We start from the raw sequence: 136,339 nt of genomic DNA on the forward strand, positions 1-136,339 counted from the left end.
AGCTGCCACCTCCTTCCCCACACATAGATGATGCACTGTCCCAGGCGGTGGCTGTGACAAGATGACTCCATAGATCCCTTCTGACCTGAGCTAAATTGCAAGATTCTTTGGAAAGGTTCCGAACATCTCCAAACATGGAGTTTCCCTACATGAGGACACACATGGGTGCACAGCCTCACAGCACACTCACACATTCTCATATGCATTCACATTTGCATTGTCCCACTTACACACACGCACACCACACACGCACACACAGTCACCTGGGCACGCCTTCCAGCCCACAAACACAAACTGCCGCTGTCCCCGGTTTCTCTCCACGGCAGGCTCTGTTTGGTGAACTCAGCCCCAACCCACCCACCCCCCGGGATTGCACGACCCCACCCGCACCCTCAGGCTCCCGCTTATCCTTCCTTCCCTGTCCAGCCGTCGGGGGTTCCTGGGAAGGAGGCGTCTCCTCGGAGTCGCTGCCCAGAACGACAGCTTTCCTCTCCTTCCTCTCTGCTCAGGAGTGGGGAGAGAGGGGACACCGGCGGGGCCGGGGCTGACGTCGAGGGGACAGCCCCACGGCCGGTGGTGGCGAAGCCGCCGGGCTGCAGGCCCGCTCTGCCCGTAGCACACTATCGCCGCGCCCCCTGGCGGACGCTGGTCCCCGACGGGCTCCGGACGCCAGGAGGAGTGAGGCGGGCGCGCGTGGGAGGGCGTCCCAAGGGGAGGGGTCGGCGGCCAGTGCAGGCCCGGAGGCGGGAGCCACCGGGCAGGGGGCGGGGGTGAGCCCCGACGGCCAGCCCGTCAGCTCTCGCCTCAGACGGGCGGGAGCCACGGCCCCGCTCGCTGCCCATTGTCTGCGCCCCTGACCGGAGCGCCCTGGTGCCACAGTGCGGCCCGGCGGGGCAGCCTCCTATCGTCACTTCAGCCAGCGCCGCAACTATAAGAGGCGGTGCCGCCCGCCGTGGCTGCCTCAGCCCACCAGCTGGGACCGCGAGCCATGCTGCCCGCCGCCCGCCCCCAGGGCTGTTAGAGCCAGACTGCGAACTCTCGCCACCGCCGCCACCGCCGCGTCCCGTCCCACCGTCGCGGGCAGCAGCCAAAGCCGCCCCAACTTCGGCACAGAGCAGGCGAGGCCGGGCAGGCCATGGGGCACTGGGCGCTGCTGCCCGGCTGGGTTTCTGCTACGCTGTGGCTGGCGCTGGCCGCTCTGCCTGCAGCCCTGGCCGCCAACAGCAGTGGCCGATGGTGGTAAGTGAGCTGGTGCGGGGTCGCCACTTGTCCCGGGGCGCAGAGCCAGGGGCCAGCCCCAGCCAGCTCCCACGCTCTGGGATCCGTCCGCAGACGGGCTCCCTCCAGCGCACTGACTTCCCTCCGAGACACCGAGGGGCGCTCTGGAGCGCAGCTGCTCCAGAGAATCTAGTTCTGATGAGGTGGGGTGAATGGTCCGCCCGCGGCGGCCCACGATACTCCAGGCAGGGAGCCCACTGCCATCTAGCACCGCCCTTCGTCCGTGAGCCCCAAACCCAGCCTCACGGTGCTGGCCACACCACAGGTTTCCCTGCCCCGGGAAGCGAAGCACCCGGCTGGTGCTCTGAAAGGAGGCGAGAAGAGGGTGGGACTCCTAAGCATTTCACGCCTTGGGTGGGCACGGACTCCAGGCCAGGATTTCCTCGCCCAGGCTGCCCAGAAGCAGTCTCTCAGAGCCAAGGTGGACATCGAGGCTTCAGGTTTCCCATGCCTCCCCGGTCCAGTCCCCAGACCTAGTGCCCCGAGTGGCCCTGCACAAAACTCTGGACGCCCATTCCTTTCCAAACTAGTGAGCCAGGGAGCGCGGAGCCTTTACCTCATTACTGATCTCCTGCGACTCTCTCTGGCAAATAGCGCCAGGAAGAGGACAAGGCAGACACGACCTTTTGCATTAGGGTGCCAAAGCCTTCCTTCCAGAGCTTGAGCTCCTGTCATGCATCTCACCAGGGGCATCGTGAACGTAGCCTCCTCCACGAACCTGCTGACCGACTCCAAGAGTCTACAACTGGTGCTCGAGCCCAGTCTGCAGCTGCTGAGCCGCAAACAGCGGAGGCTGATCCGCCAGAACCCGGGGATCCTGCACAGCGTGAGCGGGGGGCTGCAGAGCGCCGTGCGAGAGTGCAAATGGCAGTTCCGCAACCGCCGCTGGAACTGCCCCACGGCTTCGGGGCCCCACCTCTTCGGCAAGATCGTCAACCGAGGTGGGTACCCAGGAAAGCGACGCTTCCGGGACCAGGGGAACGCAGGGTCACCCGCAGGGCAGGGGCGGGCGAGTGCAGGGACGATGTCCCGGGCGCCCGCAGGGTTACACGGTCAACCCGCCAAGAGCTTCCCGCCCCGCGCCAGCTCTGGGCCAGACTCGTCCTACCCGGCGTTTTCCAGCCGTGCACCTCGGGCGCGAAGCTTAACTTCTCTGCGCCACCGCCCGAGCAAAAGCGAGTTCTAAGCCGTGGACGCCGGCCGGCCACCGCTTTCCCAGCCCCTCTCACAGGCGCCGGGGAAGCTGATCTCCGCGAGCGTGCCTCGCCTCCAAGCCCAGCGAGGCTCGCAGCGCTGACACGGGCCGAAAGTTGGGGCTGCGGAGAGGTGTTGGCAGTGCAGAGTTCTTCCGCTCCCCTCTTTTCCGTGTTTTCTCTCTGGAGCTGCCCCACTTCCACTGAGGAGCCAAATGCGCCCCGAGTCTCCGGAGCGCGCGGTGACAAGCGTGGACCGGCTTGTGTGCCCACGCACGTGCTTTCTCTGTGAGACCAGCGTCCCAACGCCGCCGGCCGCGCGGCTCTCGGGACTGTAAGGGCGGAGTCGCGGCACCGGGCTCAAGGGTCCCCAACCCTCCACTGAGGAGGCCGGCCGCATCCGCGCGTTACCTCCTGGCTCATCCCCGCTCCCTTCCCGCACAGGCTGCCGGGAAACGGCCTTTATCTTCGCCATCACCTCCGCCGGCGTTACGCATTCAGTGGCACGCTCCTGCTCAGAGGGCTCCATCGAGTCCTGCACGTGCGACTACCGGCGGCGGGGTCCGGGGGGCCCCGATTGGCACTGGGGGGGATGCAGCGACAACATCGACTTCGGCCGCCTCTTCGGCAGGGAGTTCGTGGACTCCGGGGAGAAGGGGCGGGACCTGCGCTTCCTCATGAACCTTCACAACAACGAGGCGGGCCGCACGGTGAGCGGGCTTCAGGGGCTCTGCCTGGAAGTGGCAGGGATCTCCGGGTCCCTGAGCGGGGGCTGACCTCGAATCTGGGCAGTCGCGGTCGGTGATAAGGCCGGGCGTCAGGGCAGGGAACCAAGAGAGGCCGCCCAGAGGGTGCGGGAGGTTTGGAAGGGAAGGCGAAGAACGGAAGAGAGTGGCTGAAGGCAAGTAGAACCGAGGAGGTTAGAAGTCACACAGCCCGTGGAATGTATTGCCTACCGCCCCTCCGTTGTAATAATTCAAAGAACGAGGCTTGGAGGCCGGCACCACTGTCCGGCGTGGAGCAGAGGTGGGCCTGGTGTCCGAATCTCGGCGCGACATTTCGCGCCTCCCTTCCCCTTCCTCCCTTCCGCCTTTGCGGAGGTCCTGGCCCGGCCCGGGAGGGGGCGGTATCTGGGATGGTGGCTCTGGCTGTGCCGCCTGGGACACCCTTTCTTCCCCCTTCCTCCCAGACCGTGTTCTCCGAGATGCGCCAGGAGTGCAAGTGCCACGGGATGTCGGGCTCGTGCACGGTGCGCACGTGCTGGATGCGGCTGCCCACGCTGCGCGCCGTGGGCGACGTGCTGCGCGACCGATTCGATGGCGCCTCGCGCGTCCTCTACGGCAACCGCGGCAGCAACCGCGCCTCGCGGGCGGAACTGCTGCGCCTGGAGCCCGAAGACCCCGCTCACAAGCCGCCGTCCCCCCACGACCTCGTCTACTTTGAGAAATCGCCCAATTTCTGCACATACAGCGGACGCCTGGGGACAGCGGGCACCGCGGGGCGCGCCTGCAACAGCTCGTCGCCCGCGCTGGACGGCTGCGAGCTGCTCTGCTGTGGCCGGGGCCACCGCACGCGCACACAGCGCGTCACCGAGCGCTGCAACTGCACCTTCCACTGGTGCTGCCACGTCAGCTGCCGCAACTGCACGCACACGCGCGTACTGCACGAGTGTCTGTGAAACGCCGCGCGGACTGGCCCCCAGCAGCGTTCTCCTCTCGCCCACCTCCAAACAGACCCCCATGCGCACCCACCCGGTCCCTCCAGCCACACTCCCCGGGATTCCTACGTACGCGGTCATTTCTCCCCCGTCCTCCTACCTGGGGACTCCTGAAACCACTTGCCTGGGCCGGCATGAACCCTCTTGCCATCCTGAGGGACCTGCCCCGGACCTACCTCCCTCCCTCTCCCGGGAGACCCCTTGTTGCACTGCCCCCTGCTTGGCCAGGAGGTGAGAGAAGGATTCGTTCGCTCCCCCGTGGGGGTCAGCTTCTGATGGTGTGGCTTGGCCTCCTCCACCGCACCAGTGACCTCCTTGCCTCTCTCCCTCCCCTTTATCCTCAGTTTTTCTCCAGGTCCCCTCATGCCCTTCCCATTCTCCTGCCAAGGCCGCAGACCCTGAGCACACATCTGGGCATCAGGGCCTTTCTCCTCCCCACCTACAGTTGAACCAGGGGGTGCCAGGGTGAAAGGGCAGCTGTAGTGATGTGGAAAATGAGGTTGGGGGACCCAGCAGAAATACCCCCATTCTCCCAGCCTCTGTCATGGGGCCATTGAACAGCTGTGAGCCATGCCGCCCTCGGCCACCTCCTACCCCTTCCTGTCCTGCCTCCTCATCAGTGTGTAAATAATTTGCACTGAATCGTGGATACAAGGCCACGAGTTTGGTTGTTGTAAATAAAACTATTTATTGTGCTGGGTTCCAGCCTGGCTTGCAGAGACCACTTCCACCCCACCCTAACCAGTCCCTCTCCCTTCTCTCCTTCTGCTCTCCAGCCTTTTTTTGATCCCTCCTCCCCTCTCCCCAATTTCTCAAAGATGCTGTTGCCTACCGGAATCAGTATCTCCTTCCATTGTAGCTATTAGTGGCTCCTCGCCCCCACCAATGTAGTATCTTCCTCTGCAGAATAAAATCTCTATTTTTATCAATGACTTGGTGGCTTTTCCTTGAATCCAGAACACACCATTGCTTAGCTCTCTTAAACAAATAGGATATGTTGTTGGGGGACCTGTCGTTTCCTAGCCCTGCAAGAGGACCCTGAGATTCTGACCCTTGGATGACCTTAATGAGGCCACTGGGGATCCAGGTCTCCAGAAGACCCTGGTCGGGAGCCAAGAGACCCTGCAGGATTCTTCTTCCTATTCGAACAGCAACTGGCTGTGTGATATTGGGCAAGTCCAAACTGCCTCAGTTTCTTCCCTTGCTAAACGGGGATTAAACGGACTCTGAGCCTGACTTTCCTATCTGGAGTTGTGAAAATAGCCACAATTGAGTGATAGCCATGACCATGTTCTGAAAAGAAACTGAAGAAGAAAGAGAAATCTAAGCAGAAAGGGTGCTGCTGTAGAGCTTTTATTCCCTGAAGCCTATTTGCTTCACCTGGGGTCAGGGCGTGGGGCCCTGGGGAAGGCACTTCCCTCCCCAAGAGAAGGAAACACCTTATTAGGACCCCAGCTTCTAATCTGGGGCTCAGGAAGATCCAGGTAACATGATGGACTCTAGTTCTGGACCCAGAAGCTCAGAGATGATGGTGGGGAGCAGAAGGGAGCAGGAGGGCCAGAATCCAAACAGAGGCTAGGGCTTAAACCAATGTAACCAAAAGGAAACCCAAGTATGGTCCATAACCCAACCATTAAGTTCGCCGTTCCCATTAAGAGCCTGAAAGAGAACTGTTACTGATGACACAGATACCTCCGTGTGCGCAGTCACCAGAGTGGGCAGGAGCACTAATCCTGACCACACCCTAAACCTATCTCTAACCCTAATCCTCTCCCCATCCCTAGGTCTAGGTCTAACCTTAGCCTTAACCCTAACTTCAGACAAACACTAACCCTTTCCTAAGCTCTAATGCCTATCCCTAATCCTAACACTTCCCCCCAGGGGAGGACCTAAAGGGCAGGGGGAGCTATGAAGCACCCCACCCCCCAAGGGCAACTACTGATCCCAGATGACTGGAGAATTTCCCACTCTCTCCAGGACTCTTTTGCTGTTGTTGCTGCCTCCCACCTCTCCCTGGATATGTGAACTCTGACCCCAATGGCCTTTGGGGTATGTGTGGGGGTAGGGGAGTGGAGCCAGGAGCTGCTCAACCCTGCAACAGACATCCCTCTCCCTTTTTCTCCATCCGCCAAGCCAGCACCAGCTCAGCTCTGACGGGCAGTAGAGGGGGAGGAATAGAAAATGTATTGATCCAGAGTAGAAGGCACCTCATAAGCCTTGGGTTTCCAGTAAAGAACCCCCTGCAGAGAATGTCCAGTCTATAATCCAATGAATTATTAGATCCCCCAGCTTCCAAAGCAAGAAGTTAATGGGCTGCCAGAGGCAGGAGAGGGGGCTTGGACCCCTGCTGGACAATGCCCAGAGTTGGGGAGAAGCAGCGGTTGGGGAGCTGAAGGGTTGGCAGCTGTCCCCAACCACTCTCACCTAACTCCTACCTAACTCCAAGAGCTGGAACTGGTATCAGCTTTCAGGCCCAGAAGCTGGGGCCTCTGAGTCGAGCTGACACATAGGAGCTGGAGGAAGGGTAAAGGGAAGCAATGAATCCTGTCCGGCCCCTAATTAGATTTTCAACAAATCTGTTGTTTTCTCAGCCTCAGTTACCTTGTCTATTTGACAGGGATGGTTGTCAGTACTTAGTCTTCTCCTTCCAGAAGGTGATGAGGTTCAGATGAGATCATGTACATGAAAACTCCGGTCATTTGAACACTTGCTGACACCTCTTCTGTGCCAGGCATATGCCAAATGCTGGGGCTACAAGGATGTAAGAGCCAAAGTGCCCGCTTGGAGGAGTTTATGGTGTGGCCAGGGAATCAAGCACATAACATGTATTATCAAAATAGTAGGGGAGTGCAGTGATGGCTCAGTGACGTGCAAGGCTCTCTGCACACCCACAGAAGGTTTAAGGACAGACTCCCATACTCAAGTCCGCTGCATGGAGGCCCTTCACTTCCAGGGGCTGGGACTTCACAGTGGGTAGGGAAGTGCAGAGTAAGGCTGGGCCCCCAAGGGGCCATGCACTATTAAAGGAGGGGGGGAACAAGCAAAAGGGAGATAGGATCTGCAATGCATTACACGGAAGCTAATTGTTTTTTAAAAGATTATTTATTTATTTATTTATTTATTTATTTATTTATTTGAGAGAGAGAATGAGCAGGGGAGAGGGAGAAGCAGGCTTCCCGCTGAGCAGGGAGCAACCCGGGGCTCGATCCCAGGACCCTGGGAGCCTGACCTGAGCCTGAGCTGAAGGCAGACGCTTAACTGCCGGAGCCACCCGGGCACCCCGAAGCTAATTCTTTTGATGTTGCAGCCATTTGTGCCCTCCTCACCGAGGCCTGTGCCTAGCGAGGTCGCCAGAGGATAGTGCTGTCAGGAATGGGGCTGACGGCCCAGCTCTGCCCCAGCCGCCCAGGTTATCCTTCCGCCCACCTCTGATCTTCAGGTGCCAGGTGCCACACACCCAGGGGGACCGGAGGCTGCCAGGGACCCCGGACACACGGCCTCAGCGAGTGAGGGAGGCGCTGGTCCTGAAATATCCCGGGGGCAGCGGAAAAGCTGAGAGGACCGAGATGGCAGGCCTGCACAGTCCCCAGGGGGTCAGCGAGCCGGCACCACACACACCCTGCCACACGCACCCTGGAAAAACCCTGTCAGTGGGGCTGCAAATACCCCAGGGTCTAGCCCCCCCCCACCTCAGGCTGGCTCAGTCCTCCTCTCCAGGCCAGAGGGAGAAAAATAACAAAATGAGGAGAAAATAAGCTGTTTGGCTGTGGTGTGAGCAGGAATATCCATAGAGAGCTGCCCACCACTCACCCTTACTCACTCTTTCCACACCCAGCCGGGGCGCCCAGCAGGAGACAGACCACCCCCCTGCCCCCTCCCCCGTCTGGGCTAAAAGCAGACGCTGGTGAGCGAGCAGCAGGTTATAAATATGCCCGGGGAACTGCCGCCAACTCGCTCCCTTGTCATTCCCTGGGAGGGGATGGGGTGGGGCGGCTCCCAGGGAGGAGCCAGGGCTGCCCTGCTCCTGGGGCCCAGGAGGAAGTGGGGCTTCCAAGAGGCTACTGCACTTTTTTTTTTTTTTTGCCCTTTTCAAAGGGAAGGAACCACCACCACTTCATTTTCCCTGGACATCGGCTCATCTGCTCGGAGGTGGGGTTCCATCCCTCCCCGGGCCGGCGGCGGGGACCTCAGGAGGAGAGGGCCCAACGCCACCCTGGGTCATGGTGCGGCTCAGCGCCACTTCTCTTTCTCACACTCATCTACTCTCAGCAAAGCCCTAGTTCATTCATTCATTCGGAGAGCGTTTGCTGAGGGCCTGCTGAGCCCCAGGCCCCGTGCCTAAGCACACCTGCACGTCCAAGTGTCCGCACGTGTACGTGTATGCAGCACAGGGGCCCCAACTCCCGCGTGCTCACAACAGCACCAGCCCCCCGCGGACTTCTGGGCTTGACCCCAGCAGCCTCATCAGGGAGGGTAGAGCTTCAGGCTCCCAGTTCTGCCTCAAAGCAGGTTGGCGGAGGTGGGGAATGCTGAGAACCAGGGCCTTCAAGCATTCCTGTTCCCACTATTCCCCAGATAAATGAAGGGTCCTTTTTCTCCTCCCTGCCCAATCATCTCCCAGTGCAGGCGCCATGCCAGGAAGAAAGAGCCACTCTGTGGGAGGCTGGGGGGCACCTGCCCAGGCTGCCAGAGCCTCATGCTTCCCAGCCACTTGCCAAGTAGGTGCCAAGCTGGGCAAAAGGGGGCAGTGCCACCCTGGGAAGCTTCCAGCTCTCCTCCCACAGGGCTGAACCCCTCCCCTCTCCCTCCTCCCTATTAATCCTCGGAAGTGAAGGGGCCGTCCCTGGCGGCCCCTCGGCCCTATTGTGGCCCCTCGCCCTCCTCGGCTGGCGTCTAATTAACTCCTCCTGCCCCCGGTTTTGTGTGCCCCCCTTACCCCACCTTGTCGGCCCCGCCCCTCCGCTCGGCCTGCTCCCCCCCACGGACATTCCAGCCCGGCCGGGCTGGTGTGCCAGGGCAACCAGGGCCGGACCGAGGCCTAATCCTCCCGCCGCCTGGCCCGGCTGGGGGAGCCCCACTCACCTCCCCGCTCTCTGGGGGCTGCCCGGCTCGGCTGCGGCGGAGACACACAATCCGGACAAAGGGGCAGCCCCCAGGGGGCTAACTCAGCCTTCACGCCCAGGTTGTGCGGCATTTGGGGAGTTTAATGAATTGTCCATCACGCCTTTCAGGGCCCGCCCGTCAGCCTGGATTAATCTTCGGAGCCCTGGTGGGGTAGGAGACACTAAGCCTGTATTTATTACTCTCCCATTGTCACTAATTGAGGTAATTATCTGTGACTCTGGCCTGGCCAACAATACGGCATTCACTCCCGGGACCTCGATGGGCCTGGCTCCCACTCTCAGCACCAACCCTCCCTCCTCTCTTCTCCCAAACCCGCCAAGGGCTAAGTTGGGCCCTAGAGCATGTTGGGAAAGTGGACAATGTCCCACAATGCCTCACCTCCCACCCGGTGTCTCCCACAGCCACCACTATGGAGTTGCAGCTAGGGAGAAGCCTGGTCCCCCCCAAGTAGATGAGAAAAGGAAGGCAGCCTGCCTGGGGACAGGTTTGAGTGGCAGAGCCCCCAGGTCACACAGGGACATGTTTCTGAGATTGGGGTTTTCTGGACTCTCCAACTCCTCATCTTTGGGCTGGTGACACCAGGGTCTCATAGGGCCCTTCTGTGGATGCACCTTTGTGCTCCTGTAGCCTCCAGAGTTGCAGAGTGCTGGGAGGCCCTAATCCCTAGCAGGCATACTCTCAGGAGGTCCCTAGGCCTTCCAGAGCTGGCGGCGTGGCTGTGGATATGGTTGGGAGAGAGACTAGGGAACGGCTGGTCAGGGAGCTCAGAAAAGGCAAGAGGAGTCATCTCAGGAAGGGACATCTGGGGGTCACAGTAATGTGGCCATGCAGCAACCTTAGGGAGAAACGTGGATTCGGAGAGGTGAGCAGTGCCAAAGAGTAGATTTCACGTGGAGATGGCTTCCCAGGTCAAGGCGATTGGCCTGGGGAACAGGTGTGTGTGTGTGTGTCTGTGTGTGCGTGTGTGTGTGTGTGTGTGTGTGTGTGTATGTGTATGTAAAAGAGAGAGAAAGATAGCCAAGGAAGATTTGGTTTTTGATTAGGACTAGACATTGAGCTCTTTGAGGACAGGGACTGTGTCTTGGTCACTGTTGTTTTTCCAAGAGCCTGACACTGTACCTGACACATAGTAGGTACTGTCCAGCGAGTGGATGGATGGGTGCATGAGGCCAGTTCTTACACTGGAGTTGGGGGTCTGTTGGCTCTTCTTTTTCATAGCTGCACTTAGCCTTTTTATTCTGTCTCTGCATTTGCTGGAAGGAAATGTCTAGACCATCCAGGGACAGTTCTTGAACGGGCACTCCTCCAACTGCAAACATTTTAAGGACCTGGGCAGAACGCAGAGCTACAGTTGGAACAGCGCCATCTTGTGGTGCCTCTTGGAAGAGCTGCTGGAGAGACTCCAGCAAAGAAAGCAGGGTTATCCCCTATGCTGGGGGGTGGGAACCCGAGGCAGCAGCCCCCTCTCCTCCCGTACATCTGAGGCGGAATTGCTGTGCCAGTGTTCCTGTTACAGTTTTATCATTTGTTCCTACCTTCTGCCAGCATTTGCTGGGAGCCTGCTCCAGGCCAAGCTTGTAGCGGATACAGAGCTAAATCAAAGGCTCTACCCTTGAGTAGCTCATGGTCCAGCAGGGGATTCCACAACGCAACAAGACCAACGAGGTCATAATCAGGCAGCAGGGGAAACGATGATATAGGTGTTGAGGAGGCAACTGGGACGTTCACAGCTCAAAAGCTCTCTGTCCCTCCCCTCTTCCTCAATTCCTTTCACTAAAGCTCAAACGTTTATCCTTGCTTTCCAGAGACGCTTCATGATTTGGCCGGCACACATCATTCCAGGATCACTGCACCTTTGCATTCCCCAGTGCCTCTGTTCCCTGTGAAGGCTTTGTGCTTTCCTACCTCTCTACCTTTGCGCACACCCTGGAATGCACCTCTTCCCCATCCCCCCCTACTGATACCCATCTGGGATGTCCCTCCCTCTGGTAAGCTCTTCTAATTTCCCTTGGCAAAGTGGCCTTGCCTCCTGAAGCAGCTTCTTGGCGGGGCTTCCGTTAACAGCACATACTGGCTGTCCCGTGGAAGGTTATCTGCATAAGTTACTTATCCTCTTACTAGGCTTCTACCTTCCTGAGGACATGGGCCCCATGTTTTGTTCATCTGGGCATTCCTTGCGGCACTGAGCTAGGCACAACGTATGCCATCATTAAGAGAAGAAAGAGATGGACGGATGGATGAATAAATGGATGAATGAATGGGTGAATAAATGGATGGATGGATGGATGGATGGATGGATGACAGAGGGGTTGGTAAATGGATAGGTGGGATGTATAGATGGGGGGATGCGTGCATGGATGAACAAAAGGATGGAGGCATGCACGGATGGATAGATGGATGGATGAAGCAATTCTTCTTTAAAAGGACTCATCAAAAGCTATGTAGTATCCGGGGCTTCAAGGGAGGAAGCCCACTCCATGCCAAAACATGCAGGAGAGGGGACAGTAGCCAGCCTGAGCCTTCCTTCACTGACGAATGCACCCTCAGTGACTCACCTCCCACTCCCCAGAAGTCAGTCACAGTCGGGGAACTGCTCCTTCTTACACACTTGTCTAGATCCTCAGGAAGGCCTTCATTAACATACATTATGTCGTAAAGCCTACACTGGAATGATTTTGTGGGTTTCCTCTCCCGTATCCCGTGTGTGTCTCACACACACCCTAGATTGGAAGCTCCCTGGAAATAGGAGCCCTGTCTGAGTCTCTTGTGTGTCCCTAGGGCCTGGCAGATAAGTTCAATGAAGGAGGGAACAGATGAATAACTGAGGAAACGCTCACCCTTCTCCATAGACGTACTTTGCCCACTACTTACATACGCATGGCCAGCCATCTCTCCCGGTCCTCTTCTCCTCACACGCCATATATACGCTCCTGACCCCGAATGCCCTAAAGTCCCAGAATTATGGCCTGGTTCTTTGTTACCCATTTGTGGCTGATCTAGGGAAGTCCCAGGGCTCTCATGAGAGTCTGAAAGGAGAGGGGGCCTGTAGGCTCTCTAAAGCCATATTAACCCGGCCCCATTTGGGACAGAAAAGGGCTTCCCTGAGAAGAACCTGGCTGTTGGGAGGGTAGTGGCCTGTGCTAACCTGAGAGCTGCTGCCCCAAACTGACCACGCCCTCCTGCGTCTGCTGTCCCTACACCTGACCTGTGAGGCTGTCCCAAGGTTGGGGGTGGTTGTGGCCTTCGTCTCAAGGCTGGCCAGCTGGCAGACACAGCCAGATTTAGAAGTCATTTTCACAGCAGGGAGCCTCCAGCCTCCCACCCACAGTGCCCTGCAGGGCCAGTCTGAGATATGGCTCACCAAGGGCTGGCCCCCAGACCTGCAGTCACTCCTCCCCTTCTCTCTGTCCCTTTCTCCCCAGATCTTTAGCAGCCAGAGCTGACTCCAGCCTCAGGCAAAGATGAAGGAAGTCCTGGGGAAGCAGGGTGTGTTGCCTGGCACCCTAACTACGCAAAGGCTCCCTGTGCACCATCCACCCATTCAAGGGACTGTGTCTCCACCCCAGGGCTCCTCCTCTTGACCTGTTCCTCCTCTTCCCCAACCTCTACTTCTCTCTCCCTCCCCAATACTCATGAAACAGCTCTAGAGAGAAATAATAACCAGAGCTTAACACTTGTTATTCCAACCAGGCATTGTTCCAAGTTCTTTTCATATCAAATCATTTAATCTTGCCAACAAGCCTATGAAAAAAAGCACTATTCATAACCCCATCTTATAACTGAGGACACCAAGACACAGAGAGATTGAGTAACTTGCCCAGGGTCACACAGCTAGTGTGAGGTAGAGGCAACAGGCCCCAGAGTCCATGCTCTAAACACAATGCTATCCTATTTCTGTGATGATGGTAATAGGGTGGGTGAACTCTTAGAAACTGACCTCCTGCGTGTTCAGCCTCACAGAGGCTTTGGCAGTATGGTGGAGTCTCCCTCCACGGGGCCAGCCCCTCCACTACCCACATGGCTCACCTCTTCTACCAATCCGAGAGCCTGGAGCCCCTGGGCTGTAGCAGAATCCAAGCAGATGCTCTCATCACTGCCCTGGTCTTCCTCAGTCTTCCTCCCGGCCTCCAGTCCATTCTCTTCTCAAGCCCAGAGGTCCAAGGCACACACTCCTGAGGGGGCCAGGCTCGCCCCAGCCTGCCCTCAGTTTTCACGCCTGTCTTTATCTGAATGTACCCTCAACTCCAGACTAACCAGACCGTTTGGTAATTTCCTACACATACTCTGCTTCCCCATATCCATATGTCTATTTTTGCTCTTCCCTCTACTTGGAACTCCTTTCCCCAAATTCTATCTCAGATGCCACCTCCTTCAGGGAGCCTTTCCTGATCTCATAAAATCCATACAATCTCCCTTGGTTGACGCCTTGTAATACTTACCACTCGCTGCCCACTACTATCATTATTGGTGTTTCCATCTTCGCCCCATTGCAGGCAGGCCTTACTCATCTCTTTTCTGGAGCCCAGCCCAGGGCCTGCTTCCTCTCAGGTGCTCAGTAAATGCTCAGTAGTTAGAACTGGTAGTAGTTAGACTTGCAGGTGGAACGTAGACCTCAGGACACTTTGATCACTGCCGGAGGTGAACCCTATGCCCTGTACTTCCTCCAGCAAGAGCTAACTTGAAACCTGACATTGTGGGTCCCAGGCAGGTTCTGGGATGGACTCTCCAGGGTAATTTTGATCAATGCTCTCCCCTCAGGTTCAGAAGCCCAAAGAGACGACCCCCCCCCAACCGAACCAAGGTCAGCCTGCCCCAGTGCAGCGTCCAGCCCAGCGACCTCCCGAACTGTCCTGGCCTGTCTGATCTCTCCCAGTGCGGGTAGGGAGTGACATCAAGATAACTGAAGACCAAAATCCTAAGTGGCCTGAGAACGGGGCTGGGGCTCTGAACGCTGAGCGGGAGTTGGAGTGACTTGGTAGGGATGGGGGCAGAGGCGGGCGGCCAGGACTCCGCGACTGAGTCTGGGCGAAGCCCCCGCGCCCGCCGAGTCGGCGGCTAAATATACCCAGGCTGACTCAGCCCTTGCCCGGAATAGGGGGTGGGGGGAGTGCGCCGGGGCAGTGGGAAGAGGCAGCGGGGGTGGGGTGGGGGGCAAGGAAGGAAGAGTCCGACTGGGGGTGACGGGGTGAGCAGGGAGTTTCCATCAAAGGAAGGAGTCCCCCCAGCCCCCCACCGGGCGGGAAGAAACAGTGGAGCCCTGGGGGGAGGAACACTGGAGGCAGTGGGCCAGTGAAAGGAAAAAGATGCCAAGGTTGGACAAAGGGAAGCTTAGATTTATTGAGCGCCTACTGTGTGCCAGGCACTGTGCAAGGCGCTTTACATACATTATCGCATAAAATCCTCACAACAACCCTGCGAGGTAGGTGTTTATAAACCCCCATTTGACAGATGAGGAAACTGAGGCTCAGGGAGGTGAAGTGATTTGGCCAAATTCACATGGCTAATAAATAGAGACAGAACTGTCCAAGATCGGAGAGAGAAAAGACTTCAGTGTCTGGGTCCCACGCCGGTTGGCGTGGGTGAGTACAAAGAGGGGCTCCGCGCGCTCCAGAGGTCTAGAAGGCCAGAGGCCTGCCCCCGACCTCGTAGGCTGGAGGTGGCAAAGCGGGGGACCCGCGCGCAGTAACTGGGTATCAACTGGTTAACTAGCAGTGCCGGGGTAGGGGGAACTCGGGAATTAGCTACCGGGGAAATCCGCGACCTGCGCGCGCCCCGTAGTGGCTACAGCGAGTATCACACCCCACACCTACAGGCTTTTTGGGATCAACCTCCCCGCCCCCTTCCTTCCCTGGCCAAGGTTTCTGGAAGGGGCAGAGATGCAAGAAATTTTCAGGGTTCTTTCAGATGAGTGATACCACCGGGGTGGGAAACCGTGGTAACGATTCAGAGCATCACTAAGGAACACTGGGGAGGAGGAAAAGGGGGAAGGCCTAAAGAGGTCCCAAGCTGATTCACTGGCTGCCTTCCCTCCCCAGCTCGGACCACCACAGGCCAGGGACAGTGACAAGGCCACCATCCTGCTCTGCCTTGGGGAGACCTCACCTAAACCTAAGAGACTGGGATAGAAGCCCTTACCCACTTGCTCAGATCTTCTGCAAACCCTGGACAGTCTCTTGAATATTGAGGATGAGTGTAGGTGACAATGAAGCCATCCGAGAGACCCTCAGACTCTGTTCATTTATTCCTAATTCTTTCTTGGCCTGTGGAGGAGAGGGTGAGATAAAAGCCGCCCCCAAGGATCCAAAGCATCAGGGATGAACTTATCCTGAGACGTATGACACCACAGTGAGCCCTCTTCCTGTTTTGCTGGTTGTATCTGGATCTATCCCTCTTCTGCCAAGGGCCTCTATGTCACCTGGTCACCTCAGTCAGAAGCCTCTCCATCACTTTCTCCCCGCAAGCCCCAAGATCCTGTCCTAAAGTTGCCCTATGGCTACAACACCCCTGCCCTCCCACCTGATCCTGGCTAAACTGCTCTGCATCAGCCCCTGCTGAAGACCTTACCCCAGCGACCTGAACAGAGCAGGCATTAAAGTCCACTGCTCATCCTCACCTTTCCTGGGAAGGAAGGAAGGAAGGAAGGAAGGAAGGAAGGAAGGAAGGAAGGAAGGAAGGAAGGAAGGAAGGAAGGAAGGGGAAAAGAAAGAAAGAAAGAAAGAAAGAAAGAAAGAAAGAAAGAAAGAAAAGAAAGAAGAAAAGAAAGAAAGAAAGAAAGAAAGAAAGAAAGAAAGAGAGAAAGAAAGAAAAGAAATCACGAATTGGCATATGCTCCCTTTCCTTTCATTTGGGCGGCTTCTATTTCAAGTATGGGAACGATTCTGGGGAAGGGGTACGAGGAAGTCTGTGAGGAAGAAAGAGGACCAGTGGGCCCAAGGATGGAAAAGTGGGGAACACACATACAAGAAAGGGCCTGTCACTGCCGCTCCCTATTTCCCTGTGGGATCCCCTTAGCGTCCCTCGTTCCGAAGAGGGCCTCCTCGGTTCGGCTGATGACATCTAGAATCTCTCGGATACTGTCGCTCAGCTCTGCTGTCTTCCCGCCTTCCCCGGGCCGGGGCCGCTCATTTCGCCAGGAGGCGCCCGAGGCTTCCGTGTCGCTTCCATCAGAAGAGCCGCTATGGACGCTGAGCTCTGCAGCCTCGTCCGAGTCCGAGTCTGGGGCGGTGTGACGGCGGATGCGGGATACGGCTTCCCGCAGGGCCCCGGCGTAGGGCCCTGGGGTCCGCGCCCAGCCCCGACCCGCGCGCCGTGGGGCCGCCGCCACTTCCTCCGAGCCCTCGGCACTGAGCGTGCCTCCTGAAGCCGCTGGGCCTAAGGCTGAGCGCTCTGGGCTACCTGGCTGCGTGGGGGCGTCCCGAAGGTTTACTTCGCCAACCGGGAGCCCCAAGATGCGGGAGGCGCGCTCCTCCAAGGAGGAGTCCGCGGGCTCCCCGCCCTCAGCTTCGAACCCGCGCCCCCCACCGAGCTGGTGTGAAAGGCGACTGCTCAAGAGCAGTTTTTGGCAAGGGGAGGGAAAGGCCGCGGCTCCCTCGCCCTCCTCCTTGTTGGGCTTCGGTTGATTAGGGGCATCCCCCACGACGCGCGGCACACCATCGGGTGAAAGCTGTACATGCTGGGTTCGAGGGGTTGGAACATACTGTGACCGTATCACCACGCACGTGGCGTCAATGACAAAGACGCCTTCTCCACGAGCAGGGCCGCGGGAAATGCGGGGCAGGGTGTGGGCGCGGCGGGTCCCCTTCCAACCCTCCAAGGTCTCAGGTCCGGCCCCCTCTCTATGACCCAGGGACTCTCTCCATCCCGTACCTCCTGGAGCCCAGGGTCTGGGCAGGGTCTGGCTCTGTCGGGGCGGCTGCTTTTTAAGGGAGGGAAGCCAGCATTTGGGGAGCCAGCTCTGTTCCTTACTTTCTTTCCCTTCCCCGGAGCCCTTGAGATGGGGCCTGGACCTGGGAGCGGGACGCGGGGGGCTGGGAGTCGCAGGGGCCAACCCCGCAGGAGCTGTCTCAGTGCTTGGGCTCCCAGCGGCTTTGGCTTGGGGATGGCCGTCGCTACCACTATTCGGGCCAGCAGTGGCCAGCCCCAGGCTTTTCTCCGCGGCGCCCTTGCTGGACTCCAGCCTCGGCCCGGCTGTTCCACAGCCCGGGGATCCCCCCAAGAGACCCCGCCCCTGTCGGAGACCCCAAGCCCCGAGGACGTCCCGGTAGATCCGAGGATCCAGCCTCTTCTTTGCGTACCCTCCCTCTGTCCTGGCCGGAGTCGGAGCAGAGGCTGCGGAGGCTGGCGCCTGAGAGGGCTCGGGACCTCGCTTAGACCCCAAGGTCTTGTGGGGGCCTTCGTAAGAAGGTGGAGCCACGTAGGGTGGCGGGCGGTCCCAGCGTCGTCGCAGGGCTGTCCCGGCTGCGCCTCTCAGCAGCAGGTGAGCCTCGTAGCTGGGGGGCCCTGGCCGCCTACCTCCCCAGGGCCCCGCCCACGCCGCCCCTGGGTCGCTCTGCGGCTGCGCGGATGGACGGGGCGGTTGCCCCGCCGGCCCCAGGCGCTCGGGTCGTGAAGGAGCTGGGGGCCCTACAGGCTGGGCCACCCGAGGGGCGTTCCGAGGTTCCGGGCGGGGCCGACCGGGGGGGCTCCTTCGGGCCCCACCAGCCTTGCGCCTTTTTCGCTCGGTCTCCTTGGCCTCCCGCTCCTGCGATGCCGCTTTCCTTTTCTCTTGCTCCCGGGCTCGGGCCTCGGCCGGGGGCCCCGCCCGCCAGTTGGTCGCCTCCTGCAGCACCCTGGAGGCCCAGGGACGGCGGGGCGGCGGCTCAGGGGATCCCGGGCGCGGCCCACACCTGGGACAATGAGCAGGAACCCAGGTGAGCAGTTTGTGGGGGAAGGGAGCCGAGGTCCGGGGAGCTGGGAGCACTGGAGACCATTTGGGGCAGCCGTGTGGAGGGGTGTGTGTGAGTGTGTGCCCGTGTGCACGTGCGTATATGTTAGGGCTGAAGTCGAAGCCGGACTCCTCACCACCTCTCCATGCACACTTTAACAGCGTCTGCCCCATCTCACCTCCTGCCCTTTCTCACACCCACTCCTGCCCCCCAAAACAATGCGGGAAGAGTCAGGCCGCAGCCCTCGGGATGGGGTAGGGGGAGGCGTGGGAAAGAGAAAGGGGACCAGCAGCACTGGCTGGTGCCTGCAGGGAGGTCTGGACCCCACTCCCCGCCCCACCACTCTTCCCCTCACCCGTCACCCCTCCTTCACTCACGTGCGGCTCTGGGGCCCACGGGCCCAGTGGCTGGCTTGGAAGTCCATGGGCTGTCGAGGAGGGGCGCGGCGACTATAATGACAGGAAATAGTCTTCACTTCGATCACCAGCAGCTTGGATTTCTGCACCCAGAGGCAGCTGCCAGACTCCTCATCCTGGGGCTCCCGGGGGCTGTCGGGCCCCTCGGAGAATAGCTGGCCATCCAGCATCCTGCCCCACCCCACCCCGGCCCCCCACCCTCCCACCCGCCCCGAGAGCCCCCTCCCAGCCCGAGGAGCCGGCGCCCACTGCAGAGCGACGGGCCCAGAGACTGGGGACTATATATACCCCGGCACACGTGTGTGCCTGTCTGTGTGTGTGTGCGCGCGCATGTGACACGGTGCGGCGCGGACGGCACCGCGCTGCTACCTCCCCCATGTGCACGGCCGCCCCCTGGGGCCCGGGATTGAGCGCCCCTTCCCACTGCTCATGTCCCCCAAGCCTGATGGGACCTGCGCGAGTGGGCAGGGGACTTCTTATTTTTGCCAAGCTGACGGTGCCCTTCCCCCACCCCCATTTCTTCAACCTTCCTGTCGTTTTAACCCTTCACTCTTCTGCTTGTCGGGGTGCCCCACCACCAGGGTTCTGCCACAGGCTTCCTGCCTCGGACTTCAGTTTCCCCAACAGGGAGGTGACGGGAATGGAACTCAAGGTCTCTGCCTGCCACTCTCTGCTGGTTTCCATGGGGTTGGGGTGCAGGGGGTCTATTTTTAGCGGCAGTGGCTGTTCGGGTGCAGAGAGATGAGTAACCAGCTTCCATGCGGTGGAGGGAGGAGGCGGTGGCTTTCACGCAGCTTTTATGTGACTCTGGGGGAGAGCTGCTTCCCCCAAGCTCAGAAATGGTGACCCCCCACACCTTTAACTCCTTACCCTCTCAGTGTTGCAGCCCGGGGCTGCTGGTAGGACACAGGAGTCTGTCCTGGCCATCCAAACTGTCCCAGGCTCCTATTCTAGATGTTTGTCCTTGGGCACCTATGGAGCCCTCTCCCCACAGCAGGCTCTCTCCCCCAATCCAGAAGCCAGGATTTGGGGGTCATACTGTTCTGTGCCCACACAGCTCTGCTCAGCCTTATGGAGGACAGACTAAGGTGCTTATGCATTTGCACCCTTTCAGAAGGGATGGAGGAGGAATGGTGTGCTCCCTTGGCAAAACCAATCCCCTAGCAACTGAAATGATAAAAGTGGCCCCCGTTTCCCAGCGTAGAGCTCCCCATCATCACCACTACCACAATGCCTAGCTCACTTACCCCCCCACCTGAAGTGGAGCTCAAGATGCTTACCTTTTACGCTCATTCTGTCCCAGGGGCGGGGGGTGTTGCTTACATCCATATGATCCCTCCCCCCAAGCCTATACCAGGTGTCCCCTGATTCACCATGGTAATGTTAGTGGCAGCACAGCCCACGCCAACCCTTCCATGCAGAGACTTAGCAACCATGCCTGGCAACCATGGCAGCAGCTCCAGTGGAGGGGAGGGGTGCAGGGAGGTGGGAGAAGAGTGTGTATGGCAATGGTTTCTGAGGAAGAAGGGATAATTTCCCTCTTCTGAGAGGAACAGGTAAGAATAGGCTATGAGTCTCCTTAATTTTGTTCCTGTCTTTCCTTCTGCTCCATTCTCAGATTTTGAGACTAATTGATTAGGTTTTAGAGGAGAATGAGAGAGGCAAAAGATTATGCAGCCCTTTGGGTACAGACCCTTCCTTTTAAGAGGATGGGGCCAGGGGGGTTGTTGTGGGGCAGAGACTGACTTCGTGAGAACTAGAGCAACCAAACCCAGCCCCCCTGCTCCCTAATATGAACCTTTAGAGATAACCCAAACAGCCGCTCTTCCCTCCATTTGACAACACCCCCTCCCCCACTTTACACACCTACCAGCTGCACTCTGGTGGTTCTTTGCTCGAAGGTGCTTCCTTCTACTCAGGTCCCACCAGAGTCCTAGGGCTTTTTAAAGCCCTTGGCTCCTCCCCAGACAAACCCTCCATGATGGAATGTGACATAAGAAGACATCTGTCCTTTCCACCATGCACTCACCCCCACACGCATAAATATACTCCATTTCTAATAACTTGGAAGCCTCCCTCCCCCAAGTCTGGGAATGTGCTGTGAGCTGTGAAGAGGTGAATGCAGAAGCGGGGACTTTCTCCAAAGCCAGGATGGCAGCCCTGACAGCCGCCTTCACACTTTTCCCCCATGAGCCATGAGGAAGCCTGCTTTGGAGGAACTGGTTTGGTATGGCAGGGTTCATCAGAGTTCTTAGGTAGGTGGGGGCTAGGTAGGGGCTAGGAGGTACTCTGAGATTGCTTCTGGTCTTGGACAGGAAATGGTATCAAACCTTCAAGTCGGTGGTGAGATGGTACCCAAAATTGGGCTCAGGCCCAACAGCCTAGCAGTCCTTATGGTATTTGGTGTTGACTGTTTTGGTTCACGTGGTTTCAGCAGAGGTAGAGTCTGCTCCCCCTCCCCCAAGCTCTTTCTCACCTTGGAAGAATGGCAAGGTATTTTGTAGGTTCAAAGACAGTGCCAGCTCAGCAAAATTCAAACACAGGGTCCAAACTTCCCTCATTAAGAAAAGTTGATGATGGTGGCATGTCTCTCTGCCTAAAGGAGACCCTCAGTCTCCCTATCTCGTGGAGCCCTAACGCTGTTAGGAGATTTTCCTGGGGTTCCCAGCTATGGTTCAGGCAGAGGGGAAAGTGAGGGAATAAGGAGAACTGAGGGGAATGGGGTGAGAAACAGTTGTGAATGGAGAGTTGGAAAGGCAGTAAGTCTAGTGTAGTGGTGAAGAGCGGGAGCTCTGGGGCCAGACTGTTCGGGCACAAATCCCAGCTCTACATTTTACTAGCTATGTGGCATCGGGCTGGTTACTTAGCCTCTCTGCCTCAGTTTTTTTTTTTTTTAATCTGTAAAGCTGGAATCATACCTACTATTGTTCTGAGGCTTAAATGAATAAATAGACGTAAGGCACCAAGAACGGTGCCTGACACAGTTTTGCACATATGTGTATGTATGTGTACGTGCCGTTATTCCTGTTGTTGTTAGTAATGAGTTGAAGAAGCCGTATGAAGTAGGACGGTGGGAGCAGTGTCTATCAGCTACAGGAATCAAACACTGCAACACCGCGAAGAGGTTCCTCTTATTTTAATTAGGTTTGCCATGAAAAGCAATAACCTCGGCTAATCACTCTGCCCTCCTCCTCCACCTCACCGCCATCTCCCTTCATATGCACACAGCACAGGAACCCAAAGGCCCTCCTCCCCACTCCCATTATGGGAAGAAATGTCACTAAGTGGACTCAGCCTCCTCCATACAGAATGAAACAGGACGAATAAAAATACCTTTAGGAAGAGTGCTGTTGTGCTATTATCTTAGGGTGGGGTCAGGGGCAGAGAGAGAGGCAAAGGCTGGGTGAGGTCTGGGGATCTCTTAGAGATCAGAATTGGCCTGAGGGGCACACAGCCCATCATTCACCCAGAAAGGGGGCTACAGCTAAGAGGGCAGGGGCTAGGCTGTATGTGTGAGGATAAGGACAGCTAAAAATCCATTCTCCTTCCTCCCCGCCGCACCCTCCCCGGCTCCAGAGCAGGGAACAGAGTCACAATTTTCTCAAGGTTTCGTCTGTGGTTCCTAGAACTCTGGGCAGGCAGTGAGTGGGGCATATCCCCTAGTGCTGCCTGACCCCTTCCCCAGCTCAGAGCTTCTCTCCTCCTGTGAGCACCAGGGCCTGCAGGATGTCAGACAGTGATACAATGCCTTTGACCACATCATTCTCATCCACCACTACAAGTCGGTGAACCTGCAGGGAGCAACAGGGGAGAAAAGGAATGTTTAGTGACGGCCTCAGTCAGGATGAGCTCTTCCACGCCTACCCACCTTGCCAAACCCCACACTCAAAGCCGCTCCCCCCAGCTCCTTCTTAGGCACTGGCCTCCCCTACCTCTGCTTCCACCAGCCTGTTGATGATGGTCTCCAGAGTCTCATGCAGGTAGCACTTGAGGACACCCTCAAAGTAATGGGATCGATGTTGCAGGGCTTTGGTCACAGACACATCTAGATTGTTGTAGGTCTTTTCTGCTGCCAGATTCTGGGGAGAGAGAGGAAGGTGCTTGCAGGGAAGCAAGGGAGCCAGCCCCCAAACCCTGAGCCCACCCAACTGCACCAGAGGGATTTAGGGCAATTGTTAGCCATGCCCACAAGCCACACCCAACTCATTCCTTTTCAAATAGGATTTGAAAGCTTAGAAGCTCCTAAAACCCTTAGGTCCCAGAAGAGACTCTCTTCTTCTCCCTCTCCACATTCAACACCCCGCCCCTTTCCCTACCTCCCAGCCCCTCCGCAATCACTCACGATAACATCAAACTTGGAGTAGATGTCCACCACACGCCCTAGGGGGACAGAGGCAGCTCAGCAAGGAGGACCTGGCATCCGAGTCTCCCCATGCCTATAGCATCACCCTCCGGGCTGAGCTGAGAGACAGCAGATTTTCCCAGAACCACCCTGGCTTCCCTGGAGCCTTCCCTCTCCTTCTGCACAATCTCTCACCTTTCTCATCTACTACTGGCAGTGCTGAGACTCGGTGTTGTACAAAGATGCCCAGAGCCACATAGACAGGGGTGGTGGTGCGGACCATAGCAATGTTGGCGTAGGTGCCGATCTGTAGCTCTTCCAGAGACTTAGACATGAACTCTGGCTTGGGGAACTCAGTGATCTGAGGAGAGAACCATCAGCTTCATCTGCAAGACCCCCCCACACCACCCTTGGATACCCCTCCAACCCTGTATATAAGAAGTAAAAACCAGGGGCACCCGGTGGCTCAGTCGATTAAGCGTCTAACTCTTGATTTCAGCTCAGGTCATGATCTCAGGGTCAGGAGATCGAGCCCCATGTCAGGCTCTGTGCTGGGTGTGGAGCCTGCTTAAGAGTCTCTCTCTCCTTCTTCATCTGCCCCCCACGCCCCTATTCTCTGTCTCTCTTAAAAAAAAGAAAGAAAGAAAGAAAAAGGGAAGTAAAAACCAGGCTGAGGACACTTACAAACAATTTGAGGAACTTGAGGATGCGCTTGTGGGTGAGGATGTACAAGGTGTTGCCTGATTCCGGGTCAATAACCGGCAGCCTGTGGATCTTGTTTCGAATTAATGAAGAGACAGCATCAAACAAGCTGTGGGAAGGTGGGGGATAATGATAAGTCCCCCAGTGCTGAGCTTGAGGTGAGTAAATAGCTCCTAAGAGTATGTTTAAAACAGGGAAAACTGGTGATTGGGAGAGGGGAGCAGTGTTCAAACCAGACCTAAAGAGTGTGTGAATGTGTGAATGTGTGTGTGTGTCTGGGAGGCGAGTCTTGTTTCTCTTCTGCCCGCGGATCTTTGGGTGTCTAGGGCTGTAGCTACGCTGGTGGGGGCTCTTCCCCTTCTGGACAAATGGGTAGCTGGAACTCACCTGGCATTAGGAGAAATGCAGACAAGTGGTTTGAAGGAGTCCTGTAGGTACACCTCTGAAGGGAAAAGGGAGGTTCACAAAATACCAGTATGGAAAACCATTTCCCAGGAAACTCTCCATCCCTTTTTCCTTTTACAACCCCCAGTTCTCTACATACCTCTCCAAGTTTCTATCTTGTGTTCTTCCAGCTCATAGATCTGTACCTGGAAGCAGAAGTACAGAACTTGAGATCTGATCTCTCTGCTTCATTAACCCCTCATAGTTTGCTTGGAAGAAAGGAACTAGTAATGAGGGACTTTGGGCAGGCCCAGTGGTTTGGTCATTGGGCTTTGGTGTCTTACCAACGCTGATTTATAGTAGCGATGCAGGATATTGATGAAATCGGTGATGGTCAGCATGCCTAGAAGCCAAGCCAAGAACCCTCAGCACTGCTCAAAGCTTCCCTCCCTGCCCAGCACAAAATGCCAGTAATACTGTGTTCCAGAAACTTTTGCCTACCTACAAAACTTTGCTTCTTACTATCCCACAAAGGGGCAGCCCGTACACCATTAGTCACCAAAGCAAAGAAAGCCTTCTTCACCTGTAGCCAAAAGAGTAATCATCACAAAGGAAAATTCACAGGGTGTAAGACTTTAAAAGAACAGGGGTTGGGTATGTTGGGGAAAACATGAGACTAAACCCATATAAGGACAAGGATATTACCCTTGGGATGAGATAGGATGAGAGTTTTTGAACCAGAGGCTCCTAGGGAGGGGGATGGGAGAAGAGGATTTCACCCACCTGCAGGGAAGTATCAAATACAACCAATTTGGAGCTTGTGGGAATCAGGTCATAGCAGCGATGAGACTTCATGAAGGAAGTATACACACTATTGTTGGATTCTGGGGTCTCTGCATAGGGCGGGACAGTTAGAAGCTTCCTTCCATGCAACAACTCACAATCAAAAGAGGCAGAAAATAAAAGTGTAGTTTTTCAAATATTTAGAGCCTGATTTTTTATAAGGCCCCTTTTCTATCTGTTTGGTTCCTATTATTCCCAGAAAAACTAGATAAACCCCTTAGAAACTATTTCATCCAACCCCCATATCCAGGTAGGACTCTACTGGCTCCTCAGGCAAAAGACAGTTACTAACAGAAAATCTATTAATATCTTTGGTTAACCTCTTCTAGTCTGTAAGTTTTTTTCTCATCTTTAACTCAAATTTCCCCTTTCATATATTTAAGCACATTTTCACTTGTTCTCTCTTCTCAATTAAGATGTAATGAAGCTTCTTAAAATTCAAGTAAGCTTCTTAAAATTCTTCTAAGATCTACAGATGAGAAAGTCATGGTCCAAGTTGGGCCATTTCAGATCAACACTCAGTTGGAGCCCAGTGCTTCATTAACCTGGCCCCAAACACCCCGAGAGTCCATCTTGGGGTGATCCTGTGAATCAGAAGTCATCCCACCTACTCTAGACAAATGGGAGACCCTGGCTGTGTTTACCTGTCTATTCCTCTGATTTTAATTGCTTGCTCAAAACTGGAGAAGCAACCCAGAAAATAACCTGCATGTGCTATGTACTCTGCTATGTGTACTTTAAAAATATCACATCATTTAATCCTTATAGCAAATCTGTAAAGGAAATACTGTCCTCATTTTTCAGATGAGAAAACAGGTGGGAAGCAGATAAATAAACCGCTCAAGGTTACACCGTTAGTAAGTGGCAAGAAAGACTTAAACACAGACCTGATTCCAACGTTCATGATTTTAAATCCTATGCCAGTTGTTTTTAATGTTTGATTTTTTACCCATTACACAGGTACAGTGTTTAAAAAGCCAAACAGTTCTACAGATTTTGTCAAGAAAAACTGCAGTCCCTGGCACCTACTGCCCTGTCCTACCCCTCCCCAGAGAGGAGACCTCTTTTAAGCTGATTATTTTGGCACTTATTTCTAGGTCTATAAATAACAACCTTATATTGCTGTGTGTTTTTTCTTTTTTTTTTTTTTTTCCCATTTTGGGGCATTATCTATTATCATCCAAAGAATACGTGAAATTTTAGTTCTCCTTTTACCAGGACCCCAACACAAACATGCACTTCCCATCTCCCCATTCTTCCAGAAGTTAAACTATAATGTTGGTTACATTAGTATTTAAATAATTTTGACTAACTATTCATTATTCAGAGATAAGCCCAATGGTAAACTCCTGACTTTTTTTTTCTTCTTTGACAACTTTGTTTTCCCTGGAGTTAATAACTGTCTTGTCTTTTTGTTTTTATAACTAATTCAAGTATTCATAACTAATTCAAGTATTTATAACTAATTCAACCCCAAACTCTTCACCAGTTGTTTGAATCTCCTTTCAAAAAATTCAGAGGTACTAGATACTCTATCAATTTCAACCACCCAAAGAAGTCTCTCGGGAGTCTTCTGACCTGCTCAAATCTGGGCTGGTTTGCTGGTGTGCACAGCTGTCCTCCTGAGACCTTCCTTCATCACCATCCAGGGGCCCCGTTTCATGTCTCTCCTGTACTGGCACTCCTGTGTCCAGTACTCCATGTTTTCGTTTTTGTTGTTGTTGTTTTTGGTTTTGGTTTACTTTCTTGCTTAGGTGGTATACATCTTCCTGTAGCTTCCTGAGAAAGGATGCATGGGAGGTAAATTTTTTGAGACCTTGCAGCCTGCAGATATCTTTCAAGTATAATTTGACTGGATATAGAATTCTGGGTTTGAATTTATTTTCCTGAAGAATGTTGAAGGCACTGCCCCATTGCCTTCTAGTTTCTGGTGTGTTGAGAGTCCAAGGCAATTCTGATTCTTTTTATGTAACTTGTTTGTTTGTTTGTTTGTTTGTTTGTTTGTTTCCTCTCTGGAAATTCAGGATCTTCTCTTTGTTTCCGGTGTTTTGAAATCTCATGATGATTGTGCTTTGGGTGGGTTAATTTCATCCACTGTGCTGAATACTCAATGAGTCTTTTCAATATGAAAACTAATGTCCTTCAGTTCAGGAAATGTTCTTGAATTATTTCCTTGATCATTTCCTTCCCTCTGTGCTGTCCTTTTTCTCTTTCTGTAACTCCTATAATTTAGATATCAGACTTCCTAGACCGACCCTTTAAGTTTGTGTTTGTTTTGTTTGGTGAGTTATTTTAACAACAATAACAACAAAAACATCTTCTCTCTCCTAGTTTACGCTTCTTTTTCTTTTTTTTACTTCTTTGATTTTGGGGGCTTTTAAAAAAGATTTTATTTTTTAGTAATCTCTGCACCCAACATGGGGCTTGAAATCAGAGCCCCTAAGATCAAGAGTCATATACTCCACCAACTGAGTCAATCAAGCACCCCACTTTTTTTTTTTTTTTTTGAGGGGACGCGGTGGGGGCGGGTAGAGGGAGAGAGAGAATCTTAAGCAGGCTCCAGGCCCAGCACAGAGCCCAACGTGGGGCTCGATCTTACAGCCCTGAGATCATGACCTGAGCCAAAATTAAGAGTCGGACGCTTAACTGACTGAGCCATCCAGGCGCCACACTTGTTTGATTTTTAATTCTACTTTTTGGGAGTCTTCCACAATTTAATTTTCCAAACCTCCTACTTCATTTAAAATTTTTGCTATTACATTTTTAATGTCCAAGGGCTCCTCTTTGTTTTCTGAAAATTCCTTAAAAAAAACCATGACATCCTCTACTTGTTGCATGGTGGAAATAGGTTATCTGAGTACATATTAATGTTAATTTTTAAAGTTTTCTTCTCTATGCATTGACTTCTTCCTTCTATTACTTTTTTTCCTTATTTGTTTCTTTGGCAGGGCAGTTTGGATCACTTTTCTTTTTAGTTTAGAGGCTTTCTTTAGATGTCTGGTTATTCTTGATTTAAAGGAGCATTCAAACCATATTCCAAGAGTGCAGTCTTTTTTTTTTTTTTTTTTAAAGACTGTATTTATTTATTTGAGAGACAGAGCATGAGAGACAGAGAGCAGAGAGCACAAGCAGTGAGGGGGAAAGGAGTGGGGCAGAGGGAGAGGGAGAAATGGGCTCCCCACTGAGCAGGAAGTCCAACGGCTGGATCCTAGGACCCTGAGATCATGACTTGAGCCGGAGGTAGATGCTTAACCCACTGAGCCACCCAGGCGCCCCACAGTGCAGTCTTTAATGCTGATTGGCAGCTCAAGTGTACGTGTAACTCTTGTTGACTGTGAGCCGTTTAGATTGGGAACATTAAATACTTATATTTTTAGGGTTTTCCTTTCAAGGGGATTCTGGAGAAGATTATTTATTCAATTTTGTGCTTGAAGGGTGAAGTCTTTTGTGTCAGCATTCTGGAAATGAGATTGGGGAAAGGATGGGGATCTTGGCATCCAGTGCAGTTCACTTCATGCTCCCGTGTTTAGTGTATGACTTCAGCCCTCTGCTGGGCCTGAGCCCCTCTCTGGACCTCCAGTCTTCGCCGAAGTTGGGAGGAAGAGTTTCGTAGCTGCACTCAGTGGAGTAGGGAGTCTCTGAATCTAACTGCTTCTTATATTTTCAATGCTTCTCTTGGCTTTCCCCACTGCTAGTTTGTAATTCAGTTTTCTCAGGTCTGCTAAATGATTTAGCACTCTTGCATCTGCTTTCCAGCTTCCAATTACTATTGTCTCCTCTCTTATTCTCCCTATTCTGGTGGGTTTGTACCTTTTGAAAAATTCTTTTGTGGTGGTTTTAGTAGGTTTTTGTGAAGGAACAAAAGTAGATGCATGTATTCAATCAACCATCTTTAACTGAAGCCCGTTATTGTTTTTCAAAGGAAACCTCTTGTGGCCCCAGGCTGTTGGCCTCTGTGGGACTCCAGTGTCCCAAGTGTCCCCCGTCTGGGAACTCCCCTGCCTTGCCCGAGGTGGCTCGGCTAAGGAGTTCCCAAGAACATGCCTTTTAATGCCAGTTTAAGACATGCTACACTGATAGTTAAATACCACCATTTTAGACTACAGAATTATAAACATATTTGATTTGGCTTTCTCAGTATTTTGAAAATAATTTAAATCAGTTCCCCAATTGTAAAAATTTGAAGATTGACATAAAAATCCAAATTCTCGATTTTTTTCAAAATCAGATCTGACCAATCTAGGCTTGAATTTCTGAACAGTGACAATTGACAAGACCGGGACAGTTGCTGCCTCCTTTTAGATGTGATGAGATCTATAGGTTGTCATAGTCATATGCAGCCTACAGACCGGCTTGGTTCACAATTTGAGTTTTTGACCCTTGCCTTGGTGCTACTGCAAATATACTCAGAAACATAAAATAGGCACTGATATCATGTGGCAGTACTCAGTTATGAAGATATCACCCAGATAATTCAAATATGACTACATTAACTTTTTAGGATACCAACAAAACGAAAACAAACATTTAAAAATTCTTGTGGAGAACTCATAGACCCTTAATAATATGTCCTAAGATCTCAGCCCGTATTTCAATTCCTTTGAGAAAGCATGTACTCCTAATGCCATAATCATGTCCTGGGAAGATCTAGGAGTGTTACTGGATAAAATCCTTTAAGGCAGGTGCCTATAAGTTCTGCTTCTTTCTAGATAGTCTAGGGTTGGACCATTCCATTCTAACCAGTTATTTGGGCAGGTGCTAGAACTGCCTTCTCCTCTGCCCTGGATTTTAGGGTTTAGTGCCTGTATTTCTAGATTAGTTTTAAGGGCTTTCAAGGCCTTTCTATAATTTCTTGTGTACACTCAGTGGCTTTAGGGAGCTACTGGATGATAGAATCCTAGTGGCACTGTTTCTGGGCTAATCAGAAAATACCAGGCACCACTCAAACATGGTTAGCCAGCCCAGAGTTGCCTAGGGAAGTTTTCCCTCAAAAATTTCCCTTAAGTGGTGTGATAATTGAAAATATTAATCATTCCCACCCTGCCCAAGATTTATTCCTGGGTGATCCTGCCAAATTACTAATCCTGATTTGTATGGTTTGGCACATTATCTGGCCCAGTTTTGATTTTTCCCAGGGGGCATCCTGAGAGAGATTCAAAAGCATCCCTAAGGACAAGTTAGGACTGGGCTACTGCTTTCGTGGTGGGTTTCCTTTCTTCAGTAAACTTACCCTGAGGATGCTCATTTTCCAGAGCTGGGGAGCTATCTGAAGAAGTGACCTGGAGAGACAAGAGGAACAAAGATTCAGCCTATCCTAGGCTCCATCCATTTTAGCCGAGCATGAAGAGAAGGGCTGGTGAACTAATGACATCATTTAAAGCACCAAAAGGCCCTCTTAAAATATGATCTCATTTAATCATAACAACCCAGAGGTAAATACTATTATTAGCCTCATTTTCACAGATTAGAAAACTGATGTTCAAGAAATATTAAACAGCCTGCCCAAGGTCACATGGCTGGTAAGGGTAGAGCAGGAGTTTGAACACATATCTGTGTGGTTCCAAAGCCTATGCCTGTATATAACACACTGCCTAATGAAACATTAGATCTTAAAAGCTGAGACTAGAAAATCTGAGAATCCACAAGGTTCTCACAGATCTACTTTATAAAAACATGGAAACCAGAGAGACAATACTGCTTTCCCCCCAATACTAAGCTTAGCTGTAGACACTAGAATCATAGACATACCCTTTTACTATTAAGAGAGGACCACATCAGGGGCGCCTGGGTGGCTCAGTGGGTTAACCGTCCAACTCTTGATTTCAGCTCAGGTCATGATCTCAGGGTCATGAAATCGAGCCCCACATCGGGCTCTATGTTGGGCATAGAACCTGCTTAAGATTCTCTTTCTCCCTCAACCCCCGCCCTTTCTGCACGCGTGCACGGTCTCTCTCAAAAAAAGAGAGAGACAGGACCACATCTGGGGATGATCCCAGCAGCGGACTATTACACACAGTTAAAGCTTGAATGACTAAGGGGTGGATGAGGACAATAAATGTTTTGAAACTGGGAACCTGATCTCTCTTAGCACCCTTGTGAGTCAAAGGCTCCTACAGCCCAGAGGATGCTGGTTTTCCAGGTTTCTTTGACCATGACAGTCTGACATTAGAGTGCTTTGAATACAGAGAAACCTTCCGAACCATCTCTGGGCTCCCTCATGTGGGAACATTTGGAAATTTCCTTGTTATCTAGGAACCCAGGAGGGGTCACGATAATTTTAATCCACTGGAATCAACAGTTTTGGCTCCATTTGTTCTGGGTAACATACCAAAACTAACTTAAAGGCGTACTTCACCTCCATAGCTACTGCAGTAACACAAAATTAAAGGCCTTGGCTTGAACCTGGTAGGTTGGTGGTGAACGGGAGCAAGTTGGCAGCACAGCTCTAAATTTCCCTCCCTTCACGGGCCAGGGCGGGGGCAGGAGGGAAGGGGAATGATCTCCCTCTCTTCTCTCTGGGCTGCATAAGACTATCAGCTTGGCCTGGCATTTTGGCAAGGCTATCGGAACAACAGCCTCATCACTTATAAGTGGGAGAGAGGGCTGTTCAGTGATAAAGATACCCACGTGGGATAACACAGTCTCACACAGATCTATATACAAAGACACAGAAACAGCTACTCGTGTAGCTGTTTATTATACCCATCCGTAATACTTATGTACTGCACTGTGCTACAGGTTTTTTGTTCATTATCTATCCAAACAGGTTTTAAATTCCTTCAAGCCTAGAACTATTTTATATTTCTTTGTATCAACCATACCGTCTAGTGTCCTGCACATAAACCTCAACTGTTTTGTTTTTTAACTCTCAAACTGATAATGATAATGATGCACACTCCTGTGAACAGAGAGACCTAAGATTAAGTACAGCGAGAGATACAGACACCTACACGACAGAGTCCGGCATTACTGAATATGACATTACCTTTCTGCCTGTTTCTCCACACGGGAGGAGAATTATGTCCACTTCTCTCTGCTTTTAATAACATAGGAAACCTGAGAAAGCATGACTGTAATACATGAGTACAAAAGATTATTACAGAGAGACAGGCTAGATCTGACACATGGACTCACAGTTTCTTCTGAACTCTTGATCCACATTTTTTTTTAAGATTTGTTTATTTTAGAGAGAGAGCGCGAGCACACGCTGGGGGGAGGGGCAGAGGGAGAGAAAAACTCAAGCAGACTTGGCGCCAAGCACAGAGCTGGACGTGGGGCTCAATCTTATGATCCTGAGATCACGACTTGAGCCGTGATCAAGAGTCCGATGCTTAACCGACTGTGCCACCCAGGCGCCCCCTGATCCATATTTCTAATTGTTTGCTGGATAGCCACAGATGTCCCGAAGACTCCTCAGATGCTTCAGTACAAAACAGTATCTGTCCTTTCATCCTATTATTCTTACCGGGGTTCCCATCTCTGTTTTTTGCACTGCTCTCCTATAGGTGCCTGGAACTGTAGTATCCTCCGAGAATGAGCTATGCCAATATATCTGCTTGGAATCATAGGGCAGGGAATGACCTAAACTTGTCCTTAACATCTATCAACTAAGCTGATATGTTAAAAATGTTGCAAATCCATTTCTCTCCTTTCCACTTTCACAGTTTTAACTTAGGCTTTTACCTCTCACTTCTGCAACATTCTCTAAATTGGTCTCCCTGTCCTAAATCTATCTTCTTTTTGTCTTTCGTGCTGTCTCCAAGTTCTCTCACTAGGCATCTCAGGTTTGTAAGGGACTTTTATCTCCAGCAACTAAGAGTTCATTACTTTCTGAAGTAGCTGCATCCATTTGCAGAAGCTGTTAAGAACATTCCTAAAGCACACTCGCTGCGTTGCTCATAGAGCGTCCATGGCTCCCCACATTACAAAACAAAGTTCAAACTTAGTGTGGTATGCAATACCTCCAACCTGACCTTAGCCTACTTTTCTGATCTTTTCTCCTACTGCAAGCAAAATTCAAAGCTCCAGCAACATCACACCACTGGCTCACCCCCAATTAATCTCTACATATCCCGATTTCTATGCCTGTGCTCACACTCTTCTCTCAACCTGCAATGCCCTCTCCTAGGTTCACAATTTCTCCCTCCTCTATGCTTCCACAGTCCTTTGTTTGCATCTTGATGATAGCATTTATTACAGTCTACCTTCGGTACCAGCCGTCATTGGCTTGCCCTCACCCCCACTCCAGGCAGGCTGAGCATTTTTAAAGCAAGGGGTTTTCTCTTCTTCTTTTCAAAACAACTTCTATCCCAAGAACCTAACCAGTACAAAAAGTGTGAGGGCTAGATTAGAAAAGCTATATAAAAATGTTTTGTAAACCATAATACATTTATGAGTAAGTAAAATAAAAACTGATAGGTTATTTTGCATTTAATGGAATCAGACCTTTTATTCTTTATTATCATTACTACTACTACTACTACTACTACTACTACTACTACTACGTAAACTCGGTGCCCAAGATGGAGTTAGAACTCATGACTCTGAGATCAAGAGTCACATGCTCTCCTGACTGAGCCAGCCAGGCACCCCAGACCTTTTATTCTTTTTTTTTTTTTTTTAAGATTTTATTTATTTATTCGACAGAGATAGAGACAGCCAGCGAGAGAGGGAACACAAGCAGGGGGAGTGGGAGAGGAAGAAGCAGGCTCACAGCAGAGGAGCCCGATGTGGGGCTCGATCCCACAACGCCGGGATCACGCCCTGAGCTGAAGGCAGACGCTTAACCACTGTGCCACCCAGGCGCCCCCCAGACCTTTTATTCTTGTTCAAAATTCCCTTAATCTGTAAGAGCTGACTCCCTTGCCTGGGTGACCAGATGCAAATCACTTTACCACTTTCGTCTGTTTTCTCCTTTACAACTTGAGAGACAGGACCTCTCTGCAGGCAGAGAAAGGGTGTGGTAAAGGAATTACTATGGGCATGGGATTGACCCAAAGAAAGATGAATCTGCCAGTAACAGATGATGAAAACCAAGACACGAAAGAGTCACTCTTCCTGACAGAGGATATTTGGTTCCAGAGTGCTAGAAAAAGGCTCCTGAGAGTGACAGTGGATCCAAACATGTAGCAGGCTACCTGCAGCATCTCTGGGAGGATGACAGGGACCTGCCACAACTGATCAGTGCCTGCTAGCCAAGAATGATCTATGCCAACACGCCTGCTTAGAATTGCAGAGCAGGGCATAACCTAAACTTGTCCAGGGACACAGCGGCCTCTAACACGGAAAGATTCCCTCCTTCAGGGAAAGCCCACTTTTCAGTCTTATTAAGGCAATGTGATTTCGCTAGACAACTCGAAGCAGTATAAAAGTCCTGATCTCCCTCCTGCCAGCGACTGCAGGGCTCACACTCAGACAACCGGGGGCCAGGTGCTACCCGCAAGCGGGAGTCCCTCGGAAGCCCCCTGTCTTACCCAGGAAAGCCGGATCACAACCCTGCTCTCTCTGGCAAACCTCTAAAGGTTTGAGGTGCTAAGAGGAAAGAAGGCCCGAGATCGCCGAGGTATGCTCGGGTTCCTAACAGAGAGCAAAGAGTCACTGCCAGCTCGGGCTGAGAGCACCGCGGACGTAAGGTAGGCACCGCGCGGCCCAGTCCTAGGAGATGCACTCAGCAGAGGGGCAGGGTCACGGGACAGGACAGACACCGGCTTCTCGTGCAGCGCCGGTCCCTGCCCAGGCCTCCCGGTCCCCTAACGGGGTCTCGGGCTCCACAGCGCCCCCCGCCGCCCTCCCGGGCTCCTCACCGTCTCCATTTCAAGACGCGCTGACTGGGTTCTCTCGCTTTAGGAAGCTCTCTGGGAGCCGGGCGGGAGGGGCGGAGGGCGGCACAGGCCCCGCCCCACGTCCGGTACCGCGACACCACTTCCGCCTACGACAGACACACGCAAGCCAAGGGCGGAAGGCGGGGAGTTCACTCTTCCGGCGTGGCCTGGCCTGAGTAACCGCCCTCCCCCGGGTCCTCTCGGACCTTACGGATCCGCCGACGGCGAGGGTGACTGGACGGAGCCGCTTGTATTTAAAATGTTCTTTTTTTATTTGTCGTTTAAAAACAAACTTGGAAGAAGCAAAATCCAAAACTTGCCCTTTGCCTCTTGCAACATAAATTATGTACAGTTCAGAATGATCGCTGATACAAAACATGCCAAGGACAGGGCGCTGGGGGTGGAGGGAGAGAGGGCGCTTTAAAAAAGGGAATCATTTCATCCGTTGTTACGAAGGACCAACCTTGCTGTACAGGATACACACAACACAAAATAAAGTCTTCACGGGATTCACACTTGTCAGCGATTTATTTTTTAAAAAGGGGGAGGGTCCTGGAGGTGAGGGGAGAAGACTGTAAAAGGGAAAAACTGAAAATTGAATATGTGCAAGTGTAAACCAACCCAAAATACAAACACGGGGGGAGGGGAGGAGAGGAGGGAATTCAGATGCAATTATACAGGCGGGGTACTTAAAAAAACAAAAAACAAAACAAAAAAAAACCAACAACCAAAATTCCAACCTTGTAGCTTGGGTCTGAGTTAGTTTATATAAAAATTAAAAACTGTATAAGGTTTCTTCACTAAATTCTACAGGACTATCGGATATCTAGCATATGCTTACAAAGTCTGCCCCATCCCCTTTTCCCAATCCCAGGGCCGGCTCAAGCCCCAACCAGAGCCTGACTCACAGGAGCCAATCTCCCCCTCCCTGTAGCCTAGACCTTTTGCTCTTGGAAAAGGAATATCCAATGGCTTTGGGGGCAGCAGCCCAGTCTCCCCACTGTCTGATTTAATGACACTGGTTTCTGTGGGGGTGGGGGGATGTTATTTTTTTTAACATTTGCAGCTTGAAACAGTTGAGGAAGCAGCTTAAAAAAAAAAAAAAACCTCCCTACCCCCATCAATCCGCAACCCCCCAAATTCAAAAACAAAACAAAACAAAACCTAAAATCACAACAGCGACCTTGCTCCCCCTCCAGCAGGCCCGCCCATCCACCGCCACCAAGCCCACCCCTACACTCCAGACATTTGATTCTTGAAAATATTAATTACAAAATGCCCTTGCCCACAGCCCCTAGGAGAGAACTGCATATAAGCTTCATCTTCATCCCCACACTCCCTACTCGAGAGGGGTCTGGGGCCTCACCCACCCCCAACCTACCCCTACCCCCCAGGAAGAGGTTCAACTGCAGCACAAGCTTGGGCAGAAAGGGGAAGGAAAGGGAGGCAGGGAACCCATCACCCTCTGGCTCCCCCTGGGGCCAGCTCACTTTTGTGCGTTATAACATAGTCCAACTATACAACAGGGGTGAGAACTGCCCGGTCTCTATACCCCCACCTTACAGCAGTCACAGCCAGGGGGTGGGGAGGAGGGGGTGAGGAAAAGGGCGGTAGGTTGGGTAATGGAGGGGGCCCCCCCACAAGGGGAGCTCCATGTGTCCGCCCCACGCCCCCCTACCATTTATAAACTGGTTTTGTAAAAAGAAAATAGATATATTTATATAGAATATATAAAGCACAAAAATTAGTAGTTTTACATTTGCTCTCCCCGGGGGTGGGGGGAGAGGGGAGGGTTCTCACCTCCAGCCGGCTCCCCCATTCCCCACAAGACTATGTACAATCCCATGTATAAATAGATAAATACCCCCCACCCTCCCCGCGCTGACACTAAGCTCCCCCACCCCCACATCACCACCCCTTCCCACCAGACCAGCAGCAGTTTGGTGACTGAGGGAAAGTGGGAGCTCCGGGCCACACCCTGCCTCACTGGGTATGGGCATGCCACTCAGGGATAGCCCTCACCCTACCACCCACCCACCCCATCCAGGGGCTGGAGGGCAAATGGGCTCATGATGGGGTTGGGAAAACAGGAGGGAGATATCCTGGTCCTAGGTTTAGCACACCCCTCCTGCCCCCATGTCCAGATGGAGAAGGAAGTCCTAGAGCAACTAGGGGCCAGTTATCCCCAATCTTCATCATCATTAGCCTCAACCACCATCCCATGCCCATAATTAAAAACAAAGATGGATTTTTTGTTGTTGTTTTTCTTCCTCTTCCTACCCCCCTTCCACCCACTCAGAAGAGGGCAGTGAGGCGGAAGAGAGGGTCGGGGCAGTAGGGGGCTTGGAGAGGGTCTCACATTTCAAAACAGCAAAAAATCCAACACTTAAATGAGGTAGGTGTGGGTGCGGGGTCTCCTTGCCCGGCTTGCCTGGCTTGCCCTCCTGGGCAGCTGGGCGCCTCTTTCCCGTTCATGTTGCATTTGTCAGAGTGGAAAACAAGGAAACACAACCCATAGAGAGACAGAAACACAGAGGAGAAGAGGGAGACAGAGACAGATTGAGAGGAAAGGGGATGGGAGTGAGGGTGGGGGCAGGACCCGGCAGGCAGGGCCAGGTGTGGGACCCGGCCTTTGGGATTGTCAAGCTTAGTCAAGTCTCTTTGCAGCCTTGAGTTGGGCCGGAGAGGTCGGTGGGAGCAGCAGGGCTGTGAGGCCCGGCCACACATCCTCCTCCCCCCTCCCTGCTGCCTCCCAGTTGCTTCTGGGTAGTTCCCGGCCCATATCCCCCTCAAACCTGAGATGCCCAATGGCTGCTTCTGTCTGGCCCCTCCTGGAGCTGGGGGCAGAGATGCCAGCCTGGGGGCCGGTGGCGGGGAAGAGGGTTGTCCCTGGTGCCCAGGGTGGGCTTGGCCTAGGGCCCTCTGCCCCAGCCTCCTGCTCCAGGGGCTCCGGTCAGCCGGCAGCCCCAGCCCTGGGTCCTGGCTCTGGCTGCTACCTCTCTTCCCCCTCATCCCTTTCAGGGAAGAGGTTGGGGGTGGGGGGACTCCCCTGCCTGGTAGCCTCTAAGCTTCTTAGTTCATCCATTTTCGACAATTCCAGGCTCCACAGTGGCAGGGGATCTTGTGCTGATCGTCCTCAAAGTCAAACTGATAGTCATAGGTCAGCTGGAATGAGAAGAGGGTAGAATCGATGCCAGCCCCCCAGAGGGAACGGGGGGAGGGCAGAGATCTGATCTGACGGCAGTGGACTTGGAACTTGGTTCTGGGGAATAGCAGAGAAGAGGGAACTGCTTTGTCACTCACACAGGACACTTCCTCTCACCTCCTCTCCTTTGGGGATTCGCCGGCTGGAGATGATGATGATTTTATCCTCCTTGTCAAACGTCACAACTTCCGCCACACAGTTGGGGGCACAGGAATGGTTAATGTACCTAAGCAGTGGGCCAGAGTCGGGGTGCCAGGCAACTGAGTTGGGGTGGTTTTGGTTCCCTCTCGGCCCACCCTGAGTGTCACCCCCAGGGACCCCTAAGTTCCTCCTTCCTCATTCCTCTCTCACCTGGCAGGGCCTCCGGTCAACGTAGCATCAATCACATGTTCGTTGTTTATTCGGAACATGTAGATGCCTCGATTCTAGAAGGGAAGAGGTTGCAGAAGTGGGAAGAGCATCAGGGAGCAGCAGCAGTGCTGGCGGTGGGATCAGGCAGTGCACTTGGGCAGTGGGCTTATCTTCATTTCCTAGGCTGCTTTCTCCCACCTCTCACCTCCTCCTCCTCCCACAGCTTCCCCCTGCTCCCCTGACCCCAATTCAGCCCCTGGCTCCTCGGCAGAGGGGGGGCCATAAACCAAGACAGCCCCTCTGCCAGCCCATACCTGCTCCTCATAGATTTTCTCCCGCCGGTTGGCCACCTCATTGCGAATGATGGTGCCAATATATTCGATGACCATTGTGTGCTTTTCTAGGTCCTTGGCGGCGTAGAGCCCCAGGCCCTGGATACGGGAGCGGGCCAGGTACACGTTGTTCTTCCACTCAGTGCGCAAGCGCCGGTACTGTGATGACTTGGAGTGCACAAACTGCTTGCTGTATGGGGTGTTGGTCTCGCCTGTGAAGGTGCTCTGATAGGCCTTGGACATGCTGGTGCTGTTCAGGGTGTGAGGCCTGGGAGGTGACACAGGCCATGACAAGACAGCTCTCCCTCAGGCCAAACACATACCGCCCGCCTCCTCCCTGGGATGTGCGACATGCCAGTTAGGGGCATGTGCTGTTTTGGAAATGGAGTGGAGGCATATGGGTCTTGGCTTTGGTGAGACAGCCACTAGTTGTGGGGACCCGTCCAACACCCTGAGTGGCACAGAGAGCCCAGGATGGGGGATGGGGTGTGGAGGGAGGGGGGGCACCAATTCCCCTACACTGAGCCCGCTCTCCCATCTCCCTGCCTTATACCACCCTCCTGCCACACATTACACAAGGCCACGCTCCTCTGGGAGGTCTTCCCCAAGCAGCCCAGGCCTGGCATTTAAGCTCATGATGTGCTCAAACATCTGAGTTCTACCTCCTGTACATACTAGAAGCCCTGAAATTGGGGGCCGTGTCTACCACATTGCTCTGCATTTGAATCAAAAGTGGCTCTGAATTCACAGCCGAGAGGTGGCGTCCTTTCCTTTCTTCAGACTGTCCCCTTCTCTGACATAACGTTGGGCTCTGTGCAGATGGCTCAGTGCAGGGGAATGACTGCGGCCTGGCAGGATGCCTCTTCACCACCCTAGGGCACCAGCCAAAATCTTGCCCATCCCAGAGCAATGGTTTTCAAACGTTTTTGATTCTTTTTGATTTAGTAGAGATTTTTAAAAATGTTTTCTTTAACAAAATGTTATTGGAATTCCAATATGTAAACCAGATGAAAAGAGAATGCTTCTGGTTGAATCCAGTTTGGGGAAGGGGAGTTATGCATGGGGAGAGCCAAGGTCTGCTCACCCGGTTTATGTGTTCCAGAACTTTCTGAAACACACACAGTTTGAAAACCACTGCTGTAGAGCATCAAGGCCTAGGGATGACTGGGGTAGTAGAGCCTGATGCTCTATGCTAGCCCAAGGAGCAACAGAAGCCCTTTGAGAAAACCCTGCTACAAGGATTCTGCCTCCCTCTACCCAGGGACCAAAGTCAGGCCACTGTGGTGCACAGAAAGAGCAGTGAACCACAAGTCAAGAGGTAAGGTTCTGGTCCCAGCTGTGTGACCTTTGTCTAGTCACTTAACCTTTCTGGGTCTCAGTTTTCTCAGCTGTAAAATGGGGGTCATACCACCTGCCCTACCTACCTCATAAGGTTGTTGTGAGGATCAAATGAGATAATGGATGTGAAAACGCTTTGAAAAAAAAAGTATAAAGTGCTATACAAATGTAAGGTTTTATTATTTTTCTATTATATTTCTAATTATTTTTGACACCAACTCAGCCTGGGGAAGGGAAGGTGACCCTAGCCTTTATGGGGTGTCTCAGGTTTGGGAGAATCACAGGCCCCCTGGAAGCAAAATAAGAGAGGAAGGAGGTGACTGGCTCCCTTATCTACTTCATAAAATTTCACCACTGTCTACCCAGAATGTCCCCAATGGCCATTCCCAGGGTGCCCAAGGTAAGTCTGTCCCAGACCCCAGGTCAACCCAGGACACCTGAGCATGGTAGAGGAGGAGGAAAGGGATAACCTATGTGATACCTGCATACCCTCTAATCAGGAAGCCTAGAGTGAACCCCCAAACCTTCATAATGGGCCGGAAGGCCCCTGCCAACCCCCACTCCCGCATCCCACGGCCCCCACCCCACAAGCTCACCGTTTGTAGTGTGTGAGGATTTTAGGCTCCGATCGGGCACAACCGGTAGGATTGATCATGAGTGGCAGCTCCATCAGGGGGTGGCGTCCATAGCGGAATAAGTAGTTTTGACAGCTCTCCACTCCAGGCAGCTGTGGACACAGGTCGTGCTTGCCTTAGCCTGAGCGTTTGGGGGGGTGGGCAGGACCAGAGTCCCCAGTGCCCACGTGGCCCCCGGCCCCCTCCTTACTGATTCAGCTATGCGTAGCACGGCGTGCACCGTCAGCCCAAAGAGCTCCTCGCCTTTCAGGTACTCGGGGAAGAGCCGTAGCATGTCGGCCTCTTTTCTCATGGCAGCCACGGGCTCAATGATGCGATTCCACACCGCTGAGAGGCAAGGAAAGAGAGCAGCTCTCAGAGGCAACTTCTGCTGACTGACCTCAGCCTAACCTCGATCAGGAGCTATGGTCCTTTTCTGTAGCCTGCACAGCTCCCTCCCACGAGGCTGTGTGGTTCTTCAGCACTCCCCGCTGGCCTCCCAGTCCCACTCTTCCTCAGCAAGCCAGAAGCCTTCCCACCCTGGAGGGGCATCCAAGAGACCTAGGCCCCAGAGACAGGATCCCAGGGCCCAGGAGACCCAGCACAGGCCACAGGGCCTAACCGAGAGCCAGAACAAGAGGTGGGAAGACTTGGGTTCAGGTTCTAGTACTGGCTATGGGCCCTTACGCCAAATACTTACATCTCTCTAAGGCTCTGTTTCTTTATGTATACACTGGGCAAAATAAAAGTACTTACCTCACAGGCTTGCCATGAACAAAACAGCCTATGTCAATCACTTCCTTTAGTTCATGGCGCACAGTATTTGCTCACTTATTTCTATCACTAACACTAAAGCTCAGAGCGAAAGAATTCTGACCAGGGAAAAGCAATCATAAGGAACTCATGGCTAAGAACAGGGTGAGCGAGCCAGATGACGCGGTCTCAGAATCGTACTCTTTAGTTCCGCTGAGGACAGGAAAAGGAGCTAGAATACGTGAAGCAGACAAGCAGAATATCTTCAACCACAAGGGAATGTAAGATGACCGAGAGAGGCTAGAACACTTTCTCTGGGGATCTTTAAAAGACCTCTACCTGCCCGAAGCCCGGGGAGGAAGTCACTCACAGAGACCCTGCGGAGCCCTTCCACTTCCACATGGGCGTTTCGTGGGCCCAGTGCTCACCCTGGGGGGAGGCGTCGGTGAAGACCAGGTCCTCCAGGCCCTGCTCCATGACTTTGATGATGAACTCCGGCCTTCCGTTGTTCTCGCCGATGGAGCAGCGGTAGCAGCAGCGGCGGTTGTTGGTGCGGAGGCTCCAGTAGATGCGCGTGGCCTCGTAGCCCACGGGATAGAGGGCAGTGGCGCTGTGGAAGTCCGCCATCTGATGGGGCAGCAGCTGTCCGATGGCATGGAACACAAGGCCCCCCACGCGGAACATGTGCAGCCGCTCTCCCCGCTGGATGATGCTGGCGATCTGCTTCACCTCGTCCCGCTCGATGTAGACCCGGCGGAAGACAGCAAAAGAGCTCAACTCCTGCTCACAGGGCCCCTTGATCTTATGCATCGGACACAGCATGGTCTTGTCCTTGAAGAACATGCACTTGGCGCGGATGGCGCAGGCGAAATGGTAGACACTGGGGCAACGCATTCGATTGCAGCTGCTGGTGGCGCCGGTGCGCTGGCACAGGGAGCACTTGGTTAAGAGTCCTCGGTGCAGGGCGACCTCCACGTTCATCAGCGCCCCACCCTGGGTCTCGTAAACCTCCGTGGACCACAACGCACAGTTGAGGTGCACCCACAGGTCCAGGTCCAAGTTCAGCAGGCGGGCAGGCCCATCAGTGGCCCCATCACCCTCCTCGTGACAGAAGCAGCAGCGCCGCATGTCACGAGGCACCTTGTCGGGTCGCAGGGCCGTGCCAAGCTGTTCCATGAACTCCGCCACTTCCCGCTCATCCTCCTGCCGCCCGCTACCCTTCTGGATGGTCAGCAGCAGCCGCAGCCGCTTCCAGCGCACCCCCTTCCACTTCTTGAGCCGAGGGGGCCGGGAATCTTCAGCTTCTTCAGGGGGCCGGGCTCGGGGCTTGGGTCGGGCTGATTCAGGGGATGAGGCCAGTGGCAGAGGCGACGGGACTGGTGGCTCAGCTGAGGGTTCAGCCGAGAGTTCGACCAGGGCTTCGGCAGGGGGGCTGGCAGGAGAGGGTGCCAAGGGGGATGGCGGCGGGGAGGGTTCTTCAGGAGGCGGGGCGGAGAGCTGTCGCACATCCAGATTGGAGACGTTGTAGGTGTAGCTGTGTTGGGTGGGTGGCTCTGGGGCAGGGCTCTCCTACGGGAGGGCACGTGCCCGGTACCATCAGCACCAGCTCCTCGCTTAACTAGCCCCCTCCCTCCACTCACCCACATTCCACTCTCCCTTTAAAAGCCCTCTGCCTTCTTTGCCCTAGCCAGACACCCTCCCGCTTTTCTCCCCCAGACCCACCTGTTTCAGGAGGCTCAAGATGTCTAGCTGGCTCTTAAGGGTATAGCCGGGCAATACTGCGTCAAACTGCTTCAGCCAATCAGGGCCAGCTTCTGGGCTCTTGCCTCCCAGACCCTTTTCTTTCCCTCCTGCAGGAAGGAAGGGGTCAGAACCTCCCACCAGAATCCCTCCCTGCAGGTCCGGAGTAGATTTCCTGCCACACTCACCAGGGCCCTCAGCTTCCCCCTTCTTGGGCTCAATGCCCGCCCGGGCAGGGCTCTCTGGGAACAGCACCTCATAGGAGTTGGGGATCTTCATGCTTAGCAGCTCTGCCACTGCCACCATCACACCATTCAGGTTCTGCCAGGGCAGGGAAGGGGACGGGAGGACCGTGTCGGCAGTGTGGAGCGGGTACTGCCGCTCCAGTTTGGTGGGGACAAAACACCCAGAACCCCACTCCCCAAGCGGCCAGTCAGTCCTGCCCTTCTCACACGCTTCCTTCACAACACCTCTCCCAGACTGCTGTGGTCCTTAACGGGCGCTCCGCAAGAAGGGACCCATGCCCACCAAGTTTAGGAATGACACACACTCCATTCACCACTTGGAGACTCACGATATACACTAGCAAATTAAAGAATCTGAGGAATCCTGTAGTAAAGAAACTTGTTTGGGGTTTCAACTGGGATTTCCAATTTTCTTTGACCACAAAACCCTGTCAACATTAAAAAATAACAGAGTTCCACCAAACGTGACTGGGGACATGCTGTCTGGCAGCATTTGTCCCATTATGTGCACTCTCCTGACTTGCTGACTCGTGTCTATCACTGGATTGTGAGCCCTCTGAGGGCAGGGACCCCCTGTGCTTTATTTACCCTAATCCTGCAGCCTTCAGCCCAGGCATTCACACACAGGAGGTCCTAGTATGTAGCTGTGAGTGACTGAATTTAACCACACAAGCTCCAGGGATTGCCTTTGGACCAGGATCCCTTCGGCCTCCAAGGAACCCCCAGGACACACCTTGGCCGCTGCAGCAGACACCGTCAGCATGACTGACACCTCACTTCCTTTGCCCTTTTCCCAAGTTGTGGCAGGCAGCTTTCCAGGGGCCTCCGGGTCCAGGGCCCCATAAGGTTTGGTATCTGGGAAGACTGAATGAGACAGGGAGCTGTGTAAGCTTCAGCGGCCTTCCTCCCCAGCCTTGGACAACCCAGCCCTGCATGGCCCATGCCCACAGCAGCCTCTACCTGGGATACTGGCCCGAGGAATGATGGGGATGACAGGGGAGAGAGCCCGGTCTTCCTGCTCCCACCGGCCTGAGCCCAGCTGAGGGAAACGGGGGGCCTCCTCCCCCAGGATGCTTTCAGGGGAAGAAGCCGGCACAATGCTATCAGGAGAATCGCTGTCCTCATCACTTTCCATCCTATGGGCCAAAAGTAGACATTTGTTGGTACAGCCCTGCAGATTTCCCCTCACAAATCTAGGAATTAGTAGATGTCATAGCCTTATGTGAAATCTGCCATTGGCCGAAGGAAAAAATGAGGCAACCTGCTCCCCCACCTCATTCCTTATCCCCATTTCCAGCCCCCCCCCGGCCCACCTGACATCCTCAGTCTGATTGTGAGGGGGTGTAGGCAAGGCGGCCAGCAGGTCTAGACTCTTCACCTCTGAAGCATCTGAAGGATAGGAAGGGAGACGAAAAGTCAGGCGGGTGGCCAGACCTGACCGGGCTGTCTCTCCCATATTTCAGGCCTAACTAGTATAAGACCTAGCTTAGCTCTCATGACCGCTGTTATCTACCCACCCACCTACCTCCCTACAAGTCTGGCGCAGAGGAGCTATATCTACCAAGTCTTTCCTATGTGCCAGGCACTGGGCTTTGTTTATCAACGTCTTAACAACCCCAGCAGAGGACTACTGTAACACCTATTTACAGTGAGGAAATTGGGGCTCACACAAGTCAGTCACGTTACTTAGCCGTGGTAACACAGCTAAATGAACACAGGAACCAGAGAATTCAAATCCGGATTTGACTGTAGTTCTAGACCCACTCAAGCACTGTGGGCTGTGCCTCATGAACAAAAGTCTCATCAACACTCTTCCTGCCACCCGCCTCCTCTGTTGCCTGTGCTCCGGACTCCTGGCCTCCAACCAATCAGCCCTGAAAAGGCCCTCCCTCAGCTCAGGTACACTGTCACGTGCACACACAGGCCCACATGCAATCATTCCCGTCTCAGACCATACGAGAGGGCACACTGACTGACGGGGACCCCAGCCACCAAATCCTACCAGAGAAGGAGAGGCCCACTCAGCTCCTGACTTACCCCTCAGCGTCCCTTCAGTATCCCGGGCAGAGGCAGCATCCTTGGGGTGCTCCCCCAGCTCTTCAGATGGAGTGACGCCATTCACCATCTTCTGCTGCACCGATGGGGGTGGGGTGGGGGGCAGCGACGAGGGTGGTGTCGGCGGGTTACTCAGGTTATTCTGGGGGTGGGGTGGGGTGTTGTGTGCAAGATGGCAGAGGGAGAATGACGTAATCTCCTGGCCCCACACGACATCAGCAATTTCCTCATCTTCCACTCCCACCTCCGCCTCCCCAAGAACCTCGTCATCCCCAAAAGGTATTGCCATTTTTCTGACCTTGGTAAGCAGCTGGGAATAGTAGTCAGGGCCAGTGGGCAGTGCCCCACTTCCAAAGGCCCCCCTCAGCTGGCACTGCCCATTGACCGGGCAGCCACTGCCAAAGGGAGCAAAGAGGCTAAAATTGGCGGTGATGGTAGGCTCCGTTAGGGGCAGCAGGGACAGCTCCTAGGAGGGGCAAGATGACAAGGTTGGAAACCTGCAGCGTACACATCTCTGCCACTGCACAGCTGGGGGCCAGGGTGCCCCCTATCCTGGGATGGGACCCCGGGGCTGGCTCCTGGGGGTCACCTGTTTCAGCTGTTTCAGCAAGGCCTCGCTGGCCCTGACCCCGTCCTCCTTCCGCAGCTTCTTTCGGGAGCTCACCAACCTGTCGCTTGCCTTCTGCACCCGCTTGGGCTTCGGTGTCACAGGTTTCCTTGCTGCTGTATCCTAAGCCGGATAAACCCACAGTGAAGGCTGCGGTCTTCCTCAAAGCCCTCACCTCTTCTGTGTGAACCAGACCTGCTCACGTTGCCCCGGGTTGCAGTCCCCACTCTATCTGCTCCAATCTATCCAGAGCACTCACCTCCTTGTTGCTGGGGGTACCCTGTAGTTTCTGCTCCAGCCCAGCCAGCTTGCTGTCAATGTGCCCGTTGATCTCAGCTCGCAGCCCCTCGGGCCCCCGCCCAGTGCTGAGTTGCACATTCTTTGCCCGTAGAAGCTTCTGCAAGAGCAGATGCCCGGCCTCTGAGCGGGGGCCTGCCAGCAGGAGGTGGTTGCTGGTACCTGGTGCCCCTATTGGCTCCCCGTTGGCCTCCCTCTTCACCGCCTGGGCTCCCAGGGCACATGGCTCCTCCCGAGGCTCCTGCTTGATGCTGAGATGGGGTGGCTCAGGCACTGCCTGCCCGTTCACCTGCTCCAGACGCCCAGGTACCAGGCTGCTCTGCTCTGGCTTCTGGGCTTCCACTAGGTTGTCTGGGGGGTCCCAAGGTCCCAGCCCCTTGCCGAAGAAGGTATCCGCAAGCTGGGCAGCAGCAGGTGAGACCCTCCCAGAAGGCAGCTCCAAGGACGGCCCCTGGGGCTTTGGGGTCCCTGGCTGGGTGTGGGGGAGCTGGGCCTCAGAAGGGAGCTGGGATGGGACCAGAGGGCTGGCTCCAGGGGGCTGTGAGGAAGGTCTCTTTGGCTCTTGGGGGCTGGATGGTGGAGGTGTGGGATGGACAGGGCCGAGGACCGGTCCTGCGGCTAAGGCTCCTTGTGGGGCAGGGAGCCGGGGTGGGCCCTGAGGTCGAAGCCCTGCCCCTAGCTCCTGGAGGGGGCCTGTCTGGGATCCAGGGAAGCCCCCAAGTTGGGGCTGGCGGCCCAGGAGGCCCTGGAGGGGAGAGGGCTGGGCCCCAGGCTCCTGGTAGGGTGGGGCCTGGCGCACTGCCTGACTCTGCTGCAGCTGCCGCTGCATGAGGAGCGCCTGTAGCTGCTGTTGCTGCTGCGGGCTCAAGTGCCGCAGCTGGGGGTTTTTGGCCAGGACTCCTTGGAGCTGCGCTCGAAGTTGACCCACTGTTGGCATGACTCCAGGTCCGGGCAGCCCCGGCCCAGACTGGGGGACAGATCCTGCTTTGGCAGGCTGTGGCCCTGCATTATTTTGCACCGGCCGCTCTAGTCCAAGGGGCTGTTGGGAGCCCAGAAGGTTCTGGGTCATGGTCCCAGGCTGCTCCCCTAAAGGAACAGAGGATTGGGCCAGCAGGTGGGGCATGGATGAGGCCTCTGAGGATGAGCTGCTGCCCGCTTGCCCGTGGCTTCCCACACCTGCTGTGTGGAGCAAGTTCACTTGCTGCTGCTGTGGCCCCGGGAGCCTCAGAGGCGGCTGCAGCTGCACAGGGCTGGGCTGTGGCTGGGCCTGTGGCTGGACGAGTAGGAGCTGCGAGTCCCCGGAGAGAGAGGGCTTCACCTCCCCAGGTTCGGTGGCCGCCGACTCAGCAACAGCCCCTAGGGCTAGCGGCGCCCCCTGATGTATGGACGGCCCCTCCGCGGCCTCTGGAGGAAGAGCCGTCTCTACCATGCTCTGATCCTTGCCCATCAGGATGGTGGCGCCCAGGGCTCCGGGGCTAGAAAAGTGTTGCGCAGGCTTGGCGGGCATGCCAGGGCCCAGGGGTACCTGCTGCTGTGGCGGCTGCGGCGGCTGCTGCGGCGGAGACAGTAAAGTTCGACTCTGGTTCAAGAGGCCCATCTGCTGCTGCTGCTGCTGCTGCTGCTGCTGCTGCTGAAATTGCTGCTGCTGTTGCTGCTGCTGCTGCTGTTGGAGCTGCTGCTGAAATTGCTGCTGCTGCTGTTGGAGCTGCTGCTGCTGCTGCTGCTGCTGTTGGAGCTGCTGCTGCTGCTGTTGGAGCTGCTGCTGCTGCTGTTGAAGCTGCTGCTGCTGCTGCTGCTGTTGGAGCTGCTGCTGCTGCTGTTGGAGCTGCTGTTGCTGCTGCTGCTGTTGGAGCTGCTGCTGCTGCTGCTGCTGCTGCTGCTGCTGCTGTTGGAGCTGCTGCTGCTGCAAGGCGGCCATGGGCTGAGCACTGAGTTTGGGCTGCCCACCATGTGGCATCAGGCCCTGCTGCAGATGGGAAAGGCCTGCCATGGATCCTTGCTGGTGCTGCTGCTGCTGCTGGGCCGTGACCAGCCGGTGTCCCATAAGGCCCTGACCCTGCTGTGCCAGCTGGGGGGAACTCAGCACCCGGGACTGGGTCAGAAGCACCTGTCTGTGAGGACCCTGGGGGCCCAAAGCTCCAGGGTGCTGCTGCTGCTGCAACACTGCCACCTGGGCAGGGCCCAGCATGCCCTGGGGCCCCTGGGGTGGTTGTGGGGACAGCTGCTGGACCAAGAGGCCCGGATGGCTACTGGGAGGCAGAAGCGCCTGGGGCTTGGGACCCATAGCCTGGTTTGCCTGTACGCCCAGGCTCTGCTGCTGTTGCTGCTGGACTGCCACCTGTCCTAGGAGGTGCTGCTGCTGCTGCTGCTGCTGCTGCTGCAGTTTCTGGGCTAGTTGCATGCGTTGCTGCTGGAGCTGCAGCTGCCTTTCCTGTAAAAGTCTCGAATCGGGTCCTAGGCCTCGAAGAGCCAGGTTGCCAGGGAAAAAGCCCCCCGAGGGGCCAGCCAAGGCCCCAGCCCCACCAGAATGTTGCTGCTGCTGCTGCTGCTGGGCCAGGGAGGTGTTGAGGAAAGGGCCACCAGGCTGTCCGGGGAGTGTCATGCCCCCTGGTGGCAGGCGAAGACCTGCAGCTTGCCCACCCGGAGGCCCCTGTGGTGGCTGCAGCCCATGGCCCGGGAGGAGCTGACCAGGGAGCTTGGTGAGGAGCCGGGGACTCTGGGAAGGGCTGAGGGCCAGCACGGCTGAGTGCTGCTGCTGTTGCTGCTGCTGCTGCTGCTGCTTATTCCGATACTCTGCCATGAGATTGGTGTGCTCCTTCTGCTGCTTCCGGACCTAACACAGGAGAGTTGGCAGGTCAGCCTGGAGCCTGCCCACCCATGCTCTCCCTCTTCTCGGGCTCCTGGTTGCCAGGCTGAAGTCTGCTTTTCCTACCTGATCCAGTTGTTTCTGGATCTTGCTCTGTTGCTCTGTAACCAGCTTGAGCTTCTCAGCATCAGCCTCCGGGAACTCGCGGCCAGCCTTTTTGGCAGTGCGCTGCTTGGCACACAGAGCCTTCCGGGACTTGCGGTGCACACCAATCTGCTCCTCTAGCACCTTCAGCTGCATCTGTAGGAGCTGTTGGGTATGAAAGAGCCATTCCTCATACTGCCGCTGGTCAGCCTCATCTGGGAAAAGAAACGGGGTGTCAGGACCCACAAAAGGGAGATCAGAATCCCTCTTCCTCCACCATCTGCCCCAAGCCACTCTCTCGCACACTCCTCCCCATACCCATACTCACTGATCACTCCCTGGGCAAAGGTGGGTGGATTGGGACGAGGCTGGGAGGGGTCACCAGCACTCCGCTCCTGTGGTGAGAAAGACCGCTGAAGGGTCATTGTTGCAAATCGGGCCCTCAGAAGAGTGGCCCGACTGTAGAGGACACAAGTTCCTACTCCCACCTGGTCACTTACCTGGCCACTCCCAGCTGCCACGTGATTCTGCAGATCACTGCCGGGCCCCCCTGAGAGCCTCTGGGCTAGCAGGGACACTTGTTGCCTGGAGTCCGCCAAAACAAAGGGGATGTGTAGGTCATGGGGAAAGTTGAAAGACAAAGAGGTGGGACAAGTAGGGAGGAGGACCAGGAAGGAGAGGGAAAGGACTGGGAAAGGAAAAGAGCCAACCACCCCCACCTCCCAAGTCTTACCTGTTCATACCAGGTCCCACTCCAATGCTGCCCTGAGCCATCACCTTCTTGATGCCTTTCAAAGCCACCATCTTAGCCTTTGCAATGGGATCGATGATATCTTCTGCTGCAAATTTGTCCAGATCTGGAGAGAGGAGAGCTGAGTAAGTTGGACACTGGATTTAATACTCCCCTCTACGTCTGCTGTGCCTTCCAACACCCTTACCTCCACCGAACCAAGCAGAACAACGGAATGGCAAAAAAGCGGTGGAAAGACCACTAACTAGGGGCAAGGCAGCATGGGTGACTCAGCTTTATTATTCACAAGACATGTGACCCTGTTTTCACCTGCACAGTGCTGAGAAGAGATACTCAGTAAATATTTGTGGGGCCAACATATCAATGCCATTTGACTTCTCTGAGCCTCAGTTTCCTCCTCTATCTGACCGAGTTCATGATTCCCTACTCTGCCTACCTCACAGAACTACTGAATCATATGTGACAAAAGACTGAATACACTGTATGACCCAGTAAACATTCTTCAAAGAGTGTATTCTTAGGGCAACTAGTGCAGCCCAAGAACCCAAGATATGGGCACTGTGCCGAAGTCCTAGAGGCCAGAGCTGTTTTGGGCACGACATGCATCCCCTACAGCCCGCTTTCTTGCCTTTTCCGGATGCTGGGTAATAAAGGAGAAATAAGCAACCGCCCAAAACTTAAAATCTTCCTAAAATCCTGCACATTGTGTATTTCTCCACTGCTCACAAAACTAACTCTCCATTTTTTTTTTTTTTTTAAGATTTTATTTATTCATGTGACAGAGAGACAGCCAGCGAGAGAGGGAACACAGCAAGGGAGTGAGAGAGGAAGAAGCAGGCTCCCAGCGGAGGAACGCCGGGATCACGCCCTGAGCCGAAGGCAGACGCTTTAACGACTGCGCTACCCAGGCGCCCCTAACTCTCCATTTTTTAAAGGACTAACCAAACTTCCTCTCCTCGTATTCTGAGGCAATAAAAAACAGTTAAGAGGATCAGAGGGCCAGGACTCAAAACTCTAGCTCTGCCAGTGCTATGATCTGGGCAAGCTACTTAACCTCCATGCCTGCTTCCCTTTCTATAACTGAAGACAACGGCAGTACCCATTTAGTGAGTTTGTTGTGATTCAATCAGACGACAGGGGTGAAGTGCTTGGCACACTGCTTAGCAAACAGTAATTCAATAAATGCTATCGTAATCTGAGATCTTCCTCAATCTGGCCCCCCCCTCTTACGTCTCCAAAATCAGGGTAGTGCCCACTCACCTCCCTCCACACACAGTCCACTCCGGCCTAACCACTCCACTGCCGGCTCCAAATGTACCCGCCGGCTCCCCACCAGCAGTCTCACTCAAGCGCTCGCACCTAACCAGACTGCTTTGTCCTGCAGCACTTCTCTCCAGCATCTCATCTTCTGATCTCGCCATGGCTACAAAGCCTTTGCTAATCAGACTTCGTGCATTCATTCCATTCATTCCAACATCTGAATGCCTGCTATATGCCAGGCACTGTTCCTCCCTTCCGCAAGAGCTACACTACCTCTGCCTGCACCGCTAGTGTGCCATTTAGCCCATGCTCTGTGTGTCCCACTTCCCTTAGCTGGGGATTATCTTAGGTCTCTAGCTCCAGTGTCCACTTGGTGGTGGCAGTGATCACCCGAGTAACTAAGCCAGTGCCCCCGCTGAAGTTACCTGTATCCGGGAAGAAGCTGTTAGCCAGCTGCTGCTGCATGGCCAGCTGCTGAGGTTTCATGCACATGGAAGGCGGCATGGTACCCACGGGCTTCTGCGCCAGCACTGGCTGTGAGCTCTGCTGGGGCACCAAGGCTGCCTGCCCCCCGTGCTGCCCACTTAGCATATGCCCTTGATTGGACACCATGGCCATGGATGGGGCCAGGCGCTGCTGTAGGGCATGTGCTGGTGGCTGCGTGGGCATCAGGGGTTGGGCGAGGCCTGGCTGTCGGGAACCTCCAAGTCCTAGGGCAAGCTGCTGTTGGGGCCCAGCCAAACTGGGAGAAGAGCCCTCGTGTGGCAAAGACATGGCCTGGGCAGGGCCTGGTGTGGACAGCAAGGAATGTTGCTGCTGTTGCTGCTGCTGCTGCTGCTGCTGCTGCTGCTGCTGCTGGGCAGGCTGCAGCTGTGCCGAAAGCTGCTGCTTCTTCTGCAGCTCCTTCTTCTCATGCTCCAACAGGTCCTCGATGAGCAGGGGTAACTCACTGGCGACCAGCGAGCTTTCCATCTTGTCCAGCTCATCCCCAGATGCTGCATGGCCACCGGGCAAGGTCAAGGCCTCACTCTCTAGCTCAAACTTTTCCAGCAGGGAGGACCCTCCTGGGCCACTCAGCGGGCTGGCGGTCAGCAGGTGAGCTGGTGGTCCTCCCGTGGCCCCAAAGGGGCTCTTCTCAGTTGTGTGCCCACTGCTGGAAAAGGGTCCTGTGCCCATCCGGGTGTCCCGGCTGCCCATCACACTCTGTCCTGGCTTCAGCCCCAGGCCTAGGGAAGTGGTGGCAGGTGCTGGCTCTACCTTGGGGGTGGTAACAGTGAACTGGCAAGGGGAAGGGTGGCGCCCACCTTCCTCCACCTTGGGCTTCACCTCAGGAAGCACCGACGCCAGACGGGGCTCAGAGGCATCAGCAGCAGGGGGAGGGCGTTCCTCAGGGCCCAAGGGAACTGGCTCCACCCCCCGCAGCAGGGCTTCCCGCTCAGCCTTTTCATTGGCTGACTCCACCAGCCTTAGGTGCTCATTGAAGATGTCCTTCTTGTCCCCAGTGTCCAGCTCAGGATCCGTATAGGCCAGCAGATCAAACTCATCCCCATTGAGCAGGTCATCCAGGTGGGGGTCATTGGTCTCCAGGTTTTCCAAGGTGCCCAGCTCATCATCTCCCTTGGCCACATCCACACCCAGGCCCAGGTGAGCAAGCTCCTCATCATCCTCTAGGGCCTTGTGGGCATCAAAGTCATCATCCAGCTCGGGATCCTCGCAGGGTAACTTCCCAGTTTCCAGGGCCAGAGGAGGAGGGCGGCCAAGCTCACTGCTTGAGGGGGGCCGGCTAACCAGCTCCAAGCCAGTGGGAAGGGAGGGACCTTTGGTGTGGGGCATTGGATGGAGGCTGTTGTTCAGTTCAGGGGCTGGAGGGGCTGAGGGTTTCTGTGGGGGAAGGCCAGACACCGCTAGGCCTCGAAGCCCTTCAGGAGCCATTCGGTGGGAGTCCTCACTTACTGGGTAAAAACGGGGCCTCTGAGGGGGGCCCTGACCAGGAAACGGAGCCCCCCCAGGTCCTAGTCCTTTCTGTACATTGTGCCGCAACTCAATGAACTGGGCAGGACCTGCTGGACCAGGCACTGGCTCCCCAGGGCCAGGCAGGCGGGTGGGAATTCCCGCCAAGGGGGAGCCTAGGGCTTGGCGGCCAAGCTCAGGCCCAGGAGTTGATGGAAAGCGAGTAGACATGGCAAGTCGCATGGAAGTTGCTGCTGTTGCCGCCTGCTGCTGCTGCTGCTGCCACAGTTGCTGCTGCTGCTGCTGCTGCTGCTGCTGCTGTAAGGGCAGGGACCCAGGGTAGGGCGCTCGCTGATAGAAGGCTTGGGAGCCTCCCACCAGTTGCCTGGAAGAACATGCAGTAGTCAGTACGACGAAATCAGGACAAAGAGCTAGAACATGGGCTTAGGGCAGCGGGGAAGGCTGGAGTTGCCACAGAGGGAACAGGGAAGAGTAAGTGACACTGGGCGAGGGTCAGCCATGGGAAAACCAGGGGCAGCACACAGCGGTGGTGAAATCTGTTCCCTTGCTTTACCCCGAGGTAACCCCTTGGAGCCTCACCGGTTGTTCACATCCATAGAAGAAGGGGTGGCTGGTGGAGGTGGCCGGGAGAGTCGGTCATCGCCGGGGAAAGCCCCTGGCCCCAGAATGGGGCCACCCAACTTGCTTGGGGGCAGCCCCACAAGGCTACTCTTGTCCTAGGAGAGACAGAGGTAGGTGAGGGGGCCACCTTCAGTACACTAGACCTCCCCCACCTCTTGCCACTTTACCTACCTGGGTCCCGGCAAAGGGGGTCTGGCCTCGACTCAGTTGCTCAAAGGCAGGGCTGCTGGGCTCAGCACCCCAGCTGCCCGGGGGCCCCACTGCTCCCGCAGCTGCCGCAGCTGTCTCCTTCTCCTGCCGCAGGGTATTGCGCTGGATCTGCTGCCGAATCAGCAGCTCCCGGAGTCGCTGGCGCTGTGCGGAGAACAGAGAAGCGGGGTAAGTCCATTCTACTCCAATCACAGGGCTGGCACAGGGACAGCAGAGGTATGGGGAGTTTGCTCCAGGATGTCCACCCACCTGCCGCTGTTTCTCTAGTTCTGTTTGGCTGAGGCTGGACATGCCTGGGTCCTGGGTACCTGGAAGTTCGGGTGCCGCCAAAGAGCTGCCCATTCCAGCCCCTGGGTCTTCTCGCTTATCCACTGGAGAGGTGATGCCTGCCCGCTGTGAGGCTCCATGGGACAGGTAGGGGAGGGATCCATCGGGTGCAGGTGGTGGTAGGACTGATGGGGGGCGTAGCGGGGACAGCCCAAAGCCCTCTCCTGTGGACCCACTGCTGGATCCCAGGGGGCTGCCCGATGGGTGGAAGTTCCCTGTGGCTACTGCGTAGTTTGTGCTTTGAGGCTTGCCCAAGGCAGGGCCGGGCCCAAAATGGCTGTTGATCCCATGGGGTGGAGGGAGACCAGGCTGAGGGACGGGGGGCTTTAGGGAAGGCTCCCCTACTGCCTGAGGGAAAGTGAAACGCATGGGAGAGGGGGTGCCCACAAAAGCACCCGTCCCAGGGGACCGGGCGAAATTGGGCGGCTGCCCACTTGCGACCTTAGCATGGAGCTCACCTGCCGGCCCTGAGGGCAGGGCTGCTGGGAAGCCCCCAGCCCCCAGAGGAGTGTGGGCTAGAGGCCCAGCCTTGAAGGCAACTTCAGGGGGCTGGGGTCGGGGTGGCTTATGCAAGGGGGCAAATGGGTCACGGGACTGAGGGCGTGAGGGTGGACGGGAATAGGGATCAGGGGACTGAAAGCGAGGGGTAACAGGGGATGGGCAAAAAGCCTCGGCAGACAAAGGACGGGGTGTTAATGGGGACTGGGAGCTGGACTGGGACTGGGGACTGGCGGGCACTCGGGAGAAAGGGTCTGAGGGCAATGAGCGAGGAGGCAGGGCACAGCAGCTCTCTGGGGGTGGGGGTTGGGGCCGAGGCGTCAATGGGGGCTGGGCATAGGGGTCAGGGTAGGGGCCAGGGCGAAAGATGTCCGAGTGGCTGGGGGAAGAAGGGGCCAAAGCCTGGGCCGGGGGTGGCTCCTGGGGCCTTAGGCCCAAGCCCGGGCTCTGGGGCTCTACCTGAGATGCCCGAGGGGTCAGGGGGGCTTTGAAAACATCAGGTGCCTTTAACTCCAGGCTGCCCAGGTGGGGGCCTGAGGAAGGTGAGTCAACAAAGCCTAGGTTTGGGGGCCCATAGCTAGGAGAGGATGCCCCGAGCTCTTCCTTCTTCACCTCTAGGGCCTTCCGAGACTCCGCAAAAGGCGGGGGCGACAGCAGGGGCTCGGTAGCCTTGCCTCCCCCTATCCCTGGGCTCTCAGGCACAGCCAGGTTGTCCAGTGACGGGCAGCGGGGTTTGAGAAAGGGGTCAGGTGTGGACGGCTGGTGTCGGGGGGTGCCAGGTGGGGTAGTGTGGAATTCCCCTGGCTGGCCAGTCCCAGGACGAGATGAGGCGCCCAGCGTCAGGGGCTGCGCGGGGGCCCCAGTCGGACTAGGATAGGGAGGATAGGTAGGTGGTGCCGTGGGGAAGCGGGGCTCCAGAGCGTAGGCGGGGGCCAGTCCAAAGGGGTCCTGCGAAGGCACTTGGGCGGGCACCTGGGGTGGGAGCTTGAGGAAGAGCTCACCGGGCGAGTCGGGGCCGGGCACCGTGCCCGCCGGCGGCTTCAGGAACCCATCCGCAGAGGTAGACAAGCCGGCGGGGGTTGTGGGGCTGCCAATGAAAATGGTGGGGGCAGCAGCGGGGGGCGGACTGCCCAGTGCCCCTGGCTGGGGGGGAATGCGGAGATGTAGGGCCGGTCGGTCAGTCTTACGGGCCATGTCGCCCACCTTGGTCTGCTTGTTGATCTGGCTCTCAGCCTGCTACAGGGGGAGACCAGGCACAGAGCAGTCAGGCTGCTGGGACAGGCCCTATGTCCCCCATATCCTCCAAGAAGCCCCCAGCTAGAGGACTTGGATGGCACGACCCAGCCTGACCCCCACTCACCTTTTGCACCTTGTTGATGCGGTGAGCCGCCCGGTTATCTTTGGCCTTTTGCTGAGGGATACAGGACACAGCCTTAGGCCTACCACGGCTCCTTTTCATGCCCAGCCCCCATCCCTCACGTCACTCACTCCCTACCCACAAGCAGATCCCTTCTGGCCCAGTCGCTTTGGGAGTGGGGAGTGGAAAGAATTGAGGTGAATTTCCCAAAGACACCCCTGAACCCCAGTTCCCACCCTGACCCTTCCATCTCACCAGGTAAGGGGCTTTGTCAGCAGCTGGAACTTTTCTCCAGAGCTTCATGATTTGTTTGCAACGGCTAGACCAGTCTGGAGGGCAGAAGTATTTCATTAGAGGAGACTTGGCAGGTGACCCCTGTACCCACCACATTACCAGGTTGTTTATCCTTGCCTCCAACCCATGGGTACCTGGGTAATCCTGCTTGAGACTGGGAAAGTTAATGTTGGCATAGAGCACAGGCGAGATGGTGGAGAGCTGGCCCAACTCCTCATCCTTCTCCCAGCGCTGAAGGCTCCGCTGGTTATAGGAGAGCCCGTCGCCCTCACCCTCCGTGGTGGGGGTGGTGGGGGTGGAGGGCGTGGTGCCCCCCGAGCCTGTCCAGGGGCTGTCTGGCTCACCGGGTTCCGGGCTAAAGAAGCCCCCGCGCTCCCTGGGGCGCAGGGGCAGAGAGTCACAGAGGGCAGGGATGCCAAGCCCCACCCCCAGACAAACTGCCTAGAGCCCCCAGGCCACTGCCCTGCCCCCCCCCAAGGCGGATCACTAAGGAGCAGAGGGAAGTGTTGCTACAGCAGCACCCAGGAGTCCAAGGTCCCCTCCCTTGGCATGGCCCCAGAGGGAGGGAAGGGACAACAGGGGCTGCCCACAAAGGTTAAGCACAGATACCAACCTAGAATCCAGAAACGGGGACTGGCAGAGGCCCGGGTAGGAGTCCATTGGGCTGCTGGAGGGGAGATTGCCCAAAGGGAGTCCACCTACAAGAGGCACAGGATCAGAGAAAGGGAGCAAGAGGCCCATCCTGGGGCAAGCTTGGCCAAACCTGGCCACCCCGTCTTTACACCACTCCCATTTGCATCACCTTGAAGAAAGGGCCTCTGCAGCGGTGTCCGGCTGCCGTCCGGGCCAGGGGTCCCGCAACCCAGGTGCTGCTCTCGTTCAGAACCCAGAACATCCTTGAAGAGCTGCTGCAGGTCCTTGGATTCCATCTTGGGCAGTTCTGTGGGGGGATTGAGGAAGGATGCCGCTGAGGAAGACTGGGGATTTGAGGGGACACCACAGGGCTACAGACGGCCATGGTCAGGGAAGGAGCCCAGGACTCCACACCAAAGAAGCTGCGTAGATAGAGCAGTCCCACAGGTAGGACCTTCTCCTTCTCCCACAGAGGACCCTTACACATGAAGACTGTGGGCCACAGTCTCACCTTCGGTGGGAATCCTATCTAAGTCAGAGCTAAGCATCCCTTCACCCGGAGTGCCGGGCTTCTCGGGGTCACTGGGCACTGGCGATGCCTTGACGCCTCCGTCTTCGGGTCCTGCAATTGCCAGGAGAAGCCCATCAGCCAAGGACAGTGCAGGGGCACCAGCCTGGCCACCCTGAACCACAGACAGCATGACACAGTTTCCAGCCTCCAACTCAGATGGTGCTCAGGGGCAAAACATGTTGACAGAGGCAAAACGAGGACAGGACACAGTCTGCCCAGCAGCTCTCACCTGGTGTATCAGCCTTGCCCTCAGGGCCACGGGATTCTTCATCCGCAACATCTGGACCATCATCTCCTATGAGCAACAGTCCCCACTCCAGTCAGAGATGCCCGACACGTGATGCCCAGAACAGGTCCCCAGCTCCCCAGGCCAGGGCCCTGGCCCACCCTCAATTCCGGGGGACGAGCCTGTTCCCTACCAAACTCCCTCGCCAGCTCCTAAGCATGGGGAAGTTGGATCTCTTCAGACCACCTCATCCCCACATGACTGACCTTTCTGTGAGGTGGGGAGCTCCTTCCTATCTGAGCCTCCATCCCCCTTGGCTTTTGGGGTTCCTAGTCCAAAGCTTGGCCGGCCCACACCAACTGCAAAAAGGGCCTTCCGGCTCAGGTCCAGCAGCTCCTTCCCAAAGAAGGCTTCCTGCAGGAGAAGTAAGAGACACAAGCTTCTTTGTGCTCTGCAGGGCAGGCGCTCCCCTCACCCTGCAGGACCTAAGGCCCACCTGCAGATAAGCAGGAAACATGTCTTCCAGTTTGCTCTTCTTGCGCCCTCGCCGCTGCTGCTTCTTTTTCTCATCCCCATCAGCTAAGCTCTGGTCCACAGGGCCCTCAACAGGCAGGTCCGCAGGCATCACTGGGGACAGAAGGGGAGGTGTCAGCCCCCCTCAGGGGACACCAGGCACACTGCTCCTAACTTGGCTGAGGGACGCTCCCCAACGCAGTTGGGCCCCCCACCCTCTTGGCCCAATGAATGAGCCCTCACCTCCCGGGCCTCCCTGGCAGCGCCCCATAGTTCCTGTGATCCCCACCTTCTCCCAGGCCCCCCTGGAGCCCTCACCCGTCTCACCCTCGTCGGGCTGCCCATCCCCACTCAACACCTCCGCCTGTGCAGCAGGCCCCTTTTTCACACGTGTGTGGGATTTCCGCTGTCGCACCATGAAACCGCCGATGCCTATGAGGAGGCAGAGAGGACGCTGAGAAGCTGCTGGGAAGCTGGGAAGCCATCCCTCGCCACACACCTCCCCGTCCCCGGCCCTCACCAGGCCGATAGGGTTTGCGCTTGCGTTTCTTGCTTTCCTCAGTCTCCTCTCTGCCAGGCTCCACGTCAGGGCTGACGGGGCCCTCCAGTTTCATTTCGCATTCCATGTGTTCCACGCCACCTGTGGTTAGGGATGGGGGGGGGGGATCAGAGGCATGGACCCTTTTAACCTTGTCATCCTGCCATCCAAGAACAGAGAGCCCAGTGCCTTGCCACAGAGCCATCTGGCAAGACCAAAGTGGCTTGAGGGGGACCAGGAGTAGCAATGCTGCCCCACCCAACACCCCACTCTCACGGGCACATTCCCGCTCCTTGGGCACTCCCTGAGAGTCCCCAGCCTCACCTTCACCCTTGAGCAGTTCATCAGTGTCCAGGTCCCCATCCTTCTTGTCATCAGGGCCAAGGGCATCTGAGGGCTCAGCACCCTCTAGCCCTGCCTCGCCTGGGAGGCCAAGCCGTCCGCGCCGCTGGCGCCGCTTGTGCAGGGGTGACATGGTCAGGTTACGCAGCACGGCCATGCCTGTTTCTGTCAACCACACACCCTCGAAGCGAAAGTACTGAGGCTCTGCACAAAGGAGAAGAGCATGTAACCCTTGGATAGAGGCCCCAGAGAAACCAGAACTCCAAGTTCCAGCCTAAGTCCCCAGCTGGGACAAAAGCAGCAAAAGACAGGCCAAAGCAAACACTGGGGTATGAGGACTGGAGAGGACAGACCACCAACGGGTGCCAGCTAAGGCCCCGAGTTCTCCATCAGTGACCGAGAGGGGTTCACGGAGATGGCTGCTAGAAGCCTGACTTTGCTCATGACTAACACTAGTTGTTCACCTAACATACTCTCTAGCTGCCTAGGCCTGCCGAATGCCAGCATATGGTGCCCCAGATGCCAGGAGCAGTGCCCGCATCATGATGGAGGAGATGGCCCCAGCCTCCTTCACTGAGGAGAAAAAGTTGTGTTCTGTGCTCTCTGGAGATGAGGTTCTGGCAGTGCGAAGGCCATGTTGCCTAGCGGAATGAACTCTACCTGGGAAAATGGAGGCCTTGGTTCTCGTCATATAAGTTTACCACTAACCTACTGGGATGACCGTGGGCAGGCCACTCAACCTCTGAGGATCTTAGTTTCCTCCTCTGAATGAGGAGATGAAGTTGGGGGGCTGGAGTGGGGCCAGACGGTGTCTAGGTCTCCTCTGGCCCTGGCATTTGGGACTTCTGTGACTCACCTGGTTCTTTCACCTTCATAGGCACCAACTCTGGAGGGGCAACAGGCGCTATGGAAGAGACAGGCAAACCAAGGCAGCTTGAGGCCCTGTCCCAAAGCAAGGCACCCCTGGCCTGACCCCTCTCCCCTCTCCCCAGCACCTGGTACTCACCAGCAGGCTTTACCACGTAGGGCTGGCAGGAGACACAGTCAAAGCCCTCGTCAGCCGCCTGCTCCACATCGTCCTCTGTGAAAAGGCTCTCGCAGCCAGCATGCATCCACCTGGATGAAGGGAGGCAGGAAGAGATAAGCCCTGACAGCACAAGGAGGAGAACGGGGGAAAGGCCTACGTAAGGGGACGGGGCACCCTCACCGTTCACAGTGGCGGCACTGGATCAGTAGGTCCTCTTCCATGTACGGGGCATGACAGATAGGGCAGGTCACCAGGCTGGCGCAGGGCCCGCAGTGTGTGTAACTATTCTGCCATTCACAGTGGAAGCCAGGGGAGGCGGCCCCACACTGCATACAAGACACACACCTGGTGGGAGCAGAAAGCCCGAACTTCAGCACCTAACCTCCCCAAGGCAACCAAAAGCACCTTCACACGGAGAAGCAACCAGCCCGGCCTTCGAAATCCGGCCTCTGTCATGTGAGCAATATCACATCCCTCCAACATCTCTGGCCCAGGCCCCTCAAGATCCCAGGTCTCCTTACCACTTGCACTTCCAGCCACCCTTGGGCACGGTGAGCAGTGGCGGGTCCAGGCAGTACGTGTGGTAGCTAATGTCACAGTCATCACAGAGCAGCAGGCGTGAGGGGTCCGACGCTTGGCCGCATACCTCACACACGATGCACTCCACGCAACGCCAGCCCTTCAGCAGCATCACCTTGGTGATCTGGGGCAGAAGAGGCAATTCCTCGGGGTCTGACGTACAAGAGAGGGACGCTCTCTTTGGGGAGGGTGGGACTTACCGTGGGTAGGGCTGGAGGACCTCGGTGCCCATCCGAGCACAGGAGGGCCGTGCAGAGCACCCTAATCCCCAAAAGCGTGGTCCTAAACTTAGGCCCCCAGGAATCTCCACCAGAGAACAGCCTCACCCCGCCACCGCCTCATTACAATCTTTCACTAGCCACGTCCCCAGAAAGACTGCAGGGAGAATTAGGTTGTATTTCCCCCAATTTTTCTTGAACATTTTGAACCTGCTACTGTTAAAAGTCAGTGAATGTTAGCAGTGAACAAGTTCTGAATTAATATTAATGAAAGCAAGTGATCACACCTGGGTCAAAAACGGTGCTTTCTCCTTGTAGACATGTGCTTATAATTTTGATTTTATACTTTATCTCCAGGCCATATCATGTTTTCTATTAGCAAAGCTCTCACAGCTTATACAATAGATTAAATTATACCAGTAAATCATGGTCTACCACAAAAAAATTAATAAAGACCACCACGATTTCCAGACTACTTTGCCCCAAGATGAGTTTGATAACCACTAATGACTAATATATAACTTCTATGACCAAAAGCCACTTTAAGTAGTGTGACCAGGTATCAACTATACTCAAATTTAAAAATTCACACACACACACACACACACACACACACACACACACACACACACACACACACACACAGTGTGACCAGAACAGGGGCCTAAGGTAAGGAATAACTGACCCCATTCCGTAGCCCAGGCCTCTTGGGCCTTGAACTCACCTTGCTGTTGACACAGTAAGGGTGATAGCACTGAGAACACTGGGAACAGGCAAGGAGGTGGCCCTCTGCCCCCCGGCCGAAGCTGCCACATACCACGCACATGTCCTAGAGAAACACAGAGAAACCCAAATGTCCAACCTGGTCTCCTCATCTCAGTCCCAGCGACCAACACTAATCTGAAAGGAGGGAGTCAGGGAACCAAAAACCCAGCCCCCATCATTAGGACACTTAGCCATCACGGGCCTGTTCCTTCCTAGCATGCCTTGCTCATCTGATCATGACCAGGGAATCTGAATTGGTACATCCTGACAGGGGTAAAAGGAAGGGGACGTAAAAGGAAGGTAACAAAGGCAAAGAGCGGTCAGGATGAGAGAGTAGCATATCTGACAAAAGTCTACCAGCTTTAGATCATTCAGGTGAAAAGGTACATTAACTTCCCTAGGCCATAAGCTTCAATAGGGCAGAGACCATTTCTTGCCTTTTTCACTACTATACCCCTTGCTCCTAGCTCAGCACCAAGCTCAGAGGAGACACTAAAGAGAAATTTGATGGACAGACAAACAAAGCTGGATATCCTCAGAAGTAGGTCCTTGGTTTGGGTTTCCTCATTTACCCTCCCACCAAAATATGCACACCCAATGTTGGGTCTGCCAGGTCTCAGTGTTGAGGACGGGACTACACCAGTCAAGTACGGTACCTGCATTAGGACAAACTTGTCTGTGTTGGAGAAAAGAACCACAGTATTTTGCATGGTGTCGTCATCGTCGTCTTCTTCCTCTTTGCTGGGAGAGCTATCGATATCAGCAACCTTACAGGCAGAGAGTTGTGGCAAGTGAGGCAGCTAAATCTGCCCCCACTAAGCTGCTCTCCTCTGTGGTATTGGGGGAAGGAGGCATGAACCCCTGGCTAAGACGAAGGCCAGGAGCCAGGACTAAGAAGCAGAAGAACACCCCAGCTCCCAACCGGGCCTCAGCCCGACAGCAGAGATTTCAGAGAAGTCTGGGGGCCAGGTGGACAGAAAGAGCACAGACACAGCTGGACAGGCCCTAGGCTAGCAGGCAGGTAGGTAAGCGTGCAGGGGACTGGCAGGATTTAAAGGGTGTTTAATCTTGAAGGGGCCAGCTGAAGCATGTTTGGGAAATGGGAAGCCTCTCCTTACTACCAGAGTCTCAATGGAAGAAGTAGTTGATTTTAGCCGGGCCCGTCCTCTCCCACGTCCTCCATGTGCTCCTCCACGTGGCCGGCGTCTTCCTGGGAAACTACTGCTGCGACCCTGGGTGAGGGAAGAGGACGATTACAACAGCAAGTCAGGAGCTTGTAATGCTACAGTGTGCTGGGTCTGCAGGCTTGGGGGCGGGGAGAGAAGAAACAAATGGACAGAGCATGACAGGTGATAAGGCCCAGGAGTCCCAGTCAGGGCAGGGGAAAAGCCAAGCTCTCAGACTGCAACAGGTGGGTAGCTCCGGCTCAAACCATTCCCCTGTCCCAAGGAGAAAGAGTGGCCAACGTGGCACAATAAGAAAAATGCTGGCTAGAGAGACCTGAATTTCTAGTCCTTACTCTCCTACTGAATAACCACAAACATAGGCAGTTCACATCCCCCTCTATGTATCAGTATTCCCCTTAGAGAAGTAAGAAGTTGAACTGAAGGGTCTCTGAGAGTCTAGGATTCAATAAGCCAGGTGGAAAGCTATCAGTGACACAGGACTACACCCCTGACAGTGGCATCACGTTGACCACAACCAGTGGCCGGATAGCCTCTCACCTGTTTGATGCGGGAACGAGCTGGGGAGCTGCGCCGCCTCCCCTTGTCCCCCTCGGCTTTGCCACCGCCAATAGCTGTCCCAGCATCACACAGTAGCGAGTCGTCAGTCTCTGGCAGCGAGTCAGTACAGAGCCGCAGGGAGCCCTCATCTCGGGCTGGACTAACATCTGTGGATACCCCCAGCTCCATGGACAAGGAGCCGCCCCCCTCGGGGTCGGGAGAGCCTAGCAGGGGCTCTGAGCCAGGAAAACTGGCACTGGCATCACCCTGGCTCAGATTAGAGATCTCATTAACGATGTCGGATTTGATGAGAGTGGGTGGGGTAGGGGCCACTGGTACACGTGGCTCCTCTTGCTCTTCACAGGGTGAACCCTGCCCTGCCTGCTTGCCTTCTGGGCCATAGACCTCCATAGGGGTCACAGGGGCCAGCTCCTCGGGGTCCAGGAGCACAGGGGAACCCTTAAGTTCACTAGCCAAACTGCCAGGGGTCTGTCCAGCCTCTGGCTGTGAACCAGGAGTGTCAGTCCCATCCAGAGGGGCTGTGTCTTCCCCCAGACCAGAGAAGTCATCCAAAGCTGGGGCAGGGCTGGGTGCAGGGCAGGAAAGGTTCCCCATGGGGGAGGGAAGAGGACTAGTAGGGCTGGGTTCCAAGGCTGGACACTCAGGTTCCGGGACTTTCTCAGTCTCCATCTCATGCGGCTCAGCCTCATCTGAGACCTCCACTGCCTTCTCCATGGGACTCAGCGGGGAGGGAATGGACAGTGGCAGAGCAGGAAGAGAGCACTGGGAAGGAGGGGAGTTTTGGGGAGGCAGGGAATGCTGCAGGAGTGGAGAACACCGAGAGGGAAGGGGCTCCATCAGAATGGGAGAGGCTGGTCCCATTGGGGAGCCTGGAGATGGAGGGAGGATCATAGGGGGTACAGGCTCAGGGTCAGTGCAGTTAGCTTCTGGTGGAGGGCTGATGGGCGTCTCAAGGATGGGGGCAGCCAACGGCGACTCAGGGTCACTGTCCCCTTTGGCACCAAAGGGGTACTCTAACTCCCCCAAAGGAGACAGAGCCGGCGGGGCCACAGCTGTGATAATGGGTGAGAGTGGAGGAGGAAGAGGATCTGGAGAGAAAGAGAAAAAGGGAGGCTCTTAGATTAGATGTGCCATAAAGAATTAAGACTGTCCCAGATAAGGGGGTGTTAACATCCCCTTACCTGGTGGCATCAGCTGAGGTGACAAGGATGGCTCCCTGGATGGGGACAACGGCAACTCCTCAGGTAGAGGGGACAGAGGTGGTTCCCCAGGCTCAGACAGGGCCGGCTCTCCAAGCAAGGGGGATAAAGGTGGCTCCCCAGGTGGGAGGAACAAGGGCAATTCCTCAGGTGCAGGGCATAGGCCCGGCTCCTCAGGGGGCTCTTCAGGTCGAGGGGACAGGCGCAGTTCCTTAGGCCGGGGGGACAAGCGTGGCTCCTCAGGCACGGGGGACAGGCGCGGCTCCTCAGGCCCGGGGGACAGGCGTGGCTCCTCAGGCCGGGGGGACAGGCGCGGTTCCTCAGTCCTGGGAGACAGGCGCGGCTCCTCTGGCCGGGGGGACAGGCACGGCTCCTCAGGCCCGGGGGACAGGCGCAGCTCCTCAGGCACGGGGGACAGGCGTGGCTCCTCAGGCCGGGGGGACAGGCGTGGCTCCTCAGGCCGGGGGGACAGACAGGGCTCCGCAGGCCCAGGGGACAGGTGCAGCTCCTCAGGGGCAGGGGACAAGCATGGCTTCTCAGGCCGGGGGGACAGACGTGGCTCCTCAAGCCAAGGGGATAGACGCAGCTCCTCAGGCGCGGGCGACAGGCATGGTTCCTCAAGTGCAGGGGACAGGTGCGGCTCCTCAGGACGAGGGGACAGGCGCGGCTCCTCAGGCCGGGGGCAGAGTCGTGGCTCCTCAGGCAGTGGCAACAGGGATGACTCCTCTAGCGGCAGGGTCACGAGTAAGTCCTCCGGTGGTGGTGAAGCAGGTGAGTCTTCAGGTGGCGGGGAAGTGGGTGAGTCCTCAGGTGGTGGGAATCGGCGTGAAGCCTCAGGTGGAGGGGACGTGGGAGACTCCTCGGGTGGTGGGGACAGGGGGGATTCCTCAGGCGGTGGGGACAGGCGTGACACCTCAGGCGGGGGGGACATAGGTGAGTCTTCAAGTGGTGGGGACATGGGCGAGTCCTCAGGCGGTGGGGACAGACGTGATGCCTCAGGTGGTGGGGAGAGGGGAGATTCCTCTGGTGGAGGAGACAGGGGCGATTCTTCAAATGGTGGGAACAGACGAGATGCCTCAGGTGGTGGAGACATAGGTGACTCTTCAGGTGGAGGAGACATGGGTGACTCCTCAGGTGGCGGAGACAGGCGAGACGCTTCGGGTGGCGGGGAAGTGGGCAACTCCTCAGGCGGGGGGGACAGGGGAGATTCTTCAAATGGTGGGGATAGGGGTGACGCTTCAGACGGTGGAGACAGGGGTGTCTCGAGTGGGGGAGACGGGGGTGACTCCGCTGGTGGAGAGAATGGTGACTCCTCCAGTGGAGAAAAAGGTGATGATTCAGGTGGAGGAGACAGAGGAGACTCCTCAGGCGGCGGAGAGAGGGGTGATTCCTCCGGTGGCGGGGACAGGCGCGATGCCTCAGGTGGCGGGGAGGTGGGCGATTCCTCAGGTGGTGGGGACAGGGGCGATTCCTCAGGTGGGGGCAGCAGTGGCATCTCCTCATTTAGGGGGACCTCCAACCGGGGCTCAAGTTGGGCCCCTGCTCTCCCTGCAGACACAACACACTATGCTCCCACCTAGCCCAGCTCTACTCCACAGAGCAGGTGAAGCAGACACGGCCCCTTGCCACAGAACAGACAAGAATTACTTTCAGGGACCCTCAAACCCCACTCACCTAGTGGTTTGGCTTCACATTGCAGGGGCCCCGGTTCCTTGGGTTGCATAGAGGTCACGTGCCCACCCTTTGGCTGCCCTTGGCATGCAACGTACAGAGCTTCGGGCTCATCAGTGGGGTTATCGCCAGGCTCTGGGGGTGAGAACCTGCAGAGGGTACAGGGGAGCAGGCACCGTGGCTCTCGTCAACTATCAACTCCTAGAGCGCACCCTGGAGCGAGGCGTGAATACTACAGAGCATACTGCCCACCTTGGGGCTCTCCTCTCAAAGTCAACTTGCTTTCACATGTCCCCTGCGGGTCTCAGTACTTCCAACACCCCCCATCTCTTCCAGTCCACACTACTTACCTGCTACAGACAGGGGGCTGCTGCTCAGCAACAGAACTGACAAGCTGTCCTCCCTGGGCTTTGTGACAGCGGTGACAGAGTGAGTAGTTTTCAAACCACTCAGAGTTGGGATTCAGCTCTGCTGAGCCGGCCCCACAGGCCCGGCATACCCGGCATGCCTAGCGGAAATAAACGGGCAAAACAGGCACTGGTCAGAGAGCAGCCTGGAGGAGAGCACGGGACTCGACACAACAGAGAAACAAGAGGTTGTGGGAGGCAGAGATAGGGAGAGGAAGGCAGAATTGGGGGATATTCACCTTGCACTTCCAAGAGTGAGCAGGCAGTTCCTCCATGGGTGGTTTTAGGCAGAAGGTATGGTACCCTTTGTCACACGTCTCACAGACCAACATCTTAGAGTCATTCCCAGGTTTCCTGCAGGGACATAGGGCACATAACAGGGTCCTTCCTTCCCTTGTTTTCAACCCTAACCCCTGCTTCACCTAAGGCTTCTCTCCTGCCCTCTTCTTCTTACCTGCAGGCTTGGCACACTTTGCATTCAGGGCACTGCCAGCCAGCACGCTTGCGGGCGGTAAGAGCAGTGTCCAGGCAGGCCCCGTGATAGTGATGCCCGCAACTGGTACAGAAGAACAGGTCACACAATTCCCCTGGCCCCTCACACACTGCACAACGAGCCTCCTCTGTAGTGGGAAGAGACAGAGAACACGGGTCAGCTATGGATTCCTTGCAGGACTCAGCACAGTGCTCCCTACATAACAGGCATTCCAGAGACAGAAAATGAACAAACAACAAACAGTTACTGAATATCTGCCTAATATATGCCAGGCACTCTTCTAGGCACTGTGGATGCCATGGTAAACAAGACAGGCAAAAAGTCCCTACGCTCACAAAGTTCACCTCTATTTTAGCAGGGCATACAGACGGTGCTCTGCAGAGCACAAAACCCCCGGGGCACACTTGGCCCCTCATCTGCCCTATGGCCAGAGGATAGGACTTCTTACCCAGATGTGCAGCCCCCTCACTGTGCTCCGGGCATAGCAGCTGCAGTGTTTTCATGGATAAGAAGGAACCGCTGGCAGTCGCACAGGGGAAGTGGTAAAGCCGTGGACATCCGGGTGAGCGGCAAGGGATGGAGGCACCGAGCCTGGTGCAGTGGGAGCAGCGCTGCCAAGGTGGAGACAGAGTGTCAGTGCCCGCCACTCTCTCCAGAGCAATAGGTCAGGCACCAGCTCCGCCTCTGTCTACCCACTGCCCTCCTTGTCCAACCCTCTCAGAAGCCCACCAGCCCTGCTGGCTCTGCCCTTTGCCTGTGCAATTCCTTGGCCCCAGGCCCACCTGTGAGATCCCTGAGAAGATGGCCTTGTCCACACCACATAGTTCTGGGCCCTCCTGCCCCCATACGCCTGCCGACCACGCAGCACACCAATGGTGAGCCCAGCAGGACCCTTTATAATGGGAAAGGGTATAAAGAAAGGACAGAGTTAGCAAAAAGGTAATCTACTGGCTCAGGACCACCCAGCCCTTCCCCCGTTTCCTGCCCAAGTCAGCTGCCCCACCTCCCCTCACTTACCTCCAGGCTCTCCTAGGTGGGCGGGTGTCAGGCCCTCAGGGAAACCAATCTGTGACAGGTCCTCACTGGGCAGCGCTGCTTCATTGGGCCCTGGGTTCCCTCCAGGGGACACCACTGGACCCTGGGGCCAGTCCAATGGCAACTCAAAGCGCCGTAGCTCCCGCTGCCCATGTAGACTGGGCTCCCCGCAGTTACAGAGAGCACAACGCCGCACTGGACCCCCACTGTGGACATACGAGCGTTAGCACCATGCCGGGCCCCTGCCCAAAGGCAACCCTAACATCCCCATGATCTGGCATGCCTATGATTTCCAAACACTCATCTTCCCAAATCTTCCTCCTTGAAAGCTGAAACTCTCAAATTAAATCTGTGTGCCTTTATACCCTCATTTCCCCAAACCAGTTACCTGCAGTCCTGGGGAGGCTCCTGAAGCCTAGGACCTCCAGAACTGGGCACAGAGACCTCCCCCACGTGTGGGTTGGGAAGGTCTGGCTCAGTGGTGCCTGACTCCTCAGAGGCTGCAGGTCCATCAGCTGAATGAATAGACAGAGAAGCACACATCAGCCATCGTCCTCTGTATGACACCAGTCTGCTCTTCAGACCCAGGAGATTAACCAAAACCCTTGGTGGATCACAGTGATGGCAATTTGCCTTTTGTTCCAAAGAACAAAGTCCTCCAATTACCTGTCTATTACACAGACTTAGCTCCCGTCCTTGTGCCAGGACCAGAAACCTAAGGTTGCCTGGGAAGGACAGAAGGCTGCCAGCAAACCCAGAATTTGCCCTCCTCACCTGCCGGTTCTGAATCTTTATCCTCACCAGGCGGCTTCTGGCTGTCCATCCCTCTCTCCGACTGGGCAGGGCCCTCTCGGGGAGACCTGTCAGAGCCAAAAAGAAAGATCTATATGTCCAGTAAGTCTCCCCAACTAAACACTTTCCCCAGAATCCTAGAAGGAAAACAGCTAGTGCTAAATAGACTTTGCAGAAAGCCGAGAAAAGCCATACCTACAAACTCCTGTTCTAATGACAAGGAAAGTCTTTCTCCCTAACCCTTATCCCACTGCTTTACTTCCTCCCCGGATAAACACATACCCTATTCTCCCACTCTGGATTCTCAGGGGATCCACTCCCCTTTCCCGCTTCCTACCTCCTACCTAAGAGTTCCCAGGGCGATAGCACCCAACTGGAAGCACATCCAGTCTCTACCTAGTACCACCCTCTGCCTCATGTCTGAGTTCTTGGCTCCTGGTGGGCCCTATTCCCTGGCCTTTTTCTTCGGATCTCAAGTCAGCTACCATCCTAGAGGTATGTCAGTGCCAACCCAAGAGTAGCCATAACCCAAGTCTGAGTCCAGTCAAAATCCCTCTCCCAGAGACAGAGTCTGAGGTCTTGCAGGATGGAGAATAAATTACTGAAACTAAAGCCCAGCTATGGATGGATCTCTCCCACTTCCACTGGTTTCAACCAGGAGATCCCAATCACAACAGAAGAAACTCCCCAATTTCCCCCCACTGCCCATCCAAATCCAGCTCAGACCCCTGCTGTGACGGAGCTCAGGATCTCACCCAGCCTGAAGGCCTCAGGTCGTTGCCCTTAGCAACGCCAACTGCCCTTCCTCCTCAGAGGTCCCTAGTAGTTAACAGAAGTGGGCCTTAAGAGTTACTGAGCATGTGTAGCCAGGCTTGAGGCTAGGCATGCTGGGAGTTGTAGTCTCAGGAAGCACACTGCCACTTGGAGGAGTTCTAAACCGGGGAGGACACAGCAGAGCAGAGTAGCTTCCTTCCTCTTCCGTCAAGCAGGGTTTCCACACACACTATGGGGGTGGGGGGTAACGGTCCCCTCTTCTACAATATGCCTGCCTATACCATAGCCAAATAAAACACACTAAAGTTATACCTAAGAAGGCTGAGACCCACCGTTTGGGCATATTTTCCTAAACCCCAGAGGGAACTAAGCACAGTACAAAAAAGAGAGAGGTGAAGAGTTACAGAGGTGAGGAAGAAGAAAGACATCTTACAGAAGAAGGGAGAAAGGGATAGGTGCCAGCAGCTCTTAATGGGAAAGGTGGGGCTTAAGCAGAGAAAAGAGAGCATAATGCTCCTAAGGATGGGGGGGGTGTGTGCCACGGGAAGGGGAAAATCCCTAAAACAACTCTAAGTAAGTTTGAGAAATTTATCTCCCCCACCTTTTCCACTCCTCTTATGTAACCAGAGGGGACCACACCAACCTTAGTAAGGACAAGTGTCTCTTTCCAAACCAAATACCCCAGTGGTCGGCCACTGGGGTTGAGTGACTGGGGCAACCCTCAAAGGTGCCCAGGATTGGTGAATCAATTACTTAAGAACCACAATTATCAGTCCTCTTTCCCTGAGCTCACACTCCATTTCCAGAGACTGGCAATGCACCTTCTGTGGCATATCACAAGAAAAGAAATTTTGTTTTACTTTTTTTCCCCTCACACTATCAGAATCTACTAGATTGGGAAAGATACAATGTTACCTCCCTTCCCAGGTCATCTCTTTCCCAAACCTGCCACACGACCACACCTGAAAGGAAAGTAGGGTGGTCATCTGGCCAGCCCACAGAAAAGTTGCTCTGGAACTTCAAGGGGCCCTTAGAAGCCACCGTTGGGAAGCAGGGGTTGGAAGTCAGGGCACCAGCCAGGCCCCTCTTCCTATTCAGTCATTCAAGGTCTGATCACACCCAGAGACTTCAAAGTTGCCTAAATGTGTACACCGCTACATGCCCCCAAAGATCCTCCACCAGCTCTGTTCTCAAAGTTAAGCCAAAGGAGTCACAAACAGTAAGAAATAAAAAGCAACAGTGATAATACAGTAAGTGGGAGGAGGACTGCCTCGCACAAGGCCAGAGGGACAAATTCCTCTGCCCTCCCCCGAGCGCAGCCCTCTCAAGCTGGTAAGGCTGGCACTGCTTGGGGAGGTACAGAAACCACCTTCGTCCAGCCTTGGAAGACAGAGTACCATCATCCTCCAAAGCCAGAGCCTTATTCATGGGGCCATGGAAGACAGACCAAGAAGCAAAGAGAACAGTGCCCTCCAAGCTGTACCAAAAAGAATCTAGGGGTACCTCCAAGAAGCCTGGGCTCCATTTCTCTACCCCTGCAGTCTAGCACCTGCACCCCAATGCTGAGTCCCAGTTGCCAGGCCCTTGAATGGACCAAAACAAATAAAGACCACAGGTTCCCCTGTCCCATCTTTCACTGCCAGAAACCACACACACACACACACACACACACACACACACACCAAGGGTTTTTTCCCTGGATCTAAACTGGGTTAATGCCTAGCCAGGATTCCTCTGGGGAACTAGAGATCCCAGAGAAGTACAGATCTAGGGAGTAAAACTGTGCTGGCTTCCCTTAGTCCTGGGCCTAAGAGGCCCAAAACAGCAAAGAAGAAGACATGGATTCATCTCAACCCACTCTCCCCCCTGCCTCCCTCCCAGACCAACAGCTTTAACTCCATTTTCCCAGCCAAAGGGGAAATGGAGGCTTGGAGAGGTGAAAGGCTGAAACAGGCCCTTGAGTGAACAGCTCTTCTGTAGGACTCAGGACTTCCTGGTTCCCAGCCTGAGAATCAAACCACACCTCTCCCCACCCCCATTTTGGGCCGGCCCTCCAGGAAGAATCCAAATGGCAACACTGGCACTGTCGACCCTCTGGACAGTCTCTGGGTCATCCTGGGGTTAGCCACAGCTAACAAGGAGAGGTCCCTCCTAAGGAACTTCTTTGGGAACAGACAACAGGAGGGACGCTGCTGAGGAGGTAGGAGAAGAGAGCATGGGTGACAGCTAGCCTCACTCTACCACCCCTGTAGCACCTCTCACCTCAGGGTTACCACCCAGAAATCTTTCAAGAGCAAAATGCCTATTTTCCTCCTTTCCAAGACCAGCCTCGAAGGGATCTAGCCTATGTATGTTGGAGGGGGTGGAGTGAGGGAGCAAAACACACCAGCCAAATCCCTGCTGGGCAGCATGACAGCTGTGAGAGGGGCTGTCCCAGCCCAGGGCCCAGAGGCATGAGGCTCATGCTGCACCCTTCGTACACTCACATACACACCCCTTCTCCCCAACACCTCCTGCCAGGGTTGGAAACACACGCTTCAGCAGCAACAGCTCTGATCAGGTCATTTCTCCTCCAAAGAGGGACAGGCCACACTATTCTGCAGGCTTGGGACAGGATCAGAGAACCAGTTAACAGTCCCTGATTGAAAAGGGTTGGAGAGGTCTGGGAGGGGCCTGTGGGATTGGCCAGGGACTTATGGGCAACCAGCTCTCCACACCAGGCCCAGAGAAAGCGGGAGACAAAAGCCATTTTTTGCAGCCCACATTCGCAGGGAGCAAATCTCAACGGCCTCCTCTATAATCCCCTAGAGATTATGTCCATCCCCAGAGGAGGGGAGGCAAAGGAGGCTAAGACAGCACTAGGCCTCGCTGGGGTCACTTTGCCAGGCAGGGGCAGTTTAAAGTTGAACAGCAAGGCCAGAGCTGCCCCCAGCCCCGCCTCCTTCTTGCCCCAGCCACCCCCTTCATCACACTGGTCAATTTCCACACACTCTCCCCTTTGCACAGTGAAATAAGGCCTGGTGAAAGACCTAGGGTTCCTGGAGTCTCCCAGAGACTGTTTCTGGGTGCCCGGATGGGCAAGAACAACCTTAAAGTCCAACCTGGCAGTAAGTCTGACCTGGCAGTGGCACTCTATCCTCCCTCCCAAAGTTGTTCTGTTCCCAAGACCCACAAGGAACCCTGAGGGAGAAGCAGCCAACTGGGATTGGTGCTGGCATCAGGGCCTGGGTCCTAGTTTAGCAGAGCTTCCCCCCAACACAAAAATAAACAGGCAGAAAGGCGATCTGGCCAGGTTCCCAAACTCCCGTGGTTCCCTGAACCCCCAGTCTTTAAAGAGGCACACCCCAGACACCAGGCCTCAGTTCTGCCCAGACGACTGGCTCAGGTTCCCTTGACAGACCCTGCCAAAGGAACCCTCCTCAGCTCTGGCACCCCTTTCTCCAACCTAAAGGCCAGCTCCGGCCAAGATAGTCCATCTGGCTATGCCCCCAGTCCAACCCTTTCTGGGCCCTGGCTGGGCAGACTTCACTCACCTCTTCACAGGGCGATCCAGAAATCCTCATCCGAGAACATGGCCAGAGCCCGGGCCGCTCCCCGACCTCCAACCGCCAGAGCGATCACAGCCGCCCCCCGCACGGGGGGGCTTAGGGGGGCCAAGAACGGTAAATCCAGGTCGGAGTGGCCACCCTCCTCCCCCAAAAACAGCAAGAAGCCAAAGAGGGGTTCTCTGCCTCGGGTTCCAGCAGTTTAGGTTTCCATGGACAGCCCCAGGGCGGCGAAGCCCGAGCGGACACAAAGAGAGCACCGGTGGCTTTGATCTTGGGCGAGCAGGCTCCGCATCCGCGTCGCCGGGCGGCCTCTTAGTCCTAGGGCCGGGCCAGCGCCCCGGCCGCCCGCGCCGGGCTCGGGCGGAACGTCGAGGCTCTCCAGATGGAACGTCGAGGCGCCTCCCCAGCAGCCCGGAAGGAATGCCGCGCCGCCCCGCGCCGGGCCCGGATGGAACGTGAGACCCTCGCTGGAGCGCCGAGCCCCTCTCCCCGCCCGGGCCGGCGCCCCGGGGCCGCGCGAGCTACGGCGACGCGGAGCCGGCGGGGCCGCGGGGCTGAACCTGACACACACCCAACGCCGGGCTCCTCGACCCCGAGCGCTCGCCCTCTGAGGCTTCGAGCCCCCCACCTTCTGCTCCCCCCCGGGGAAGGGAGGAGGGTAGGTGGGCGAGGAAGAGGAAGGGGCGGGCGGTGCGAGCCCTCTGCCCGCTCCCCTCCGGCCGCTCCAGGCCCTGCGCTCGCCTCCCTTCCCCTCTGGCCTCGGGAGCTGCCCCGCCCCCGGCCTGGCCGGCTCTGATCGGCGGCACCCCCTCGACCCCCGGCTGGCTGTGATCGCGGGGGGCCTAGAGGTGCATGGCCCAACCCCGGCTCCCGGCACCGGGGGGTCAGGAAACTGAGCGGAAAGTGGGGAACGAGGCAGCCATTTGCAACCGGAGAGGAAAGTAGTGCAGCGCGGCGCCGCTCCGCCTCCCCCCCTCCGCCTCCTGTTCGGCCGGTAGGGTGGTTCCTGCGAAGGGGCTATTTCCTAGCCCAAGATCTCGGCAGCGGTCGTGGAGATTCAGGAAGCCTCCGGCGCGAGATCCGGGGGGGCCTTTTGCCTGGGGAACCCCACTCGAGAAGCGGAGAAAGGAGAAGACGCGGCCCTATTTTGTGTTGGAGCGGAGCGGCGGAGGGATACGGCCCTCTCCGAGGAAAGGTTGTGACTCTGCAGTTCTACGCACACGCTGCGGGATCCCTCCGCCTTGGGTTAACCCCGACTGCGCCGGGCCGGCCACTGTGCAGACACGTGGGAATGAAGCCCCCCTCCTCTGCGCCCCGGCCCTGGACCTGCCTCCTTCACCGCCCGGCTGGTGAAACTAGGACTCCGGCCACTTTCTAGTTCCGTTCCCTTCCAGTTCTCGGCCCCTGAAACCACCTGCCCCCTTGCCTTGGCCAGGGGCAATCTTTCGCGGGAGGGGGATGGAAGAAGAGCCAGGAGATTGGCCGCTGCTCTGCATCCTGGGAACTGGAGTCCGCAAATGGAGAAAGTGAGGCACGGCGCCTGGCGCTGCAATGGGTGGGTTCTTGCCACGTTCGGGGGCCCGAAGGAAAGCGGGATGAGTCCCTAGTCGTTCCTTCTGGCTCTCAAACCCCCTCGTGAGAAAAGAAGAGTCAGTGCCCTCGCAATCACCACACACACCTCCCCCATCAAAACATAAATGTAGAGTTTCCTTCCTTTCCCTGGTGCTCCCACTCCCACTCCCATCCCCAGTCTTTCTCTCGGGACCTTCAGGCCCTGTATTCCCTTTTTTTTTAGTTAACAGAGGGAATGTACCTTGGAACCTTGCTGCTACCTGGCCGGAGTGCTGTTACTCCAGACAAGATCCCCAAACACTACTTGCAGGCATTCCCCCACACACCCCCATAAGTCTGGGTGAGAAGAGATTGGAATGCCTTTTCTGCATTAGCTATAACCACGGATGAACAGAAGGAGACAAATTAACTATGTGCTAGATACTTTATATATTCTTAGTTATTTCTCACCCTCGGTGTGAACTACGTGGACTTAAGTCTATGATGATGAGATTGGGGCTGAATAAAATAGGTAAAATTTTCCAATGAAGCACATCAAGTGACATCCATGATTCAAACCAATGGCCATGTTTTTCCTAGGATTATATATATTTATATAATTAAAAAAAATTTTTTTAAGGAGGATGTGGAGAAAGAGGCAAATCAGGTACAGGGCTGGTTTTGTGGGAAAGGGTTTACAGTGTTGTCCAATAGAATTTTCTGCAATGATAGAAATGCACTATAGCTACACTGTCTAATTTGGCTTAGCCACATGTAGCTATTGAGCACTTTGAAATGTAGGTGGTGCAACTGAGGAACTTTGTGTTTAATTTTAATACTATATTAAACTATGTGAATTGTGACTTCCACATTGGACAGTGCAGAAAACCTAAATCCCTGCCAACCAGCCAGGTTCATAGGAGGGACCAGAACTAGGCATATCCTGTGCTAGCCACATTGGCATCATATGCCCTGCGCTGCCCAGTCAGGTCTAGTTCAGCAGAAAAGTCCAGCAGCGACCCAATACCTGTCCCAGCTATAATGAATAAATTAACTGAGACAGAAGTTGGAAAATGGGGGCACCTGGCTGGCTCAGTCAGTAAAGCACTCAACTCTTTATCTCGGAGTTGTAAGTTCGAGTCCCACGTTGGGTGTAGAGGTTACTTAAAAATAAAATCTTTAAAAATAAACACTTGTTTAAAAAATTGGAAAATGGAAGGTCCCTCTCTACTTTATATCCAGAGGCAGGGAGGCTGACTTTCACCAAAAAGACATCCAATAACACTACGGCCACCATTTCTTAAGGGTTTATTTTGTATGAGAGACTGTGCTAAGCATTTAATATATCACCTCAATTTAATTCTCACCTCAACCCTATGAAGGTTTAACTACACTTCATAAATGAGAAACTGAGGCTCAGCCAGGTTAAGTGACCACACAAGGTCACACAGCTAAGTGGAAAAGTATTCCAACCTAGCCATTAACTATTATTCATTACTTTTATCAGGCCTTTGAGATTGCTTGATACACTTTTTGAAAACTTCAAACATTTCTAAGTCTATCCCAGACTTCATGGAAATGGTAGCAGGGCAATAGACAACCTATAATGAGTATTCCAGGTCAGATGTGCAAAAGGACCTAATTTTAATGTAAGGAAAGAGCGTGGTGACAACCCTAAAAAGAATCCTAAACCACTGAGATTGCTCTTTGGAGAATGTTCCTTCCAGAGGTCCTTATTTTTTAGATTCTAGATTAGAGATGCAAAAGCAGCTGGCAGAACTTTTAAAAACTAGCATGACAATCACCCCAACTGTATGCCCAACTAGCCTAGAGTCAGGCACTAGCAAGATCACTGCTAAAATTTTGCCCATCCTCCCCAACTAAGTGCATTGACAGAGTACCTCAGACTTCCTCAGGTGGCAAGAGAAGTCTGTGTCCTCCCTGTGAAGGATACTGTTCCAGTAACCTTTCTAAGTCCTTGGAGGAGGTATTAGGCCAGTTAGGCCCTAGGTCCGATGGGGGTGGTGGGTGAGCAGAAAAAGTAGAGGCAGATAGGACCAATTCTTCCTAGCTGAAATGTCCAGCCTCTTACTGAGATGGCCAGTTAATAAGAAAGAGTAGAAGTAGGGGTGCCTGGGTGGCTCAATCAGTTGAGCAGTCAACTCTTAATTTTGGCTCAGGTCATGATCTCAGTGTCATATCGAGCCCCCGGAATCTGCCTGAGAGTCTCTCTCTCCTTCTTCCTCTGCCCCTCCCCTCCCCAGGCTCAGGCACATGCAAGAGTGCAATCTCTCTCTCTCTCTCATAAATAATCTTAAAAAAAAAAAAAAAAAGAATAGAAGCAATACCCTTTGACACCTAAAAAAGCAGCATGATTCCAAAGGTGTGAAGGGTGTGAAAAGGTCACCAAAGGTATGAAAAGACCAAAGAACATTGATTTAATGAAAGGCTCTGGGGACACGGGGAGCAGAAGGATTGATATACACCAGGGGCATTATTTCTTACTTTACTCAACTCTTAGAAAGCCAAAATCTTCACCAACACTTCAGTCCCTGCCTCTGCACTCCTTCTCAATTACTACATCACTAGGATGAGGGGCTTCCTTCCTCCCCAAACCTTAGCCTCTCTCTGAGTGCCAGTGAATGCCAAGGCCCAGGAGGGAAGCTAGGTCAGCATGTGGCAGCTGGCCACTAGAGGGTGGTGTTTCTGCAGTTAAGGGGATCTTGAACATCTACAAGGTTGGATGGGAGTGGCAGCCAGCCGGTACCTGTATAGGAGAACCCAGCAGAAAAGAAAGGTGAGAAAAACTAAGTAGTAAGTCTTAGGGTAATGGTCCTCCTGAATGAGTGAGGAGTAAGGAATAGGAATGAAGAAGAAGAAAAAGTTAGCCCTGATTCCCCACCAAAAGGCAGAGTCACCACTCCTTGGAAAAGGAGATATTGGCCCTGAGCTCTCCCCACATACAGAGAAGCCAACGACAAAAAGATTTCTCAGTTTATTTGCATATATACATTGTCACCCTAGGGAGCCAGCTCCGCTTCAGGAATCCCCAGCTCCCTTTACCCAGCCAACACCCAAAACCTGCACAGAAGACTGGGTCCTAAATAAACATTGCTTAGGACTCATATCCCAACCCTGCAGGTTGTAACAATTCATTTACCAAAAACAGAGGACTAGAGGCCAGTGCCCGTGAGACATCCTTGCCCCATTGTAAACATTGACAACCAGGCCACTGGAGCCTGGAAAAGTGTGCAAACATGAGGGTACCACACTGTGTGACCAGAGGACCGGGGACACAGCTGGCAACCATACCCGTGAAGTCCTAAGGGCCTACACCCGCTAGAGCCTGGCAAGTGCCAGGGGGCAGAATCAAGGTGGCCACCCAATGCCTGAGGGCTCACATGAGCCGGCAGCGGCGCTCTTGCCCATAGGAGTTCTCCACCCGGGCAATCTCCTGGATGACTTTGGTGAAGATACCTCGAGTCAACTGCAAGGCACAAAGATTCAGGACAAAAAAAAAGTCAGTTTGTTGCCAATACGACCCAGCTCTGAGGTGTATACCCCGCTCCCCACCATCCTCACCACCAAGAAGTGCCATAAGAAAAACACTGCTACCCTGATTTTGCCCCTAATTTTCAGGCCAAGCACCTGATTCTCTCGAGCAGATGACTCCATGAACGTTGCACCCCAGGACTCTGCCAGCTTCTTCCCTTCAACTGCCTGGACCTCCCTAGAAGCACATTTGGAACATGAAGATGGAAGACAGCAATGTCCCCATGTCCTCTGCAAAATAATTATAGAATCTAGACTTCATCTGACCCATCCTGCTTCTGAGCTTTGGGAGGTGGGTTGAGAAAGGAGAAAAAGGAGAACTCAGAAGCCTAGGACTGAGGCTTGAAATATGAAATTATAGCTTTTGCAAGAAAAGGGTTATCTTGTCTTAACCTTCACGTTAGAAATGAAAAGAGGTGAAATGATTTGTTCAAATCAGTGGCAGAGCCAGGACTAGAGCCTGACTGATTGCTAGTCCATCTCACTTTCCTTTACCTTGAGCTATCGAGATCTCCGTACCTGTCTGGAGAGAGATCTGCCTTGTTCCCCACTAGCACCACCGGCAGCCTGTGAAGAAATAACAGTTACTATAGGAACCCCTCCCACTCCACATGGAACCCAACTTCCTTCGCACCAGGGCTGGACAACCCCCCCAGCAGATCAGACAGGATCTGTCCTGGTCTCCTCCCTCACTTAGACCCTCCACTCTCTTCCATCCCCTCATGTCCATACTATGTCTCTATCCCCCAGGGCCACTTACCGAGTTTTCCCGTGGCCTTCATGTAGCTTTTGGTACAGACTCTCAATGACTTGGAAGCTTTAAACACAAGAAATGGAGCTATAAACTTATTCTGGGACAGCCCTCAGATCCTCCCAAGTCCCCCACTCATAACCTTGGTCACTTACCTATGCAGAGAGGTGACAGAATACACAAGCACATAACCATGGACCCCAATGATGAATGAATAGGGCAGAATGCTGTACTCATCCTGACAAGAAACAGAAACATCAACCTAGATACACAACAGTCAGATGGCAAAGGTTGGTGGATTGCATCCTGGGGACCCTCCCTGGGGCACTCCCTACTCAGTCATTTCTATTCCACAAGTATTTACCGAGTAGTTCCAATGTGCACTGCACACTACCAGCTGCTACAATGCTTTTCTTTTAATACTACTTTACAGATGAGCCACAGAGGAAACCAGACTTCATCTCCCACAACTGAACTGCCACGTTTAGATTACCCTACCCCAAACTGGTACCTGCCCTGCAGTGTCCACCAGGTGTAGGTGAAACTCATCTTTGCCAAGAGTCACTATCTTGCTGTAAGCTGAAAAGAAAAGAAAACTTGACTGTGAGGTGCCTTGTAGGGCTAGCAATGTGTGCCCCGATACGTTCTTAACCCTACAGGTGATATATAGATGGACAAGGTCCGGGGAGCTCTCCAGCAGCTGGAGAGACAATGTTAAGGTTCTTATTGTCTAGTCTAAACCATCCTGGATGCAGTATCCTGCAAAATCCACACTCTAGCTCAACTCATAGAACAGGATTGCTAGAGAAGAGATTAGATTTAGTGGATAATTAGATCAGCCCCTGGCACCAGAAAAATCCCAAATTACGGAATTGGGTGGGGTAACAAAGACCTCCCTGCCCCACCCCTAGGGAAGAAATCTACTCACTGTTCTCCACTGTAGGATCATAGCCTTCCAGGAACTCGCCCTCCACAAACTGATGTGCCAAAGATGTCTTCCCTGTGGGAAGCAGTGGTAGTTGTATCCAAATCATCCATCCACATTTACATCCTCTGTCCTTCCGGGCTGTGGCCCAGGACTAAAGAGGACCCCAAATTAGCGCCCTAGCCTGTGGGTGCCATGCAATGTTTTTACCTAGCCTACCCTCACCCTCTTTTCGTCCTGGGTCTCTGCACCCTGGCCACCGGATGCATTCAGTAGCGCGGCAGGAAGCCTTTCCTGCCGTCTTTCCCCACCCCAACCCTGGGAAGATCCGGGATTCCCCTAGGATCAGGTCTGCCCCTCACCCGGACACCTGAGACTTGCCACCCACACAGACCGCGCCCCCGTCATCAAATCCTGACCCCATCCCCACCCCTCCCAGAGTAACACTGGAGACCACTCTGGTGTTCTGCAACCAAGCCCACATTAACCCTTACATGCTCCTACTTCCTGCAGCCCTCCACACACTACCACCACCCCAGCCTTTCCTCCTCCATCCTTTCAATCTTCGTCCTACAACCCCGTTCTAACGATGCCACCATTCCTCTCTGGGTCGCGTTCCGCGACAGCGCGCCTCCTCTGGCCACAAAGCCGCGGTGCGTCGGTGCTCTCCCCAAGGCGGAGACTCACCTACAGAGCGGTACCCGAGGATGACCACCTTCCTGTAGCGAACTAACGGCATGGCAGGAGCCGGCCCCGAAGGGCTTGCCGAACTGCGGGCTGAAAGAGCCCTAAGAAGAGGAGATCAGAGTATAAGGCAGGCGCAACAACCGGCACAGCAAAGTCGCTCACCCCGAAGCTGCCAGGGACAAGCTAGAGGGAAACCAAAACAAGCGCCGCGCCCGGAGCTGGCCACGTGATCACAACACAGCAAGACTAGCGCGAGGGAGCCGGGCGCCGGGGGATCTACAGTGCCGCGCCGCTCCGGGCTCCGCCCCCCAGGCCGCTCGCCATTGGTGCGTTAGAAAGGATAAGGGCGGGGCCGCCAGCGGGAGGGAAGGGTGGGCCTCACGTGGAGCAGGAGAACCAGGAGCTGCGACTGCGCAGACTAGAGCCGGTTCATTCATAAAGAAACAGAAAGGAGCCCGGGGTCCTAGAGGTGTTTGCGCATTTTCAACCTAGCAGAAGTGGCTGAGAAGAATCGTGAATGGAAAAATACCCGTTGTGGCTGGGCTGGAATTCCGTCTCAGAAGATTCTAGGCTTCCCTTTTGCGAGGTCTCTGAGATCCTTGGATAGGGGAAAAAAAGGCCCAAATACCAGTACCTCTGTCCCCCCCCCCCCCCGAATTTGGCCCCAGATCTTTTATTGTCAATTTCCACAGTCTACCAGGATCTTCGGAAATGCTATTCTTATTCTTGAAAAAGTTGTTAGAATTTGTGGCCAGGTCGTCTGAAATTTTGTTGTCGTCATGATAATCAATGCATTCATTTATTTAACAAATATTTATTAAGTATATACTATATGTTTCAGGCATTGTTCTAGCTTTGGGGATGGAGCGATTAGCATGACGGACGTCTCTGTGCTCACAAAGCTTAAAACCTAGTATTAGATACTATTAAGTGCAATAAAAGGTGGTATAATAAGAAATGACCACATTAGATTAGTAATACTTCCTCTCAAAGGAATTCCTATTTAAACTGAGGTCTGAAAGACAATAAGAAGTCAGCTAGAACAAAATTCTGACAGAAGAATCCATCAGTGCTATGGGTGCTACGATGAAAATAAATTTGTTAAATTCCAGGAGAAAGGGAGGGAGAGCGAGGGAAAGAGAGAGAGTGTGTGTCAACATAAAGCAGATGAAGTCTAAGAGGATGGCAGGGGCCAGGCCATGTAAAGAAGTTTGGTTACCCAGAAGGTAGTTGATGATCTGAATATCTGAATTGTGTTTCTAAAAGATTTCCCTGGTTAAAAATAATAATAATAAATCTCTCTGTGAAGAATGAGGGGGGCAGGAGCAAGAGGGGAAGGAGGGAGATCAGCTAGGAGATTTACTTGTAGTTCAGGTGAGAGGTGAAGGGGGCTTGACTAGAATGGTAAAGATGAATGAAGTAGGGAATTCTGGATTCATTTTGAGGCTGAGGTCAATCTGACTTGCTAAATGATTGGATATAGGAGGTGAGGGAGGGAAAAAGAAGAAAGAAAACAGCTAGAGGGGCACCTGGGTGGCTCAGTCGTTAAGCGTCTGCCTTCCACTCAGGGTGTGATCCCGGCGGGCGTTCTGGGATCCAGCCGCACATCAGGCTCTTCTGCTGGGAGCCTGCTTCTTCCTCTCCCCCCCCCCCCGCTTGTGTTCCCTCTCTCGCTGGCTGTCTCTCTCTCTGTCAAATGGATAAATAAAATCTTTAAAAAAAAAAAGAAAAAGAAGAAGAAGAAGAAAAGAAAAGAAAACAGCTAGATTTATGGAGTTCTACTTTGCGCCAGGTGCATTTCGTTGTTATCTCATTTAATATTCACAACAGCCCTAAAGCTGGTAATTGGTATTATTTACCCATTCATCAACAAATATTTATCAAACAACCATCATATCCCATGCACCCTTCTAGATGCTGGGAATAGAGCAGCACACAACACAGACAATGTCTTTGCTCCTAAGGAGCAAGTATTCTTTTGGGAGAAGAACAACAATCTTCAGATAAACAAATAATAAGCTATGATAAAAAAAAAAGTAACAACTGCAGTGGGAGGAAAAACAAGGTATTAATGGGCCAGAGAGTAATGGGGTATGGTACTCCTCTTCTTTCATATGATATCTTAGAAAGCCTGAGGAGGTGACATTTGTACCTGAGGCTTGAATGATGGGTAGCTATTATCACCCTTATCTTACAGATGTGGAAACTGAGACTTAGCCATATAGATAGCACACAGAAGGTAGTTCTTCTGGAAGGGCCTGATGAAGTGGGTATGTAGCAGTTAGATTGTACCGGAGGACAGGCTTTGTATAACTGTGGAATTTTCTGCTTTAGAAAGTCCGTGTCTACGAAAGTTGTTTCAAAGAGCCACTTACTCTGACCTCAGAAAGGGACCCAAATACCTTTTCAACTGGGTAAAGGAAGTTCTTTGCAGACCAGCAATTTTATGTTGAATTATTTGGCCTGAGTGAGTTGGTGGAGATTCCAGATTGGGTCTTAAGCACTGCAGGGTAGATCAAAGAACTAGATTCAATGAAATTCAATAAAAATTTACTCGTCTCCTATTTTGTACCAGATACTCACACCATGTGTTGCACAGTATGGATATAAAGATAAGTGAGATGTCTTTTGTACTGTTTGTCTTTCCAGATTAACTCTCTATTCTTTTCCACCCAGATTTGTTTCCAGGAGGCAGACCTTGCACCCTGGATCTCAGCAGAGTTCAGCCTAAGGGAAGCCCTCCCAGAAGGTCAGATGGAGTGGGGAAAGTATCTGTGATGCCCAGCTGAAGGTCCTAGCACCCTTCAAGTCACTCCTCCAACATCCCCCCCACACACACACACACAAGTGTCTTGTTCTGTTTCTAGTTGCTCCCTCCCCTTCAGGCCTACATTGGTAATAGCTTCTCTGATACTCATCCTAGGGTACTTCTGTACCCCTGTGGTTTCCCTACACCCTGTTCACACCTTTGTAAATAGTCTCTTTATTAAATCATTCTCCAATTCTCTGGTTTTCAGTCAGGAGGAAAACAAAAGGGCTAAGACAAAGGGCTTCCTCCTCTTGTGGCTTTTTCTTTTTATACAGGAAGAGAAGATCTCACAGCAGATTTTCACCTACATCTCTTCAAACCAAACTATTATAGGCCATCTCTAGCTGCAAGGGAGCCTGGAAAGTTTAACACTTTCTTTTCTACCCTCTATAGTAAAGGAAAGCAAAAGAGAAGGTGATTAGGAATAAATGTTCAGCGAGCCAATCTGCAAGACCTGCACTCCTCAGAACGAAGGTATGTGTTTATTAAATATCAATGACCTTAAAGCGTAATGCATAAATGGTTACTTTGTAAAGACCACAGATATACAAGGATCACCAATATAGGACCAACTAAAGAAAGTAAACTATCCTAATGGCAGGTAAATGGTCTTGGAATAAAATTTCTAGTGACAGTGTCATATATTTTGCTATGGCTCAAACAACTGAGACAAAATAAAGGTTAAATGCTCTCAGAAAACTGTGTTAAGTATCTCTTTGAAAAGTAAAAACATTTTTATTATGTTTGTATCAAAAGTATGGGTTCCAGGGCACCTAGGTGGCTCAGTTGGTTAAGCGACCAACTCTTCGTTTCACCTCAGGTCGTGATCTTGGGATCCTGGGATCGAGCCCTGTGTTGGGCTCTGCGCTCAGTGGGGAGTGTGCTGGAGAGTCTCTCTCCCTTTCTGTCTCTCTCTACCCCTCTCCCTTCTCGTGCTCTTACTCTCTAAAATACAAAAATAAATTATATTTTAAAAAGTATGGGTTCCAGGGACACCTGGCTGCCTCAGTCTGTAGAGCATGCAACTTTGGATCTCAGGATCCTGAGTTTGAGCCCCACGTTAGGCATAGAGATTACTTAAAAACAACAACAATGACGACAAAAACTTGGTGGTTTAAAAAACAATGTATTATTTCTCCCGATTCTGTGGGTTGAACTGGCAACTCTTGTTGTTTCTCTTGGACTCACTCATGTGGTTACCAGAGGCCACAGACCCTGTTGGGTGGCCCTTTCCTTCAACTACAGCTACTTACAGCTCTCTCTGGATTCTTGTAACCCTTCCTTCCCTGGCCCCTTCGGACCTAGGGGTTACTACTTCTAGTGTTCCTCACTGATGCCAGACTCAATGTTTCACCACTCTTGTCGATATTCTTTAACACTACCCACAACTGTATGAACCGTAAGAACAATTCTTTCATTATATTTTCCTCAGTTTCCCCATGTGAGTGTGCAATCTGTTTTCCCCAAGGACTCTGAATGCTATACCTCTGAATGACATAGAGGGAAAATGATCAAGTAAAAGATTAGAGGCAAAATTATATTAAGTCTCACATCACAGTATGAATAGTTAGAAGCATAGAGAGAGAAACCATTCTCAAGAAAAAAAAAAGAAAGAAAAGAAGGAAGAGAAGGGAAGAAGGGAATAAAGGAAGGAAGGGAAGGAAGGAGGGAGGGAAGGAAGGAGGGAGGGAAGGAAGGAAAGAGGGAGGAAAAGAAGGAAGGGAGGGAGGGAGGACAGAAGGAAGGGGCTTGATTCTGTCTGGAAAGATCAGAGATTTCACATGGTACTTGATCATTGAGAGGGGCCTTACCACTTGTGAAGGCCCTAGGGGAAAGAAGCAAAAAGTGAAGGGAAGACTGGAAATACAGTGTCTGGAAATACAGTGTGGACCCTGTACCTGCAGCCCTCTGTGTGTATTGGCTCTCTGGAAATTAAACCTGGAAATTAGACTGAAATCAAATCATGGAGGGCTTTGAATGCCAGCTTTAAAAATTTGATTTGACTGGGTGGCTCAGTCGATTAAGCATCTGACTCTTGATTTCAGCTCCAGTTATGATCTCAGAGTAGTGAGATCGAGCCCCACATGGGGCTCTGTGCTGGGCATGAAGTCTGCTTAAGATTCTCTCTCTCACTCTGCCCCTCCCTCACCCCCGCACATGTGTTCTCTCTCTCAAAAAAAAAAAAAAAAAAAAGAATTTGATTTGGGGTGTCTGTCTGGCTCTGTTGATAGAACATGCAACTCTACGACTCTTGATCTCGGGGTCATGAATTCAAGCCCCACATTGTGGGTAGAGTTTACTAAAAAGAATTTGACCTTTATTCAGTATCCAGAGTTCTCAAAATATACCATTAGTGGTATGGAAGATGATTCAGGTAATACACACTCTTTAAAATTTTTTTTGTTATGTAATTTTTAATGTGTCGTGGGAAAAACAATAGTTATAACACCAAAACTATGACTTCACAAATATTCTTGCACAGAAGCTAAAGCTGGTAGTAAGAAAAGTCAATAGAATTCGAGAAGAATACTAAATATTTATATAGGTGGAGAGACACCATGGACATCGTCATGAAAACAGTACAAGGTTTCGGTAGCACTGCAGTGAGCAATGGGATCTTTGCCAGTAACTTGGTGGGGTGATGGGGAGAGGCAGTACCACAAGGAGAGCTGTGCTTTATGAGGTCACACCAGTGGCCCCGTAGAGGACGTAGGACCAAGAGAGGTTGGGGCCGGAGGCGGAAATTGTATTAGGAGGCCGATACCCGGAAAGGAGATGACGGCCCGGACCAGGTAACAACAAGGATAGTGAAGGCTCATAGAGAGGGCGCTGCAGATAGAAGTTGCGAAGTTGATGACCTGATTAAAGCAGACAAAGTGAAGGAAGATGGCAATTCCATCAATAGGATTAGAAGACATGGGAGGAAGAACATTTTAGGGGGGGTAAGGGGAGAGTACTGAATTAATGCACTGATTTTTGACATGTGGATTTGGGGGCACCTCCCAGCTATTCACCTGTTGATGGGCCATTGAAGGATATGTGTCTCTGGGCACTCCACAGAAAACTAACCAGGATATACATGCAGGCGTCTTCCTTGCATGTTCCCTAGGTCTGGTTCTCCCCTCACTCCCACACCTACTCTTGACTTCTGCTAGTACGGAGATGATAAATACCACTCCATTTCAGGGAAATGAGAAGTACTTAGCTCCCCTCAGGGGACCTTGCTCAATCCAGGGACCATAACTAGCAATATGCAAAATAATTGAATTATTACCTATTAGGGCCGGTGATCACCTGGTATCACAATTTTCTCCAGACTATAGGCTGAGAAGCAGCAGCCTGGAGAAGGAACGCGATTCACAGCAGCAAAACAGAATGGAAAGAACATGGACGTTGCAGTCAGCCAGACCTGGTGTCAAATCCTAGCTTATTCCCTACGTGATCTTAAGCAGTTTACTTCACTACTCTGAGCCTCAGTTTCTCTTCTATGAAATGGTTGGGACAACAATAGCAGATGTCTCCAGTGGTCCCTGTGATGTGCTTAAATCCTCTGGAATTGGGGGCGCCTGGGTAGCACAGCGGTTAAGCGTCTGAATTCTGCTCAGGGCGTGATCCCGGCGTTGTGGGATCGAGCCCCACATCAGGCTCCTCTGCTGTGAGCCTGCTTCTTCCTCTCCCACTCCCCCTGCTTGTGTTCCCTCTCTCGCTGGCTGTCTCTGTCTCTGTCAAATAAATAAATAAAATCTTAAAAAAAAAATCCTCTGGAATCGGATACTTACTTTTGCACAGCTGTGGTGAGGAGTAAATGCAATAATGTATGTGATATACATTTGCTTTTTTCTTTTTAAAGATTTTATTTATTTGTCAGGGAGAGAGAGAGGGAGAGAGAACAAGCAGGGAGTGGCAGGCAGAGGGAGAAGCAGGCTCCCAGCTGAGCAAGGCCCGGATGTGGGACTTGGTCCCAGGACCCTGGGATCACGACCTGAGCTGAAGGCAGATGCTTAATCGACTGAGCCACCCGGGCATCCCTGTGAGATACATTTCTTAATAGAGTACTGAGAAGTACTCTACTAAGAAAGAGCTGGTATTCGCTGAATTAACACCATCATAATAACTATCGTTATTAGTTTGAAAGTGAATTCACAATTTGGCTAGAGAGGTATGCCCAGAGGAAGGCAGATGGTCTGGCTCTCTCCCCGGACACCACTGAGAAAGATGATCCTGGGAAGAACACTCAGTCTAGCCAATTTGGGAACTGGACTTGCTTGGGACACCTCCAAATATTCATATGCTAGGAAAGCCTTGCAATAATTTCTGAGTGCCTGATCTGGGTCCTACTGTGCCAATGTATCCATCGCATTCCCTTTCCACCACCCAGAATGCCTGTGTCCTCTATCTGGGGCCCTCCCTTTTCTACTGAGGTACCAGATTGCTACCTGATGAGTAGAAAATTAGGACTCTCTCAATGGGGTATTTCAGACAGTTGTCTGGAGGCCTGAAGAACCATTCCTGTCCCACCAATGACCACACTGGGCACCTCTCTCACCAAGATCATTCTGGGCACACAGTAATAATTCTTATTGACGGAGTGTCCATTTTACCACATTCCATTTTGAATTAATGGAGTGATATTGGCTGATCAATTATTCTTTCTCTTTCATTTCATTTTTTTAAAGATTTATTTATTTATGTATTTATTTATTTAGAGAGAGAATGAGAGAGAGAGTGGAGGAGGGGAGGGACAGAGGGGGAGAATCTCAAGCAGACTCCATGCTGAGCCAGACTAGGGGCTCGATCTCATGGTTCTGAGATCATGACCTGAGCCAAAATCAAGAGTCAGACGCTCAACCAACGGAGCCACCCAGGCGCCCCCTTCTCTTTCATTTTAGATACATTAATATCACGCAGCTAAAATTGAGAGGAATCTTTTTCTCATCCTCCTTACTCTTCACTCCCTACTTCATCCTATCAACCACTAGGTCCTATCAATCCCACAAATATAAATATTTCCTGCAACCGTTCCTTTCTCTCCATTGTCCATTGCCATCTCTGTATCTCACCAGCATCATCTCTCATCTGCACCACTGCACTACCCTTTTTGCTTTTGCTCTCCTCCCTGGACTCACTAACTGCCTTCTAGTCCATTCTCCACTCAGCAACTAGAGTGATCTTTCTAAAATCCAAATCTGATCAGGTCATTTCACAAAGCTAAAACCTAATTAAATTATTCCATCTATTCAAATGACTGCCAGTTTCTCTAGAAAAATATTAAAAATCCTTAGCATAGTAAAATGCCTATTAGTACTTGCAGGGACCTAATAAATATTTGTTGAAGGGAGGGAGTCAAATCTCTGAGCCTGGGAGGAAATGCCTTGTTCTTTTGTGTGTTAATTTGCCTTGTTCAAATCTCAGGGCACCTCCTTCTTTCCAGCTTCTTGGAAGTACCGCATTGTAGCCTCTGGCATCTCTTACAAAGTGATTTCCTCAAGGTCACACAGCTGGTGCAAAAGCACCAGACAGAATATACAGCCCTATTGTTTGCGACTGTAGCATCACAGTTAAGGGAGAAGCAATCGTGGTTGACACGTGACAACCACCCATATGATGTTTGACCCTCCCGTAACACTCCCACCAAGTCTCTAGGCCGTGGTGTAGAGCTTTTCCAAGATAAAGGAAATCTACCTCCTCACCCCACCGAAGGAGCCCCTTCTTCTTTAGACAATTCTAACGGCTATTGAAAATCGGACAATTCAAAGAATAATCCAGCCTAGCCCGTTTATCAAAGGATAGAGAGAATGAGAGAAAGGGGGTCGTGTCTGAGAGAGACCCACACCCTCCTTCCTGTGATGGTCTGAAGGTGCTTTGGGCCAGCTCCCTCCAAGGGGAAGGTGGGTGACTTAGGCTCCAGCTTAGTTCAGGGACAGACTTGTAACATTTAGTCTCAAAACTTCTAGGAGATACTATAGACTAGCCAGGGACTAGAACAGGGAAGGGATGTGTGTGGAGGAAATGGGATTAATCCCAGCTCAAACATTGGGTGGAATCCCAGCTGCTGCAGCTGCTGAGGGCTTAACCAGCTGTTCCCTGGGCAGCTGCAATGTTCAGCCCAGACCTGGCTCTCAGGGTGGCCACTCGGTCTCAGCTCAGGACCGTCAGCTCCAAAGTAAGCCAAACTCTGCTGAAAGAATGGCTGGAAAGCAAAAGAGAAGAGCAGAAAAGGAGTTCCCAGTTCCAAGGACTTCTGTGTGGACACCGTGCAGTGTGGAGTCAAATAACCATGTTCTTAGGTTCTGTGGTCCCAAGGAGAGACGTTGAGAGATAGTTTGGGTTTAGGTTTCAGAGAGAAGCAAAGCCAGGGCTGGAGATATCACCTTCAAATCTGTCCCTATCCTATCCTGCCCTGCTCCAATATCCCTATGCTGTCCCCCACCAGCTGGTCCATTACACACTGTGGGGATAGGGGCATTGGCTGTTTGTAATCAGAACTAGAAATACTCACATGCACAGAGCAGGACCAACCTACTTAGGGATTAAAGATGACCCTAAAAGCCTATCCAGTTGCCAATATCTTTTTTAAAATGCAAGTTTGATTTCCCCCGTCAACTGTTTCCAATCCTACCCTTGCTTTTCATCTTCAGGATAAAATTGAAAATCTTTCAAGTATATCACACCTCCCTTTCACTAAACTGAACTTACTGATGCTCCCTTACTCTTGAATTGATGTTCAGTTTACTCTTGCTCCCCAGCTCCAGGCCTTTGTATATGCTGGTCCCTCTGCTTGAACAGCTCCTACCCATCTTTCAGGTCTCAGCTTCAATGTCACTCCTCATCTCTTTCACCACACTCAACAACCTTCCGACCACTCTGTCTTGCCAGCTGAACTGTGAGAGCCGTGCCTGACTTACCGTCCTCTCCCCAGGGCACAGCACGGCATTTGGCACAAGGTAGGCACTCAGTAAAACCTGACTGAAGATGTCCCCCCATCTAATGGGAGATGTTCATGTGTATACATCAACCAATTCACACATAGAGACAGTAACAGGGAGAGGAGAGTCTGAATGTGCTAACTGGCCACAAAATCCCCACAGGGAAATACCCTGACCAGCCATAGCCTTCTTCCCGTAGACAGTGGCGTCAGTCTTCCAGCCAGAGAAGAAAGTTTCCTCCAATATAGTAGAGACCGCAGAGGCACAGTCAGGGATAAACACATCAAGCCTCTAGGTCGGAAATGCTCACTTTTCAGAGTTCATTATTTTCACTAAGTGAAGACTCCCATCTTAGCACTGGCTTCTTCTTACTTCAGACATTTCTGGAAGATTGTATTGGTCTGATAGGGCTGTCATGACAAAATATCATCACCTGGGTGGCTTCGACAGCAAACATTGATTTTCTCACTGTTTTGGAGGCTGGAAAAGACCGAGATCAAAGTTCTGGCTAATTTGGTTTCTGGTGAGTACTCTCTTTCTGGCCTGCAGATGGCTGCCTTCTCACGATGTCTTTCCATGGCCTTTCCTTGGTGCATGTAAAGAGAGAGCAACTTTCTGATGTCTCTTCTTATAAAGATACTAATCCTATCAGATCAGGGCCCTACTCTTATGATTACATTTGACCTTAATTACTCCGTTAGAGGCCCCATCTCCAAATATAGCCACACAGGCGTTAGGGTTTGCGTGTATGAATTTGGAGGGAGACACATATATTCAGTCCGTAACAAAGCTTCGTCTCCCCTCTCCTCTACCCTGGAGGATTTCCTTTACCGGCTAGGTAACTTTAGTTAAGGAAGTCAGCGATCCGGGCAGGAGAAAGGAGAGCCAATGGAAATGAGAGAGAAATAACTGTAAAAAAGCTAGGACTTACTAGTGACTCAGTGAAGGGAATGAGAATCCCAAACTTTTTATTTATCCATTTGAGAGAGAGCGAGACGCAGAGGGAGAGGGAGAGAGAGAATCTCCAGCAGACTCCCCGCTGAACTCAGAGCCCAACCCAGGGCCCAATTCCATGCCCCTGAGATCATGACCTGAGCCCCAAAACCAAGAGTCAGATTCGTAACCGTCCGAGCCACCCAGGTTCACCAAGTCAAAAACATCTGAAGGCCCTCTGGGATGGGGCCCTGTCCATCAAGGCAGTCTTATTTCTTATTATTACTGCTCCAGGTCTACCACCTACCAGCGGTGGTAACTTGCGCCAGTGACTCAAACCTGTCTTTGCCTTGGTGTCCTCATCTGTAATACAATCCCACAAGGTTATCGTAAGGAGGAAATGAGAATGCATGTAAAGAGCTAGCACAAGGCCTGACACGTAGTAAGTGCTCAAGAAACATTAGCTGCCTGTAGGTATACTCCCCAATCTCCCACTCTAGGCAGCCTGCACAACTTCATTCCAGATTCCAAGTGCCTGCTCATGTTGTTACTTCTGCCTGGAATGCCCTCTCCGTTCTCCTCCACCTACACGCTTCATCATCCTAGCCGGGCCCTCCTTTCTCCACAAGGCTTTCTCTGTACTGATATGACATTTTCCACCCATTCGGCTCATCCTGATTAAGTCACAATGTTGCTTTGGTAGTTAACCATCTTCTACCTTCCCTCCACGGAGGAAGCTGTTTCTTAATATTTTGTGTGTTTTTCATGCCTAATACAGTGCTATACTGTAGACGTTCAGTAAATCCAGCTTGAAGAGAGGAAGGGGGAAAAAGTCTGGATTCCAGGGAGTTAAAAAGGTCAACTGAACCTTGAGGCAGTGGCTCTCAACTCTGGTTTCCCAGTATGCAGAGAGATCTTGCCAAGATTATCAAAAAATATTCTGTAAATTCTCAAAACAAGATCACGTTTAATTATACCTTAGTTTTAAAGCAAGCCCAAATCTTTCACACAGCACCTTTTGAAGAAGTGTTATGAAATCAAACAATTATAGGGGCAACACAACCCCCCAAATATTTGGGAACCACGGATAAATCCTGCTTCTAGTAGAGTGGTGAGGAGAGAAGCAGACAAACAGCAGGAAGCAGCAAAGACAGTGAGAAATGGGAGCAGAGTGTAGAAGACATTGCCCGAGTGCCTATTTTACATCAGGCACAGACATTGATCTTGTCAACAATCTTCTTGGGGTAGCATCAGTATCTGCAGGTCTGCCTGACTTCCAGGCCATGCTCTGGGAAAGATCCACAGCTTGGATTGTGAGATCAGGAAAGGGGGAAGGAAGTGGCAACAGGAACCTGGTACGGACTGAAGGAAATGGTGCGTGGAAGGACACTAAAGGTAAACTTATTCCGCTTCCAATCGTTGCCTTTATCAAGCACTTCCTGAAGCCCTAAGTGTGCTTTCACGTCCAGACACCGAACTCAAGGGTCACAAGGTGACGGAGTTGAGGTGGCAACTTGGAGGTGCACAGAATCTGGCTACAACTATACCTCCAGCTTCTGGGAGCCACAAAGCTAAACCAGGCACGAGGGATGCAAAAATGCCAGGCTTGGACGGGTTTTCGCAAGGAGAGGTGTGTGGGCTCACCAGCCCTTGACACCTGTGGCTCGGCCCTGGCAGCTCACCAAGCCCCACCCACCCATCTCTCGCCTCCTGAGGGAAGGCTCCTCTGCGCAGGTCCAGTCCACCCATCCCTGCAGTACATAGTTATCTCTTTCCTCTGGTCTGGAAGAGAACCGATCCTGACGGCCACCAGAGGGCAGTGTATAGCAGGGACCCTGCGGACTGAAACTGCACAGCTGCTTCGGGCAAGGGCTGGCTCCTTGGTGGTACCACCAAACCCCTCCATCTACAGACATTCCCCTTCCACTGAAGCCCAACTTCCTCCCAGCTTCCATTCTAACTCAGGAGCATCTGACTGTCTGAGTTCCTGCCTGTCTACTGCATTGGACCCTGAAGGTTGCAGGAATATCCAGGCCAGGGAAGCAGAGCCAGGAGAATGGGGGAGGGAAGAGGGGGTGGTGTGGTGGAGGAAGCCAGTAGAAACAACAACTAGGACAGGCGATCAAGAAGAGGACTCCAGTTGTAATGTCTATATGCTCTTGCTTGGAGAGCCTACCCATCTCCCCTAAACAAACACGCCAGGGCTTGAAGCTGTTCTCTGCCTACAGCCCTTCAGGACAGATAGGTTCCAGCCCTCTATTCCCGTTCTTTCTCTTGACCAAGATTGTGTGGGGACTATCAGTTAACTTCACTAGGGATTCCCAAAGGTCATCAGTTGGTCCAGGGACATCCCAGAATAAAACATCACCCCCATTCAGACTCTGACACCAGGGTAGGATGGGAACTAGGCTGATTCATGGCCTTCAGGGAGGGACCAGGACTGCAGGCTAATGATCAGGGACCAGAATTCTTCAAGTATCAGTAACACAATGGCCTGAGACCTCGCGGGAGCCTCTATAAAGGAGAAAGGACACGCACGGACCCTCCTGCTCCTTCAACAACCCTGGCCCCTCCAACATTCGGTATGCAATCATGCGGGCAGAATGCTGGTCCTCTCTGGGAGGGAGAAGGGACCCGCAGCCTAGAAAAGGGCACGACTCTTCTGGTCGCAGTTGCCTATCGATTGGGACGCCCCCCTGAGGGGAGGAAGCAGGCAGGAAGACCTGCTGGGCAAGGAGGGAGGAGTCGGAAGCAAGGTATTGACTCAGAGTTGGTCCCCTTCTCCCCTCCTCTGGAGGTGAAATCACCCTTTGAATAGAGATATTTTCCAATAAGCTCCTGCAAGCCTTCCCTTTATTAGCCCACCTGTAGGAAAATGTCAGACGTCAGATTGGCTGGCTGTGTCAAACATTGTTAACGCCGTGCCCTGGCCCCTCATCTTGCCAGGCGGGGCAAGCATATCATTATATTACAATTTATAAATAGAAAATAAAATAAAATAATCGGGTGGGGCTGAGGCACTCAGGAAGAAGAGGCGAAATAGTCCTTGTCAAGGAGTATCCACCGTCAACCCCATCTACCTAGGACCAGGGATCTCCTCTCAGGTGGAGGTTGCCCCTAAACCAAGCAGTCCCGTCTTGCCTCCATTTTTCTCCCTAATCCGCCCCTCGCCCCCCACCCCCGAGTCAGCATCCTCTGCTGCCCACATCCCCAGATCTCAGCCCGCACGCCCGGGTTTCAGCAGGCGCCTGGAGGTTTCTCTGTCCGACGCACTCAGCCCAGTAGCTCCTCGGCCAAGCGATAGAGGAACCGAGAGTACCAGTGCATGCCGGTCGGCTGGACCGCCCCGCCCGGAAGCAGCGCCCCCAGCGCGTGGAGCAGGCGCAAAGGAGCGAAGGCGCGGTGCGCCCACTGGTGACTCTCCAGAACCGCGTAACACGAGGCCAGGACGTCGTTGACCAGCAGCGTCCCGTGTGCTGTGAGCGGCGCGAACACGCCCACGGCTTCCTCCCGCGCCACGCGGGCCACGCGCGCTGGCCGAAGCGCGTCCCCGCCGGGCGCCAGCACCGAGTCCCCCGCGCGCAGCCGGCGCGCGAACACCGGCGCAAAGTCGCCTGGCGCGGGCGCCGGCCCTCGAGCGGCGAACACCAGGTGCCAGGGCGTGAGCAACAGCTTGCGCGGGGGCCGCTCGGTCTCCACAGCCACGAAAGAGGCCCGGCGCTGCAAGTCCCGGTCCAGGAAGAGCAGAACGGGCGTGGGCACCACCCGGCCTGCCGCGTCTGCCGCCAACACCCAGTCGCCGCGGTGCAGTTCCCGCAGCCCCTTCCGCTCGCCGCTCCGCAGGCGCACGGTGGCATTTCCCGGAAAGCAGCCGCCTGCCCTGACGGCCAGTGAGTTATCTGCAAGGAACAAGCATAGCGATGATTGAGTCAAGACCAGCAGTTCCAGGATGTTGGTACAGATTCTCAAAGATGTGGGTCAAGCCCAGAGCAGACCTCGCCAGTCCTGGGACGTGTAATTTCCCACGGATCTGGCCCCAACCTGGGCAGAAATGGAAGGATGGTTTATAACACTAACGCCCACTTGGTCTCCCCTAGGGTCGCACCAGAGCTGTGCGGTCTCAGTTTCCCCGGAAGGAGCACCCTTTGGGCGGACCTCACCACCCACCCTCTACTGTACCGGCTTTGACGGACACGTGGACGTGGTTGCGGGACTCGTAGTAGACCCAGTCGAAGCCGGCTTCCACTGCCAGGCGCGCCAGCAGCCCATACTTATTGCGGTCGCGGTCGGACGTGGTGATGTCCAAGGCACGACCTTCGTAGTGAAGCGAGTCCTGAGCATGGTGGCCGTCTTCGTCCCAGCCCTCGGTCACCCGTAGGCGCACTCCGGGCCACATGTTCATCACGGCAATGGCCAACGCGTTCACCCGCTCCTTGCAGCGCTGGCGGGGAATAAAGGGGTCAGTCTCCTCACTACCACTACCACCGCAGGGGTAAAAAGGACCTGGAAGGGAGGGTCGATTCTTCTTTATTTTCCTGGCCCCACACCACTCCCTCCCAGCTTTTGAGTGTCCTGGGGAAGTGAGAATCCGAAGAGGTGTAGTCGCCAATATGCACTCCCTTTCCAGAGCGTTGTGGGAGAACTGTGGGGTCACCTCAGAGATTGAGAGGGGTTGCCTATACCGAACTCTTTCCCCACTTTCCACGTCCGCCCCTCACTCGTTATGGGACCTGGGCTCAACCTGGGAGAGGGCGGGAGTGGAGAGGGCGGTGGAAGCTCTGTCAGGGAGGGGTTGAGCAGCCTGGCTCCCCAAGAGGAGCCCCTGTTTGAGCCTGACCCCCGCCCCAAGCCCCGGCTGCCCTCCCTCCGCCTGATTCATCTTTTGTTTCGTTGCCTTCCCTGGCACCGGGCATCGCTTCCTTCCTTCCTTCCTTCCTCCTCCTCCTCCTTTCGGCCCCTAGCATTAACCCCTTCGTGGTGCGAGTGCCCCCCACAGAGGTGCCCAAGCGGAGCCGTGCGGTATCAAGGCTGCTGGAAAAAGGGTTTGGGTGGCGGGGGCTGCGCGAAGTACAATGGCCATTCTCCGGGATGACTTAACCGAGCGAGAATCCCGGGCCGAGGCCGGGGACGCGCCGGGAGAAGCGGACTCAGCAGCTCCATCCACAAAGGCGCTTTTCAGCCGCCCCGGCTCCCGGAGAGGAAAGGGCAGAAAGCCGCGCCCCCCATCCCTGCTCCCGCCCGCCGGGCCCCCTCCCCCCGCGCGACCAGCCCTCCCAATTCCAGCTCAGGCTCTGCCAGCCCTGAGCCTCCGTCTCTCCATCTCTGTTCCAGATGCAGCCCAGATAGGCGTGGGAGTTAGCACCTGAGATTAACCGGAGCTGCCCTTGCGCGGAACTGGGGGGCCCCCTGCAGGGTGGGAGTGGAGAGGAGGAAAAGCAGCGGTGGCTGGAAGCCTGCACCCGGGGGAGTGAGACCACGGTTATCTGGGCGGCTCTAGTCTGGGAGCCGGAGACCTTGGCGCGCACCATAGCACGGACACGGCGGGAGGAGGCGCGGAGAGGACAGTTTCCTTTTCTTCTCTCCGCTCCGACCTCTCACCTCAGACTTGGTTTTCTCCTAAGTGTCAGAGGGGGCATTTTCCTCCTTCCCTTCTTCCCGAATTTTCTACACCTCCGCAAGGTTAGAGAGCAGAGGAGGGGAAGACAGGAAAAGTGGTAACTCCTTCCAACTTTTTGTCGTTTTGTCCCCTAAGGAGGCCCTGAGGCCTTGACCTGCGGGGGCAGCAGCCCAGTGCAGAGCCAACTCAATGGAGGCCTTTTGCAGCCAGGGTGTGGGAGATAAGCAGGACCGAGGGGTTCCCAGGCCTTGTCAGAGCCCCTCCTGGGCCTGTCCCTTGTCCTGGCCCCTCTGCTGCAGGTGGCAGCCAGGGGAAAGGGCCACAATATTCCATGAGCAAGGAGGGAAGGAGTGTCCCCCTTCCCAATCTCTGAGTAGTAGTAGAAGGAATTCTTTCTCCCCTGCACAGGTTTTCCTAACAAAGTAACCTGGAAAACTATGGCAATTAATCGGAGGAAATCCGTACCCCTCCCTCTCCCTCCACCTCCCCACTCCATACACAATTAGGTGGTGTAATGGAAAGTGTATAGACTTAGAATCAGGAGTCCTGAATTCTAGTCCCAGCCATGCCACTAATTAGTTTTAAGATTTTGATTAAATCGCTTTTCCTCTTGGGGCCCAGCTCTCAGCTGCAAAATTGAAGCAAGGAGGTGGAAGAATGTGATTTCAAAGTTTCCTTCCAGGTCTGACATTTGAGATCACTGGCCAGAGGTGGTCCTTCTCTCCCAAGGCATTGCTGACCTCATCCTAGGTCAGCTAGGTTCCATATTGCAGCAGATGCTTGATACAAGCTAATTGAATTTAATTCTTTAATTCCAAGGAAAACCCCTGAGCTAAGCTGAGCTTGAGGGATGTGGGAACACTTTTTCAGGTGGGCCCATCTGTTCTTCCCATTGAGAACTACTTTTCACCCAAGACAGTCATTTAGACGCTAGAATAGTCTTGCCTTGGTTCTAGGATGCCACCCCCATGCTGAAGACAATTCCTGCCCAGCCCCTTCTCAGGTAGATGGCCTGGTGACCTAACCCTTGGCCACCCCTTTCCCAGCCTCCTTCAATCTCTTTAGCCCACAGATCTTTCCCACAATCAGGTCAGGAGCCAAGCTAAGGGTAGAGCTTTCTGTCTGCTGCCTAGCCCGCTCCTGGCCCCCAGCTCACCCCAGCCCTTCCTGCCTGGCTCGGTAGCTGACCCCCGGTCCACGCCTCAGCCATTTCCCGTCTCGCCTGCCGCCATCCTCTTTTCCCCGCCCTCGCTGTCTCTCCCAGCTTCACTCTCACTAGTCCCTCCTCCCCTCCCCATTCCAGCTTCTCCCTGTTAGGATCCCTCCTGACCACTTAGCCCAGTGAGCACAGGTTTGGGTTTTTTTTTGGGTGGGGGGGAGGTGGAAGGGTAGGGAGAGGAGATCTTTGAGATTAAGGTCTCTATCGATGAAGCCCAGTTTACCCTCCCGGGCTGCCACAGGAGTTGGCAATGCCCTGGCGCAGGTGGGGAGAGGTCCTCCTTACCTCGGTCATCAGGCGGTCTGCACCACTGTTCTCCTCATCCTTAAAGATGATGTCCGGGTTGTAGTTGGGCACCAGGTCCCGGAAGCGCTCAGAGCCCCTTGCCACTCTCCCCTCGGCAGGCCCACTGGCGCCCAGGGTCCGCTCGGGCACGCTGGGCACAAATTGCTTGTAGAGCAACGGCACGAGCTGCTTGCGCACGTAGCGGCGCCGGCCAACCGGCCCCCGGCCCGGCCCGCAGCTCTGGGCGGGCAGCGCCAGAAGTGCCAAGCAGCACAGGGGCACGAGCCTGGCCGGCAACGCCATGGATGCAGAGGACTCGGGCCAAAGGGAACGTTCTTGTCCTCACCAGCTCGCCCGTCAGTTGGGCATTTCCCCAGGCGCCAGAGAGCGCAGCAGGCAGAGCTGCCCCCAGAGTGCCCTAGAGCTCTTGTGGCTCTGCGCACCTGGCTGCCGCTAGCTCTGCCTACATGCCCCCAGGGGGTCTGGAACCTGCTACTGCCGGGCCATCATAGCAGGGAAGGGGGGTCGTGGGTGAGTGCCAGCCCAGCCTGGCTCTGCTGCCCGGCTCCGGCGCTGCCAGAACACCCCGGCTCCGCCTTAAGTGGCCCCTAGCCCCGCCCCCCGCCCTTCTCCCAGGACCGTCCCGCCCCCTCCCACCGGGGCGGGGGCTCTAGCCGGTCACCGCTGGTCCATTTCGCGACTGAAGCGTGTCCCATCCTGGAAACCAGGCAGGCACCTGTCTAAGAAATCCTAGTCGCTTTTCAGTCCTTAGCTGCCTGGATAAGCATCCTTCTACTTCCAAGCCTAGGCTTGGCACCAAACCACCCTCCTATGATACTTGAATTGGATCTTTACTCTCCCAAATCCTATCCTGGCAGGCCAGTGTCCTCTGCTGTCATCCAGGAAGTATGGGTTCCAGTTTCTACCCAAGGCCAGTCAAGCCCTTTGGGCATACAACCAGAGACTTTCTTCTCTGTGGTCCTCCCCAACTTTCCTCTCTCCTCCTTGGCAGAGTAACCAGGACTAGAAGCGGTGGGTACCAGGAGACCATTTTCTCTGGTAACTTTGCAGCCTTCTGCTGAGAGCCTCCCCCAGAATCAGGGACAGATCTCTGTAGTTATAATTTGGTTCTGGACTTCAAACTTCTGCCTCCTGTCTTGTCCTTGCCAGACACCAAATGGCTGCTTCTTTTCAAATGCCTAACTTGTCAATTGGAAGCTGCTGGAGGGCAGTGGGTAGAGTCATAATCTTTAACAGGCTAATGGTCTCTTCCCTTTACCTTCCATCTAGGCACCTCTCTGGACCCCCTGGGGCTCTGCTTCCTACCACTCCTCTCAGAGGCTTTGAGCCTGCAACACTTCACCCACCAATCTATTGTTGTTTAGAAATCACTTTCTCAGGGTGCCTGGGTGGTTCAGTCGGTTGAGCATCTGCCTTCAGGTCAGGTCATGATCCCAGGGTCCTGGGATTGAGCCCCATATTGGGCTCCCTGCTCCAAATGGGGCCTGCTTCTCCCTCTCCCTCTGACTGCAGCTTCCCCTGCTTGTGTTGTCAAATAAATAAATAAAATCTTAAAGAAAGAAAGAAAGAAAGAAAGAAAGAAAGAAAGAAAGAAAGAAAGAAAGAAAGAAAAAGAAAATCATTCTAAGAAGACTTCCCTGATGTCCTGACACTGCCCACCTGTTTCCCTGAGAACCAGTAACTAACTGCGAACCATTGTGGTATTAGAATTATATCACCCCTACAAGACAAAGCAACTCTTAAATACAAAACTGTTTACCATGAATCCCCATGGCTAAGTGCCTGGCCTATAGCAGAGGGCTCACCAAGTATCTGTGGCATCCACACTGTCTGGTGTTCAATACTCCCCCCTGCCTCAGCTCCATGGCTAGCACTTACAGTAACTTGGTGTACATTAGAAAAAAGTGTTCCTTCCTCAAGACACCTGACTGCCATTTGCAAGAAAATAGTTGTAGTAACTCTATATAAGCCGACAAGTTGAATGGTGGCCCCTACAAGTTGCACAAAGTGCATCACCTTGAGCAGAAACTTTGTCCCTACCCCCAACACAGCAGGAGGGCTTGCACAGTGTTCTAGGCACTGACAGCCTCTGGAAAGACAGAGTTATGTTCTTTTCTGAGAACCACAAACCCATGTCAGTCAGCCTTCTTTTACTTTAGGTCCAACCCAAGTCAGGGAGGACAGGGCTGAGGATGGTGTGTGAGTATAGGGGGAAGTTATCCTATTCCTACACCCATGCCCACCTACCCCAATAACCAAGGCATAGAAACCAGGCATGAGTATAAGGAAGAGTCAGGGACCAGCCAGCTTTAAGCAAGGCTAAAGGAGGAGGAGCTCCCCACTGCCTAATCGTATGACCTAACACGAGACCCAAGGCCCTAAAAGATACTAAGAATGCAGATGGAGGAGAAGGGAAAGATGGAGGCAGGATCCCTCTGTTTTTCTTAGTTGGTAGATTCAGAATTGGTGGGAATAAGGCTGTTCAATAGACACAGAGACAGACCCTTTAAAAAACCAAAGCAAACCCTGGGATCAACTTTATTGCTGATGGTTGTGGTCTCTTCTTCCCTACGCCCTTGTCTCTCTGATGGTCCAAAGCCCCTCCAGAATAGCACAGTGCTTAGGCTCTGCTGGGCCAGAAGCAAGGGAGACAACCTGCCTCCCAAGTCAGCCCCTGGCTCAGTTTCTCCCCTGTCCCCACCCCACCCTATTGCACATCAAATCATGTAAACATGGCTACGGGCATGGCCCTGAACCGCAGTGAGGCAGATTGATGTGTAAACAGATTTGGGACCAGGAGCCAGACCCAGTCACCCAGCCCCACTCCATGCTGGGGCCCACAGTTAAATTTGGAAAAGCAGGGGGGCCTGGTCCCAAACTCTGGCTCAGATTATGCAACAGTGCAGACAGCTCAGCTCCCCTCTACCACCCTCTCAGATTCCAGGTCCTGTGGTCCACCCACCCCTGGGCGCCCCTCCAGGCCTGGGCAGCAGATGGCAGTGTCCAGTTTTCTCCCTCCCACCCCCAGCTGGAAGTCATTGGTGCTGGGTCTTCCGAGATGCCCGGGGAAAACCGGAGACGGGCAATGGCAATCTGTCCAGCCCTAGAGAAGAGGGAGGGTGGGCAGTCAAAAGCAGGGCACAGGTCCGGTCTCAGGGATAAGACAACCAAGCCACAGATGAGGTACGTTACAAACAAAGCAGACAGCATGCCATCTCTCCTGCTTGGATGACCATGGTTCCAGAGGGCCCCACCTCACAACCACCCCATCAGCCTGCGCCCCCACTCCCTCTCACCAAAGGCCCGGATCAGCTCTGCCCGCACAGCCGCGGTAAAGGTCTTCACCAGACAGAGAGTGGTGAGGCCCGCGAAGGCTGCGTTGTAGAGGAACACGATGTAGAAATTGCCCAGCCAGTTGAAGCGTCCAAAGTCACCCAGCAGGTCAAAGCGAGTGAGCCCTGAAGTACAAAGGCCAATATGGGAGTGGGCTCCCCAGCTCCTCCCTGGCTCAGAGCCCAGTTTTCTGCTGCCTCCTAGTGGCCATATCTCAACACTGCAATTGACAGGTTGGCCTCTTCTATGTATTAATTGTTCCTACTTCCCAACTTGTCTCAGAGGGAGTTATGGCTGGTGAAGAAAGTGTCAGCAGCTAGGCTTGCTCCAACTTCCCTTCCAAAGTTCGGCATCTTCTTCTCCAGTGGGCGCCCCCTCCCCCGGCTCCATGTGTCCCAAGGAGCTCCCTGGGCCTGCTACTTGTTCCTGGGCCAGGAGCCTAAAAGCTGATCACCCAGTGTGGAGGCTAAGAGCCCCGACTCTGATCAGGCGGCTTTGGTTCAGATCCAAACTCCACCCCTAACTAATCGTGTGATCTGCAGATTCCTTAAATTTCTGTGCCTCAGTTTCCTTCACTATAGAGAAAATAATGGGGCTGTGAGAATTCAATGAAACAACACATATATCATAATAATGTCATTGTAAGTCCAACTTTTGGGGCCATCCCCACTTAAAAAATATTCTTACCTGCATCCAACCTAAAGGAACTAACTAGTGGACTCACAAGCCTAGTTTCCTACTGAATCCCCATGGCGTAAGTACAATGGCACAGTGGACACAGTATGAACTGAAGAACCAAACAGAACTGATGTAAATACTAAATCATTTAGGATATATGGTTCATGATGTGGTGAAGGGGGAACTCCCATACTACCCTGGGGGGAACTATTACACTTCTGAACATTTTTACTGGGCAATTGTAGACGATAGCTCTAAAGATGGAAGAAGGACTGAGTGTATTAGTTGATGTCCCAGTGTGTGGGAAAAAGCGCTGGACTGGTGTTTAAGAGACAAGGGTTCTAGCCTGACTTGGCCTTGCTTCAAGCGAGCTGTTTAACTAAGTAAATTGATTAGCTTCTCTTGTTTCTTGTCTTTATAAAATGAGAATGTTTCTTAGAGGATCCAGCTCAGAGGAAGATTTGGGGGAAAGTGGTGCTTCTCCACCAAAAAATGGAAGTAAATAGGGAAGGCTGTGGGATATAGCTAATGGAAAAGTATGAGCTTTGAAGCAACACTATTCTGAAGCTCAACACAAGCATTTTACAGAGCCTCAATTTCTCCATCTGTATAATGGGGGTAATACCTCCTCATAGGTTTGTTGTGGGAATTAGAGAGAGAATGTATATAAAATGTGTGCTTAGCACCAGTAGGTACTCAGAAAAAGCCAATTCCCTTACCTTCTTTTGCTACTTACCCAGGGTTCGAGAAAAGACAGGAAGTGCTGAGCTTAGGACCAGGAGACAGACACAGTTCCCAATTATCTAGGTGGGAGTAAGGAAAGGGGAGGTGAGGGTAGCAGAGCTGCCAGCACCTAGCACCCCGGTATGCCCCCGGGAGGCTTCCTTTATTCCTGCCCAGCTACCTGTGTCATGGCTGTGTCATGCCATCTGGGCCGCAGGCTCCGGAAGAATGGAGAGCTGTAGAATCCCACAACTGAGGATACCATCAGGTAACTGCCATTAGGTTAAGGAAGAACTGGCCAGCCCCCAAGGATTATGCCTCATCTCAAAGGGAATGGACCTCTCCCCCAAGCCTCCTTTCAAATAAAGTCTTTTCCTTCTTCCTGAACCCCAGGTGGGGGAAGACTTGCCCCCTTCCCCATCATTCCCACCACACCTCCCCACCACAGTCCCAGGAGATAGATTCAGTGAAGAGAGGCAATGATGGGTTTCCAGAAGGATACAAGATGAGTACAACCTGAATGACGGCACCAAAGGAGCCCAGCTTGGAGAAGGAGACCTGGCCCAGGGAGGCATCCTGAGAAATGGAGTGGTGTCACTATGGAGTACTCCCTTCCAGGAGCACCACCCAGCACCCAAATTCCTTCTGGCCTCAGCTTTTGTCTCTCATCCCAGCCTTTCTTAAGACCTCCCCAAAAGATAGGCAGCCTAGTACCTGCATGCCCCGGGGCATGGCAGCCTCATCGATGAGCAGCTCCAGGATGTGGATGGCCACAGTGAGCACAGAGAGGCCCTGTGGGAAGCAAGGTCATGGACTCCCATTCCTGCCCCAGCCCAGAGCTGTATTCGGAACTGAATGTTAAGAGCAGATACTCTGGTCCAACATTTTCAGTTTCCCATTAGCTGTGTGGGACCTCGTCAAGGTTACTGCTAGCAACAGAGCACCTTTGAGGGTATTGTAAGACACAAACTTTCGGGGTGGGAGGATTGCAAAAAGATCGAAGAGAAAAATCTTCCCCCAGACCGATAAGACTTATTTCCAAGTCCAGAACACGGCAAGTGGAGGGATGAACTGATTTCAACCCTTATTTTCACCCCAGAGAAAACCTGTGTAACTACTCAGTGGCCATGTATGACATTAGGCAAACTCCTTCACTCCTGTTTCTTCATCTACAAAATGGGGATTGATGTGCTCAGTACAGGGCAGGACACAAAATAGGCAATCAGTGAGAGGGAACTACTATTACTGATGATAACCGGGTCCCTGTACCTCCTTCCTCTTCCCTGAGAAGACCTAAAGTAGTCAAGAGCCTACTATTCCTCACCTCCACCAGGAATGGAATACCTACCGTCAGCACCAGCAAGCACAGCATGGCCAGAGGGTAGCCCAGGTTCCGCTGCCAGGCTGAAGCCTTCCGCCGCTTCTCTGTACAGGGATGGAAAGCTGTCAGCAAGGGCCTAGAACGACGGGCCACTCTCCTTGGGGAAACACAGGTATCCCAATCCCTACCAACCTACATACCCAGCAGGACCCTCTGTGTCTGCAGAGCCAGGACCTGTCTGTGCAGCAGCTCCATATCCAAATGCAGCCAGCAGGAGGTGGGATCTGAGGGCAGAGAAGATGGTGCTGCTTCCAGTCCTGCAGCCCCCATCCAAGCCACAGCCCCCGTCCCAGCTGGGGAGAACCACAACTCACTGCAAATCCTGCGGGTTAAAGCTGCCTCCTCAAAGGCTGAGCAGTACAGCTGCTCCTCCAGGTCTTCCAGCAGCTGGGGACAGGGGAAAGGGAGGGACTAACTGTCAGAGGCTCCCAGATCCCAAGGGCCCCAGGAGACCCCTGCTCATCCCAGGCTCCACAGTCTCATTCCTTCCCCTAACCCTCATTCACCACCCTGTGGCCAGAAGCTTTATCCAGTCCCCCCCAACTGCCTTTCGCTCTGCCTTGCATGTCTGGTGACCACCAGCTCCAGATGATGGCGTTGAAGGATACAGGAGCCACCAAAGGCTGTGGCCTTCCGCAAGGTGTGTGCTACACAACTGTAGGGTAGCTTCGCTGTTTGGTTCCAGCTTTGCAGGAATCAAAGGGCAAAAAGCACCACATACCCGAGGCTTGACCAGTAGCTTCCCAGTGACCGAGAACATGCGGGCGAGACCTAGTGGAGTACACACTGTGGGGACAGAAGCCGGTTACCTGCCAGACCCTTCGGTCCACCACTTCCCCTACCCACCCTTCCACCCTGGTTACTTTAATCCACGGACCTTACCCATTCCCTCCAAGACCCTGAACACTCACCCAGGAGCAGCAGGACCCCAAGAAAGGAGATACAGGAGTAGAGGTAGGGGAGGTAGTACTCCCAGAAGTCTAAGGGTAAAAAAGAAGTATGTCAGTTGGTCTCTCTTCCAGGTTCCTGGGGGCTGATGGGCCTCAGAGACTAGCAAGGACACCACCCATAAGCCTACAGGGGTTAGGCAAGTAATGTGAATGAGGAAAGCTGGCCCAGTGTCAGCAGAAGAGGGAGCAGTGGGGCTACAGCAAATTGGAGGCCCTAAGCCATATCTAAAGAACACGACTACAGGGGCGCCCAGGTGGCTCAGCAGGTTAAGCCTCTGCCTTCAGCTCAGGTCATGATCCCAGGGTCCTGGGATCAAAGACTGCACTGGGCTCCCTGATCAGTGAGGAATTTGCTTCTCCCTCCGCCCCCCCCCCCCCCGTTGATGTTCTCTCTCTCTCAAATAAATAAATTAAACAAATAAAATTTTTAAAAAATAAGATGAAAAAAAAAAAAGGAACACAACTGGTATTAGGCCCAGTCCCTGAGGCCTAGTGTGGCCAGATCCTCAACGTTGTCAGGCAAAACCACAAATCTGGATATTAATGTGAAATCTCTCAATTATTGCATGTCAGCAACTGACTCATTTATATTTTTAATCATTGCATGGGCGCAAGGGATCATTTCTCAGGCTGGACTTGGCCTGACGTCCATCAGTTTGAAACTTCAGTCTAAGAAGCACATTCCCAACCTTCTCCACCTTAGAGGGATACAGTTGTTCCAGGCAGGGAACATCAGCCAACTGCAGAGCCACTCAGCCTGGAGGGGGGTGGGGGGAAGCCAGCCCTCTCACCATAGAGTGACTCCCTGCTGGCCTTGTTGTCCACAATGGCCGACGCCACCCACACCATGCCCAGCACCAGTAGGGTTAGGAGCATCAACATCACCACCGTCTCGTAGACCCGGGCCAGGACACCCTACAGGAGGAGGAAATAGGTAAGGGGCAGGATCAACATCGGGGGAAGGAAGGAGACATAGGATGGCAGCCTGGCTGGGGAAACCAGAGAGGGCTGGATTCAGGAGACAGGGAAGGGCGTCTCCTTCTTATTCTGCTGAATCACTCTGTCCTCCAACCCTACATCTAGGGCCATTCCTTATACCGGACAGTCTTCGTGGGCAACCCCCCTCCCCGAATCCCTTCCCCACCCTGCCTTGCCCTGAGAGGCTGACCCCTGAGGGCTGCATCACACAAGCTCTTTGCCCTCTGGTTCAGCTTGCCCAGTGAGAAGGACAGGCAGGAGAGTAGAATGTAGGAAGAGAGGGGGGTCAGGGTATTTCTTCAGTTTCCTTCAATCTTTGACACTATGGTTTTGGCAGTAGCTGTGAAACACCTCCAGCTTCAACTATCAGTCGGTTCCAGAAGCTATTTCTTCCTTTTGCTCCCACAGGCCTAGGGGTGGTAATGACTTCCTACTGGCAGTAGCACCTCCAATTTCTTGTTGATCCCCTTAACTCTGACTAAACCTGTGCAAAGTCTTTGTTAAAATCTCTTCACTTGGGGCGCCTGGGTGGCTCAGTCAGTTAAGCATCCGACTCTTCCTTTCGGCTCCAGTCATGATCTCAGGGTTGTGAGAATGAGCCCCACGTCAGGCTCTGCACTGGGTGTGGAGCCTGCTTAAGACTGTCTCCCTCCCTCTGCCCCCCCTAAAATAAACAAACAAACAAACAAACAAAACAAAATAAAATCTCTTCAGTTGAACCACCTGAGTGGAATTCTGTTTCCTGCCTGGATTGATTGATATATCCCCCACTCACCTTTCTGGAGCCAGCGAAGCCCTCAGACTCAGTGAAGAAGTATGCAAAGGGCATGAGGAAGATGAGGGACAGGTTGGAGAAGAGAAAAACGAGGTTCCAGAGGCCTAGAGCAAACAAGAAAAAGCCGAGGGGGTCAGTGTGGGGGGGGGGGGGCGGACAACCTACCAGGGACTGACCATGTGGTGGAGGAGGGGGCAAGGATGGGGTGATATATGACTAATTGGCCAAGACTGCCTGCGTCTGCATGAACCTAGTCTGTTCCCTGTCACCACCCCAAGTTGCAACCAGGAGCCACGTACCATGGATGAGGGAGCCATTGAGCCACTGGATATAGTAGTTCCGAGGCAGTGAGAGGAGCACCTCGTTGCTGATAATGGAGAAGGGCAGGAGCAGGACAGCACCCAGGGCAACCGCCAGGGTAAAGGTGCAGAGCTCGAGCCTGGGCAGAGAATGGGCAGTGCCCTTGCTTAGCTCAGACACTCACTTCTCTGGGCACCTATGGCTTCTCCTGGAACTACCTGTAGCGGTGACAGACTGAGGGAAGGAGCCATCCAGCTAAGGCTCCACTGACTGCCCCTTAAACTCCCCCTCCAAGGAAGCCCTGGCGCTAGGGATGGGCACACCTTAGGCATTCATGTCGTGGGTCACGACACTTGCCCAGACTATCCCCAGGAAGGTAGTCCTCCTACACATGCCTGCCAGGTACAGCAGGCATGCTAAGCTAAGGGACTTCTCTTCTCTTTTCTGCTCAGAGTATGGATTTCTGAGCTTGCCTTCTCTAGCGCAAATAAGAGCAGGGTCACACCATATGGCTAGGCCCTGCATGAAGGCAATAGGCAAAGGGGGAAAAGAAGGACCTGAAACCCAGCTTCATAGCCAAGGCCTGTGTCCAGGGCTGCCTCAGGTGAACAGAAGAGACATTTTTACTTGGTCCACCAAGGCGGGAAGATTGCCTTCTTTTAATCTGTTGCCTGGAGGGGTCATCTCTATATTTTCCCTGTTTTTGCTAATGAATAATAACAGCCTGGAGCAAGGGCCGTCCTGTCAGAACCAAGCCTGCCCTGCCCTTGAGGATTCCACCTTCCACATCCCCCGCTCTAGTCCATGGGTCTACGTCCCTGCCCCACTCATTCCCTGATGACCACTGGGAGGTGAAGCCAAGCTAGAACCATTTCCGGTGACTCAGGCCCCAGCTCACAGTTCCTGGCCAAGAGGCTCCCAGAAACTCCTGGCCTAACCAGGGAGACAGGAACAACAACTTTTCCAAGCGTCCCCAGGGCGAGGTAAAGCCGGAAGAAGCCAGAAATGGAGTGGAAGCAGGAACCCTCTGTTCACTGTATGACATCCCACTCTCCCCCCAGCTCCAGAATTCTCACTGGATCCCAGATTCTAAAGGTTCCTAGTGCCAGGAGCTGGGAGAGCAACACTTACGCAATCTTGTTGACTGTGGCATCTTCATCGTCCACTACAAGAGAGAGGCATGGGGAAGAGGCAAGACATCAGTGGGCAGCTCTGGGAACCATCTGTGCTGCAGTGTGCCCTCCTGCCCCTTCCCTGCCCCCTGAGGAAGGGCCTGGGCCACAGAGGCAGAGCTGGACAGGAGGCTCTGGGAGAGTTCACACTACGAACCCCACAACCTATTCTCTGGCCAAGGTGGCAGCTTAAAGATCTGTGGTCCCAGGTGGAAAGAGCACAGGCCAGAAATTCTCTCACTTCCCTCCCTCCCCATGATCTCTCTCATTGTAGGCTCCTCTTTGTAAGCTGAAAATATCAGAAACAACTGGTTTGGGAGGCTGATTACATCGGTGGCTTGGGGCAGCAAAGGGAAATGAGGCGGGGTGGGGGGGAGATTCACAGAGAAAGTCCTCGGGAGAATTATACTGAGGAGTAGCTAGCCTTCTTGGGTGGGGGTTCCTGAAGCCTTCTGGAGGGGAGGAAAGACTAGGGCCAGGACAGGATGATCTGGATAGGCTGGGGCTAGGAATCGGGGCAAGTGTGTCCCCCCAAATCGCACAATGCCTACAGGAAGGAAAGCTCCGATCTGAGCACACTTAACGCTCCCTATAAAGAGCAAGGCCACCATCACCAGGTCCCGGGGGCCCCAGTGTCAGATAGGTCTCTGTTTCTGGATGTGAGTGCAGTGGTTGAGGAGAGGACAGAGCTTGTGCCCATGATAACATTCACTCTAAAGGTTGTCCATTTTAGGTTCACAGAGGGCTTTCACATGAACCATCTCATTTGGTCCACGCAAGGTCAATGAATCGGTTAGAGACTGTTAGGCCCATTTTGTAGAGGATGGAACTGAGGGTCAGGAAAGTCACAGGACTTGCCCAGGGCTTTATTAGTTGCAGACCCTTCTGTCTAGACTTTCCACTATCCCGCCTTGCCCCGGCCTGTGGAAGAAGTGAAGCAGAAGCGGCAAAGGCTGTGGAACAGCTACCTTTCCTTTCCCAGCAGCACACACGGCCCACTCCCCCGAGGCTGGTCCCATGTCAAGAGGAACACTGGCAGAGGGTAGGGGAGAGGCAGGGCAGTCGCAGGTACCTGTGGTGAACTCAGCAGGCTTCTTGAAGTGGGTCAGGGCGACATGGCAGAGGATGTAGAGTGTCGCAAACAGAAGTGTTGAGATCTGCGGCAGAGTGGGAGCTGGGATGAGAAGCTCCTAGCACATTCCACAGCCCCAGTGGGCCTCTCTGTTAATTCTATGGGGTCACTTTTCCAAAACAAGGCTCCATACTTCTAGGGGTTCCATCTTTCTCCCCAGCATTTCCTTCTAGTCAGGGCCCTCAGGGGCCTCTAAGAAGCACCAGACAAAGGATGGGGAAACAGCATTATGTCCAGCCCTGTGAAACCTTTTCCGGGAGAAAACAGCTTCAGCTGAACCCTGGTTGGTAAATAGGCAGAGAAAACTCCTAGAGACCCATATACACACATACCTGAAACAGGCCACAGAACCTGAGGGAATTTACTCCTAGCACATTATTGAAAAGCGAAGCAGGTTTCAGGGAAGAAGGGGATGTTTGCATTGTCCTGACACTCTGCTCCTCCTCCCACCCCTCCTTGTCCCTGCTGCCACTTTGAACCAAGCTCCAGAAGACAGTAAGTAGGAATCATGCTCCTAGGCTAAGTCAGAATTTCTAGGGTCGCCTGGGTGGTTCAGTCGGTTGGGCGCCTGCCTTTGGCTCAGGTCATGATTCCAGGGTCTTGGGACAAGCCCAAGTCGGGCTCCCCACTCAGAGAGGGAGTCTGCTTCTCCCTCTCCCACTGACTCTCTCCCCAGCTTGGGCTCTCTCTCACTCACTCTTTCTCTTTCAACTAAGTAAGTAAAATCTTAAAAAAAAAAAAATTCTACTCTGTGTTTATTCAGGGCCCCTGGAAGATCAGGTCTGCTCTGGGACAAACCAGAGCCTCATTTAATCCCTTGCCCCGAGAGTAGACCTTAGTTGGGGCCCCACATCTAAAATCTGCAATGTTTCTAGAGCCACATCAGCCCCTTTAAAGGCTGTCAATTCCTGGTCCCTATTCAAGTGACTTCCAACCCCAGAGCCAGGCTGTCCCATGGCCCTGGGCAATTGGCCCTCCAATCCACAGTCATGGCAGGACTTGGCCAAGTTAGTCTGCACATGCATGTATCCCTACCCTACCCCAAGTAAGCTGCTGTTGCCCAAGGGAGGAGTCTCTGGTCAGCCTGGCTTTACAATCAGAACCAGAGAGTCCTGAGATGTTATTGCATTTATTTTTATTTTTTAAATTAATTTATTTAAGCAATGTCTACACCCAACATGGGGCTTGAACTCATGACTCTGAGATTAAGAGTTGCACACTCTTCCAACTGAGCCAGCCAGGCACCCCGCCATGTTACTGCATTTAAAGTAAGCCAAGAGGGCACCTGGGTGGCTCAGATGGTTAAGTGTCTGCCTTTGGCTCAGGTCATGATCCCAGGGTCCTGGGATTGAGCCCCCACAGTGGGCCCCCTGCTCCACAGGGAGTCTGCTTCTCCCTCTCCTTTGCCCCTCCCCACCCCTGCTCCTGCTTTCTGTCTTGCTCTCTCTCTGATTCAAATAAATAAACAAACAAATAAATAAATAAATATTTTTTAAAAAATAAAAATATTTAAAAAAAAATAATAAAGCAAGCTAAGAAAGCAGGATCAGTCTCCTGGGTCCTCCAGTCTCCAAGAGCAGCTGACCCCACAGGGAATCCACACACAGTTATCTATACGTGGAAAGAAGAAGTCAAAGAGACCCAAGGACAGTGATGGGTCTAGAACAAAATTTTAGCTTTTAACATTAGGGAAGCAGAGTAGAATGAGTTACTCAGATTGTAGTGAAGAGTTCTACTGCCTAGTGCTCCCTCTGCCCTTGGGCTTGCATAATAGCCAGGAAGGTGGGAGGGATCAAAAGGTCAGGCTGGAGCTCCACGCAGTTCCAGCACAGGCTAGGTCATTCTCTAGAGCAGGGCATGGGAGCCAGGTGGGGGAGGCACCAGAAGCCTTCAGGCTGCCCTTGGCCAGCACTGATGTCCTCAGCTAATAGGACTAAAGAATGGGGGAGACATCTAGGAGGCTGCTTCTCTGTCCAAGGTCTCATCCCTCCCTGTTCTCTAGGAATGTGGGCCTCTGTCCCTACAAAGTTTCAAAGCCTGGGCGTGTCTCCCAACATGCCCAACCTCACCATGTGGGACTATCCACTAAGGATCACACAAGGAAAGTTGATCCAGAGTTCCACACATGGACAAATATATTCCCTTCCCTACTTTTCAGTCCTCACAGGTGGCTCACTTTACCCCTCCTCCAGTCTGAGGCTGCCCAGGGCAGAATGAGAAAAATAAAGGATGACCCCATCAGTGCGTCCCCTACTCATTAACACTTCTATTCTTCCAAACCTTTCCTTTTTGCCTTTCGTTTAGTGTTTGGGGGTCAGGGCTACTCTGGGGAACTCTGAGGAAAGAGGGGAGAGATGAGAATTGAAAGCAGGCCTGAGGAAGATGCAGCTCCCTAAGTTTCCCCAGGGATTCCCCTGGGGCCCAGAGGCGAAGAGTCCATCGCCGTGTGGCAGGTTCAGCTGTTGCTCAAGGTGGCAGTGGGAGAGTAGGGAACGCAGCCTGCTGCCCTGAGTGGGGGCGGTACCACTCACAGGGGAAATCCCGGAATGGCTGGGGAGCTAGGAACCTCGGCTTACAGGGGTTTCCAACAAGCACCGATGAAGGGGGAAATAAGGGGATACCTTAGTTGTTCTCCATCTCTACACAGCAGAATCCACCCCACAAGAGTCCTCCCTTCCGAAGTAGGAGACCCATCAGAGTGCCCCGTTCCTCTGGCATGCCACCCTTACACCTCCCAAGTCTTTTCTGGAAACTAGTTCAGTGTTTGGACGTCTCCCTTTCTTCAAACATCAGCGGAGTTGGCGGGATCTCCCCCTGTTAAACCCATTCCTCTCAGACTATCCGATTACGATCGAAATCACTAGACTCGCAGACCCACGCCCTGAACCCCCGCAGGGGTGGGGGACTGGAGGGCGGGCGGGGGGAGGGGCGTGTAGAGGGGAGGAACGGAAACCGACCCGCGGCTTTGTTTATCGCGCAGCTACCCAACTGATCCGATCTAGAGGTTCACCAGCCGGGGAGCCGGTCCTTCCGTCAGGCCGGGGCTATTCGTCCTTCGCCCCTGGACCACGCAGGCCCTAATGGGGCTCTGAGCCTGGGTGGTCGCACTGCGACCCGAACTTCTCCCTCTCCCGCGACACCCGTGCTTCTCCCCCGCTTAGTCCTATTTACCCTTTCTGCCCGGGTCCCGTACTCACAATGCACTCGCGAACCCTCTCGTGGAAGAGCTGCTCTCGCACGGATAGCACTTCGTAGTCAGCTGCTTCCATACTCTGCTCAGCATGACTGGGGCGGGGGTGTCTCCGGGCCCGGGGAGGACAAGCGGGGATGAAGCCGCCGCCGCCAAGCACCCGGACCCAACCAAGGAGCCTTTCCTCGCAGCCTGCGGCGGAAACTCGAGGTAATTTGGAGCTCAGATTCAGTCTTCCGGACGCCTTAAAGGGGCAGGCACCGGGCGCCTCGTTTTAAAGGGCCCCGGCCCCCTCTGCTCCCTCCCCTTTAAGGTCCGGACTCCGTCAACTTTAACGCAAACACCCTCCAACAAATTTGCAAAGAGGAAGCGCAGGTGCTGGTTCTATCTACCGAAGACCAACTGACGACGCAAGGGATGGGCGGGTTTCTTCCAGTGAGCGGAGTTCATTGGCTCCTAGGGAGCTGCCGCTCATCGCGAGAAGAACGTTGATAGGCTCGCCCCGTGGGAGGAGGCGGGATCTTTGGGGCCTCAGAGTGCTCGCTCTAAAACTAAGCAGCCGTCTCCTTCAGCTCCTGCGTTTTCCGAGCGACCAAGATTTTAATTTGACTGTAGTTAAATGAACCATTTGGACCAGGCCGGCCAGGCAGGATGTGAGAGCACCAAGGGGGTTCTGAAAGGTACCGCTGCCCAGTCACCCAAGGCCTGTAGCAGCATTTTCTGAAAGTGTGTTTCTGTTGGGGTGGGGCCCTTCCAGGGCTAGGAGCTTTCACTCAGTCACTTTTGTGGGAAGCCTAGTGTGTGGTGGAGCAAATACTGAAGAAAAGCGGATGGAGAACCACAGGAATATCCTTCTGAAACTTTGTGAGGAAATACCCCCGGGGATCATTGCTTAATGGGGCTGAGTCAAATGTTAGCTGACCACCTACTCTGTGCCACTCACCTTATAGACTTTCATCTCCTTTTGACATCACAACAGCCCTGCAGAGGAAGGTATGATTAGCATTTTAGAGATTAGAAAATGGTGAGAAGTTGTCATGTGCCAAGGTCACACAATTAAGGAATGCCAGTTACCCTCCTGCGACCTTGGAATATGTACTGATTGGGAAGTTCCACCTTCATGAAATTGAACCCTTCTCTAAATTGGAGAAGTAAGGAAAACCTAAAAAAAGGGCTAAGTTTTGCAGACTGCCCCGCTGAAGAATTAAGAGCCCAATTGTAAAGGCCTGGACTGCATCCAGTTACTATCTGACCAAGATTCAGGGGCCAGAATTAACAGCTGAATTCTATACCCCGGTAACTTTTCTGGAGCCAGTTATTTTGGTTCCTTTTTTGTTTCCCCACTGATTTGCAACAGAACCTTGGGAAATAAAAGCATGTACTTGTATACATGTATATGTACACACATATATATGTGTGTATACACACATTTGTCTTTGGTGATAGCAAGATAATGAAAGGAGCTAAAGAGCTGATTTGCCTCTTAGCAACCAAGCTCAGGCTGAACGGAACTCCAGTGGGAAGAGTGGGTAGTTACAAAGAGAAGCAGCTAACTGCCTGGGTCCAGGGATCTACTGCAAGGAAGAAAAGGAGAGGACAGAGAGGTGCCTTGGGCCTATTGAGTGTGTTTTTGGAAAAAACATATTGTGTTTGTTTGGCTCATGGTGTTTTTAACAAATTTGAACAAACATTTAAAAATCAGGATACCTTAAAAATTCAGATTTCTGTCTCTTAATGATTTTTTTAAAGATTTTATTTATTTATTTATTTATTTATTTATTTATTTATCTATCTATCAGAGAGAGAGAGAGCAAGCAAGTACAGAAACAGGGGGAGCAGCAGACAGAGGGAAAAGCAGGCTCACCACTGAGCAAGGAACCCAGTGCAGGACCCTGGGATCATGACCTGAGCCGAAGACAGATGCTTAACCGACTGAGCCACCCAGGCATCCCAAGATTTCTGTCTCTTAAATAGAAGATCTGGCAGAACTGGGCAACAAGGACATACAGCTCAGTAGATGGAGCAGGATATGCTCCAGTCCTCCACAGTCCATATCACTTGGGTAAGCACTTAGACCTCACCAGTTTTTCCATTTACATTGTCAGCCCAGCTGTGCATTTGAGGTTGTGACCTATGCGCTAATCCCTCTACTGCTTCAACTTGCTACCATCTTCACCCTGGCCTTGGTCAGTTCCTGGTGGGTCCTGCCAAGCTCCTTCCTTCCTTAAGTCTCTGTACTTGATATTTCCTCTTCCCCTCCCTCTTCCCAGTTCATTTTGGCTGACTTCAGTCTCTTTCAGGTTTGAGCTTGAATGATACCTGTTCAGAGCCTTCCCCCACTACATTATCTAAAGCAATCTATTTTTGTCATATTATTTATAACAAGTTGCCATAACTTAATTTGCTTGCATTTGTCTGCCTCCTCCATATAGGCGTGTAAAGGGAAAGAATCATATTTCTCTCTCTCTCTTTTTTTTTAAGTAGGCCCCAGCATGGAACCAAATGCAGGGCTTGAACTCATGACCTTGAGATCAAGACCTGAGCTGAAATCAAGAGTCAGATGCTTAACTGACTAAGCCACACAGACATCCCATATTTGTCTTGGATGTAGTTATTTTCCTAGCCCTTAGCCTGGTGCATAATACATGTAGACACTCAAATATTTACAAATGTGATAAGAAAAGATAGCAGGCATTTCTGATAATCAGAAGAGCTGGGTCTGCTTCTAGCACTGTCATCCTGGACTACACTTAATGTCACTTGCAAAACTAGAACACTCTTCAGATTGCTTCTAAATCTAAAAATCTAATGTTCACAGTCCTTTGCAGTTTACAAAGTGCTGTGACATCACCAGAGCCGCAGACTATTAAATCTGATTCTTACAACAACTGATTAGCATAGATTCTGCTTAGAGACTTATCATCATCCAGAATGTACAGTTATGTACAATTGAAGTGAACTTTAAAGGCAAAATGTCAATAAACATATGAACTTGGAATTGTGTAGTAGAAGACAAGCTCAAGCTCAGAACAGAGAGAAAGAATCTAGAATACTTCCTAGAGAAAGTAGTTTTGAGCCCAGTGGCGATCTGATATATTTGCTTACAAGTCCTTGAGCCATTGTCTACAAATCCACTGGCAGCACGGTAACTTTCTTTTCAATGCCTATATTTAGAACTGGCGAGAGATTCTCTGATTACTGAGTTACCACTCAAAAACTATGCAAAAAGACTCTCCATAATAAATTTTTAAACTTACCAAATCTCACTTTGTCCAAATCCTATCTACTTCCAAGGCTCAAAACCAGTAATGTCTTTTCTTCAATTCTTTCCTGAAGGGATTTCTGCCTGTATAGTTTCAGCTGTATAGTTCAGTGAACAATTAGGCATCTATGCACTGTTTCATAACATTATCTTGAGCTATTATTTAAGTCTTTCATATTGTTTAAATTTACCTCCATTTATATCTTTTCTCCTTTCCCTCTCCTTCAAGGATTGGAAACCTGTATTTGGCTTCTAATTCATCCCGTTCCTTCCAACCTCAGTGCAGTTCTCATAGTAAACACTCAGTGTTTGTGGATTTGATCTGCCTATGAGATTAGTAACCCATTCCTCATACGGAAGGGGCTACCTTGGTTATGGAGGGTTAATTTCAACTACTTCAAGCAACACAAGGAAGGGAACTAAGCCAGGTTGACCCTCCACTAAGTGCTAAATATTAATAGATACTTTACATAGATTATTTTGTTCAGTGTCAAAAGGACCCTAGGAAATAGACTTTATTTTTTTAGAGATGAGGAATCAGTTCAAAGAGATTAAGTAACGTGTATAAGGGCCAACAACCCCAGGTGGTGGAGCTAGGCTTTGAACTTGGCCTGTTTGATTCCAAAGCCTCCCTTTTTCCTGACATTCTGCTCTTGCCTCTTAGTGGATATATCCCCCACTTCTGTATTCTCCTTATTACTATATTGCTTAGATATTCAGTGTAATAGGAACCTAAAACTTGAACTTCAATACCTTCAAGAGCCCTGGAACCCTTCCGTCTGTATCTGTGAGATCACTTTTGAGCTTCCAAATGATGAAGATTTATTGATGAACAGCAGCTTGAGAGGAACAGCTAGAAGACCAGAGGCACCCACTCCCCAAGGTGACTGAGGCAGGAGAGGGACAGAGAGGAGGATTAGGAAAAGTTGCCCTTTTCTTTAAACAAAGATTACAGAAACTTTCCAAATTATGGATTATCTTCATTTTCTCTTTGCTTGCCTACATGTCCTAATTTTTCTACAGAAAATACAATAAGTACAGAAAAATCCTGCTTACTCTGACTACCTTCAAGGCCATTTTATTCCCAGGACTTCCTGGGTCTTAAGGAAGAACTTCTTCAGCTCTGGGGTGAAAATGCTATAGGCTGTGCTATTTTGTGTGAATTTTGTTTCCAGGTGTCCGAAATTAATGTTAGTCAAATTATACCACAAAAAAATTCATATTTTTTATATGACCCACAAAGTGATGGTATTAGAAATTGGGGCCTTTGAGAGGTAATTATGTTTAGATAAAGTACAGCTCCCTTGTTGGGATTATGCCCTTAGAAGAAGAGAAAGAGACTAGAGCTTTCTCTCTCTGCCATGTGAGGACACAGTAAGAAGGCAAGCAAGGAAGAACGCTCTCACCAGACACTGATTCTTGGACTTCCTGGCCTCCAGAACTGTGAAAAATAAAAGTTTGTTGGTTAAGCCATCTAGTCTACGGCATTTTGTTGTAGCAGCCCAAGCTAACGCTGTAAACCTCCTCCTTTCTCTCTGATGGAAATTGGACCAGTTCCTAGAAATGCACTGGCATCTTTGGGATTGCCCTCTTATCTCGGGTGCCAGGGAAGCCAGAAAACCAGAGGTTCATTTTAGGTAAGACCTGGGTCTGAGATCCTGTTGTTGTTGGCAGGGGTTGGGGAAAGGGTTTAAGAAACATGCTTTGAGAGATTCTGTTCCTTTGTCCCTACCTATCTCTGACCTTTCTAAAAATATTTGAGAGGATAGTCGTAATGAAAGATCGGCTTGAAATAGAAGAAAAAATTGTGAAATCCTGGATTCTGGGAATGGAGAGGGATCTTAGAAATCTTCAGTTCTCCCTGTTTGCCGTTCACAACATGGACGGCATAGTGGCCCGTTGTTGATCCTAGCTGTTTATTAGAAAGTGAGCTGCAGGGGTGCCTGGGTGGCACAGCGGTTAAGCGTCTGCCTTCGGCTCAGGGCGTGATCCCGGCGTTATGGGATCGAGCCCCACATCAGGCTCCTCCGCTATGAGCCTGCTTCTTCCTCTCCCACTCCCCCTGCTTGTGTTCCTCTCTCGCTGGCTGTCTCTATCTCTGTCGAATAAATAAATAAAATATTAAAAAAAAAAAAGAAAGAAAGTGAGCTGCAGTGTTTTCCGCCATCCTTTGCTGTGCACTCTGGGTTTTTGAGGAGTGAGGCTGCTGCCATTTCTGGACAGCAGATCTTCACTGGGTTTCTCTATTCCAATCTAAACATCCTCAGTTCTCTGAGTTCCTCTACCCAAGACTCCTTAGCATTCCACTCACCCCTTGGAGGGAACTCTCTTGCTTTTCTGTACCCTCTTGGAGGTGCCCAGAACTGGATACACAGTTTGCATAGCAGGGCAACCAGTGAAGAGGATGGTGGGAATGCTCAGCTGCCGAGCTTTGCATACTGATGTATAGATGGAATGTCTAAGGTGACACCTGCCTGTTCTGGCAGCTGGGTCACACTTTGGCCCCTGGCAAACATTCATTTGGTCAGTGTGAGTCAGCAGAAGTTCCTGCATGCTAGTATCATAAGACACTTGAGCTGGGCCAGAGAGAGGGTGAGGGATCTTATTTATGAAGAATCTTTAGAACAGATCTTATTTATGAAGAATGTTTACAACAACTTTCCCTTCTACCTTCATTGGATGTCACTGTCTACCCTGTGGTGTCTTCCTGAGGCATCTTAGATCTTTGGGCCTGGGAAAAGGGGGAAAAGGGGAAGACATTGGAGTGGCAGTCATCTCTAGCTTTCAGAGTTAAAAGTTTGAATCTTTGTTCTTGCCCCAATTAATTCGTGGAATATTTATTGAGTGCCAGTCATGCACTAAACACCAAGCTAGGTACTCGCAATACAATGGTAAGCACCATAGACGTAGAGCTTATAAAATCCGGTAGGGGGAAACTATATTAATTAAATAATCACACAAGTAAGTATATAATCCAAAATATGATCATGCTTTGAGACAAAAGTAGAAAGTTCTATGCAAATATTTAATAGGGAATCTGACTGAATCTGACCAATCCTTAAGTCCTTGAAGAGGTAACACTTCAGTTTCCATTATCAAAGGAAGAGTATGAGTTAAGTGGGCAAAGATGGGGTGGGCAGTTATGGCTGGAAAAGGTATTATAGGTGGAGGGAAGAGTGAAGGCCCTGGGAAGGAATGAGATGAGCTCAATTCCATCACAGTTGGACACAGTAGCAAACTGCAAGCTGTTAGTTAGGAGATGGGTTGGTCAGTTGAGGGATGGGTGGGGAAGGGCATTTATTGTGGTGTATGGACCAAATGGCAGAGAGGAAGTCACTGGGCCTCACAACACAAAGATACCAGTATCTACATGATAATTTCCACATCATCAGGTGGTTACTGACTTTGTGTCAATAATGAGTTCAGATTGATCTGGCAATCTCCCTTACTACATGTTGACCCCAAGACCATGTTTTTATACCCATCCCACCCTGGGGAGTAGAGGCAGGAGCTGAAGTTAAGAACTTGGGTATGGGAGTTCCTAAATCCTGTGGCTGCCTGATTCATAATGGCCCCACATGAGGCTTAGCTGCCTCTAGGAATGGACAGAACAAAAAAACGACAAGCCAGAGATGCCAAGTCAGTTACTTCCTGTTTGTTATATATCTTTTAGGCTCAGCTCCAAGGTGACAGGGCAGAGTTCACAAATCTGAGCTCTGCTCTTCTGGGCAGAGAACTCGTTGTCAGTGGTGCCATCTGCAGGGCATTAAGGAATTTGCCAGGAATTTGATGGGATCGGGAGGGGAAAATGCCATCTCCTCTCTCATTCAAGCCTCAATCTGAGCATGTACTTGGCCCTCCATAGGGCTGAAAGACTCCTATTCCTTCTTATCTTTTGGCAGGCAATATTTAAGGCCCTTGGTCCTACAAGGCAGGACACAGGGCTGTAGTATCACTTCCCTTCTTCCCTGCCAATTAAATGTCATTTGTGTAAAAAAAGGAGGCACTGGGCTCCTCTCATTTTAAGGTTATCTCAAGGAGGTTAAGAATGCTGCATTGTAAAGGCATTTAAGCATTCTGGTGTTTAAAAAAAAGGTGGGTCGGTGGCTGTAAATTGGAAGTCTTTTTTTTTTTTTTTTTAAAGATTTTATTTATTCATTCGACAGAGAGATAGCCAGCGCGAGAGGGAACACAAGCAGGGGGAGTGGGAGAGGAAGAAGCAGGCTCACAGCAGAAGAGCCTGATGTGGGGCTCGATCCCATAACGCCGGGATCACACCCTGAGCCGAAGGCAGATGCTTAACCACTGTGCCACCCAGGCGCCCCAGGAAGTCTTGATGTACTAAGGTTAATTAGCAGCAGCAGCAGCAGCAGCAGCAGCAGCAGCAGCAGCAGCAGCATCCTCGCCATCTCTAAGTAAACCCTCCTTGAGTTTTACTTATTTCTATTTCTTTTCTAAATAAATGGCTCATTTTTCTTTGGCAGTGGCTTTGGTGTCTCACTGAGTAGAACTGTCAAGTCCTGGGGTGCCCTATCCCTCATCTCCTAAGCTTAGATGCACATTGCTAAGCTTCAAGTCCTTCTAGACTTGATTGTCCTATTCACCACCCTCTTTTGAGAAAGGCAGAATGAGAATCTGGAGTGCAAAAGGGAAGCTAGGCCGGGGCACCTGGGTGGCTCAGTCATTAAGCATCTGCCTTCGGCTGAGGTCATGATCCCAGGGTCCTTGGATCGAGCCCCACATCAGACTCCCTGCTCAGTGGGAAGCTTACTTCTCCCACTTTTCCTGCTTGTGTTCCCTCTCTCTTTGTCAAATAAATACATGACATCTTAAAAAAGAAAAAGGGGGGGGGGATAGGCCTAGGAGGTTAAGAGAGCCTGACTAATGACAACAAAACCTCAAGTGTCTCAATCTGCTTCCTAGGCCTCTCTACCCTGAAATTCAACTCATGAGGTGCTTAAAGAGACCTGGGCCTGAAAAGAAAGTGAATATGTTTTTACAAAACCCTCAGGTTTGATGTTTGTATTGAATAGAATAGTAATCTATCCTAAGAGGGAAATAAATAATCCTTATTTTTACTTCCATTAGAGCAGTTGGTGGGCCGTTAATCATTAGCAGGAATTGTGCTTGCTGCCAGGGCAGATATATAATCAGACCCCAGTGCCCCCAAAGGAATGCTTCATGGCATTTCCTGGCTGCCTTGGCATTTCATTATAGGCAGCCCCTCCTCCCCACCCCAGTCCCACACTTGATATTTCATGTCACCAAAGGTTTTGACTATTCGTAACTACTGGTCATCATGTTGCATATAAGATGATTAGGAACAGAGGGGACAGAGGGAATACTGAATTCAAGCAGCCAGTTGGATCAATAACCAAATAATTAGAGTATAAAGAGTATTGGATAGTTCAGGACAAAGGTAGATAGGAGGTGTCTCTTCTAAAGATAGCTTAAATAAAGACAACCACATATGTTGAAATTTGAGTTCAAACTGTAGAAAATGGAAAACCTTTCTAAATTACAGGTTTCCTCCCTTTCATTTATTTATTTTTTTAAGATTTTATTTTTAGGTAATCTGTGTACCCAACGTGGGGCTCGAACTCACAATCTGGAGATCAAGAGTCACATGCTCCTCTGACTGAGCCAGCCAGGCACCAAGGTTTCCTCCTTTTTAAAAAATGAAATATATCAAGCACACTGGGGGGGGGGGAAGGATAATATAACCAATATTGTTCTATCCTATAGAAACATTTAAACCTTAGGGGTTTGTATGTAACTCCCACTGATTTTTGCCTCCTGTCAATGTGTTGTTTCCTCCCAGATTAAACAGGAATGACGTGTAATTAATGGGATATTGTAGAAATTAGAGAGTGTGACTTTCAAGGTTAAGTCTTAACATTGCGGTTTCCAACTTCCCTCTCTTGGATCACTCACTCTGGGGGAAGCCTCCCCCCATGTTCTGAAGACACTCAAGTGGCCGTATTGGAAAGAGGTCCACGTGTGAACTAAGGCCACCTGCCGACAACCAGCACTAACTTGCAAGGCAGGTGAGTGAACTGCCTTGGAAGGGAATCCTCTAGTCCCAGAGAAGCACGTGGGGACTGTAGCCTCAGTCAACATCTTGACTGCAACCTTATGAGAAATCCTGAGACAGCGCTAGCCAGCTAAACCACTCCCGAATTCCTGACCCTCAGAAACTGCCTGAGGTCTCATCCTCTGGGAGCCTGCTTCTTCCTCTCCCACTCCCCCTGCTTGTGTTCCCCCTTTCACTGGCCGTCTCTCTGTCAAATAAATAAATAAAATCTTTAAAAAAAAAAAAAAAAAGAAACTGCCTGAGGTAATACACATATATTGTCTTAAAACACAGAGTCTTGGTACAGTTTGTTATGTGACAATAGGTAATAAAATTGCAAACAACTATGTACCTCGCACCAGCCTGTCATCTTATATTTTGCTTTGTTTACTACAAATTAATCTTAAAACTACAGTCCTCTGTCCCAACAAACACACACAAAATCCAACCAAAATAAAACATCAGGGGGCTCTGGGTGGTTCAGTCAGTTAAGTGTCTGCCTTCAGTTTGGGTTGTGATCCCAGGATCCTGGGATTGAGTCCCACATAGGGCTCCTTGCTCAGTGGGGAGCCTGGTGCTCCCCTTGATTGTGCTTGCTCCCTGCCCCCCCCCCAGTGTGTCAAATAAATAAAATCTTTAAAAAAGCTAAAAAACAAAACATCAGATGCAGTTGAAATGTTGGCTTCTTGATCCTGTCCCTCCTTGTGCCTCGGAACTCTGAAAACGCACATGGCACGCTGTGTACACTGAGTATGTGCTTCCCTGATCTCAGGCACCCAGGACGTTGTCCTGAAAAGCAAGCTCTTCTCTGCATTACTTTGCCCCTTTTTCCCGGGCTCTAGCCTAGCTACCTTTCCCTCTTGTTTCACAGGAGAGGGACACATCAGAGGGTTTTCAGACATGTCTCGACTGACTTTCTTCGAGTTCAGCACTAGTTCAAAACCTTCAGTCCCCATTTGGTTGCTAATTCAGTTTAGGGTTCCCCGTAGCACTTCACAGCCCTGGCTTCTGCCTTCCCCTGGGTCCTGTGTTGGCTCCATTTATGTTGCTGTGCTCAGCCTGCAATGCTACCCAACAGCACTTTCTCTGAAATATCTGACAATCCAGATTGTTTCTTTCAGGAGCTGAGAACTATTTTGTAAATTTGTAAGGGGAAAAAAAAAAAACTGGAAAACTTTAGTATTCCATACTTTTTAAACCAAGGATCAACATCTTCAACAGACCTTAAGTCCCTGTACTTCTGCATTGCAAATGTGCATTTTCTTTGCGGTAAGACACTCTATTTGCATCCTGTTTGCCTATCTCCTACATAGTCCTTTCTACGTAGCCAAACTATATGAAAGAATGTGAACTATGCCAAGTGCCCTAAATTGTAAAATCTTAACCTAACCTGTACAAATGTTGCCACTTCACCCTCTTGTAAAGCAGTGCTCTTCCACAAACATCCAAGGCCTATCGCTATTTTTAAAACCCACAGCTTATTTGATTTTCTATCAGGACTTTTGTTCACAGTAATCATGATCCTGCAGCTTTTACCTCATCGTGCTCAGAAGTTTCTCAGCCATCTGTTTTCCTGTAGAAGGGTCACTTTGAAATTTTTAGTTACGTTGATAGGTCAGCAGCCATGGATTTGTAGGACATTTAAAAGTTCCTACACCTAAGTCATTAGTAATTAATTAACCAATAATTTCAAAAGATAGATTATCTCTGGACGAACATTTTCCTAAGCTCCCTTTGATCTAGAGTCTAACACTGGTTGAGGTGATATTAACAGATCAGTGTCAGAATCCAGCTCTCCTGGGGCGCCTTGGGTGGCTTAGTAGTTAAGCCTCTGCCTTCGGCTCACGGCGTGATCTGAGAGTCCTGGGATTGAGCCCCACATCAGGCTCCTCTGCTGGGAGCCTGCTTCTTCCTCTCCCACTCCTCCTGCCTGCGTTCCCTCTCTTGCTGGATGTCAAATAAATAAATAAAATCTTAAAAAAAGAAATCCAGCTCTCCTGTTTTTCTAGTCCACTGTGCTCCCTTTTCCCCAGAGGTGGCTACATAGGAAATGGGATCCTTGGTATTACCACCCTGCTGTCTTTCAGATATAGATGAGTGGTAGCACATCCTGAATTGGAGAAAGCAATTTAGAAAAAGCACAGAGTCAATCTTTCTTAAAGCCTTTACTTTGAGACATGATGGAAAAATGCGACAGGTACACATGGAAAAGACATGATCACAGTTAGAAGTGAAGACAATCTAACCAGAGAGCTTTAATGCCTGTCAGCTAATGTTGAAGCTTAAGCTCTGAGTGTGACATGCTGCAGGGCTGAAAGGAACGGTAATCAGTATTCCTCTCCTTCTTCCTCACCCTCTCCTTCAACAGAATCCACACCAACCTCCTCATAATCCTTCTCCAGGGCAGCCATGTCCTCACGGGCCTCAGAAAACTCTCCTTCCTCCATGCCCTCCCCCACATACCAGTGAACAAAGGCACGCTTGGCATACATCAGGTCAAACTTGTGGTCCAGGCGAGCCCAGGCCTCAGCGATGGCTGTGGTGTTGCTCAGCATACACACAGCCCGCTGGACTTTGGCCAGGTCTCCGCCAGGTACCACAGTGGGAGGCTGGTAATTAATGCCCACTTTGAAGCCAGTGGGGCACCAGTCCACGAACTGGATGCTGCGCTTGGTCTTGATGGTGGCAATGGCAGCATTGACATCTTTGGGAACCACGTCGCCACGGTACAACAGGCAGCAAGCCATGTATTTACCATGGCGAGGGTCACATTTCACCATCTGGTTGGCTGGCTCAAAGCATGCGTTGGTGATCTCTGCTACAGAAAGCTGTTCATGGTAGGCTTTCTCAGCAGAGATGACGGGGGCATAGGTGGCCAGAGGGAAGTGGATGCGGGGATAGGGCACCAGGTTGGTCTGGAATTCTGTCAGATCAACATTCAGGGCTCCATCAAATCTGAGGGAAGCAGTGATGGAGGACACAATCTGGCTAATAAGGCGGTTAAGGTTAGTGTAGGTTGGGCGTTCAATATCGAGGTTTCTACGACAGATGTCATAGATGGCCTCATTGTCTACCATGAAGGCACAATCAGAGTGCTCCAGGGTGGTGTGGGTAGTGAGGATGGAGTTGTAGGGCTCAACTACAGCTGTGGAAACCTGGGGGGCTGGGTAAATGGAGAACTCCAGCTTGGACTTCTTGCCATAATCGACAGAGAGACGTTCCATCAGCAGGGAGGTGAACCCGGAACCAGTTCCCCCTCCAAAGCTGTGGAAAACCAAGAAGCCCTGAAGACCTGTGCACTGGTCAGCCTGTTGGAAAAAAGAGAGAAAACATATTAATATATTATTGCTCTTTGCAATATATAAGTAAATATACTTTTACTTTTCATACAATTCCAAGAATATAGATCTTATTTTGACAAGAAATGCTTTTAAATACATGTAGACCTTCCTAGAATTACTAAGCATTTCTTAATTAAAAAAAAACCCATAAAGGAATAGTTTACCTCGCTCTATTACATTTTAATTCTGTGTTTGAGATGAAAAGAACAGATTTCAAATGTCTTTCTTAGGATCACTGTTTACTTTGTTCTTGAGAATAAACATACCAGCTTCCGGATTCGGTCCAAGACGAGGTCAATGATCTCCTTGCCAATGGTGTAGTGCCCACGGGCGTAGTTGTTGGCAGCATCTTCCTTGCCTGTGATGAGCTGCTCAGGGTGGAAGAGCTGGCGGTAGGTGCCAGTGCGAACTTCATCTGGAAAAGGAAAACAAAGCAGCCGCCCATCACTCACCGCCTGCACAAGCCTGCTCGACCCCAGGGTGTCCATGGAGCCTCAAGACAGACCCCCTGTCCCAGACCCCCGGGCGCTCACTGGGGTTACTGAAGCCAACTCACCAATGACTGTGGGTTCCAGGTCTACAAACACAGCCCTGGGCACATGCTTGCCAGCGCCCGTCTCACTGAAGAAGGTGTTGAAGGAGTCATCCCCTCCCCCGATGGTCTTGTCACTTGGCATCTGGCCATCGGGCTGAATGCCGTGTTCCAGGCAATAGAGCTCCCAGCAGGCATTGCCGATCTGGACACCAGCCTGTCCGACGTGGATGGAGATACACTCACGCTGTGAAAAAGTAGATTAAAAAAAGAAAATCAATATTAAACTAATCTAGTAATGACTGTAAAGCAGAACAAAATAATTTCTGTAATCAATCTTACAAACTTCCCCTTCTAAAACTATTTAAAATGTAATACGCTTCTAGGGGATAATCACTATACTTTTGATCTGCATAGCTTTTAATGAATTTCTTTTCCCTATCTAAATTGGGAAGGTCTCTTTCCAGACTAAGAGAGCTTAGTCACAGTTCCTCCTTTGGAAGACGAAGATAGGGAGGCCATTCATCCAGTGCTCAGGCCTCAGAATTCCATTTTAGACTAGGTGGCCAGATTTCCGGGCAGCTACCATCACAGGAAGCACGTGGCCAGAACAGTGCAGAGGAAATGTCTGGCCGCAGGGACAAAGGGCGGGGCTTTGCGGCACAGGATGAATGAGCAATTCAGGGTGTGCGCGCGCCCGCGCCCCTCTGCGGCCAGCGGGAACGCGCAGCTGCAGAGACACGCAGCAGCCACGTCTGCAGAGGCGCCTGCCATGGCCAGCCATCATCTGCTCCGCCAGGCACGGGGCTCAACCTTCACATCTGTCAGGGCACAGCAGGGGATTATAGGCGGCCCAGATCTGGACCAAGATCCGATTTCTGTTCCCTCAAAATCCCTCACCGCCACCACCTGCTCCTATGCGCATTCCTAACTTAGACCAAGGAAGGGCAGATGGCCTCTAGAAGCTGTCGGGAGCTAATTGTCCTAATAATGTGGCGTAGTGCAGCACACTGGCAAAGAACCGTTCTCTACATTCATCTTACTATTCTCGTTAAACCTCCCCTCCGCCCCCAAAACTCAAGGCTCACAGAAGACAACGCCCTACAGTGGTAGAGCCGCAGCGCCTTGACGCGCACGCGCAGACTGCAGGGGCGGTCTCCCGCCGCTCCCTGGCGGGAAGGTAACGGTCGCGCCTGCGCTTTTGTGTCGGGCTCCTTCCCGCCTCCGCGTTTCTGGCAGAGGAGGAAGTGAGGGCGTGGAGAGCTCGCGCGCGCGCCCGCCAAAAGCGGGGGGAAGGAAAGGGGGATGGGAACGCGCGGGAAAAGACCGTAGGGTCTCGGGTCGCCGCGCCCAAGAGGTAAGGGCTAATTGAGAGCCCCAACCACGGTCTGGGAGCCGATGCCCGGCCATGCCCTCCCAGAGTCCGAGAAGAAAACGCAGCGGTCCCCCATTTTGGGCCCCAACCATCCTCACTACTTCCACCCTCGCCTCTCGCCTCGCTTTTTGCCTTCCAAAACCAGAGCGCTGATCCCTGGCTAACGGCCCCCCCGAGACCGCCCGGCTCGCTTCTCCCGGTTTTCCAGAGCGAGGGCGGCGCCCTGACCGGCCCACTCACCATGGTGGCTACGGGTTAGCAGGCGCAGGCGACAGCAGCAGACACCGGGTCCCGGTTACCGTCCCCGACAAGCTAAGAGTCGAGGTAAGTAACGCACTGAAGCGGAGGCGGTGCCGGAGCCACTTAAGTAGCGGTCCGGGGAGGGGCGGGCGGGCCCAGGCGGTGCCTCGGCCGCGGGCCCCTCCCCCGGCCCGGCGCGCCCACTCGGCGCCCGGCTCGGCCGCCGCAGAGGCGGGCTCCTGGCCCAGAGCCCCCTCCCCGCGCCGGCCCTGCGGGGCGGGGTCCGCCGCGCCTGCGGACAGCGAGCTCTGGTGCTGCAGTCCGCGGCGCATGGCTGCCAGGGCCTGGGCGGGGGGCGGGCGCCGGCTCGGAAACCAAGCAACATGGGCACGGGAAAGGAGGCTTGCCTTAATTTGGATGAACCCTAAGACTTAAGAAGTCTGTACAGTTTTAAAGATGAAGCACCATGAGATGCAGAAATTTCTGGTCTGGATAGCTCAGCTGATTATTCTCATGTTGCCACAATTTGTCAGTGAGTTTTGCCTTTTTCTCTTCTCAGTTCCTTTGAAGGCAGTGCATTCTTTACTTACCTGATAATGTGGAGGAAGCAAGGTTTAGAAAACAGACTGGTTTTATTTGGTTTATTGTAATGACTTGTTCGTTAAACTAAGGTGCCAGATGTTGGAAGCAAAAGTATTTCAGTCATTCAAAGAGTAGTACCTGAGCATTGAACACCGGAGCTGTTGAAAGGGCCTACTAGGCCTCATTTTTAGACATAACTGACGACTTTATGGAACAGTCCCAGGGGCTTTTAGAAAGTGAGATTCAAAGATACATTTCAAATTTGGTAGCTGAATTGTAGAAGTGAGGACAGAAACTTGGGTAGTGAGGAAATTGACAATGAAGGATATTAGGAGGTAGGGAATCCTTGTGTTACATAGAGCTTTGTAAAACTATATAATAACTGCTTTCTGTTATGTCAAGATAGATATATTGGTTATAGCCTCCTTCTAGGAGGCCCAGATTATAGTGGATACACTCTTCCCCACCACTGCCTTTCAGGGGACTCTATTCCAAGACCATAAACTTTATAAACCCTTGGAAATGCATAAAGTGGTTAGTTAGGGTTAAAGTGTGGCTTTAAAATGGTTCTAGCAGAAACCTGTTGTCACCCTATTCAAAAGAGCCTCCCAGTGATAGTATGTAACAAAAAATAAATATAAAACTAACAATTCACAGTTCATATTCAGTTATTACCTTGCTCAGATTTGGTAAAGACTTCACCCTTCATATCAGACAAATAACAGATTTACACTGTTTTTATGTGTGTGTAGTTTCTAAGGATATATATATATATGCACACACACACAACACACACACATATATTTTTACTCTCTTATATATGTAAAATTTCCACTCATAGGAACCTGGAATACAAACAAGGCGTTTTTCTTTTATTTCTAATAAATATATTTTTTGTTATCCGTTAAAAGGTTTTCTTTCTTTCTTTTTTTTTTTTTTTTCTTTTTTTGGTAAGATGACTTTCTGTTAAAAGGTTTTCAACTCAAGATCCAAATTTGCACATATTTTCCAAACTATGTTACTGGGAACAGGAATATATTTGAATATTGTCTCATTTATTCTTAGAGGAGATGGAATATAATTAGTTTGGACCAGAAAATGAATGTTAGGGAACCACCCTGCTTAACTCCATTTTGCTGTCTGCTCTGGATGAAAGCCATTTGGAAGCAGGCACCTCCCTCCTTCTAGCTCTCTGCAGAACCTTAGAGCTTTCACTGCAGAGATTTGCTCCTGTGGGGCTGTGTGTCTCCCCAGATACCTTCCTAAAATCATTAGCTTTGCTAGCCTTGTTTCTGTGAATTCCCCTATTGTGAATGAGGAAGTATTTGAGGGTTTTTTAGGTCCCTGATGACACCTTAATTTTCAGAGAGTAATTTAGATCCAAGATGGACTTTTAAATATAATCTAGTCTGGTATCTTTATGCCAGAAAAATATTGAATAATGATAAATTTATTTTGCTCCTTCTTTAGTACCTGAGAGGAAAGGCTGACATTTTTTTTTTCTTTTTTTACCCATATTAAACTCACATAGGTTTATTTGCTTATATTATATATAGATGCGTATACTTTGTATATATTTAACAACTAAATAGTAGTTATCTATTGTTGGAATATAAAAACAGTATTATCCCCTGTCTTAACATTTTAACTGATTATTAGATCTTTGTTTTGTTGGACTGTTTCAGGGCCTGTAACTATTTGCTTTAAGTCTTTGGTGTAATGGGAAACCCTGTGTTGCTAATTGAGCCACTCCCGTTTTTGCTACTTAATATCGTGGCCATTTGCTACTGTTCTATGCAGTCAGCAACATTTCTCATAGTTCCATATGGTGCTTTAGACACAAAGTTCACAATATATTTTGTTCCTCCAACTGACTCTAGGAGGAAAGACAAAAATAAGTAGCAATAACTTACCAAACATCAACTATTTTCAAATATTTGACCTTGTTTTCTTATTTATTGCAGTGTTATAAATTTACATATGGTATTTTGTGTTCTTTCGCCCCCCACCCTCCACCCCCACCCCCACAGGTAGATGGTATAAGGGAAAGAAAATGGGTTTTGGTTTCAGATAGTACTAGATGCAATTTTAACTTCGTCAGTTAATAGTGGTATGACTTTAGACCCTTAATTATCTTTCTCCAGCTTCATTTATGAATGGGAATCGGTGAATTTGAATCTTCTTTTTCTCATACTGTCACATTCAAACCCATCAGTAAATTTTATCACTTTTATCTTTAAAATATGCCCATCACTTTTTATCACATCCCCTTAATTCATAACATTTATAGAACCTGAAATTATCTTGTTTGTATATTTATTTACTTGTTTAAAATTTCTCCCTAATGACATGCAAGCTCCATGTCTGTTTTTTGTGGAAGCCAATCTTGGTGGCCCCTCCAAAAAACACCTTCTATCATTCTTCTTTGTCAAGATAACCTCTCTCTCTCTCTGCCTCTTTTAAATGCTTTTTAAAAAAGATTTTTATTTATTTATTTGAGATTGAGAGTGAGAGAGACAGCACAAGAAGGGTGGGCAGCGGTAGAATGAGAAGCAGGCTCCCTGCTGAGCAGGGAGCCCCATGCAGGGCTTGATTCCAGGACGCCAGGATCATGACCTGAGCCGAAGGCAGCTGCTCAACCGACTGAGCCACCGAGGCGCCCCATTTCTGTCTCTTTTTAAAGGATATTTATGTGATCAATCCCAGAGGATAAATCAAGGGAACCCTATTTCCCTTTACCAGATATTTACTTGCTTTTTCAGTCTCCTTCATAATTGGACCCAGTTCTGGCTAATGGAACATAAAGGAAAGTTGACTAGGATATTTCTGCAAATGGATTTGGAAGAGGACTTCAACTACCTCCATTTTGACCTCAGTCTGAACTTTCTAAGTGATTAATTTCTTTTTTCCCAAACCTATCTCTCTCTCTCTCCTTTTTTTTTTTTTTTTTTAAGGATTTTATTTTTAAGTAATCTCTACACCCAACATGGGGCTCAAATTTACAACCCCAAGATCAAGAGTCACAGCCAGCCAGGTGGCCCACACCAAACTTATCTCTTAACTCAGGCAAAAGACCCTGTGGGCAAAGCATCCCCTGATGGGAACCCAAACTACCCCTTTGAGCAATAAGGACTGCCTTAAACCAGCAAGACCCCTCATGACTGACCCTAAGGCAATGATCAATTTAACCTTCAGTGCCTACCTGCATGTACCCACCAACCTTTGCTCCACATTTTCCTTATGTATACCTGGAAGTATTTTTGACACTTTGGAGTCAGTCTTTGAGATGTTGGTCTGCTGTCTTCCGGGTGTTGGCCTCACTGAAATAAACTCCTTTCTTGTTTCACCGCCACTCTTTTCTCTGCCTTTGGATTTTGTCAGTGGTGAGTGGCTGAACCTGATCTGTTTGGGACCTTCAGAGCCAGGTGCTCTTGCACCCCTGTGCCGCAGCTACAGTTTTTCTCCCTGATTAAAAGAGATTGCACCCTTGAGGACCTTCTGTTTCACTCTTTCCCCTTCCTTTCTGCATTTGGAAATGTTCTGCGAAGGTGTGATGCTTATAGCCAATTTAAGATTTCAGGGTCTTAATATAAAGAGAATCAAAGAGATGAAAACTCAGCGCTCTGACACTGTGAAGATGCTGAGCCAACCTTAAAACCAGCTACCTCCAGATTTATTTGTTTATTAAGAGATTATATTTATTTATTTTAAAGAGAGCGTGTGCATGCTCACTAAGAGGGGGAGGAGCAGAGAGAGGGAGAGGGAGGAGGAAAGAATCTCAAGCAGAAACAACCAGTGCCCCCTCCTCATCTCCCCCATGTCCCATACCCAGTGCTGGATCCCATGACCCTGAGACCATGACCTGAGCTGAAACCAAGTCAAGTGTTGGTTGCTCAACAGACTGAGTCACTCAGGGGCCCCCAGATTTATTATTACAGTTAGTGCCTAATATGTCATTTGTTGTTGAATGTCAGACTTGGTGATTGATTGGATACAGGATTTGAAGGAAACTGAGCAATGGAGGTTAATTTTTAGTTTTGGGGTTTAAATAACTGATTGAATGGCGGTGTTTTTCACTGATACCTGAATACTGAAGGAAGAAGTGGATGGGAACTGAAGAAGGGACACAGGAGAAGCTACCAATTCAGCTTTTGACATGTCTTGAGGTTTAAGTGTCTGGTACATATACCTGGAGATGTCCATTAGTCAGTCATATACGCAGATGTGGAGAGAAGAGAGAGATACAGATTTGAGAGTCTTCAGCATAAAGATGATAATTACACCATAGAGATGGATAAGACCACTCGGGGAATGCATAGAGCTTAGAGAGTGGCGAACTTAGTAGAGAACCTGGCCTTAGTAGAGAATTTGAAGAATGGTCATATTTAAAGTAGAGAAAGGGAACGTATAAAAGGAGTCTGAGAAGGAACGATCAGAGAGGGAGAACTGGGGATCTCACAGTCCAAGGAAAGAGAGAGTTTCCAGAAGGAGAAGTGGTACAATGCCAAATGCAGAGAAGTTAAGCAGGATAAAGGCTGGAAAGTGTTCATTGTATGTATATAGAAAACAATATGACTTCTGTTTTTATTTATTTATTGGACAAATATTTATTGAGAGTTTACAATGCAAGTACTCCTTTTAAGTGTTGGGTGGATATAGGAGCGCCTGGGTGGCGCAGTCGTTAAGCCTCTGCCTTTGGCTCAGGGTGTGATCCCAGTGTTCTGGGATTGAGCCCCACATCAGGCTCCTCTGCTGGAAGTCTGCTTCTTCCTCTCGCGCTCCCCCTGCTTGTGTTCCCTCTCTTGCTGGCTGTTTCTCTGTCAAATAAATAAATAAATATTTTTAAAAAAAGTGTTGGGTAGATATAACAATGAATAAAATATGTCCTTCCCCTCATGGAATTTATATTTTAGTGAAGGAGAAAGAATATAAATATATAGGAAAGAGATGTGAAATATAATGTCAGGGGCTGCTGGGTGTTATGAAGAAAAATAAAGTGTGGAAAAGAGATTAAACCTACAGAGGAATGTTATTTTAGATAAAGTGATCTGAGAAGGCCTTGGAGGTAGTTATTTGAACAAAGACCTGGATTAGGTTGTAGAGTGGGCATTTCAAGCAGAGGAGCATCAAGTACAAAAGCCTGAGGTTGAGGGTGTATGTCTTTTTTTTTTTTTAAAGATTTTTTTAATTTATTTATTCGACAGAGATAGAGACAGCCAGCGAGAGAGGGAACACAGCAGGGGAGTGGGAGAGGAAGAAGCAGGCTCATAGCGGAGGAGCCTGATGTGGGGCTCGATCCCAGATCGCTGGGATCACGCCCTGAGCCGAAGGCAGACGCTTAACCGCTGTGCCACCCAGGTGCCCCGGTGTATGTCTTTTTTAAAGCAATATTAATAGTCAGTGAAATAAGAGCAGAGGAAATGAGGGAGAGAGTATTGTGAAATGAGATCAGAGAAGTACCAGTGTCTAGATCATATAAGTGTCTTTCTTATTAGTCATGGAGAGACTGTGTTTTATTCTAAAATCAGGGAAGCCATTACATAGTTTTGAGCAAAGACGTGACATATTCTTTTTTTTTTTTTTTTAAAGATTTTATTTATTTATTTGACAGAGAGAGACACAGCCAGAAAGAGAGGGAACACAAGCAGGGAGAGTGGGAGAGGAAGAAGCAGGCTCCCAGTGGAGCAGGGAGCCTGATGCGGGGCTCGATCCCAGGACTCTGGGATCACACCCTGGGCCGAAGGCAGACGCTTAATGACTGAGCCACCCAGGCACCCCAGACATATTCTATTTTAGATTTTAAAAGGATTGTTCTGGCTGTTATGAGAATAAACTATAAGAGGTTAAGAGTAGAATAAGGAATATGAGTTGGAAGGGAATTGTAGTAATACCTTTAAGAGGTGATAGTTACTTGGACCAGGGTGGACCCGTGGTGGAGGCGGTAAAAGGAGGTCAGTGTATTTATATATTTTTGAAGGTAGTACTGGTAAGCTTTATTAATGCGTGGAATGTAGAGTGAGAAAGAAAGAGAGGAGTCAAACATGACCCAAACATTTGGCCTGAGTAACAATGGGGAATACTGAAGGAGGAACAGTTATAAGGAAATGGAGGGGATCAGAAGTTCAGTTTTGGACATGTTAAGTTTGAGATGTAGTGTATTAGTCATCTAAGTAGAAACGATGATTAGGCAGTAGGCTCAAGTGTAGAGAAGTCATACTGGAGATAAATTTAGGAGTCATTAGCATAGAAACTGGGTTACATCACCTAGGAAGAAAGTGTAGGTTAAAAGAGGACCAAAGAGTGAACCCTGGAGCACTTCAGCTTTTAAAAATTAGGAAGTGGGTCCTGTAGTCAAAGTGAGAAGGACCAGCCAGTGGTGTAAGAAGAAAAACGTGAAGAGTGTGGTGTTCTGGAAACCAAATGAAGAAAGTGTTTCAAGCAGGAGAGTGATAACTGTGTCAGATTCTTTTGGGAGGTTAGGTAAGATGAGGTCTGAGAGTTGGCTAATAGATTTGGCAGTGTGGATGTCACTGGTGACTTGGGCAAGAGTGGCTTCAGTGGAGCAGTGGGGATGAATGAGGGACCTGACTGGGGTGGGTTTGAGAGAGAATGCAAGGTGAAGAAGTGGAGAAAGTGGGATAAAAATCTCCTTTGAGGAGTTTTGCTTTAAGAGCGTAAAGGGTGATAGCTGGGATAGCTGAATAAGGTGTTTAGCTGAAACTGTTAGATCACCACTGTAAAATAGAAGACAGTAGATGTTAGTCACTGAGAAGATAATTGAATATCTGAATGGATTTTAAAAAACATGTAGTAAAAACAGTAGACTTGAAAGCAAAACTTAAATACATCTTTTGAATATTTAAAAATTCTCATGGTCCAAAAGTTGAAGAGAGGGGCGCCTGGGTGGCTTAGTCAGTTAAGCATCTGCCTTCGGCTCAGGTTGTGATCCTGGGGTCCTGGGATCAAGCCCTGCATCAGGCTCCCTGCTGAGCCTGCTTCTCCTTCTCCTGCTCCCTCTGCTTGTGCTCTCTCTCTCTGTGTCAAATAAATAAATAAAATCTTAAAAAAAAAAAAAAACCAACAAGTTGAAGAGATAAGCAGATATACATTGAGAAGTTTTGCTTCTACATTGTGATGGCTAATTTTATGTGTCAACTTGACTGGGCCAAGGGATGCTCAGATAGCTGGTTAAATATTATTTTTTGGTGTGTCTGTGAAGGTGTTTCCAGAAGAGATTAACATTTGAATTTGGTGGACTGAGTAAAGCAGTTGGCCCTCTCCAATGGGACTGGACATCATTCAAACCATTGAAGGGCTGGGACACCTGGCTAGCTCAGTCAGTAGAGCATGTAACTCTTGATCTCAGGGTCGTGAGTTCAAGCTCCATTTGGGCATAGAGTTTACTTAAAACAAAACAAAACAAAACAAAAAACCCCAAAACATTGAGGTC

General features: G+C 52.2%; 8 protein-coding genes and 1 long non-coding RNA gene across 22 annotated transcripts; 2 read left to right on the forward strand and 7 right to left on the reverse strand.

Annotated features, from left to right (window-relative positions):
* Window positions 1-1,135: 1,135 nt before the first annotated feature.
* On the forward strand, window positions 1,136-4,149 carry WNT1 (Wnt family member 1). Its single transcript, XM_026501565.1, has 4 exons — window positions 1,136-1,239; window positions 1,966-2,219; window positions 2,916-3,181; window positions 3,661-4,149. The coding sequence occupies exons 1-4, from the start codon at window positions 1,136-1,138 to the stop codon at window positions 4,147-4,149; spliced, it is 1,113 nt and encodes a 370-aa protein (XP_026357350.1).
* An 11,984-nt stretch (window positions 4,150-16,133) lies between these two features.
* DDN (dendrin) lies at window positions 16,134-18,822 on the reverse strand. The gene is made up of 2 exons (XM_026501962.4): window positions 18,614-18,822; window positions 16,134-18,197 (listed from the first exon to the last, which is right to left on the reverse strand). The coding sequence occupies exons 1-2, from the start codon at window positions 18,820-18,822 to the stop codon at window positions 16,286-16,288; spliced, it is 2,121 nt and encodes a 706-aa protein (XP_026357747.2). The 3' UTR covers window positions 16,134-16,285.
* A 2,951-nt stretch (window positions 18,823-21,773) lies between these two features.
* PRKAG1 (protein kinase AMP-activated non-catalytic subunit gamma 1) lies at window positions 21,774-34,975 on the reverse strand. 6 transcript variants are annotated; one of them, XM_057319052.1, is made up of 13 exons: window positions 34,727-34,869; window positions 31,909-31,956; window positions 30,154-30,202; window positions 24,864-24,973; window positions 24,582-24,663; window positions 24,425-24,483; window positions 24,241-24,286; window positions 24,084-24,138; window positions 23,679-23,805; window positions 23,190-23,355; window positions 22,995-23,032; window positions 22,585-22,731; window positions 21,774-22,443 (listed from the first exon to the last, which is right to left on the reverse strand). In XM_057319052.1, exons 1-13 carry the CDS (start codon window positions 34,733-34,735, stop codon window positions 22,339-22,341), a joined length of 1,041 nt encoding a protein of 346 aa, XP_057175035.1. In that variant the 5' UTR covers window positions 34,736-34,869; the 3' UTR covers window positions 21,774-22,338. The 6 variants fall into 6 exon arrangements, with proteins under 6 accessions (XP_057175035.1, XP_057175036.1, XP_026357753.1 ...); XM_057319053.1 differs by lacking the exon at window positions 31,909-31,956 and adding an exon at window positions 26,502-26,702 and having other exon boundaries at window positions 34,727-34,862; XM_026501968.4 differs by lacking the exon at window positions 31,909-31,956 and having other exon boundaries at window positions 34,727-34,975.
* A 17-nt stretch (window positions 34,976-34,992) lies between these two features.
* Window positions 34,993-74,785, reverse strand: KMT2D (lysine methyltransferase 2D). 8 transcript variants are annotated; one of them, XM_057319048.1, is made up of 56 exons: window positions 73,582-74,785; window positions 69,257-69,342; window positions 68,871-68,997; window positions 68,465-68,688; window positions 68,230-68,339; window positions 67,896-68,058; window positions 67,409-67,574; window positions 67,194-67,308; window positions 66,898-67,055; window positions 66,551-66,696; window positions 64,859-66,424; window positions 63,657-64,765; window positions 63,054-63,164; window positions 62,589-62,699; window positions 61,892-61,996; window positions 60,892-61,073; window positions 60,551-60,715; window positions 60,350-60,459; window positions 60,200-60,247; window positions 59,326-59,547; window positions 58,984-59,103; window positions 58,791-58,895; window positions 58,447-58,577; window positions 58,217-58,364; window positions 57,954-58,019; window positions 57,665-57,775; window positions 57,323-57,460; window positions 57,134-57,218; window positions 56,655-56,896; window positions 56,482-56,555; window positions 56,230-56,280; window positions 54,294-56,105; window positions 54,006-54,188; window positions 53,793-53,929; window positions 51,668-53,577; window positions 49,965-50,088; window positions 49,732-49,816; window positions 49,560-49,626; window positions 49,214-49,446; window positions 46,244-49,114; window positions 45,967-46,107; window positions 45,676-45,843; window positions 45,360-45,519; window positions 44,636-44,711; window positions 44,283-44,458; window positions 44,056-44,186; window positions 43,266-43,398; window positions 43,060-43,187; window positions 41,766-42,906; window positions 40,796-40,932; window positions 40,567-40,697; window positions 40,057-40,104; window positions 38,615-38,900; window positions 38,301-38,374; window positions 38,067-38,175; window positions 34,993-37,909 (listed from the first exon to the last, which is right to left on the reverse strand). In XM_057319048.1, exons 2-56 carry the CDS (start codon window positions 69,303-69,305, stop codon window positions 37,817-37,819), a joined length of 16,812 nt encoding a protein of 5,603 aa, XP_057175031.1. In that variant the 5' UTR covers window positions 69,306-69,342; window positions 73,582-74,785; the 3' UTR covers window positions 34,993-37,816. The 8 variants fall into 8 exon arrangements, with proteins under 8 accessions (XP_057175031.1, XP_057175029.1, XP_057175030.1 ...); XM_057319046.1 differs by having other exon boundaries at window positions 58,782-58,895; XM_057319047.1 differs by having other exon boundaries at window positions 63,051-63,164.
* Window positions 74,786-78,096: 3,311 nt separating this feature from the next.
* On the reverse strand, window positions 78,097-81,255 carry RHEBL1 (RHEB like 1). The gene is made up of 8 exons (XM_026501972.4): window positions 81,063-81,255; window positions 80,379-80,450; window positions 79,962-80,029; window positions 79,606-79,688; window positions 79,460-79,516; window positions 79,219-79,266; window positions 78,796-78,877; window positions 78,097-78,634 (listed from the first exon to the last, which is right to left on the reverse strand). Exons 1-8 carry the CDS (start codon window positions 81,112-81,114, stop codon window positions 78,545-78,547), a joined length of 552 nt encoding a protein of 183 aa, XP_026357757.1. The 5' UTR covers window positions 81,115-81,255; the 3' UTR covers window positions 78,097-78,544.
* A 12,528-nt stretch (window positions 81,256-93,783) lies between these two features.
* DHH (desert hedgehog signaling molecule) lies at window positions 93,784-99,407 on the reverse strand. The gene is made up of 3 exons (XM_026501967.4): window positions 98,852-99,407; window positions 95,910-96,171; window positions 93,784-95,629 (listed from the first exon to the last, which is right to left on the reverse strand). Exons 1-3 carry the CDS (start codon window positions 99,152-99,154, stop codon window positions 95,004-95,006), a joined length of 1,191 nt encoding a protein of 396 aa, XP_026357752.1. The 5' UTR covers window positions 99,155-99,407; the 3' UTR covers window positions 93,784-95,003.
* A 1,970-nt stretch (window positions 99,408-101,377) lies between these two features.
* On the reverse strand, window positions 101,378-113,583 carry LMBR1L (limb development membrane protein 1 like). 2 transcript variants are annotated; one of them, XM_026501964.4, is made up of 17 exons: window positions 113,492-113,583; window positions 110,235-110,319; window positions 109,122-109,155; window positions 107,990-108,129; window positions 107,691-107,794; window positions 106,729-106,852; window positions 105,899-105,967; window positions 105,709-105,773; window positions 105,302-105,374; window positions 105,128-105,211; window positions 104,955-105,031; window positions 104,321-104,398; window positions 104,109-104,182; window positions 103,788-103,878; window positions 103,620-103,686; window positions 102,169-102,330; window positions 101,378-101,975 (listed from the first exon to the last, which is right to left on the reverse strand). In XM_026501964.4, the coding sequence occupies exons 1-17, from the start codon at window positions 113,561-113,563 to the stop codon at window positions 101,908-101,910; spliced, it is 1,467 nt and encodes a 488-aa protein (XP_026357749.1). In that variant the 5' UTR covers window positions 113,564-113,583; the 3' UTR covers window positions 101,378-101,907. The 2 variants fall into 2 exon arrangements, with proteins under 2 accessions (XP_026357749.1, XP_048072725.1); XM_048216768.2 differs by lacking the exons at window positions 107,990-108,129; window positions 113,492-113,583.
* A 269-nt stretch (window positions 113,584-113,852) lies between these two features.
* On the forward strand, window positions 113,853-118,218 carry LOC130544890 (uncharacterized). The gene is made up of 2 exons (XR_008961598.1): window positions 113,853-114,164; window positions 115,284-118,218. It is a non-coding gene; the product is annotated as an uncharacterized LOC130544890 (long non-coding RNA).
* Window positions 118,219-124,971: 6,753 nt separating this feature from the next.
* LOC113257657 (tubulin alpha-1B chain) lies at window positions 124,972-128,495 on the reverse strand. Its single transcript, XM_026501966.4, has 4 exons — window positions 128,308-128,495; window positions 126,717-126,939; window positions 126,427-126,575; window positions 124,972-126,127 (listed from the first exon to the last, which is right to left on the reverse strand). The coding sequence occupies exons 1-4, from the start codon at window positions 128,308-128,310 to the stop codon at window positions 125,147-125,149; spliced, it is 1,356 nt and encodes a 451-aa protein (XP_026357751.1). The 5' UTR covers window positions 128,311-128,495; the 3' UTR covers window positions 124,972-125,146.
* Window positions 128,496-136,339: the final 7,844 nt, after the last annotated feature.

Source organism: Ursus arctos, unplaced genomic scaffold, assembly GCF_023065955.2.
Source record: "Ursus arctos isolate Adak ecotype North America unplaced genomic scaffold, UrsArc2.0 scaffold_26, whole genome shotgun sequence".
In the NCBI taxonomy this organism is placed as follows: Eukaryota; Metazoa; Chordata; class Mammalia; order Carnivora; family Ursidae; genus Ursus; species Ursus arctos.

What these genes read in the sequence shown, in the direction of transcription:
- WNT1 (XM_026501565.1), top strand. Translation starts at nt 1,136, where the DNA reads ATGGGGCACTGGGCGCTGCTGCCCGGCTGGGTTTCTGCTACGCTGTGG. An exon ending in AACAGCAGTGGCCGATGGTG is followed by an intron (nt 1,240 to 1,965) that starts GTAAGTGAGCTG and finishes GCATCTCACCAG; the next exon opens with GGGCATCGTGAACGTAGCCT. An exon ending in CGGCAAGATCGTCAACCGAG is followed by an intron (nt 2,220 to 2,915) that starts GTGGGTACCCAG and finishes CTTCCCGCACAG; the next exon opens with GCTGCCGGGAAACGGCCTTT.
- DDN (XM_026501962.4), bottom strand. Translation starts at nt 18,822, where the DNA reads ATGCTGGATGGCCAGCTATTCTCCGAGGGGCCCGACAGCCCCCGGGAG. An exon ending in CGTGGGCCCCAGAGCCGCAC is followed by an intron (nt 18,198 to 18,613) that starts GTGAGTGAAGGA and finishes TCATTGTCCCAG; the next exon opens with GTGTGGGCCGCGCCCGGGAT.
- PRKAG1 (XM_057319052.1), bottom strand. An exon ending in GGAAAATGAGCATCCTCAGG is followed by an intron (nt 24,974 to 30,153) that starts GTAAGTTTACTG and finishes CGCCCTATGCAG; the next exon opens with AGACCCCAGAATCCAACAAT. An exon ending in ACAGGCTGGTGGAAGCAGAG is followed by an intron (nt 22,444 to 22,584) that starts GTAGGGGAGGCC and finishes TGCTCCCTGCAG; the next exon opens with GTTCACCGACTTGTAGTGGT.
- KMT2D (XM_057319045.1), bottom strand. Translation starts at nt 69,305, where the DNA reads ATGGACAGCCAGAAGCCGCCTGGTGAGGATAAAGATTCAGAACCGGCA. An exon ending in ACAAGTTTGTCCTAATGCAG is followed by an intron (nt 61,997 to 62,588) that starts GTACCGTACTTG and finishes GTGTTTCTCTAG; the next exon opens with GACATGTGCGTGGTATGTGG. An exon ending in CAGCTTCTTCCCGGATACAG is followed by an intron (nt 50,089 to 51,667) that starts GTAACTTCAGCG and finishes TCCTCTCTCCAG; the next exon opens with ATCTGGACAAATTTGCAGCA.
- RHEBL1 (XM_026501972.4), bottom strand. Translation starts at nt 81,114, where the DNA reads ATGCCGTTAGTTCGCTACAGGAAGGTGGTCATCCTCGGGTACCGCTCT. An exon ending in GAAGGCCACGGGAAAACTCG is followed by an intron (nt 79,267 to 79,459) that starts GTAAGTGGCCCT and finishes ATTTCTTCACAG; the next exon opens with GCTGCCGGTGGTGCTAGTGG. An exon ending in GCAGATCTCTCTCCAGACAG is followed by an intron (nt 78,878 to 79,218) that starts GTACGGAGATCT and finishes ATGTGCTTCTAG; the next exon opens with GGAGGTCCAGGCAGTTGAAG.
- DHH (XM_026501967.4), bottom strand. Translation starts at nt 99,154, where the DNA reads ATGGCGTTGCCGGCCAGGCTCGTGCCCCTGTGCTGCTTGGCACTTCTG. An exon ending in CAGACCGCCTGATGACCGAG is followed by an intron (nt 96,172 to 98,851) that starts GTAAGGAGGACC and finishes ATTCCCCGCCAG; the next exon opens with CGCTGCAAGGAGCGGGTGAA. An exon ending in CCACGTGTCCGTCAAAGCCG is followed by an intron (nt 95,630 to 95,909) that starts GTACAGTAGAGG and finishes TGTTCCTTGCAG; the next exon opens with ATAACTCACTGGCCGTCAGG.
- LMBR1L (XM_026501964.4), bottom strand. Translation starts at nt 113,563, where the DNA reads ATGGAAGCAGCTGACTACGAAGTGCTATCCGTGCGAGAGCAGCTCTTC. An exon ending in GACACAGAGGGTCCTGCTGG is followed by an intron (nt 105,032 to 105,127) that starts GTATGTAGGTTG and finishes ATCCCTGTACAG; the next exon opens with AGAAGCGGCGGAAGGCTTCA. An exon ending in TGTGCTTGCTGGTGCTGACG is followed by an intron (nt 104,399 to 104,954) that starts GTAGGTATTCCA and finishes TGCTTCCCACAG; the next exon opens with GGCCTCTCTGTGCTCACTGT.
- LOC113257657 (XM_026501966.4), bottom strand. An exon ending in CCTGGAACCCACAGTCATTG is followed by an intron (nt 126,576 to 126,716) that starts GTGAGTTGGCTT and finishes TTCCTTTTCCAG; the next exon opens with ATGAAGTTCGCACTGGCACC. An exon ending in TGGACCGAATCCGGAAGCTG is followed by an intron (nt 126,128 to 126,426) that starts GTATGTTTATTC and finishes TTTTTCCAACAG; the next exon opens with GCTGACCAGTGCACAGGTCT.